This window comes from Sceloporus undulatus, chromosome 3 (genome assembly GCF_019175285.1).
Source record: "Sceloporus undulatus isolate JIND9_A2432 ecotype Alabama chromosome 3, SceUnd_v1.1, whole genome shotgun sequence".
In the NCBI taxonomy this organism is placed as follows: domain Eukaryota; kingdom Metazoa; phylum Chordata; class Lepidosauria; order Squamata; family Phrynosomatidae; genus Sceloporus; species Sceloporus undulatus.
In genome coordinates, this window is record NC_056524.1 from 145,838,722 (window position 1) to 145,982,900 (window position 144,179).

The 144,179-nt window shown below is 42.6% G+C and overlaps 3 protein-coding genes across 12 annotated transcripts; 2 read left to right on the forward strand and 1 right to left on the reverse strand.

Annotated features, from left to right (window-relative positions):
• Positions 1–44,717: 44,717 nt before the first annotated feature.
• Positions 44,718–79,704, reverse strand: TMEM72 (transmembrane protein 72). 2 transcript variants are annotated; one of them, XM_042460510.1, is made up of 6 exons: positions 79,525–79,704; positions 76,886–78,372; positions 63,456–63,522; positions 62,087–62,158; positions 61,779–61,918; positions 44,718–45,983 (listed from the first exon to the last, which is right to left on the reverse strand). In XM_042460510.1, exons 2-6 carry the CDS (start codon positions 77,013–77,015, stop codon positions 45,583–45,585), a joined length of 810 nt encoding a protein of 269 aa, XP_042316444.1. In that variant the 5' UTR covers positions 77,016–78,372; positions 79,525–79,704; the 3' UTR covers positions 44,718–45,582. The 2 variants fall into 2 exon arrangements, with proteins under 2 accessions (XP_042316444.1, XP_042316443.1); XM_042460509.1 differs by lacking the exon at positions 79,525–79,704 and having other exon boundaries at positions 76,886–79,185.
• A 764-nt stretch (positions 79,705–80,468) lies between these two features.
• Positions 80,469–93,465, forward strand: PAOX (polyamine oxidase). Of its 3 annotated transcripts, none has more exons than XM_042458215.1 (7): positions 80,469–80,729; positions 82,930–83,419; positions 83,835–84,031; positions 88,038–88,293; positions 90,558–90,670; positions 91,757–91,911; positions 92,154–93,465. In XM_042458215.1, exons 1-7 carry the CDS (start codon positions 80,543–80,545, stop codon positions 92,295–92,297), a joined length of 1,542 nt encoding a protein of 513 aa, XP_042314149.1. In that variant the 5' UTR covers positions 80,469–80,542; the 3' UTR covers positions 92,298–93,465. The 3 variants fall into 3 exon arrangements, with proteins under 3 accessions (XP_042314149.1, XP_042314150.1, XP_042314151.1); XM_042458216.1 differs by having other exon boundaries at positions 80,583–82,343; positions 92,154–93,464; XM_042458217.1 differs by having other exon boundaries at positions 80,583–80,893; positions 92,154–93,464.
• Positions 93,466–103,189: 9,724 nt separating this feature from the next.
• MTG1 (mitochondrial ribosome associated GTPase 1) lies at positions 103,190–121,104 on the forward strand. 7 transcript variants are annotated; one of them, XM_042456080.1, is made up of 12 exons: positions 103,190–103,391; positions 103,525–103,589; positions 104,941–105,045; positions 109,568–109,657; positions 110,246–110,326; positions 110,589–110,645; positions 110,751–110,841; positions 114,184–114,245; positions 117,737–117,833; positions 118,379–118,460; positions 118,564–118,676; positions 120,430–121,104. In XM_042456080.1, the coding sequence occupies exons 1-12, from the start codon at positions 103,289–103,291 to the stop codon at positions 120,525–120,527; spliced, it is 1,044 nt and encodes a 347-aa protein (XP_042312014.1). In that variant the 5' UTR covers positions 103,190–103,288; the 3' UTR covers positions 120,528–121,104. The 7 variants fall into 7 exon arrangements, with proteins under 7 accessions (XP_042312014.1, XP_042312016.1, XP_042312019.1 ...); XM_042456082.1 differs by lacking the exon at positions 109,568–109,657 and having other exon boundaries at positions 103,191–103,391; XM_042456085.1 differs by lacking the exon at positions 103,190–103,391 and having other exon boundaries at positions 103,527–104,163; positions 104,849–105,045.
• Positions 121,105–144,179: the final 23,075 nt, after the last annotated feature.

Consider the following 144,179-nt stretch of genomic DNA (forward strand, 5'->3'; position numbering starts at 1 on the left):
CATATATATATATATATATATATATATATATAGGTGTACACATATACAAATTTGTCTCCCTCTCTTTCTCTCTCTCTCTCTCTCTCTCTCTCTCTCTCTCTCTCTCCTCTCTGCTTAGGGGTGTGTGTGTGTGTGTTTGTATGGTACATATACACACACACACGCCTGTTGTTTCTTGCCTGCTTCTCTCCCCTCAAGATGGTGGTCGGGGGGAGGGCTCTTCAACTTGGCAGGCCAAGTTTTATATATATATATATATATATATATATATATATATATATATATAGCAGATATATATATATGCACATGTTAATGTATTTCTATCCCTCTCATTGTGTGTGTGTGTGATTGTCTGTTTTTGTGTGTGTCATGTTCATATATACAGTATAACTGTGTATATATCTGTGAATACATTTCTCTATGTGTGTTTATGTGTCAGTTTTATGCACACACACACACGTACATAAATACACATATTAAATTATATATCTCTCTCTCTCTCCCCTCTCCTCTCCTCTCCTCTCCTCTCCTTTCCCTGTGTCAGGTACATATATATAGCTATTCCAAGGCCTCGCACCTCAGCATTTATATAGGAAATTTATGTATGTATGGAATACCGTATGGATGTATGCATATACATATTCACCTATGTACACAGATATGCTTATGCATACACCTGCCCATTTAAAGGCTTCCAAGTGTGAACGTCTATCTATCACCTCACCTCTGAAATGTTCTGATATGTACACATATGTATATATTTGTCTGCAGGCATACTATTTGTATGCATGTAAATATTTGTATGACGAAGTATATATATTTTTAAATGTAGACATATACATGGATCTATATGTAGTTATATTTGTGTGTACATAAATGTATTGTGATATATATGCACAAAACATTTATACATATGGTAGATTCCTTTTATATGATATATATATAAATATTTGTGGGTGGATGTGTGTGTGTGTGTGTGTGTGTTATATACAGATATATATTATGTAGATTCCAAAATGTTAATTGCTTCCATTACCTTGCCTACAGATCATGGATGGATTCGAGCAGTTAGGATTTCCTAAATGTATGGGAGCTGTGGATGGTACCCATATCCCCATACATCCACCACGAGCAAGGGTTGAACAATACTACAACAGGAAGTATGCGTACTCCATAGTGATGCAAGCGACAACAGACCACAAGGGGAGATTTATGAACATAGAGGCCGGGTACACTGGCAGGAATCATGACACCTTCATCTTTCGAAACTTGGGCATCTTTCATGTGATGGAGGCAGAGGTGTTTGTGCCTGACAATCTGTGCATCACTGTACATAGAGTTCAGGTGCTGCCCTTGATAATAGCTGATGGGGCATACCCCATCCGTAAGTGGCTGATGAAGACTTATGGAGGAGGCTCAACAACTGCCGCCCAGCAGAAATTCAACGCGACTTTGTTCTGTTTGCATTCGATGGTCGAGAGAGCTTTTGGAAGAATGAAAATTAGATGGGGATGTCTGTCTGGGCAGCTCACGATGGGGGAGAAGCACTTTGTGACTCTTGTGAGTGCCTGTGAGGTCCTGTACAACATATGTGAGACTAGGGGGGGCCTGCTTGCATGAGAGTGATGGCGATAACAGAGGGCACTTAGTTCTCCTTCCAACACAGGATGTTGACCAATGGCAGCAAGATGCTCAGTGCAAGAAGGAGGGAGAAGAACTGCAAGAAGCTTTAACCAGGCTGTTTCAGCAGCAACTCTGAGGAGTGTTGCTCAGCCCAATGTATGTTCCTTGTCTCATTTTCTTTGTGGATGCATCCCATTTTCTTTTGGTGTATTTGAAGTATAATGCAGCATGTATGCTTGATGTTTCCCATTACAGCTTTCTTTTGTTTAGGTTTGTGTACTTTGGACTTTACACTGAATTGGACACTCCACTTTACGACGGCTCCAGAAAATCTCGCAGCAAGTACCGTGATGCAATCTGCATACTGCTTAGCTGGTCTCCCTTCACTGCATTAATCGCAACTTCCAGGGCTGGATGTGCAATTATGCGCCTTAGCCTTACTCCCCCTTTCCACTCCATCCCTTCCATGGCCCCAGCCATGTCTTCCAGCCCCCACTACCCCCCGCCCCACACAAAGCAGACAACCAACAAACAAACACCACACTGCAGAGGTTTTAATGTTATAAAACATTTTTATTGTATTTATAATAAAAACCTCTCCATTGACACCCCCTTGTCATGGGGGAAAGGCTTGCGTACCCTAATGAAATTGTGAGCTATGCTGGCGGTGGTATAATAGCCACCGGTAGGGCCTCCCATGCCAGACAGGTCACAACTAAAGGGTCTGACCAAGAGTGCCAAAGGGTAGGATGGGCTCTATAGCCTTATGGCAACCATCCTAGGAGAAGGAAAACTCTAATCCCAAGCCCAGGCAGATGGTGCTCGTCTAACCCTGTAAGGTCAACCATCTAAGAGAAGGAAAATCAACCCTATGACCCAAGGACCTCGCTGCCACTGTCCATGCTTGTCAAGGCCTCAGCAGACGAACCTCTGGTTTAAAGTTCTGTGCATGCTGCGCTCCACCAGAAAAATCCATTGCACAGGCTGAAGGATACATCCAACTTCCAGAAAAGCCCTGTAGCGATAGGCGAGGGACGAAACGGCAGGTGTAAAGATGCACTGGAAGCCGCAGACCCAACCCTGCATGCAGGCAGTTCAGGACTTTGGTCGCTTGAGACTGACCCGGGGATGACAGTCTTGTTCGGCAGCATCCTGAATGACCAAGCAGCCTTTTTTAAGGAGAGCACTGCTTGCTCCATATGGAGAGGGGCCTAGAAAAGGTGGCCTAAAGAAAGCTCATCCCCATTTACCCAGTTGGCTAGCCTTCTGATGTGGTCAAACAAAGACAAAGAAACAAAGGCACACACCAGCCTCCAAAGGTGTAAATAGACTAATGCTTGCATGCTGAAACATCAGAACCATGCAAGATTCTGCAGACAGTGGATGTCCTGATCGTTGTTCTGCTCTAATAGCCCATGAATTGTCACGACTTAACATTGACATCGCTGATCTTAATGAAGTTCGTCTCCACGAAGAAGGCAGCCTTAATGAATATGGTGCCGGCTACACACTCTACTGGTCTGACAAACCCAAAACTGAAAAACATCTTTCAGGTGTAGCCTTCATGAACAAAAACTCAATTGCCTCTAAACTCGAAACCTTGCCAACAGGACACTCTGATCGCATCATCTCCTTATGCCTCCCACATGTTGTTCTCTTCAGTATATATGCCCCAACTATGCAAGCCGACCCTGTGGAGAAAGACAAATTCTACTCAGACCTACCCCACCTTATACAAAAAGTCCCTGCAGAAGACAAAATCATTATCCTTGGTGACTTCAATGCCAGAGTAGGAAACAACTTTGAAGCCTGGAAAGGTGTTTTAGGCAAGCATGGTGTTGGAAACTATAACGATAATGGACACCTCCTGCTAGAGTTTTGTGCAGAACAGCAGCTGACTATTACAAACACTATCTTTCAGCAGAAAGATAGCTTGAAAACAACCTGGATGCATCCCCGATCCAAACACTGGCACCTCATTGACTATATTCTAGTGCGCCAGAAAAATATTTGCAATGTCTGTCATACCCGAGTGATGCCCAGTGCAGAATGTCAAACAGATCATCGCCTCGTAAGATGTAAACTAAATCTTCATTTTAAGTTTAAACCTAAGAGGGGTGGCATCCTAAAGAGGAGACTCCAAGTCAACAATCTTCAACAAGTTGCCATGAGAGACAACTTCCAGGCAAATTTGCAAACAAAACTTGACCATCCTGTAGACTCTTCTCCTACAGCGATTTGGCAACATATCAAAAACAGCATCCTGCAATCTGTGGAAGAATCCTTAGGATTCTCCCTCAAGAAAAACCAAGACTGGTTTGATGAAAACAACCAAGAGATCCAGGAGCTGTTGGCAAAGAAGACAACTGCTCACCAGGCACACCTCGCCCAGCCATCTTGCCATGTAAAAAAAGCAGCCTTTTGCCTCGCATGTAGTCAACTCCAACAAAAACTCCGAGATATCCAGAACAAGTGGTGGATCAACTTAGCAGAAAAGACACAACGTTGTGCAGATCTGGATGATTCCAGAGGATTTTACGAAGCTCTCAAAGCAGTGTTTGGACCTATATATTAGGACCAAAGCTCCCTATACAGTACAGATGGTCAAACACTAATCACAGATAAAGCTTCAATTCTGAACCGATGGGCTGAACATTTCCAAAGCCTCTTTAGTGCCAACCAAGTAGTCCAAGACTCAGCTATTCAACATATGACACAACAACTAATGAAAAATGAATTGGACATAGCTTCCACTTAGGAAGAGACCATTAAGGCCAAACAACAGATGAAAAATGGCAAGGCAGCTGGAATTGATGGAATTCCACCTGAAGCTTGGAAACATGGAGGTCATGTACTCCATGCTAAACTCCATGAGCTCCTTGTGAGTTGCTAGGAGAAAGGTGAACTGCCATCAGATCTCTGAGATGCAGTCATCATCACCTTGTATAAGAAAAAAGGAGCAAAATCCAATTGCTCAAACTATCGAGGTATAACACTGCTCTCCATCTCTGGAAAAATCCTTGCAAGAATACTCCTGAACAGATTAGTTCCTGCTATTGCAGAAGACCTTCGTCCTGAAAGCCAATGCGGCTTTAGAGCTAATAGGAGCACTACAGATATGGTATTTGCCCTTAGACAACTGCAAGAGAAATGTAGAGAGCAGAACAAAGGACTCTATGTAACATTTGTCGACCTCACCAAAGCCTTCGACACTGTGAGTAGAAAAGGTCTGTGGCAGATCCTGGAATGGCTAGGATGCCCCCCCCCCAAATTCCTCAAAATGATTACCCTGCTACATGAAGGCCAGCAAGGTCAAGTCAGATATGGCGACGCTCTCTTGGAGCCCTTTCTAATAACTAATGGTGAGGAACAAGGTTGTGTTCTCGCTCCAACTTTATTTACAGTCTTCTTCAGCATGATGCTCCAAAGTGCTACAGCAGATCTCGAAGAAGAAGACGGCATTTATATACGCTACCGTACTGATGGTAGCCTTTTTAACTTAAGCAGTCTGAGGGCTCACACTAAGACTCTAAACTATCTAGTCCGTGAGCTGCTTTTTGCTGATGATGCTGCCCTCATTGCCCATATGGAAGCAGCTCTGCAGCGCCTGACATCTTGCTTTGCTACAGCTGCAGAGCTCTTTGGGCTGGAAGTCAGTCTGAAGAAAATGGAAGTTCCCTACCAGCCGGCACCACAGGAAGAACACTACCATCCCCACATCACTGTAGGCAAATATGTGCTTAGGTTCGTTCAGCAGTTCACCGACCTGGGAAGCATCATCTCCTCAGATGCCAAAATTGATAAAGAGATCGATCACAGATTAGCAAAGGCTTATAGTGGATTCGGAAGGCTTCATAAAAGAGTCTGGAGAAACAAATACTTGGGGCGAAGCACCAAAATCAATGTGTATAGAGCCATTGTACTGTCTATTCTCCTTTATGGGTCTGAAACATGGGTCACCTATCGCCAACACCTACAACTCCTCAAACACTTTCATCAGCGCTGTTTACGCACAATTCTAAATATATACTGGACTGACTATGTGACAAATGTTGCTGTCCTTGAGCAAGCAGGGATCACCAGCATTGAGGCCATGCTGTTGAAGACGCAGCTGCGCTGGGCAGGACACATTTCTAGGACGAAGGACCATCGCCTCCCAAAAATAGTATTCTACGGTGAACTCGCCACGGGTCAGCGTAAGAGGGGCGCTCCAAAGAAGAGATACAAGGACTCCCTGAAACAACATCTCAGGCTCAGCCAAATTGATCGCCAACAATGGTCTGCCCTGGCTTCACATCGGGAGGCATGGAGACGCAATATCCCTGATGCTGCAGCCTTTTTTTGAAAGCTCACGCCGAACGAGTCTCAAAGAGAAATGACAATGCAGAAAGAACCACAACCTGGAAACATTGCCCAAGGAGACTTTCTGCTGTGCTTTCTGCAACCGGACTTGTTTATCTCGGATTGGCCTTTGTAGTTATCAACGCCCTTGTAGAAAGCGCGGGATGAGTCCTTCCTGAATCTTCATTCACAAAGTAAAGCCAGAGAGAGAGACAATAAAAACATAAAATATATGTTCCAGCACAGCTAATGGGGAGGGGGGTACACAGATGAACTCACTCAAACAAGAACACATCTATGCACATATGCACACACGCACACACGCAAGCACGCACGCATGCACACACACACACACATGCACATTGACAGAAAGGGATGAAAACCAGATAAAATAAATACACCCGTTACCTGTTCCAGCACAACTAAGGGGGGAGGGGAAGACAACAGACGAACACATACACACACACTCATATGCGAAGCTTGTGGGGTCCACAGGCACACATGTCAACATGCACACGCAAACACACACACACTCACACACTCTCACACATTCACTTCCACTAAGTGGAAATAAACAGAAATAGTCCCATCAGGGGTTCATGCACACTTTGCGGGTTCAGGCACACTGGGAAGAGTTGGGTTGGGTTGGATGCTGCCGCACAAACACACACTCTCAAGCACAGTCATGGGGGGAGCGCCACACGCGAGAGTGATCGATCCACATGGAGTGCTTCTCTACGGCAGCATCCATGTTGACCTGGTGACGCCCATCCAAAGCTGTAAAAGGATATAGGAGTGATCAGGTATTTGCTCATTGTACTACAACCATACCTATTCCCAAGGTTAGTGCTGTTGAACTTGGCTTACCTTCCCGGAGTTTGCCCTGCATATTTGCAACCTGGTACTGCAGGTTTGCAACCAGGGCCTGCAGGGTTTTTACCTGGCCCTCCACATGAGTGATCCTTCCCTCCTCAGGTGGAAACATGAGTATCATATACAGTTTCTGCTCCTACAGGTATACACACTGGAGGAGGAATGCACAGTTCCATACATGCATTTATCTGTGATGCCAAAAAACCCTATTTATATATATACAGTATATATATTTAACAGTGGATATTTATATGTCTATCCATGTACCTAACAAACTCTATTATCTATCTGTATCTTTGATCTTTCTTTCATCCATTTGTCTATCTATCCACTTACTGATCTACCTCATTTACCAATATCCTCCTGGCATCTATCTGACTATATCAGTGATGGCGAACCTATGGCATGCGTGCCAGACGTGGCACTCAGAGCCCTCTCTGTGGGCACACGTGCTGTCACCCTAGCACAGAGTTTGCCAGAGTTTCTTACTAGAAAGCCAGAGGGATGTGGCACTTTGCAATAAACAAGTGTGGTCTGGGTTGCAGTTTGGGCACTCGATCTGTGAAAGGTTCACCATCACTGGTCTATATCTATCATAAGACCTTTCATCTATCTCTCTCTGGCATCATTATCACATAGCCATCTCTATTTCTTTCTATCTATTCACTGACCTAGCAAGCTCTGTCAAGTCACTCAATCTGTCATCTATCTCTCTTTGCCATCTGTCAATGGATCTATCAACCTGTCAATCAACCTCCACTTGTTACCAAGTTTGGATTTATATAAAATTTTGGGTACATGCGGTCTGTGCTATGACCCCTGACTGACCCCATGGAGGACCCGCCATTAACCTGAAAGCGGAGAGACCATGTAGGCAGCTCACCTGGCCCAGGCAGAGCCCAAGAGAAAAAGCTAAAATTGGGAAATTCCATAGGAAGCCAGCAAGCCAGCAGTTTTTCTCACATGCGCAAAAACCTCCTAGAGCACCATCTGCTGGACAGCAAAACGTTTGAGTGGTAAGGCCCAAATTTATCACGTGAGTTTTGGGGCCTTAGGCTGTGTGTGGTTTGTGGTTTGGTGCCTGTCAAAGACTCCTCTCTGCTGTCTTGCTCTGCTGTCCAGAATGTCCAGAGGGTGGAATCTCTGGACAGATGGGGAGGTCCAGTACCTCTTCCACTGCCTGGAGCAGAATGTGGCCCTAGATGTGATCATGGGGTCCACATCCCACCCAAACAGGGCAATCTATGCAAGGATTGCCAGAAAGCTGAGAAGGCGGAGCTTTGAGAGGTCACACAAGCAGGTGGCCTCCAAGGTTAAGGTTATGAGAACCGCCTTTTACCGTGCCATGCATAAGCATGGTGACAGCCCTGCCCCGCCCCACACCACAAACCTCATCATTTTAATGAGATGTGGCATCTCTGGATACTTGCTGGTGGTCCAGCACTGGACCAGCATGCCACTGCGGGTGAGTGTAGCTTGTTCACATTACCTGTACTGGAGTGCTATGAGTAGTTGTCTTCAGGCACAGTAGCTCATTTCTGCATTTGTTTCTCCTCTTCCTCTTTCCTCCACACAGCACACTGGGGGAGGCATCCCAGGACGCCCATGCCCAGTCCACCTCGCCAGGAGGAGGAAGACGACGGTAGTCCACCACATCACCTTCAAGGTATGTGTTTACAGATATATATATCTATATATATGTGTGTGTGTGTGTGTGTGTGTGTGTGTGTGTAAACATATATATATATAGAGAGAGAGAGAGAGAGAGAATAATAATTATATATAGATATATAATATATATACATACATATATAATATATACATATATAATTATATATACATACACACACATATAAGTACGTGTGCATGCACATGCACACGTTCAGACAGATATCTATGGGTATGTATGCAAAGATGTGTTCTATGCAAGATCTATGTGTACGGACTTGAAACATTCCATATATGTACAAGTATGCTCATAAAGGTATAAGTTTGAGTGCACTTAGATAGAGATGCCTCCACATATATACATGCACAAGAACAGATGTATGTGTGTATGTGTGTTTGTACATATACATCTGTACATCTGTACATCTGTATCTATCTATCTATCTATCTATCTATCTATCTATCTATCTATACACACACATAGTCAGCAGAGAGGCATATGTGGATATATGTGTGGATATATGTGTGTGTATGTGTGTGTGTAATGTGTGTATATGTGTGTGTGTGTGTATATATATATTTGAATGTATGTGTATATATATATATATTTGAATGTGTGTACACACACACACACACACCCCTATATAACTACATATATATATATATATATATAGAGAGAGAGAGAGAGAGAGAGAGAGATAAGATAGATAGGTATGCATTACGCATGTTTGCATTGTTTTGGTTTGTTTTTCTAGGTGATGCTGCAGAAGAGGCCCTGCCGCAAGCCCCAGAGGACCCGCCTCCAGAACCAGAGTACTGATGCTAATGACTATGTTCTCCCAAAATTTGTTCTATAGAGGAAAGGGAAAACCAAACATAGGGCTGGAACAGATGGCCCTAAAGGGGCTGTAGCGACCACAGGCCACGGACTGGGTCTCGCATTTTTTTGGGTGGAAAAGGGGTGGCTTTTCTGCTGCAGCACTGCCTTTTCAGTGCTCCTGCGGTGTGCGGCATATAAACGTTGCACCACTGGAGTGCTGCAATTTTGCCCGCCATCTGGGTGGGTGGGCGGACGATGTGACATCAGCTTGGGGCAGTGTCGAGGTATGCCTCATCTAAATGCCATGCCCCTATGCCACCCCTAAGCCGATGTATTTTGCCTGTTTTGCCAGATAGTTAGACATGCACTCTGGAGCTCAAGAAAGCTGATTTTTGTACCCTTTTGGGATGAGATCCTGCTGTCAAAAATGCTCAAATGAAGAGAGCTTATATGGATGAGATTTTTTAAGATGACATATTGCAGGTGAAATTGCAAACAATTCCAGTGAGTAAGAAAAGTGGGAGATATCCACAGAAACTAGAGTGGCTGTACAAAGAACTTTTGGATGAGCTGAGATTTAAGAGACACGTACATGCTTATAGAACTCTGAGAAACACTAGCACCAAGACCCATGACTAACTCTACATTTAAATTATTCTTTTCATTTGTCCATTGTGCTGACATTAAGTGGGGGAAACCCTCTCAACATTTGCATAGTGTCCTCAAGCAGCCCATTGCCTAACATGTTTGCTGTCCTTTTCCCCTCCAAGAAACCAATGCAACCTGAGCTATGGGGACAAGTCATGCCTGTTGCTGTTCCTAGGAAAAAAGAACTTTTTTCAAAATGGAGGACATTATGGAATTCCTCCAAGATAGAAGATTGAAATGGACATATCCTCAAAAAAGAGGAGATCTGGTCATGTTGATTTGTCAGACGTGCTTTCATAGAATCATAGAATCGTAGAGTTGGAAGAGACCGCTAGGGCCATCCAGTCCAAACCCCTGCCATGCAGGAAATCTAAATCAAAGCATCCCCGACAGATGGCCATCCAGCCTCTGTTTGAAGACCTCTAAGGAAGGAGATTCCACTACACTCTGAGGGAGTTTCTGGCCACAGAATCGTAGAGTTAGAAGAGACCACCAGGGCCATCCAGTCCAAACCTCTGTCATGCAAGAAATCACATCAATGCATCCCCTGTGACAGATGACCATCTAGCCTCCCCTTAAAGACCTCTAAGGAGGGAGACTCCACTACACTCCAAGGGAGTGTGTTCCACTGTCGAACAGCCCTTACTGTCAGGAAGTTCCTCCTAATGTTGTGGTGGAATCTCTTTTCCTGCAGTTTGCATCCATTGTTCCGCATTCTAGTCTCTGGAGCAGCAGAAAACAAGCTTGCTCCCTCATCAATATGATATCCCTTCAAACATTTAAACAGGGCTATCATATTACCTCTTAACCTTCTCTTCTCCAGGCTAAACATCCCCAGCTCCCTAAGGCGTTCCTCATAGGACATGGTTTCCAGATCCTTCACCATTTTAGTCGCCCTCCTTTGGACACGCTCCAGTTTCTCCACATTCCTTTTGAATTTTGGTGCCCAGAACTGGACACAATATTCCTGGTGAGGCCTGACCAAAGTAGAATAGAGTGGCACTATTACTTCCCTTGATCTAGACACTATACTTCTATTGATGCAGCCTAAAATCGCATTAGCCTTGTTAGCTGCTGCATCGCACTGTTGACTCATGTTCAACTTGTGGTCTACTTGGACTCCTAGATCCCTTTCACTCGTAGTCTTGTTCAGCCAGGTGTCCCCCGTCCTATATCTGTGCATTTCATTTTTCCGCCCTAAGTGCAGTACCTTACATTTCTCTGTGTTGAATTTCATTTTGTTATCTTTGGCCCAGCTTTCTAGTCTATTCATATCATTTTGAATTTTGATCCTGTCCTCTGGGGTATTAGCTACTCCCCCTAATTTGGTGTCATCTGCAAATTTGATAAGTATGCCCCCAATTTTATCCTTCAAGTCATTGATAAAGATGTTGAATAGCACTGGGCCCAGGACAGAGCCCTGTGGGACCTCACTGGTCACTTCTCTCCAGGATGAAAAGGAGCCATTGTTGAGCACCCTTTGGGTTCGGCTGGTCAACCAATTACAAATCCATGTAACAGTTACCTTGTCTAGCCCATATTTCACTAGCTTGTTTGCAAGAATGTCATGGGAAACTTTGTCAAAGGCCTTACTGAAATCAAGATATACTATATCCACAGCATTCCCTTCATCTAACAAGCTGGTAATTTTATCAAAAAAAAGAGATCAGGTTTGTCTATCATGACTTGTTTCTCTGAAACCCATGTTGACTTTTTGTGATTATGGCATTGCTTTCTAGATGTTCACAGACTCTCTGTTTATTCCTGCATGGCAGAGTGTTGGACTGGATGGTCCTTGTGGTTTTTGCCAGTTCTAAGAGTGTAACTGGTTTGCAACCACATACATGACTGTTGTGAGACTAGGGATGCCATATCCCGCCTGGGGTGGGACATTCCCGTTTTTTGCCCCCTGGGAAGGTCCTGTCCTGTTTTGCTCCTTGCCTGGGTTTGCCCCGGGTTGACTTGGCCCCCACCGCTGCCGCCGCTGCAGTTGCTACCTCCGCAGCAGCAGCCTCAGCTGCAGCCGCTCTGCAGCTATCACTGCCGCTACTGACATGGCCGCTCTTGCAGCTGCCCTTGCATCGCCCCTGCGTCCTCTGCCGCCCGCCGGCGCTTCCATTTTGCTCCCTGGGCTGCCCTGCGCACTCTTGCGTGGGCACGTGCAGCTCCTGCTCTTCAGGCTGGCTGGCCAATGGCTGGACAGCCCACCCCTACTGCAGGAGCCTGTGACTGCTAGCAGGGGGTGGGGCTGTTCCAGCTCCACTCTTCCATTGGCCAGCCAGACTCAGGAAGAGGAGCTTCTTCTCTTTGGTCCCCGCGCACACCTGGTTGACCAGCATGGAGAGGGCTTTGCCGACAAGGTGCTTCCTCTTCTTTTTCCCCCTCTTTCTCTTCTTCTTTCTTTTCCTCCTTTTCCTCTTCTTTTCCCCCTCTTTCTCTTCTTTCTTTTCCTCCTTATCCTCTTCTTTTTCCCCCTCTTTATCTTCTTCTTTCTTTTCCTCCTCCTCCTCTTCATTTCCCCCCTCTTTATCTTGTTCTTTCTCTTCCTCCTCCTCCTATTGTTTTTCTTTTTCTCTTCCTCTTTCCCCCTCCTCCTCTTTTTATCTTTTTTCCCATTCTTCTTCTTTCTCCTCCTTAACTTCTTTCTCCTTCCTTTCTTTTTTCTCCTCCTCCCCCCTTCCTCCTCTGCTGCTGCTGCTGTTGTTGTGTGTGCCCAACTCCATTTTGACCTGGCCTGTAGCTAGCATCGGGCAAGCAGGGCAGTGCCCAGGGGCCCCCAGCCAAAGGGGCCCCTGCGCCGCCCTCCCTCCCTTCGCAAACGCCTCAGTCTTCTTCCTTCCTTGGCCAGGCCTGCATTTCCCAACAAGAACGAAGTCAGGACTCGTGGGGGCCATGTGGGGGTGCTGCTGAGGGGGAGGCACCAGGCAAAAGGCAGCCCAGGAGGGTGGGAGGGATGGGAGTGGTGCCATCAGGCTGCATCCACACTGGAGAAACAAACCAGTTTGGCTGGCAACGCTTTAACTATTTTCTGACTCAAGGCTATGGAATTCTGGGAGTTGGAGTGTATTGTGGGGACCAGAGCTCAAGGCCTGACTCTTTTCTGGCTCAAGGCTATGGAATTCTAGGAGTTGGAGTATGTTGTGGGGACCAGAACTCATGGACTGGCTCTATTCTGGCTCAAGGCTATGGAATTCTGGGAGCTGGAGTATGTCAGAATTTCTGACTTATGACAATCGTGTGGAAGAGGCTACTTTTGAGAAATTCCAGCAGATCAGGACTGAATGCTAGAAAAGGCCATACCTGGTCTATCTAGCCCCCTTTCTCTAACACCCTTATTTAACCCCTCTTCTATCTAACCCTTTATTTACCGCCCTCTCTCAGCCCCCGCCCTCCTCTTCTCAGGGATCCAGAGCTTCTCAGGGCTTTGCCCCATGCAAAAGACAAGAAAAAGACTTTGCCAGAGATCTGACCCACAAATCCCCCCTTACTTACAGTAAGTTGAAACATACCTGGGGGGAAATAAGGGGTGGGGGTTTTTGGGGGGGGGGGCAGGGGGGAAAGGGAGAGGGGGGAGGGGGGGGGAATTGCTAAGAAGGCTTGGAAATGTGACATGTAGTTTGCCGGCCCAAGAGACTGCCTGTTCTGTTTCAAATGCTAGCATGCTTGAAAGTGGCACATGTAGTTTGCCAGCAGAAGAGACTGCCTGTTCTGTTTCAAATGCTAAGCGTACTTGGAAATATGACATGTAGTTTGCCGGCCCAAGAGACTGCCTGTTCTGTTTCAAATGCTAAGCTTACTTAGAAGTGGGTCATGTAGTTTGCTGGCACAAGAGACTGCCTGTTCTGTTTCAAATGCTAAGTGTACTTGGGAGTGTGACATGTAGTTTGCCGGCACAAAAGACTGCTTTTGGTTCAGTGCTAATGTTCTGTGGACTTTTATTTCCAATGAATGATATCTAATCCAGATTGGTGTATTTTTTGTGCTTTTAATGCTAACAAGTCTGCTTGTTTTGACAATGATAGTGATGATGATCATATTGATATCAGTCAGCTTCTGAGGCATGGGCTTATATTTTTGTCCCACGTGATTTCCCCTTTCTCCTGGCATGTCCCTACAAAATGGTCATACCTTCAGTATACCTTGATATTGCCAGGATTTGTTTGTACTGCATTTTCAGCACACATGAAGAATGCCTTTGGTGAAGCTATAAATGCCACAGGAAGCTCTTTGTTTAAGTGATTTACAGCTTGAAAGTTCCAACAGAATTTACCTCTCTTGAATGTACTATACATGATAGCAAACAGATTGTAACTGGGGGCAGTTAAACTGGGGCACCTTTGATTCTTCTTCTGTAAGGAAATGATCCCTCTAAATTGAATGCTAAAACCAGGTGTCTTTGCCTACATCTGATATATAGGGAGGTAGCAGTAAAATCCCTCCCCCCCAAGCTTTAAACTGTAAACAAGTCATCTTTACTTGTAGATGAATGCAGGTGCGAGAAGTTATTCTTCTACAGAGGTATGTCCAAAGGGATTTTTGTTGCAGTGCTCAAACCTCATGCATTTTTTAAACACACAGTACTTATTGCTGAATATACTAGCAAAAAATTGCACTGACAGAAGGCTAATTTTGGCCCTATTCTCACTGGCAGGTTTGCCCTGGAAGGAACTGGGAAGATTCGGTTCCGGAAGCAAGTGCCTCAATCGGGGTATTTAGCCCTGGAAGCCATTGCAGTTCTTTAAACCGGTTTAAAAGGAAGAGTCCTCTGCTGTCAATCAAATTAGTTCTGCTTTCATAAAAGGTGATTTTCTTGCAGCCATTGGCTAAGCAGATGGGGGCTTCCCCCCTCCTTTTTTTTTAAATCTGGCAGGCAAGGTGCGCAGATGCTGTCAAATTTAAAAACCTCCTGTGTGTGTCTTGTGTGTAGCAAAAGCAAAAGCATTCAATTAGTATCAATTTGCCAAATTGAAAGGGAAACATTTGTAACACTGGCATTGTAGCATTCGCATTTTAAACAAATAATTCCAGGAGCAAGAGGAAATGAAAGGGAAATCTCAGGCATTGTAGCCTCCTGTCACCCCAATTCCTCTTTTTTGCAGCTTGTCACCCTTTGCCTCCTGTGTGTGCATGTATTGTGTGCCTTCAAGTTGTGAGCTTCCCTCCCTGCTTTAACTCTTTGTCTGGCTCTTTGCTATGGAATTCTGGGAGTTGTTTGATTGCTTTTGTGTGATGCTCCAAACGGAGGAGCTTTTGTGGGTTCCCTCCTGGAGAGAAGGAGAAGAGGGTCCTGGGCATCCCTGGCATCCCTGCCTCCTGCACGCTGATGGCACAAGAGCCCCGTTGGACATGACACCAGAGGCCCCAGCAGAAGCAGCCAGACCCTCTCCCTCTTGCTCTCTGCCCTGGTCCCCTCCTTCCCTTCCTTCTCTCTTTTCCCTCAGTTTTGCCCTCCTCCTTCACTCCCTTTCTCGCTGCTTATTCCTCCCTCCTTCCTTCTCTCTTCCTCTTTCCGTGTTCTCCTTCCCTCTCTCTTTCTCTCCCTCCTTTCCTCTTCTCTCCCTTGTCCCACCTTCCTTCCCTCCTTCTTTCCCCCCTCTCTCTCTCGCACATACACACTCCTTCCCTCACTGCAGATGCTCTCCTGACTGCCTGCCTGTCTGCCTGTTTGCCTGCCTTGGGGACCAAGGGTTCTTGGCTCCCGGGGGTCTTTCCCAGCCCACCCCGCCTCCTGTGCATTCCTCCTCCTCCTCCTCTACTCTGCTCTTCCTCTTCCTCGGCTGCAGGTGTGGAGGAAGCGGAGAGAGGAGGAAGAAGAGGAATAGGAAAAGGAAGAGAAGAAAGAAGAGCAGGAGGAAAAGGAGGTCAGGAGGAGGAAAAGGAGAAAGAGCCCATGGAGGGTGGCGTTGGCAGAGGAAGAGGAGGAGGAGGGAGAAGGAGAATGAGGAAGAGCGGAGAAGAGGAAGAGGAGGGCAAACAGCGACAGGAGGGGGAGAGGAAGAATAAGAGGAGGGGGGAAGGCAAGGAAGAAGAAGGAAGAGCCGCAGGATGTGCATAATCTTTCATACAACAACAACAACAACAAAGAGGGGAAAAGCGGTTTGCAAAAAGCTGGCAGGAGAGGGGAGGGAATGCCCTGCCCTCTGCCCGCCCTCTGAGCTTAATCCCTCCCTGAATTTGCCCTGAGGGCAAGTTCAGATTTCGCGGAACCCGGGTCTTTTAAAAAAAGATGGATTTTGCCCCGAATTTGGATGACCCGCGCTAAAGGGCATTTGCTTGTGCATGCCTCGAAACGATTGTGACAGAATCGGAGCCAATATGAACTTCACGTGGAAGGATCGAATCCTGCACCGGGGTAAAGTGTAGTGTGAATTGGCCCATTATTGGAGCTCTATTGCATGAAACTGCCAGAGATCAAAGCAGGGCCCTTCCATTATAATATCTGAGGTATATACATTCTTTACTCTCACTGCAGAACAAACATCAACATTACTAATTTGGCAATCTCTGTTTCATAGGAAACTATCTTGAAAAAGGAATGAGAAGGAGGGGGAATGGGAAGCATGGGGAGTTAGATGTGAAGAGGGTAATATGCTTGTGACCAGGTCTTTGAAGCCAGTTCTGGCAAATGCTTGTCTGCCATGCTAAACTGTTCAATAAATCATTTCTGGTTTATCCATGAAACCTGGTTATTAAGTTATTGACAGGGTCATCACAAATGTCAAATAGGCTGGCAGATGAGTGGGACACAGGAGGCAACTGGTGGCTGCTGGCCACACACCTATGTGCATGTATGCATGTGTTTTGCGTGCAAGAGGAAATAATAATGATGCAGTAAGGTGGCATCACTGGATGGTGCAGGGGGTTCAGACCATACCAGGTGACGCCCAGAATGGGGTGTGACATCCTACCTGCCCCTCCCCCTTTGGGGCAGAAAGGGCACATGCACTTCCTTGTAGGCGGCTTTTTCCAGGTCTTCCCCTCCAGGGAGAAAGCTCCTAGCTGCCTTCCAAGTCCAGTCTGGACTTCAGAGGCATGGTGGGGGAGAAGACTGAGGACTTGGAAGGCATGGGGGGCAGAAGCCTTCCTTACAAGTCCAGAGTAGACTCAGCAGCCATGGTGGGGGGGAGGCTGCTTTCCAAGACCAGAGTCCAATATGAATGAATGTGATGAAAGCTTTTAATCATATTGAGCACAGTTACTTGATAGAGCTTCTAAAGGAAATGAATATGGGAGATAGGTTTGTAGCAATTGTGAAACAGTAATATGAAAATGCAAAAGCAATGGTAAGTGTAAAGGGTATAGATCCCAAACAATTTCTGATACCCAGAGGAATGCAGCAAGTGTGCCCACTTTCTCCTATTCTTTTTGTTGTAGCAATAGACTCACTAGCAAAATTAATAAAGAGAAATGTTCAAATTCAAAGTAAAAAAATAATGAATATTGAGCATAAAGTAAATTTATTTGGAGGTATTTTTTTTTATTTCCATCTAAATGCTTAAGGCAGCTGTTATCCATTTTAAATAAGGTTCAAATATAAACAGGACTTTAAAAATTATGATAAATCAAACATATTAACTATTAATATGTCTAAAGAAGATCAATTAAATCTAAATAAAATGTCCAGTTCATCTGTCAGTGTCTCAAGAATGAATTCAGGAGTCAGTTATCTAAGGATTTTGTCAACAAAAAATATGGCACATCCAGTGCACAGGAATTCTAAACCCATATTTTCTTATATTCAAGAAAAACGAAAGGAAAGGCTAAAAATGAAGTTATCACTATTAGGTCGACTTGCAGTTGTCAAAGCTTGTATTTTGCTGAAACTTTATTCCTATTTAAAACCACTGCTATGTCAATAGGAAAGGCTAACTTTTCAATATTACAACTTTTTCTTTTTGGCAAAAGTTAATCACTGGTTAAAAATCATTAAGGTTTATTAATACTATTAAATATGGTAATCCATCACGGGAAAGATTAACTCTACCCAATCTGGAACTCATATGATGCAGCCGAATTGTTTCAATTAGGGAAATTTGTAAAAGGTGAGAATTCTGTTGCTTGGATGCAAATAGAGAGAAATATATTGTTGAATTATCCAGCGGGAATTTCTTTTTCAGATTAAAGGCTAGAGCAGATGGGAAGAAAAATGCAGCTCAATCCTGGGTTTTCTGAAAGTGAGTCGATAACTCCAATGACAGCACCACACACTGCCAAGAGAAGCCAAACATCTATGAGCTGTTCACACCACACGGCATCAAGCCATGCATATGCCCTGCTAGCCACCTCCAATTACCTCCCTCTTCTTTCCTAGAGGCCATTCCATTGAATTCCCACCTGTATGACCAGCCACACAGTCACACATACAATGCACCACCTGTACCTGTATCAGTGCATTAGTGTGCCCAGTAATATATTGGCAAAGCACAATCATGGAGGATCCCCATACATGCCTTCCTTTACTTCCCCCTCACCCCACGCCCTCCACTGGGCAGTCTATTTTGTATCTGTTGTAATTTCATCCAATGAATTATTGGCCATTGTGTTTTTGCTTTACTGCAGTCCTGTACTGGCACTGGACTGTTTATATGCCAGTGCGATGATGCACATCTTCCGCCTTGAATCGGAGTATCCCAGCTTCCTTTTGCTCCAGTTTGTAGCCCTAGGGGTAATTCCCACTGGCAGGATGAATCACTTTGTGATTCACTTCTGCACTGGGTTTGAAAGCGATTCTAAAAAAAACCTGTCCCCACTATCAAAGGAGATCTTTTCCTTACCACAGTCCAAGCAATTTAATTTGCTCTGATTGTCATCCCCACTGGCAACGCTGCTTCAGCATCCCCTGTCATGACATCAGCAGCTTCCCAGCTTGGAAATGGGGAGAGGGGAGGCTGAGAGAGTGTGATGCTCAAGAGAGGTGCAGATGCTGAAGGGTCAGAGGGTCAGAGCAGTGCAAGGAAGAGGAAGAAGGAGGCAGAAGGAGGAGGAGGCAGGAGGAAGGCAGTGACCCAGGGGAGAAGGAAGAGGGGGATGAAGGCTATGGCAGGGAAAGGAAAAGGTGGGGGCTTGGGGCCCGACTGAGGAAGAGGAGGAGGAAGGAGGAGGCAGCAGCAGCAGGAGGAGGAGGAACCCAGGGAGCCTGGGGGAAGGAGGACACCAGGATCCAGGGAGCCTTGGAAAGGGTGGGCACTGGCATCCAGGGAGGTTTGTAGGAAGGAGGACAGGGCATCTTTTCTTTCTTTCTTTCTTTCTTTCTTTCTTTCTTTTTGTAAATACCATTAAGCAATTAAGTGATAGAGTGGTTTAGCACCTTTGCGAGTAGTTGCTAAACCATTCTGTTGCTTAATTGCTTAATTTAATTTTTTTAAAAAGGAACTGAAAGTCACACCAATAAATGACAAGACAGCACTGGGGGGCATGCGTGGAGGAATGACATCTCTAAAAAAATGGGGAGGGATGATAAACACCCCTCTGTCATTAGTCTCTCCTCTCCAGAATGCTGCGATTCCAATCTGTTGTTCCCACTTGCTGAACATTCTTTGGAATCATGTTCTTTCAAAAGAACCTCTTTTAAGCTAGTGTCTGAAAAAACCAGTTCTTTTGCCTTTGCCTCACTTCATCATGACAGATTCACTCACATCACAATAGGAACCGGTTTCAAATGGGAACGAGGGCCATTTAATTCGCTCAGTGATTTGATTCTTTTGATAGTGGGAATGAGCCCTCAGAATGCAGCTTTCAAAGTGGTTAGAAGCCACTTTATTTGGCCAGTGCAGACTAGCCCAAAGTTATGAAGCCACAAGAAAGAATAGATAAACCATCCATCCACAGAAGGGATGTTTAGCATATGGTTCAGATACAAAAAGTTGTTAACACAGGCACCATCACCTCTCTGTCCATTCCTAGAACACTCTCTGTTTAAACAGGAAGGTAAATACAATCAATTTAGGGGATGGAAAGAAAAAAAGAGTATACATAATAACTGATTTATTAATAACGGATGACGTGGCTCTAATTATAGAGGATCCACTGTCAAGTATAAAGGAGATAAAGAAAGAGTTAAACTTGTTTGGAATCTATTCAGGCTTGAATGTAAATAAAGACAAAACAGTCATGTTGACTAAAAACATTTCCCCAAAAGAAGTAGAAAAAATCACGGCGTTATCTGGGTTCAAAGAAGAAGAAAAAATAAGATATCTAGGGATTTGGCTCGCAAAAGACAACCTGCAATTTTCGAAAAATTGTTCGAAAATAATTATAATAAAATGTGGAAAGAGGTTAGGACGAATCTGAATAGGTGGAACAGATTAAATTTATCTCTATTTGGCAGAACGGCATCAGTAAAAATGACTGTCCTACCGAAAATTATGTTCTTATTTCAGAACCTCCCCATTAGTCTATCGGATAGAACATTTAAAGATTGAGAAAATGAGCTAAAAATTTTTTTATGGAAGGGACAAAGACCTAGAGTAAATTGGCAGGTGTTGCAAGATGAAAAATCAAGAGGAGGATATGGCTTTCCATATCTAAAAATTTATTACTGGGCCTGTTCCTTAATGTGGTTGCAAACATGGATCAAGTTAGACAACTCCGATATATTAAACTTAGAAGGCGAACAGCTAAGATTTGGCTGGCACGCTTTTATATGTTATGGAAACCTGGAGAAAAATCGCGATTTCAACAATCATCCCATTCGAAAATCGCTGCTGGAAACATGGAACAAAATTTTTAAAATATTTTATTTTCATTTACCGGCATGGACTTCACCCCAAGAAGCCTTCTTTGGTAGATGGACTTGCCAAGGGAGATGGATAACATACAAAAATATGATAATAGTGGACGAGCAGGGAGGAATATCCTTGAAACATAGGAATAAATTAAAAGAAGAGGGTTTCGATTTGACGTGGTTCAACTACCTACAACTTAGTCAGAAATTAAAAAATGATTTAAAAACTAAAGGGCTTGAAACAGAATTTAATGAATTAGATAATATCATTTGGCAAACTGATAAAAGGAAAATAGGCAAGCTTTATAAGTTAATATTGAAGAGAGTATTGGAACAAAATACAATAAAGGACTACATGATTAAATGGTCAAGGGATTTGGGAACAATTATTAACTATGAAGAGTGGCAAAAAGCATGGCAAAGAACTGATAAATTCACTGTAGCCCAAAGTTTGAAAGAAAATCACTTTAAGGTTATGAACCGATGGTACATTACCCCATGGAGACTAAAAAAGATGTTTAAGACGAGTGAAGGGCTATGCTGGAGATGTAATAAACATAAAGGGACATTGTACCACATGTGGTGGGGCTGCAAAGAAATCAAAGGATTCTGGAAAGCTGTACACAGTTCAATGCAGAGTATACTTAACCTTAAATACCCATTAGATCCCAAACTATATCTCTTAAATATTACTACGAACCTTGAGGGAAAGGAAGGGGTAAGCTGGAGAATTTCATTATACCTCGTAACGGCAGCCAGGATAGAAGTAGCAAGGCTATGGAAATCAAAGGAAATCCCATCATGGGAAAGCTGGATGATCAGAGTAATTGAGTATAGAGAATTAGATAGGATATCCAGTTTGGTACAAAATAGGGACAGAAAAAAGAGAAGGGAACTATGGGAAAGAGTAACAAGACATATGGAAAAAGAATGGGAAACAAAGACAGCTCAATAATAAATCTTAGATAAAAATAGACTGTAAGTACTTGGTTCATTCCTTTGAGGTTGAGTAAACTTGTAAAAGGTATTTTTCATTTTTATATTGAAAGCAAATTAGAATGTATTAGACAACAATGTACTCCCTTCACCCATGCCAGGAGTTCATGTTATTTTTAAATTTGCGCAAATGTCAGAAAAATTATCATTGTCATGTTGGTAATAATGAATCGCTTTCTTTTCTCTTGAGGTATTACTCAATGTGTTGTTGAATAAAGAACCTACGAAGAAAAATTGTGGTTAACAAGGAGAAGGATAGTACACACGAAGATATCAAGAAGTGTTGTTTAGTAAATCTTTTATTTCAGTATTCAGTGAGCTATTCCGATCTATGATGATCGAAATTTTATGTAAAGAGTACTATATATAGATAGTCAGTTTATAATAACATTCAAGGACCGCAACAAAATGTTCTATCTAACTTTATAAACTGTTTACAAAGAAATAACGACATTTCATTTGATGAAGTCTAACAGGTGACGATAACCAGTTTAAGTTCAAGAAAAGGGTAAGATAACAGACAGGAAGTTAATTATTTGGTCCCAAAGGAGTAGTGCAGACTTAGCAGGTGAAATATGCAACAGTAAGGACTTTATGTTAACAACAATAAATGTACAATGTAATACAGTGGTGCCTCGGGTTACGAAAATAATTCGTTCCGCGGCCGCTTTCGTAACCCGAAAAGCCTTCGTAAGCCGAAAACCCATAGGCGCTAATGGGGAAAAAAGCCGCGGCTCTGCCGCGGCTCCATTTAAAATAGCGCCGGAGTTTTTTCGTAACCCGAAAAAACTTTCGTAACCCGAAACAATAAATCCCTATGGGATTTTTTCGTATCCTGAAAAATTCGTAACCTGGGTATTTCGTATCCCGAGGTACCACTGTAGTACTATTGCATACTTGTGAAGATAAACGTGTAACTATTATTCTGTATTTTATTGTTTATAAATTTAAATAAAGAATATAAGAAAAAAAAAATAATAACTGATTTATTCCCAATGGCTAGATCAACTGATTTATTCTCAATAGCTAGATCCATTTCCATAAACTGTACCCTTCGTGCTAGCAAAATGTTTGTATTAATATAGTTGCTGTTGTTTCAAATGTATATGTTGTAACTGTACATGAATAGCCCAATAATGGGATTTAAAAGCAATTGAATAAACACTACAAAAACTATAGTTTCCAGAATTCCATAGCATTAGGCCTGGCTGTTAAAATTGTGTCAATCTGGATTATGTCTGCAGTGCAGATGCAGCCACAGATTGAAATGCATTTCAAAGTTCCTCTATTACTAAAAAAAACAAGTGTTGATGGCACTTCGTTCCAGCACTCCTTCTCAGTTACACTTGTTTAAGTCCACATGACACCAAATTAGGAGGAGTAGCTAATACTCCAGAGGACAGGATCAACATTCAAAATGATCTGAATAGACTAGAAAGCTGGGCCAAAGCTAACAAAATGAAATTCAACACAGAGAAATGTAAGGTACTGCACTTAGGGCAGAAAAATGAAATGCACAGATATAAGATGGGGGACACCTGGCTGAATGAAACTACATGTGAAAGGGATCTGGGAGTCCAAGTAGACCACAAGTTGAACATGAGTCAACAGTGCGATGCGGCAGCTAAAAAGGCCAATGCAATTTTAGGCTGCATCAATAAAAGTATAGTGTCTAGATCAAGAGAAGTAATAGTGCCACTGTATTCTGCTCTGGTCAGGCCCCACCTAGAATATTGTGTCCAGTTCTGGGCACCACAATTCAAAAAAGACATTGAGAAACTGGAGCGTGTCAAGAGGAGGGCGACTAAAATGGTGAAGGGTCTGGAAACCTTGCCCTATGAGGAACGACTCAGGGAGCTGGGGATGTTTAGCCTGGAGAAGAGAAGATTAAGAGGCGATATGATAGCCCTGTTTAAATATTTGAAAGGATGTCATATTGAGGAGGGAGCAAGCTTGTTTTCTGCTGCTCCAGAGACTAGAATGCGGAACAATGGATGCAAACTGCAGGAAAAGAGATTCCACCTCAACATTAGGAAGAACTTCCTGACAGTGAGGGCTGTTCGACAGTGGAACACACTTCCTCAGAGTGTAGTGGAGTCTCCTTCCTTGGAGGTCTTTAAGCAGAGGCTAGATGGCCATCTATTGGGGATGCTTTGATTGGATTTCCTGCATGGCAGGGGGTTGGACTGGATGGCCCTAGTGGTCTCTTCCAACTATGATTCTATGATTCATCGTCTCTCACAGGAACTGAAAGTGGTCTGTAGGAAGTTGTTTGATAAGAATATATGCAATCATCTCTTTTAAAGGTCAATTATTCATCTCAAGAAGCTCATTCTCTTGCAGATTTCTCAACAGGTAATATTTCATATCAATGTACTTGATGTGTGAATTGAGCATCCCAGTCTGTGAAAGTTTAATGCAGCTTTGGTTGTCTTCATAAAGCTCCATAGGCATTGGAGAAAATTTCAAATTTCTCTAGCAAGCCACATAAGTTTCTTGCATGCTTGAACAGTTGATGCGTATTTTGCTTCAGCAGATAAGAGTGCTACAGCATCTTCTTTCTTGCTTGTCCAGCTCCCTACTCCACCTCCATAGAACAGGTTCCCACTGGTGGATTTGCAGTCTCCAGCGCAATCTAAATCTGTGAAAGCTACTAATCTAAGACTGCTGGTGACTTCTAGCTTTAACTCTAAGTGTGAAGTGCTTTTAAGTATCTGTCTATGCTTTTCACTGCATTCTAGTCCCTTTTTCTTGGTGAACTGTTTTTTCCACAAAGAATTCCAGCTGCTGAACCAATTTCTGGTCCCATGGTAGTGGCTAGGTACAGCAGGTTTCAGTTATTTCATTTCTATAAAATCTTCATCATACTTCCTATCTTGCTATAATTAATATTCATTTCACTTTGGGACTTTCATTATATCCATATCTTAATTAATGGTCAGTTGTTAATTCTACTTCTAATTCTATCTGTTCTTCTGCTTTCTCTAATTAGAATTTTAACCTAACCTTCTTTGCTTCTGTTCACCACAAAATGAGCTTGGTTGTGTTGTCTTATCTGTCTAGCCTGTTATAATTCTTATATTAATATTTAACTAATAGAAAGTAATTCAGCCATTATTCAAATTTCTTCTTCTAATATGCTTTTGTACCTACAAAACCTACAATGCTGGATAAGCTTATCCAGTTTTGTTTCCAATACTTTACAATTGATTTCCAGTCTTATTCAATTTCTTCAGTGGTTTATCACTATTTAGCTATTCTTCTACTGTTGGTATTTCCTGAACTTTCTATATCTGTACAAACAGAATTTTCACTGCAGTGATCATATATAACATCACCCTCCAACATTTTCTTCCAGAATCTTCTTTTAGTATGTTTGTTATGTTCAGCAGATACAATTCTGAATTGTTATAATCAAAATGTGGATTTCTGACCAAAACATATATTCTATGAGGCAACTCCACCGCTATAGAATGATCAGCTTCTTTAACATATCTAGCATTTGCTATCCCCAGTTTTAGACATTTTGTCTAGCTTTTCTGGTGCATCTTAATGTAATTTTCTTTTAGATTTTGACATAATGTGAACTGGTGAGTTTTATTCCAAGACTTCTCCCAATGGTCTAATTCTAAAGCATGGCCAATATTTTGTGCCTATTTTATCATAGAATTATTAATAATTTCATCTTCCAATTCTTGTTCAAGTTTAATTTAAAATGTGCTATTTTGTGTCTGTAATTTTCCAAAAGTAGATCTTCAGTTTCTATCTTATCACTTTCAAAATCTTCTAATTTCAGATCCATTTTGAATCTTGCTAGCAGTTTTTTTAAAAAAAATAAAGAACCCAATTACAGAGTATTCCTTCTTCCTCCAAATATAACATGATCCCATTCATTAAAAGGTGCAGGAGAAGTCTGGATCAGCTCCAGGATGCCTACTGCCCAGGCACAGGCGTATGCAATAAAATCCAGCTATTTAAGTTTACATCCTGTCTCTAGCGCTGGAGGAAATAGAGTGCAATAAAATCCCAGGATAGGGGATCTTGGAGATGAGTCAGGACTGACTGAACATGTTCCACTAGATGGTGGTATTGTTTAACTCTCATCTCCAGTTATTTTCCACTCTTGAACAGATGCACTTTAGTGAAAAGTTAATTATAAACAGCTGCTTATTCCCCCCCCCCCCTTTTGTTAAATTTGACCTTGACTTTATCACCACTCCCAGTCACTTTATGGACTGGAACAAATAGCTGTCCAAACCTCAAATGCTATGTTCCCTTTCCCACTTAAATTTCACTTTTTTTAAATATAATTTAACAAATATATATATATATATATATATATATATATTGTTAAATATATATTATTTTCTGTTTTGTCTTATAGTCCTCAGTTAATTGCCACTCCTTTCAATACATCTTTTCCCTTCCTACATTCTTATCACTGCCTTTAACCTTATCTTCACTTGCCTTCCCCTTTCCCAGCACATCCTATTTCCTTTATTATTAATTTATGTTCGATTAGTTAATATATATTATGTAACTCTTTTATTTTCCTAACTGTGATCACCAGCACAGCAGTATACCCAGAGGAGGCAGCATTTACATCCCTGTTGCCATTTCCTGGGAGATTTGCCACCTGCCAGGCCACCCGCAGAACCTCACTTTATTTAATGCCAGGTCAGTTAAAAATAAAGCACACGTCGCCCATGACCGTCTCAAGGATGAAGGAGAGCTGACCCATCATGCTTTACAGAGATCTGGCTTGGAGCTGACAGTGGTCCAACATGGACACAGGCCCTCCTAGCTGGGTACTGTGTTAGTGAGCATGTGATGGAAAGTAGGTGGGATGGGGTAGCTGTGGTCTACAAAGATCATCTTAACCTGACCAGAGTACCTATCAAAGAACTGAGTCACACTGAGTGTGTATACCTAAGCCTGAAAAAGAGGGATAGACTAGGGATTCCATTAGTGTACTGTCCATCCCACTACCTAACAGACTCCTTAGCTGAGCTCACTGAACTAGTCTCAGTTGTTGGAGTCCCCTAGACTTTTGCTTCTGGGTGACTTCAACATACTGTTGGAGGCCAGTTTGTCAGGTGCAACTTGGGATTTCATTATATCCATGAAAAACATGAGTCTATCCTAATTGGTCTCAGGAAGTTCCGTCACACCCTTGATGCAGTTTTCAGCTCATAACACATGGATCTGTGGGTGGAGGTAACTAATACTTCTGAGTTGTCATGAACAGATCATTTTCTCATCAGTCATCACAGTTACAACCCACCCTTCCATGGATATAGAACCTATTAAAATGCTCCACCCTCGAAGGCTGACAGATCCTTTGAGATTCCAGGAGGCCTTGGACTGGCATCACTGACAAACCTGTTGAAATTCTGGTTGATAAATAGAACCAAAATCTAACCAGAGTATTGATATAGTCACCACCAAACATCCTCTCCTTAATATACACAAACAAGCTCCTTAATATAAGAGACCCTCAGGGAGCTAAAACAGGAAGGATGATGACCAAAGCACAGATGGCAGAAAACTCAACTTTTATGTGACAAGACAGATATAGAGAGCATCTTTGTTCCTAGAAAGTGGCAATATTTGTAACAAAGGAAGCTTTATTTTCTGCATGTACTGCATCTGCACATTTTTGTTCAGCTGATCTGTTCAGGAGGTGAGAAGTCTAGCTAAAGCATCCTCCTCCCTGAACTCAACTTTAGATCATTCAGTAAATCACTGTGACATTTTTAATAATCATTTTACAGATAAAATCTCTCACATAAGAGCCAATTTAAAAGCCATAATTGAAGTGGGAGTCAATAATGAAATGTTTGGTAACTCTATGACTGGGATTACAATGGATAAGTTTCAATTGGTGAATATATTAATGTGGACAAGCTGTTGGAGCAAGTAAGGAAGACAACTCATTTTCTTGATCCCTGTCACTCTTGACTGGTCATCCAAGGAGGAGATGAAATTAGGCTTCAAATGCAACATATCATTAATGCATCTCTCAGGGAGGGGAACTTTCCATCTTGTCTGAAAGGAGTAGTGGTTAGACCGCTGCTGAAAAAGCCCTCCCTGGATCGTCTGGACCTTAATAATTACAGACAAGTATCAGATCTTTCTTTTTTGGGGCAAGGTGATAGCCTTCCAACTCCAGGCCATCTAGGATGACACACACTTCTTCAACCCCTTTCAAACCAGCTTCAGAACAGGATACAGATTTGAGACTGCTATGGTGACTTAGTGGATGATCTCCATCTTAACACCAACATGTCTTTGCTGGTGCTCTTGGGCCTGTCAAAAGTATTCAATACTATTGACCTTACCATTATCCTTCTGGAACACCTGGGAGGGGGGTTGTGAATGGAAGGTACTGTGCTTCAGTGGTTCCAGTCCTTCTTCTCAGACAGGTTCCAGATAGTGGTGCTTGGGGATAGTTGCTTCTCAAAAAAAGAGCTGTTATATAGCATACCACAAGGTGCAATTTTATTCCCAATGCTATTCAACATCTACATGAAATCACTGGAAAAAATCATCCAGAGGTATGGGATAGAATGTTATCAGTATGCTAATTACACCCATATATACTTCTCTATGCCTTCAAAAACAGCTTCAGTTAAGGATAGTGTGTCTCCTCTAAATGAATGCTTGGAAGTGGTAATGGGTTGAATGAAGAAATATCAATTAAAATTGAATCCAGACAAGAAAGAAGTGCTAACTATCTAGGGTCCTAATCTGGGGCTGAAGGTGTGTCAGCCAGTTATGGATGTGGTCACATTCTCCCTGAAAGATTGTGTTCGCAGTTTGGGAGTACTCCTGGAGCCATCTCTCCAAATGTTAGCTCAGATAGATGCAATGGTCAGGAGTGCCTGTTATCAGCTTCGACTGCACCCCTTCCTAGAATTGGAGGATCTCAAGATGATATTGCATGTGCTGGTAACCTCAAGACTGGACTCCTGAAATATGCTACCTTTGTACCATGTCCAGAAACTCCAACTGGTTCAGAATATGGCAGCTAGTCTGATTATGGGTACATCCAGGAGTGATCACATTACACCAATCTTAAAGGCACTCCGCTGACTGCTAATTAATTTCTGGGCAAAGTACAAAGTTTGGTTATTACCTTTAAAGCCCTACATGGTTTGGATCCAGGTGATCTACAGGATTCCCTTCTCCTGTACAATCCACCTTGTATACTCAGGTCCTCTGGGAAATGTTTGCTCCAACTAGATAGGACTAGACTGACAATGGCTTCCCAGAGGACCTTTTGTCTGCTGTCCCCAGACTATGGAATAACCTCTACAAGAGATATAAAAATGCTAAACGTGCTGACTGCATTTAAAACACCATTAAACACATATTTCTTCTGGCAGGCCTATCCAGTCAATTTTAAAATCATGTCTTTTAAATATGTATATGGGCTTTTATGAGTGCATTTTAATGGCTTTATAGTATTGTATTTTAACTATGGATTTAGGAGTTTCTAATTGTATTTTGTATTTTAAAATGCTGTACCCCACCTACTCCTTCTGTTTAGCCCTTCTCGTATCTTCCCAGCATCAGCTCCTGCACCTTTTCACTTCCAACCTCCCTTTTATCTGTCCATTTCACGTCAGTAAACAACCTTTCTCTTCTTAATTACAATTGGTTTTCTAACTTATGTTCAACTGGAAGCTCATCTGCCCTTCAGTCCAACAGATCCTCGTCATCTTGAAGATTATGGCATGTCAGTGCCATACAGGATTCTCTTGTCAAACTCAGTCCACCTATTGTCCCAGTCCACTTTCTCAGTCCAGCTAATGTCAGCAACTTTGCCATCAAGTCTGAAATTTTAAATTATGATATGTTCTGCCACCTGTTAGGGTCTTCCTTCTTTCTTCTTAATGTGCAGTCACATTCTAGTTATAGTCCTCTCTTCAGTTCTGTCTACTCTTATATAACCATACAAATATCAATCACGGTTAATAATAAATGAAAAGAGTTAATCAATATGTTTACTTATTAATTCAGTTTGGTCCAAATAAGTTATCCCTACATCCATGATTCTTAAATCCATAACATTTTCTCTTCCTGAACTTCTTATAGATCCAAATTTCTGTTTCAGTTCAATCTTTAACTCAATTTTCATCTGTCATTAAGAATCCAAAAGTTAATTAAGAAGCCCTGGTGGCACAGTGGTTAAGTGCCAGTATTGCAGCCAGAACATTGTGAGTTAGATCCTGCAGGACTCCAGGTTGACTCATCCTTTCATAGGTCAGTAAAATGAGTACACAGCTTGTTGGAAGCAATTGGCTAACACATTGTAAACCACTTAAAAGCGTGCACTATAAAGCTGTAGAAAAATGTGCTATTGCTATTAGTTAATTACACTATTTCATTTTAGTCCGTTAATAATTTAACCCATTTTCTCAGTCCTTAATCCTTGCTTCTGTCTACTGTCTCACTTCCCTTCTCTGTGCTGCCTCCAGACCAAATGTCTCTCATCTTCCCTTCTTCACTATCACTATCCATCCTATTTTCCCTCACCACCATGCTTTCTTACTTGTTATATTTGGGGTGTTATATCTCTTGCCTTCTCCTTCTCTTTTTTTAACTTTACTTCTGTCTGTAAAATTATTTCTGATGAAGATACTCTTTCAACTTCAGGAAGACTGTTTCTTATTAAACTGATTCTGATTAAAATGATGCATGCGTCCTAAGAGTCTGGAAGCTGCACCAAAGCTGCACTCCAGTCCTTAGGACTGGAGCGTGGCTTTGGTTCGGCTTCTGGACTCTTAGGACGCATGTATCATTTAAACAGCATACCTCCAAAGTGACTCAAAGCAGCTTTAGTTTGGCTGTCTGTAACAGGCCTAAGTTCCCCTTTTTAAAAACTGCTTTAAAAACTGTTATAAACATGGCTAGAGCTGCTCTGTCCATAGTGGCTGTATCACCTTAGATATGATGGCTCTGCAATCCTCTCAGCTCTCTGAGTATCTGGCAGATTCCAGCCTTCTCTGTCAGTACTGGGGACTGGGACTGGATCCCTGACAAGCCCTATTGAACCTCCTTTCATGGAGAGGTATAAGAACCAAATGGGGTGTTCTCCACAGTTAGCCACAACGATCTTAGCCAAACTGCTGGTCATAGCAGCATCATAACTAGAAGTCCCAAAAGACCTTGCTTTCCCATAGTACTTCATCTGTCTTCAGGTTCAGCTGTCTTCAGGTAGTCTGTTTTCAGAGGTATGACCACTAGGTTGGCCTCCTTGAGTCCTAGGTGTTCTATAGGTTCATTAAACTTTTTTGTTTGTTTGTTTGTTTTACTGAAAAGATAGCTTCCATCTTTCTCTCTTTCTGTCTGCATTCCCAGATAATAAATGATGTATCCTAATCTGTTTTAAAGGTTCAGAAAAAACTGGGGTCATAATCTGTAGGAAATATTGATATTTATATTATGCAGAGTACAGCGTGCTCCAGTGCAATGGGGGGTTTCTGGAATAAAACAGGATAGAAATATGCAGGATGCTCTGGTAAGGTTAAAGAGTAAAACTTTATTGATGTTTGAAATCCACCATAAATAGGAAAGCAGATAGACAAACAAAGTTACCTATACTTTGGTAAAAGAGTCCCTAATGCTGACTCTCATGTGTGGATGTAATAGCCATCCTGAGGCTGAGAAGTCTTATTGAGGTTTCCTTTTTAGACAAACGGTTGTAAAACACTAACAGTAACATTTGGAAAGAAGTGGGGCGAGTGACTTCTGTAGGCAAAAAGCAGAAAAGGATTTAATTACATAGATCAAGGAATATAGAGATGAAAACAAGACATGCATTTCAAAGACTCCTTTGTACCTCTAATTACTAAAGAAACAAGTGTTGATCCCCCTTCAGTTCCAACAATAGGCCCATGTTTGTCACAGATGCCATGAACTCCTGAGTTGCACCAGACAGACTGGTCTCAAATTGGATGTTGAAATCACCCAAAATTCAAAGTGTGGGTGACTCCAACACCAATTACAAGACCAAGTCTGTGACCTCAGCCAGGGAGTCTGTTAGAAAGCGGATTGGATGATACACTAACAGAATCCCCAGTTTATCCCTGGTTTTCAAGCTTAGGTATACACATTGTGTGATTCAGATGCCTAATTGGTACTCTGGTCAGATTAAAATGTAGATTACAGTTAGTCCCCCCCCCCCACACACACACACTTTCCCTCACCTGCTCACTATTACAGTACGCTGATGGGAGAGTGCATCTGAGGAAGTATAAAAAATAAATAAATAAAACTTTATTTATATACCGCTTTTCCAAAATGATCAAAGCGGTTCACAACATCAAATATCAATAACCATTACAAAACAGAATAAAATAGACAGAATAACATAGACATATTTAAGACTTAAGTCTTAAGTAGACTTGATCTGGAGGCAGCTCATGCTGCCAATTTCTTTCTTTCAGTTAGTCTCAAAGGTGCTACAAGATCTCTCTACCTGTCAGGAGAGTCTACACCCATGTTGACCCACTATCTTCTCCCAGCCAAGCTTCTATAAAACATGCTAGGCCAGCCTCCTCATCAGTGAACATAAATTCTATGCATTTTTATATGACCTGGCATTACACAGGAGCCAGGTAAGGTTTTGTGGGTAGGTCGGTTCACTCACCCAGTTCCTGAGCATGACAGGATAATTGAAAGGAAAGATAGATATTAAGTCTCTCTCTCTCTTCTTCCTCTATAATGACATGTCACCCTAACATCTCCTTCTGCTCCAGCCAACTCTAATTGCTGCCCCATTTCCTTTGCACATTATGTTCATCAAAACACTAAAAAACTAACAATAAATAGGCTTCCGATTGGTAATGGTGCCTTGTAGAGACACACTCTGAGGAGGCTCCTGGAGGCGTTCTCACCCAGTGTGGTGGACTGGACTAAAAGAGCTCTTTTAGCCTGGAAATACTCACTAATCATAGCAAGTTCAGAGGGGGCTTGGCAGATGCTGGGAAACTACACCCCAAGGCTGTTTCAGCAGAAGTAGATTTGGACCGGAGGAACTCGAAGGGACCGAACTGAAAACCTAAGTTGTAGCAGGGCCAAAGAGCATTCCACAGCTGGATTGTGGAAGTGGAGATGTTTCCGCACAAAGGCACCACCAACTTTTAATTTTTATTGGAGTTAAAGACGGATTATAACTTGAAAGAGCTGTCGTAGATGAATGGACATAACAACTAGGTATTAAATCTCAAGAGAGATAGAGTTTGGAACTGTTTCTAAAATGGATTTTGTAGAATACAGTATGGGAAAGTAACAACTCGAATCGCCATAAAGAGCAATAAGGGGTGAACATTGGATTTCTTAATTTTTTATTTTTCCTTGCTTCCCCTGTTTAATTGAGTGGATTTAAAGGACTGAATAATTTGAGTAGCAATTTAAAAGGACAAATTAATACGATTAAACTTTCCTCATATTTAAAACTATCATGGAGTAAGAGAAGACAGCAAGAGTTAATATATTTTGTTTACCTTGACGAATACACATCCACTACTGGCGACCTTGAGCGTGTCTGAGAGGGCTGAATACTGCAGAGGGAGGAGGTGAGACAGAGCCGGACTGGATGACGAGAGAGAGAGGAGGAAGAGAGAGGGGCTGTTGGTGGAGTGGTGGAGAGCGGAAGAGGAGGCAGAAGAAACATAGAGTGGAGATAAAAGATAAACTGGAACCAGAAATAAAAGTACAAAGACCATAGAGTCGGATTGCAGGATGAAAGAAAGACTGAAACCATAGAGGTGACGGAGATTCATAGAGTGGAGTCGGAAGTGGAAAAGGAAGAGGTCATATTACGGAATGAAATATAGAGAGACTAACTAAGCAAATTTAAAGAGGGGATGGGATGTTGTTTAAAGCGGAAAATCCAATTATGGTTTGAGGGAGGCGGGTTGAGTAAATAAGTTGTTAATACCAATATCAAAATCTTGACCATTTTGTAAGCAAATTAGTGTGTCTAAGAATAAGATCGGGGAGGGAATTGGAAAGGAGGTTAATAAGAGGGTTGCTGGGGGGGGGGGGGGGGGGGGAGGGGGGGGGGGGGTTATGGGGGGGGGGGGGGGGGGGGGGGGAGGAAGAGAAGGGCCTGTGGTTTTGTTTGGATTTCTAGAGTGAATGGTGGGTAAATACAGGAGGGGATTAATTTGGAAAATATAATAGAATATATTGGATAGGGTAGAAAACAAAAATGAATTCTAAAGTCAAACAAGAGCAAATTTACAAAACCAGAATCCAAAGCGACAATCATCAGAAAAACCAAAAAATGTAGATATTAATCAATTAATTTTGGAAAAAATTGAAGGTTTGTCCTTGAATCTTGCCTAGGAGATGAATAAATTTTAAAACACGGGGCGTGGTGTTATCAGTACGCTGATGACACCCAAATATGTTTCTCTGTGTCTCCGACTGACGCAGTGACTAGGGATGGCATCTCTCCTCTAAATGCCTGCTTGGAGTCAGTAATGGGCTAGATGAGGGAAAACAGACTCAGTCTGAATCCAGAGAAAACGGAAGTACTCGTGATAGGTTCGCCTGGCCCGGGAAAGGAAATTTGTCCACCTGTCCTGAACGGGGTCACGCTCCCCTTGAAGGACTCAGTTCGCAGTCTGGGAGTGCTTCTGGACTCGTCACTCCACCTGACGTCTCAGGTGGATGCGACAGTCAGGAGCACCTGTTACCAGCTTCGGCTTATACGCCAGCTGCAACCCTACCTAGGCTGGGGCGACCTTGAAACAGTGGTACATGCTCTGGTAACCTCTCGGTTGGATTTCTGTAATGCGCTCTACATGGGGCAACCCTTGTACCAAACCCGGAAGCTTCAATTAGTACAGAACATGGCAGCTAGGTTGGTCACTGGATGTTCCAGGACCAGCCACATAACACCGATTCTGCAAGATCTTCATTGGCTGCTTGTCCGCTTCCGGGCACAATACAAGGTGTTGGTTATCACCTATAAAGCCCTAAATGGCTTGGGCCCAGGGTACTTGGAGGACCACCTCTCCCCATATAATCCGCCCCGCACTCTCAGATCGGTTGGGAAGCAATTCTTAAGGGTTCCCAAGACAAGATACACCTCATCTTCCCAAAGGGCATTCTCTGTTTCCACCCCACAGTCCTGGAACTCCCTTCCCGACGAGCTCCGCTCTGTCACCTCCCTTGACCTGTTCAGGAAGAAACTTAAGACCTATCTCTTCCAACAAGCATTCCCCCATGTGCCTTGACATTTGTTATTCTTCCCATCATACAGTTGTTCATCCAGCTAGTTTGTTTCTTTGGTTTATTCTTGTGAATTTTACTGTGCTTTATTATTGGGATGTTTTTATGATGTTTTTATATTGTATGTTTTTATATTATATATTGCTTACATTTATGCTGTACCCCGCTTTGATCATTTTTTGGAAAAGCGGGCTATAAATAAACAGTATTATTATTATTATTATTATTATTATTATTAAAAAGAAATAAAACAAGAAATAAGGGTGGATCTGAAAGAAATTAATCAATCAGTGGACAAATTAATGATGGAAATGCAATTGACAAAAAAAAATAGATTTATTGGAATTCAGAAGTGATAAATGTGAAATGGAATTGGCCAAAATAGAAACAAAAAGAGGAGAAGTATTAGATGAAAAGGCAATCTGGGAACAAAGATTGAGAGAAAAATCTATGAAAATAAGAGGTATTGTAGAAGGAAAAAATGAGAATTTGAGGGAAAAATTAATCTCAAAAATAGCACAATTCCTAGATAAAGAAATTTCAAATCTTGAATTAGAAACTGATAAATTATATCGTGTGAACTCTTAAGTAGCAAAGCAGAAAGGCGTGCCGAGAGACATAGCACTTCATTTTGTTAGAAAACAGACTCAGGACGCTTTTTTAAATAAGCACAATGAGACACCCTTTGAATATGAAGGACAGGAAGTTAAAGTTTTGAAGGACACCCCAGCAAGATTGCTTCGGAAGAGAAGGGAGTATACAAATTTAACAACTTTTTTGAGGAAAGAAAGAATACAGTATCCATGGGAAGTCCCTGAGGGTGTAACTTTTTGGTGGGGAAAAAAGAGAGTTAAAATACACACAGCAGAACAAGCAAGAACATTTCTGAGAAGACGGAAAGAGAAAGAAAGAGAAACAGAAGAAAGTAGCACAAAAAAATAACCTAGACCTCCAAGAAGATGAAAAAAGAAGTGAAAGAAGAGCCATTGCAGGAAGACTAATCATAAGACGATGAAGAGAAGATGAGGAATCATCTGATGAGGGAGTGAATGAAGATAGGATTGAAGAATTGAAACTTGTTCCAGAAGAACAAGAGAACTGGAATGCCAAGCAAATTTCCCAGAAGATACACAACCAGGAAAGCCAGAAACAGAAGAAAAGGGGGAGATACAATCAGAGGAGTATTTTGATAATTAGGACTGATTAAATACAGATTTGGAAAAATATTTAATTTAATTTAATTTTGTTGATGCATAATGGGTTCACACAATCTATTGAAATTTTGTATTTGGAACGTACAAGGGATGTATACTTCCCAAAAGAGGAAGAAAATATTTCATTACTTATTAAAAATGAACTTAGACATTTGCTGTTTACAGGAAACTAGAATTAAAGAAAAAGACACAAAATATTTATGTTGTATTAAACTAGGACAAGAATTTGTTTCGGCATCCACATTCAAGAAAAAGGAAGTAGCAATTTATGTGAACCCTAAATATGAAGCCAAAAAATATATGATGATTCCGAGGGGCATTTTCTGGTAGTTGAGTTGATATTTAATGCACAAAAAATATTACTAGTTGGTATATATGGCCCACATGAAAATAAAGGCAAATTTGCTGTTGTTTGCGTTTCAAAATCTAACAAGGCAAAGCTGAGAAACAACGATGGCGTTCAAGTGTTTAACGTGGAACGTTAAAGGTCTAAACTCTGGGGCAAAGAGAGCCCATGTGTTTCATTATATAGAAAAACAGAAGGTTAATCGCTTGCCTACAAGAGACACATATAAATAAAAGAGATAAAATACCTGAAGAGACCAAAGCTTGGTACTGATACCTTCAAAAATAATAAAAGGAAGAAAGGGGTAGCATTATACGTGGATAAGAACATTGTAAGTAAAGAAATTGCTAAAGTCAAAAGGACACTATGTGGTGGTAGAAATAAAATAGGAGGAGGACGATGTGTTAGTGATAGGGTTTATGCACCCTTTAAGAAAAAGAGACATTTTCCGAAAATTGCAGGATATTATCTAGAACAAAAAAAGGAGAAAGTTATAGTGATGGGAGACTGGAATGGGGTATTTGACCCTAAAGAGGACAGAACGAGACACAAGTTGGTAGAGAAGGAAAAATAAACAAGGGAGAACATGGGAAACGGCCAAAAATAGTGTTGGACTGTAGATAATTGTGACTACAGGAAGCGTGGGCAATATAAATACGGGAAGGAAAAGGGTTATACATTCTATTCAGATAGACACAAGTCATGTCTAGAATAGATATGTTTTATGGTCCAAAATACTGTACCAGATATAAAGAAAATAGAAGTGTTACCAAAAGAGTGTCGGATCATAAATCCGGTAGTATTACATCTAAAAACCGAAAAAAAAAGAAGTGGGCATGGAGGTGTGAAGACCCTGGGTGAAGACAAAGAAAACGTGAGTTTATAAAAAAAGGACTAAAGTGTTTTCTTTAAGGAAAATGATAAGGAGGGGATTAAGTTACTACATTATGGGACACTGCAAAGCAGTGGTTAGGGGTTTATTTTTGAATTAGGAACTAGAAGAAGAGTGAAGAAAGAAACATGCAGGATTGATGCAAGGTGTCAGGAGAAAGAAGTCGAGTTAAGAAGAACTCCTAAGAGCACGTAAGATCCGAGATGAAGTAACTTTTTGCAGAGACAAATTAAGGCGGAATTAGGCAAAGAAGTGGAATGGCCAATAAAAAGATGTAAACAAAACTTCTTTGAGGAAGCAAACAAGCCAGGAAAATGGCTTGCACAAAGGTTAAGAAAAATGAAAAGAAAGAAAGATGATGGTTGCATTAAAAGTGAAGGGAATACAATATAAAGAAACAAGCGGATTAAAAAGAGTATTTAAAGACTTCTATGAGGATATACAAAGAAAATAAACAGAGAGTGAACAACGGGAAAAAACTAATGAAATATTTAGAGAGACAAGATATAGAATTTGAAAAAAGTGCAAAAGACCAACTTAATGTACCTATAACAATGGGGGAATTGAAAGAGGCAATAGAACGGGCCAAGAGTGGTAACAACACGGGGCCAGATGGCCTACCAGGAATTTTAATAAGAAATTTGAGGAAGAGTTAACACCAGTTACTGGAAGTAGTTAATAATATTGGAAAGGAGGGTCAACCGGAATCATGGAGAGGAGCAAATATACGTGTTTACTAAAAGAAGGCAAGGAGGATTTTGATCCAAAGAACTATAGACCAATCTCTCTGATAAACAATCTAATAAGCTGTTAACATCATTTAGAGCTAAGAGACTGAAAAATATTGAAGGCAGGATTCACATGGACCAGAGTGGGTTCTGCCGGAGAGACAATAAGAGAGAACCCAGAACTGTTATTGATGTAAGAAGTAGTAATAATGTTCATATAGAAAAGAAGGTGGCACTTGTGTTCATAGATGCCGAGAAGGCATATGACAATGAAAACTGGCAACATGTATGATCTGTTGAAAAAAAAATCGAAGTGGGAGAAACCTTTTTGAGTTGGATAACAGAGCTATTAAAGATCAAAAGAGCGTGTGTAATAGTAAAGGGGAAAAAACAAAAGAATTTGAGGTTCAAAGGGACAAGACAGGGGGTCCATTGCGCCACTGTTGTTTATTTTGATATTGAGGTTTGCTGCAGAATATAAGACAAAATGAAAAGATAAGAGGTGTCAAGGGAAAGACCAAATTTATAAGGTTAAAGCGTATGCAGATGACGTGGTGGTTTTATGGAAGACCCTGTAAATAGTATTGGGAGCTGAAAACAGTGCTACAAGAATTTGAGAGAGCAGCAGGCCTTAAGACAATGTGAACAAGACAGCTATGATTACGAAAAATCTGACAAAAGAAGAAGAAGAAAAATTGGAAGAGTTATCTGGATTTAAAGTTCAAAACAAAGTAAATTACTGGGATTGGATAACAAAGAGAGTAGGGAATTTGCGGATAATATAAGAAAAAGTGGAAGGAAATAGGAAGATCTGAGCAGATGGTCTAAATTACACTTGTCACTTTTGGTAGAATAGCCGCCATAAAAGCAAATGTACTCCCAAATTTCGTTTATGTTCCAGAATTGGCCTATTATTGACAAGGATAAAGTGTCGAGAATGGAAAAAGGAACTGGCAAAATTTATTTGGGCTGGCAGGAAAGCACGAAATAAAATGGAATAATGTGAAGATGTAAAACATAGAGAGGTTTGGGGTGCACCAGATTTACAAAAATATAGTATGCTTGTGGAATGTTGTGGCTGGAAGACGGGATAACCTAAAGAATGGAAAAAGGACGCTAAATTAGAGGGTCATAACAATAAACAGATGGCAGGATATGTAGTGGTATAAAAAAATGGGAAAGAAAATAAGGAATTTAAAAAATCAGGTGTGATTAGAAAAGGACTATTAAAATTTGGGAATATTATAGTAAAGATTTTACAATAAGATCCAAGGTGGACATCACACAAAAAAAAGCTCATTGGGAAAATTAGAAAGTAACAGAGAAATGGATAACATATGAGCGATATTGGTGGAAGAAGGGGGAAAAGCGTATTAAAACTTAAATCGAGAGAAAATTAGAACAAGAGATATAAAAATAGAAGGGTTGCAATAAACAATTAGAAGAAAGATTGATAAAGAACAGAAGCAAGAAGGAATAGAGGGAAAAAACAAAATTGAACATAATAATATTAGAAAAACGAGAAAAGAAAAAGATAACAAAATATTATAGGAACTACTAAGAATTTAACAGATTTTTAAATACAAACATGCAAATGGACAAATAATACAACAAATATATTCTTAGAAACTGGCGAATTGTCATGAGAAACCTGTAGTTCACCTTGGCACAACCTGAGAATTATTTTAAAATGTTTTATTTTTGGTATTTGACACCCCGGTTAAGCTTCCAAAATGTACAAGGTAACCAAATGTGTTGGAAGTGTGGGAAAACAGAAGGAACGTTTTAACCACATGTGGTGGTCTGTAGCAAAGCAAAGCAGTTTTGGGGGAATATATAAGCATGAAGAAATGTTGGAAAGGAATTTCCCTGAAAAAACCCAGTTATTTTTGTTAATATGACAGCGTGATAGGAAGAGAGACGAAAGAACATATTGGAAAATTGGTTATACATGGTGACAGCAGCAAGGTTGTTATACGCTCAAAAATGGAGACTACACAGACCCCTACATTAAAAATGGACGATAAATGTTAGATATGGATGCAGACCAGATTGTCTACAGGTTAAAAGGAGAGACAGAGGAAGAGGATAAGGATAAATGAATGGCCCATACTCACCGGTATGTGGACAGAAGAAAGTTCGTCCAGGCCACTAGGCGGTCTCCGACACGGACGATTAGGCTGTGAAGAGGGACCGCGCGAATCGTTGTCTTGTTTGTGGAGACTGCTGACTGTAACGGTCGCAGGGTAATATGGAATCAGTAAAGGACTATATAGGTTGGAAGTACTAGATGTGGTACGGGGATGGGGAGGGGAAGGTAGGGGTGGGGGTTTAAGGGGGAAGGGAGGGAGGAGAGGGAAAGTACAGACGATATGTATGTCTTTTATTGTTTCTGAAATAGGATGTAAAGAAAAGAAAAACCAAATAAAAAATAAAATCAAAAAAAAAAAAGGCAAAGTTTCAAAAAGTGTAGAGATTGATATAATAAAATAATATAATAATATACATTTTATTTATAGACCGCTATCCGCAAGTAGTAAAAAAATGGTGTACAGTAAATTTCAATACACATACAACATACAATGTGACAGTTAAAGGAGGGCCAGTCTCGTCCTTCAGCAGAGTCCCTGATGTGGCGGGTCTGCCTGATGGCTCCTCTGAGGCCGAGATGACAGTTACAGAAGGGAGGAGCCTCTTCCTCGCAGGCAGCCCTGATGTGTGCTGGGTCTGCACTGATACGCTCCCTCTGAGCCGAGATGACAGTAAGGAGGGAGGGGCCTCTCCGTCAGGCAGTCCCTGATGTGCCTGGGTCTGCCTGATCGCTCCCTCTCACGGCGCATAATATGGAACCTATTATTCGTGGAGATTGGAACGGGGTAGTTGATATAAAGATGAATAGATTTTCAGATAAAATAATGGGGGGGTGGGATCAAGAAAAACTTCCAAAGGATTTTTTTGAGATGTTGGATTTATTGTTATTACAAGACATATGGAGAGTTAAATATGGTACTACTAAAGAATTTACCTTTTTCTCTAACAGACATATATCGTGATTGAGGTTAGACATGATTTGGATTTCAACACATATTACTTCAAAGATCATTAAAGTAAAAACATTACCAAGAGTTTGGTCAGATCATAACTCTGTAATTTTAGAGTTGGAATTTGGGAAAAGAGAATATAATTGGTCTATAAATCTAAACATCCTGAAAGATGAAAAAATAGTGGTTGAGATTAAGAAAGAAATTGGGGGGAAAAGGAAATTGGGAAAAAAATTGGAATAAAAAGAATTTTTTGAGACACTTCACTGAACTCTTTAAAGAAATAAGTTATAAAAAGACTAAAATTGAGGAGTATTTAGATTGACAAGAACTTCAAAAATTAACAGCGGAATAGAGAAAACTCTTGAATGAACCAATCTCTAGGGATGAACTCTTACTAGCTATTAAGAAGAGTAAAACAGGTAAATCTCCAGGTCTGGATGGTTTCTCTAATGAATATTATAAAATATTTGTGGAACAATTGGAATCCCCACTAATAAAAACTATGAATTAGAATATTATGGGGAAAATCCCCCAAACATGGAGACAAGCCAATATAATCTTAATACCAAAAGAAAATAAAGATTCATCAGACCAAACAATTATAGACTGATTGCATTATTAAATTTAGACTATAAGTTATTGGCAGCAATTTTGGCAGAAAGATTAAAAATATATATTATTAAATTGGATTCATTCGGATCAAAATGGCTTTCTTCCAGGTAGAAAAATTAAAGATAACATTAGAAATTTGATTAATATAGTTGAAATTCATGAAAAAAAAATTCAAAAAAATTGGTGATGGTTTTTCTAGATGCAGAGAAGTCATTCAGTAATATCAGATGGGACTTCATGTTTGGTGTATTGGAAAAAATGGGGGGGGGGATTTTTTGATCTAGATCAAAAAAAATTATTCATCTCAGGAAGCTATACTACTGATTAATGGAGAGAAGACAGACAAATTCTCAATCAATAAAGGAGTATGACAAGGGTGTCCACTTACTCCACTCCTATTTATTTTATCATTGGAGATTTTCTTGAATATAATTAGAAAAGATCAACAAATTGAGGAAGTTAAAATTGGAAAAGAAGTAAAATTAAGAGCCTATGCGGATGACCTGGTGTTGACGATAGCAGAGGCAAATGAAAGTGTTGAACATTTGTCTCTGCTATCTTAGTCTTAAATATTATGGAAAAATTACTGGGTATAAAAAAGAAATCGGTTAAATATTTGGGTATAACCTTAATGACAAGAAATACAGAATTATTTCATAATAAATTATGACAAAATATGGAAGGAAATTAAAATAGATTTAAATCAGTGGGATAAATTAAATATTTCATGGTTAGTCAGGATAGCAACAATAAAAATGGCTGTACTCCCAAAAATGATTTTTCTTTTTCAAAATTTACCTATTATTATGAATAATATCCCTTTTAATAAGTGGAATAAAGACATTATGAGATTAATCTGGAAGGAAAAAAAAGCAAGAGTACAATTAAGAATTCTTCAAGATAAAACAGAGAGAGGTGGGTTAGCATTACCAAACCTGAAATGGTATTTTTTGCTTGTGCATTTGATTGAATTTGTGATTGGTTTAAATTAGAAAATAAAAGATTATTAATATTAGAAGGAATTGATTTATGATACAGGTTTCATGGATACCTCTTTTATGGAAAAATTAAAATGGATAGGAATTTTAATAATCATTTTATTCGTAAATCGCTATACAGAATTTGGACGAAATATAAAGCAAAATGGTGCCCTAAAATACCACTCTGGGTCTCGCTGGCAGAGGCATTATTTAGAAGGGAAGAATATAATAAAAACAAATGATTAGTTATTCGGACATAACCAAAAAAGTTCAAAATAAAACAACTTTGAAATCACATGAAGAACTGATAAAAGAAGGTATAAATTGTAATTGATTTGCTTATAGACAGTTAGTGGAAAGATTAAAAATAGATAATAAATTAATAAGAATTGGGCCATGTGAGCAAGAATTTGAGAATATAATTAAAAAAGGAGAAGAAAAAAGAAGTTCTAAATTTTACAATTTGATATTAAAATGGGAATTAGAAGATGAAATAATTAAAGAATGTATGATTAAATGGGCTAAAGACTTAAATCAAACAATAGAACTGGAACAGTGGGAAAAAATTTGGAAAGTTAAAATAAAATATATGGGTAATATAGAAATTAAAGAAAACTTATATAAATCAATGTACAGGTGCTATCTGAGCCCATATAGAATATCAAAAATGTTTAAAAGTACAAATAGTAACTGCTGGAAATGCCAAACAGTACTCAGGACTTATTTACATATTTGGTGGAACTGTCAAATAGCGAAATAATATTGGAAGATGATTCATAAAGAAATGAAAAAGATGTTTGACTTCAAGGATTGTGTGAACCCAAAAATGTATCTACTAAATATTATTGATGACCCAAAACTAAAAATAAAAGGGAGAAAAGTTATCTTTTTTGACAATTATAGCGGCTAGAATGACATATGCCAAATTTTGGAAACAAATACCTACAGTTGAAGACTGGAATTTAAAATTATATGTGGTTTTTTTTTTTTTTTTTTTTTTTTTTTTTTGAGGTGAAAAAATTTTTTTTTTTAAAAAAAAAAAATCTTTGTAGAATTTTTATAAAGAATGGGAGCCTTGGGTTGCATGTATAAAATTGGAGGGAATAGAAAACAGGTGGATTGCATTAACAGAGTAGTTAAAAAAAAAAGCTGGGGAAATGGTTTTGTTTATGTCAGAACTTGTAAAATGAAGGTTAAATATGAATCATTAAGAAACTTATATTGTTACAAAAGGAGGGAAAATAAGTGTAATTAAGGGGGAGAAGAGTAAAGAACTAATATAAAACAATCACAAAAACTATTGATGGATAGTGGTGATAAGAGAATATGTATATTAATAAGAAGAATAGAATCTGTAGATGCATATACAGTTCTAGAAGAACTATATGTCTTTTGAGGTTTTTTCAAATATTTTTAGGTTTTTGTATACAGTTATAAAACTCTAAGACAGATTGAGAATCTTTTCAGATGGTAACAAAAGGATATAATAAGAGTTTGTGGAACAGTATTTAGATAACACGTCATCTACTTCAGCACTGGAAGTAATATGTGATCTATTGTTGTATGTATTGTATATATGAATTATGGTGGTTTGTTTCTATATTTAAAAATAATAAAATACAACTATCTAAACCTAAAAAAAAACTACCAATAAATACAGGTAACAAAATTAACAATGACAGTTAATAATACATCAACATACTCTAAAATCACAAGATAGTGATTCCCAATTTGCAGGGATGTAGGGTTGGTGGACATGACCAAGAAGGGAAGTGGCCTCTACCTGCACTGAGATCCCTCATTACCATCTAAACTGACAACAGACGTAATATCTGAAAGAAAATGTAGGGCTATGACTAACATTGTCACCTTTCTTCCACAGTATGATTTTTAACATCTTTTGCCTGATGAAGAAGCCAATGGAGCTTTGAAAGTTTTCATGATATAGTTTGTGCATTTTGGTTGGCTAATAAAGGTATCACTCTTTTGTGGATTTTGGATTCTGTTTTATTTTGCTGCATGACAACATACCAACCCCTGAATATGTTTCCTGCAATCTGTGCGGAGTACAGATTTCATCCCTCTGCAGTCCTTATAACACCTATTTTCAAGCAGACATCTGCTCTGCAATATAGTGTCAATGTTGTTCCTGAGACTGGGCAACTGGGCACAGTGGTCTTTCACAACTGCTGTCAGCACTGTCCATTGCAATAACAGTAAAAGAATAACTAAACAAGGAAGAAAAAGCAGACAAATTGCTTCATCAATAAGAAAAGTGTCATGAACTCCAGGAAGCAGGACATGGTTCTCTTGGAAATTTATCCCTGTTCACCAACAATAATGGGAATCTTTGGCCCTATCACTAGTCCAAAGTGGTAAGTTTTTTTTCTGTGGAGATTATCACATGAGGTAAAAAGGGATCATTCCCATCCTCACCGCGTTCGCACTTATTCTGTCCTCCTCCTGTCAATGGCCCTGCCATTGTATTAACAGGAGTTTCTGTTAATACACAGTGACATGGCCATGCCACATCAGTGAGAGAAGTACAGGATAAGAGTGACAACATCAGATAATTTTATCACAATCACATGATAAGGACGACTGAAGGACAGGATAAGGACAGATGTCATCTGATAAACTTCACTCAATCATGCAATAAGAATGTGAGGGATCCATCCTTTACCCCGTGTGATAATCTCCTGTGAGTAGAATCAGGATGTCTGTGAGGCAGACACTGGAATCACAGGCAAGCACATAATTTTCATAATAACTGCAGGTACCAGAAAGAGTTTATTTTAGCTATTAACTGCTTTTGCTGGGGTATCACAGCTGGGAATTAAGGATGAGGGCTGTGTCAGATGTAATTTCATCAGCCAGTTTTTCTGGCTCTTCTGAATTTTCTCCAACAGACAGGATGATATTCACAACCTTCTCCTCTAATGGTGTTTGCCTCTTTGTAAACAATATAGTTGAAGAGTCTGTTGTGACAATCTCTTCCTTCTTGTAGCCTTTGAAGATGTTCTTCAAATCCTGAACTGCGAAGCTGTGTTTCCCTTTGCGTACCTCCCTGCAGAATGTGTATGTTCGCCCAATGTCATCTGTATCTGCTGTCACCACAACTCCATCATAAGGATCACTACATTGCTCTTGTCCATTTTCTGTGGGTTTTTTCTTTTGCTTACTGAGCAAATAATAGACCAAACCAGTGACTACCAGCATTGTACCTGGAAAGGCGAGGAAGAGAAACAGAAACTTCTTTTAGATAATGAAAGGCTATAGTTCAAAATACAACTGCATGCAGGTATAATGTGTCTATTGCCATGTGTATAGAGCCCCTCCTCACCTGCCCTTTCCAACTATATCATGGTGGTGCATTCCCAGTAACTAAATCACTGCCACTGCCAGCCCAATTTGCCCCCTACTCCACCACATACTGGAGGCTCAGTTATGTACATTTCAGCTCATTAGGGAGTAAGAGGTTTTCTTTCCCAGACCACCAATGATTGCACAAAGGGAGCAGAACTCTTCTGTTTTTTGTGGGTTTTTCAGGCTATGTGGCCATGCTCTAGAAGAGTTTATTCCTGGCATTTCATTAGCATCTGTGTCTGGCATCTTCTGAAGATGGCAAAACGTCAGGAATAAACCCTTCTAGAACATGGCCACACAGCCCAAAAAACCCCACAAAAAACTATGGATGCCGACCATGAAAGTCTTCGTCTTCTATGTTTTCTACTTTTCCACCTTTACTATAAATATTTTTATTCATAGTGAATTTCATAACAATATGAAAAATAGGAGCATGATTCTTCTCTAAGGCATAATAAGGCATAGTTCATGTTAGGAATAACAGATTATTTTCATCTTCTCAGGATTTTATCACTGAGTACAATTAATAAGTGCACAAACTTAGACATGTCTCTCCTTTGCTATCTGGTGGTTTTCTTATGCTGCTCTTTTTGTTTTCAAGATTATGAAACAGAATCACATTTCCTCAGTCAATATTTTCTTCCTGTATTCATGCTGCCCTAAATTGCTTTGTACATGTTTCCACCAATACTATATACCAAATGTTACATTGCTATCACTATTGTTAATACTGCATTGAGTTTCAAATGTCTTGTGTTCACCTCATGTGCTGGCATCATGATAGCATTTTTTTCCTTGTAAAGTAAAGTGGCATTACAATAATTAAATATGATTTAATTATTGTACACTACAATAATTAAAAATGGTTAGCAAAGCCAGAATATTCTAAATAATTTTAATCTAGATAAATAAATGTTTATTAACATTATCTTACATTCTTTTTGAAATGTTGAACTTGATTAAACTGAAAATAACCATTTTACCAACAAAACAAAATAATGAAACGATAAACCCTAAAGCATGAAAGAGATCCAATGTCCGGGAAAGCAGACAACAAACTGCTGATAAAGGCTGAGGCCAACTTTACAAACAAACAAATACAAGGCTTTGCAGCAGCAAGGAACCAAGTCCCGTATCACAGTACCAATCCAATGTCCAATAGAGCAGAGGCAAAGGCAAGCCAATGATCCAGAATTCCAGCAAGTCAAGTCCAGGATCAAGGGTTCCAGGTCAATCCATAATTCAGGAGGCAAGGTTTCAGACAACAAAGTCCAAGGGAGTCAGAGCAATACCAGGGAACACCAGGGAACACAGATAAGGTCTGACAAAAAAGCTCAGTGTCTTGCAGCTGTTTATATTGCTGCAATATATCCTAATCACAACTGTTTAGTGATTGCTGAGCATTTCTCATATAACCTCCTAGATCAATGGAGGGACACCCTTTCTGTCCTTCCCTGGCTGAAGGTAGGCTTGGGAGACATAGAGGTCCTGCTCCTCTATGTCTCCCAAGCCTGAAATCTCTGCTGGGGAAGGCTGGGCTACTGAGTCATAGGCTGTGCTGGCCTGAAGACAGAGTGCCCTCCCTCCATAACTGTCATCTTTCGGCCGTTGAGGGAGAGAGCAGGCCGGCCCAGCGTCATCAGAGGCTGGCCTGAAGACTGAGCGCCCTCCCTCCATAACTGTCATCTTTCGGCCGTTGAGGGAGAGAGCAGGCCGGCCCAGCATCATCAGGGGCTGGCCTGAAGATACAGTGTATCTTAATTGTAGATTTTTCTTATACTGTTATATAATTTTCTAAACCGCTATGCTCTATTTTGGACTGCTGTATAAATTAAACACATCATATTTTATTATTATTAAAGTATCTCAAAAATTAATCTTCCAGAACCATATTTTTCTTCCACCAAGGGCTATAAAGTACAGATTGTCTACTGAAATACACAATAAAAGGAGCATGTGGTGGCAGGGCAACTTCAAATATTCCAGGAGGAAACAGATTATTTATATCCACTTCAGTCTAGTTTCAGGCAAAGACATGGTACTGAAACAGCCTTGATTGCCCTGAATGTCAGCATCCTCTGGATAAAAGTCAGGTGGAATGCTACTCTGTTGACCTTCTTATGGTATACTGGACCTGTCACACTGGATGAGAGTAGGAGGTATTGTGTTATGGTGGTTCCACTCCTATCAGCAACCCCAGTCCCAGCGAGTGGCAGCAGAAGACTCCAGGTCAGACCCTTAACCATTAAGATGTATGATGCTACAGAGTTCCATCTTGTCTCTCATATTGTTCAATATCAGTGATCCTGCTGGTTCCCATCAGCATGTTGATAAGCCTCAGCAATACTTCTCCTTGTTGTTTGGAGCCGGCAGATGCTGATGTTGGATCAATACTGTCCTACTACTGTAATGAGCTGGCTTGGAACCAACAAACAGAATAAAATGTAAGCTCTGTGGATTAGTGGTTCTTGAGTCCAAGACCTTTGAGGTGGTAGGTCCATAGAACACCCTTAGTTCCAGTCTCCGGAAACTCAGGGGCCATTCAGATTACCTTTTACCCCAGGTCAGAACCCAGATTAACCACAGGAAGTTCATACTGTCCCCGATCCTTTCACAAGCGAAAACGAGGCTTTCACACCCATTCAGAGCCCTTTGGATTAAAGGGGAGGTTCGGGAAGAGGAGGACCAGCCGGGTGCTCAGGCTTCTTCTTCCCTGCTTCCCTTTCCTCTCCCCCAAAGGACTCCAGGGAGCCCATTGAGGAGAGGAAAGGCCCGGGAAAGAGAGGTCTGGGCCCATGCCGAGGCTGCATCCTCGGCCTGGCTTGTCCTCTGCGGCCACGGAGGACAAGCCAGGGCCAGGCACCCAGGCCTCTTCCTCCACGGACAGGACTAAGGTAAGCAGGGAGGGAGGGAGGAGGGAGGGAAGGAAGGAGGGGAGGGACTTTTGTTCCCAATGGCAGTGCGGGTGCTTGCGCACGACCATTGGGGACACTGAGCCTCAGATTATCCGACATTTTAGGCTATCCGACTATCAGTTGGCCCGTTTATGTCGGATAATCAAGACTCTACTGTACCTGGAAATGCTTCCCTGAACAATATAGACTTTAACTCAGTTTTAAAACTGGTTAGAGAAGTGATGAGCTGCACTCATGGGGGAAGAAGGTTCCAGGAATGAGGGGCAGCAAATGAGAAGGGACGAATCCAGGACAGGGCAGTGGAAATCCTAGGCTGGGAAAGGAGATCCTGACTACCAGAATGGAGGGAACAATTAGAAATGTAAGGCAAGAGAAATTCAGATAGATAAGGTGGAGTGAACCCATGTAGGGCTTTAAATGTCAACAACAAAAGCTGATACTGATTGCGGAAGGGGAAGGGGAGCCAATGGAGGGAAGATAATAGAGGAGAAACATGGTCAAAGTACGTGCAGCTGAATGCTGGACAGAAATTAAAGGATGAAGGTGAGAGAGAGGAAGAACTGTCAGAAGAAGATTACAATAACCAAGTCGCAAAACCACTAGGGCATGGACCAGAGTCTTGGCAGCAGAGGCTGAAAGAAGCTGACGGATTTTAGCAATGCTGTAAAGAAAGAATCTACAGGCCTTGACCATGGCCTGGATCTGGGGGATAAATGACAGAGAAGAATCAAAGATGAAACCAAGACTGCAAGCTTCCTGAACCAGTCGAATAGAGATGTCGTTAACAGAAACAGAAAAGGAATATTGACGGAAGGACTTTGGTGGAAAGACAAGACGCTCCATCTTGGACATGTTGAGCTTCAAGCACCGCTGCCACATCCACTGAGAGATAGCAATCAGACAAGATGAAACTTGCTGTTCAAGTCCCAGCAAAAGGTCAAGAGTAGAAAGATACAGCTGTGTGTGATTGGTATACAGATGATAGGAAAAACCAAAAAAACTGACAAATTTACCTAGTGACAATTTGTATAGAGAAAACAAAAGGGGGCCCAAAATAGAGTCCTGAGGAACTCCAACAGATAAGGGAACAGAGGATGAAGTCTGACCACCCATGACCACTGCAAAAGATCTGTCTAACAAATAAGATTTAAACCAGTCGAGAACAGAGTCTGAGAACCCGAGATTAGAAAGTATATCAAGTAGGTGACAGTGATCGACAGTGGTTGTGGGGGACTCCTTTCTGAGGGGTATAGGAACAGTGGGCCTGACAAGATGTCTTGGGAGGGGTGTTGTCTCCCTAGAGCAAAACTTTGTGACATGATGTGACAGTGAAGATGACAAGAGAAGTCTATTGACTGTTACCCCTTCCTTTTGGTCCATGTGGAAACCAATGACACTGAAAGGTACTTCAGATAGCACAAGTGATTATGAGGCTCTAGATAGGAACTAAAAGGGCTGATGAAGGTTGTTATAGATCATAGGCGGGTACACACACCATTAAAGTACGCGCGGAGCGGTGTACTAGGGTAGGGAGGTGCGGTGCTTTGCACCTCTGTACCCTAAGACGCCTCTGCGCGTAAAAAATGAGGCGGGGTCCAGACGGCTGCCGCCATGAAGACGTAACGGCGTGCGCCACCTCTATCAGGGCGGCGCGGACGGACGTCCTCGCTCGCGCCAGGGAGTAGTGCGCCCTTAGCGCGACCAGGAAGGAGCTCCGTTTCGAGCTCCTTCCTGGTTTGCGGCGCTGCTTTGCGTCGCTGGACGCAGCCTTCAGACGGCTGCGCCAGCGAAGCAAGGGAGAAAGGGGCCAAGCGGCCCTTTCTCCTCCTCCCAGCCCCAGGACACCCCTTTCAGGCTGCGGGGAAGCGGCGTTTTGCGCTTCCCCGCAGCCTGAAAAGCAGCGGGTCGCGCCTCAGCGGCTGCTGTCTAACAGCTGAGGCCCCGATACAGCGGGGAAAGGGGCGGGTACAGCCCCCCCAAATGGGCGGTCTGTAACCCACCATAGAATCATAGAATGGAAGAGACTCGAGGCCATCCACTTTGATCACTGTGAAAAGGCGGTATATAAATAAATTTTATTGTTTTATTTTTATTATTATTATATCATCCAACCCCCTGCCATGCAGGAAATCAAATCAAAGCATCCCGAACGAGGGCATCCAGCCTCTGTTTAAAACCTCAAGGAAGGAGACCTGTTCCACTGTTGAACAGCCCTTACTGGTCAGGAAGTTCCTCCTAATGTTGAGGTGGAATCTCTTTTCCTTGCATCCATGCTCTGGGTCCTAGTCCTGGAGCAGCAGAAAACAAGCTTGCTCCCTCCTCAGTATGACATCCCTTCAAGTATTTAAACAGGGCTACTAACGTCTCTCTCCAGGCTAAAACATCCCAGCTCCCTAAGGCATTCCTCATGGGGCATGGTTTCAAGACCTTTCACATTCATCAGTTGCCCTTTTAAAATTGTGGTGCCCAGAACTGGACAAATATCCAGGTGGGGCCTGACCAGAGCAGAATAGAGTGGCTCTACTACTCCCTTGATCTAGACACTATACTTCTATTGATGCAGCTAAAATACACTTGGCCTTGTTAGATGCTGCATCGACTGTTATTTATGTTCAATTGTGGTCTACTTGGACTCCAAGATCCTTTCACACTAGTCGCGTTCAGCGGAGTCACCCATCCATACTGTGCATTTCATTTTTTCTGCCCAAGTGCAGTACTTTGCACTTCTCCAGTGAAATCATTTTGTTAGCTTTGGCCCAGCTTTCTTATCTATTAAGGTCATTTTGAATTTGACCTGTCCTCTGGGGTTTACTACTCCTCCAATTGGTGTCATCTGCAAATTTATAAGTATACCCCCAATTCTGTCATCCAAGTCATTGATAAAGATGTTGAATAGCACTGGGCCCAGGACAGACCTGTGGACCCCACTGGTCACTTCTCGAGAGATGATATGGGTGTTGAGCACCCTTTTCTCATGTCCTTTTTCCCAGTTGAAGGGCATATTCCAAAAAGGAGAGGAAAATAGTGAGTGAACAACTGGCTCCACAGATGGTGTCACCAAGAACTATTTGGATTCTTGACAATGGCCTGCAGTTTTAGGAAAGAGGACTTATGACAAGGTAGGGCTAAATCTCATACGAGTGGCAGAAACATTTTGCCATAGTCTCAAAAAATTGAATCAGGATCAACATCTGCATCAATGACTTGATGAATGAATAAAAGGCATCTTTCAAATTTTGCAGATGACACACATTAAGATGGGGTAGCTGATACCCCAGAGAACAGGATCAGAATTCAAAATGACCTTAACAGATGGGAAGGTTGCCAAGACTAACAAAATGAATTTCAATAGGGAGAAATGTAATGACTATGTTAAAGGAGAAAAAACAAAAGCACAGATATAGGATAGGTGACACCTAGCTTGACAACGAGTCAGGGAAAGGAACCTAGGAGTCTTACTAGACCACAAACAGAACATGTTCAGACAATGTGGATGGGCAGTTTTAAAAAACTAATGCAATTCCTAGGCTGCATAGTGTCTAGCGCTTCGAGGATGTAATATATACTGATCTGTCTTTGATCAGATATAACATAGTAGTTGTAACCAGTTTCGAGGAGCCACACCAAAGAAGAATATTGACAAGCGAGACATGTCCTAGAAAATGAGGAAATGCGAAAGGTCGGGAAGTCTGCCCTATGAAGAATGGCTTAGGGAACTGGGTATGTTTAGCCTGGAGAAGAGAAAATAAAAAGTGACATGATAATCATGGTTAGAATATTTGAAAGGATGTCATAGGAGGTAGTTAAATCACATAGTAGGGAAGCAGCCCAAATCCTGTGGACTTGGACGGTTTAGTTTTTAAATATGTTTTAAATTTTAGATTGTAATTTTTAATATTTTATGATTTTAATATATGTCACCATTTTAACTGTTTGTTTATATATGTTTGCTGCCTTAGTCCCATTTTGGGAGAAGGTGGAGTAAAAATAAATAACTAAATAAATTCAAGGAAATCCCACAAAAGCAGGATTGTTTTCAGACCCATGTTCGCGCGAATGGAGCATGAACCCGACCCCATTACAGAAAGTGGCAAAATTGGCCACTTTTTAATTTTTGGAAAAATCCCACAAGTAAAAGCAGCTGATTTTGCTCACTTGTCTCTGAATTGCTAACCAAGCAAAATATCTTTACAAAGAGGAAAAAATCTGACTAGGGCCGAACAGACGGCGCTAAGGAGCGGTTTGAAGCCCCCCCGTCTAAGATGGGATTGGGGCCACGGCAAAAACTACATTTGTGGCCCCAATCTGCTTGAAGCTGGCCAAAAAAGGAAGAGCGTAGATCCATCCCATTTTTGCTTTTCCAGCCCCACTGAAGCCCAAATCAGCTTCAATGAAGGCTCTAGTGGCATGCGGTGTGGGGAAGAGGGAGGGGGCGAGAGGGGGGGCGGGATGAACTCTGGGTGTCATGAAGCACACATGTATAAATGGCTGGGCCCTTCAGGTTGGCTTCCAGACAGGAGGCCGTCAAATGCTGTGCCCTGAAACCACCCGACAGTGTCGTAAACAGTAATCTGTTCCAAGCACAAACCCCCCATAATCAATAATGCTTTTCAGTAGATTACAACAGCCAATTAGGAGACAGAGATTCTCTTTTGAAAGTTACAAAATACTTGAGAAATTACGGAGAAGGCCAAAACCAGAAGAAGGTCAGCCTACCTGAAAGGGATAGGGAGGCATGTCCTGCCCCTGGTGGTGCAGTGGTTAATGCCTGTATGCAGCCAAAGTCACTCAAAACAAACCACAAGGTTTTTCGAGTTCAAACAGCAAAAGGGCCTAAGCTCGACTCAGGCTTGCAATCCTTCCGAGGTCGCTAAATGAGTACCCAGACTGTTGGGGGGCAAATTAGCTACTTGCGAATTAGCAGCTTACTTGCGGTTCACCGCTAGGATCTTTGGAGTAGCGTTATAAATAAAAATTATTATTATTATAATATGAGCCCTTGTCATGTGTTAGGGTTGCCTCGGGGTGGTGCTTCCACACGCCCTCAACCTAGCACTGAAAGAGTGTCAAAATGGTGGTGCCCTGTAGACATGGCGCCGCCATTGTTATGCAAGCACTGTAGCATCTGGACGCCACCATGCAGCACTCTTGCGTAACGAGTGCACCAGCGGTGCACTGTGGACACTCATTACAAGTCACCATGGCATAGAAAGAACCCACAAGTAGTCTGGATGCAGGCCATGTAGGGCTTGAAGGTTATAACTTGTACTGTGTCCCAGAAACTAATTGACAGCCAATGAAGAGATTTCAAAACGGGTCTTTATATGATCAGTTCCAGATGTACCTGCGACCAACCTGGCTGCCATATTTTGCACCATTGAAGTTTCCGAAGTTGGCCCATGTAGAGCATTGCAGAAGTCGAGAGGTTACCAGCGATGTACCACTCTTTCTAGATTGCTTGGATCCAGGAAGGGTTGCACTGGCCTATCACCCGAAATTGATAACAGGCACTCCTGACCGTCATGTTATCGAGCTGTCAGCTGAAGGGATGAGTCCAAGAGTATCCCAATCTGTGAACACAATCCTTCAGGGGAAATGTGACCCCATCAGAACTGGTTGACATGTTTCCATCTTGGGTTAGGGGCCCCTATAGCAAGTCCAGATTCAGTTTGAGTCTGTTTCCCTTCACCAGTCATTACCACCTTAAGACATTCATTCAGGAGAGATGGCCATCCTTAGTCACTGCAACAGTCTGAGACATAAAGAACATATCTGGTGTCATCAGTGTACTAAAATACCCTACCACAGGTCTTTGATGATCTGACCCAGCGGCTTCATGTAATGTTGAAAGCATGGGAGCCAGGATGGCACCCGAGGGACGCCAGATTTTAACTCTCTTTAGAAGAGAAACTGTCTCCCAGCATCACCATCTGGAACCTGCCTGAGAGATAGGAACGAAACCACTGCAATGCAGTGCCCCCGATTCCCAGCTCTCCTATGCGTCCCAGAAGGTAACCATGGTCAATGGTATCGAAGGCTGCTGAGAGGTCCAAGAGCACCAAGAGGGTCACACTTTCCCTCTCAATGCCCAGACGGAGATCATTGATTAAGGTGACACGGCAGTCCTCAACTCCGTATCCTGTCCTAAACTGAAATGGATCTTATAAGGTTTGATTCTAAGAAAGACTGAAAAGCACATATTGTCATATCAACCATAATTTTGATAAGCTGCATTAAAATGGTTTTCAATTTAATGATTAGCAAAACATTCAATTTTTGACTGGAACTTTGTGAGATATGTTTATTCCTTTATCTCGTGGCTGGGTGGTTTACATGCTATTAATTTTAATTTTAAGAATCTCTTTCATGCCTCAGAAGGGAATGTGTTGCCTCCAAGCTCCCTCATTACCTAATCCAAATGAATCAAATTAGTGAATCCAAATGTGAACCCAAAAAGCCAATCAGATTTTCATGCTATAATTGTTATAAAATGGTCACATTGCAAAAAAAACCGGCACCCTTCCTAGAAAGGTGCAAGTCAATAGTACTCTCCAAGTACAAGACAAAGGCACCAGGGCTCAACTGATTTTAGCAACATTGCTCACAATCACAGACATGAGGAAGTAATTCCTTTTAAGAGAAAGTGTTCTGGCAGTTGATGCTTACAAAGAGAAATCAAATTTCTTGATTATGAATTCTGGCGGTACCAGTTACAACACATTTTGATGCTTTCTTGGATGAAATTGACAAAAATGTTAAAGGAAAGATCCAGGTTGCTAATGGGGAATATATACAATCTTGTACAGAAAGCAGTATCTAAATTGCCAACTACCTAATGAAAATGCCCAAAATGCAGCAGATAAATGTGTTGCTTATCTGCAACAAGCTGAGTGTGTCTGCTTTAGATAAAAAAAAGGATTTAAATTATCTTTAGAGAGGGCAGGGCACAATTACTAAAAATGATGTTTGTTAGCTCAGGCATTTGAAAATAATGTGTATATAAACTAAGCCTTCAGCACAATAAGCATATATGGCTCAAGCAGAGATGGATGGAAACAGCCTTTATAGAATCTTGGGCATCAAAATCCAAAGGGATCTTCAACTATAGAAGCAGAATTTTGACACGGTGTCAAGGTAAACCCATAAGACAATGAGAGCACTAACAATTGTGTAACTTCTGTTGACCTCATTTCAGTCAAGGACACACAAAACAAAAGGGTCCAGGGACGTAGCCAGGATTTAGGAAGGGGGGGGGTCCAGACAATGCCACCATTATAAGGGGGCTTGGGCACGGCGGCGCAGGCACGCACCATTCATTTTTGTAATGGAAGGGGGCCTGGACCCAAGAACCCCCCCCCCATGGCTACATCCCTGGGGGTCCGATGATGTGCCATTTCTTAGCAGAAATTGATCATTTTAATTTTTGTGAATTATTTTTCAAAAATATTTGTGAATTCTTTTTCTAAAAGAGAAGAGTCAAGCTTAGGATATGATGCTAAAGAACACTGCAATGGTGAACACGAAATTCAAAAGGGCACCAAAGCTTATTCAAAGGATTGTGGTGGCGAGTACCTCCAAATCGCACATAAGCTTTCTTGGAACAGCATGGCTTTTGCACAGGAGATGTATCAGTCATACTCCTGAACACAATTGGAATTGCGGATAAGGAGCTGAGATCACTTCGGGAGATAACCAGTCTTCCCAGCAGACTGGTGGGGATGCTCATGACTGCAACATATCTCCACAATAGATCGCTAGACACAGGCACCCACAAAACTAATTTCAGATGTAGCATGGTAGAATGCCTGTTACCCGGAACAGAGCCTCCAGTTACCCCTCTATTTTCTATAATTTTATATTAAAAAGGAAGCTAGGGAGTGGCCTAGGCATGACCCTGCTGTGGATACCTGATCATCACACACACATGGAAAACCAGTTAGAGCTAGAAGGCATCCACCATGATGGGATCCCTGAGGCTCCCACATAATCTCTTTTGTCTACAGAGGGCAGTGAGAGATCATGGCCAGAAGTAATTGCTTGAAACTACCCAGACAAGGCAAATCCCTTTTGTCAATGCATTACAGCAATCACCCAACCATCTCCTTCTAGTTTGAACTATTCTTCTCTCCCTGGGAAACCTTTTACCAGTACTCCTAATTCTTTCAAGCTTGTTTTCTGCCCTCAAGAGACAAGTCGGGTTATACAGTGCTCCCTTCCCTTACACGGGATCCATTCCAGACCTCCCACCACACATAAGGGGAAAATCACATATTGCGTGTAATAGGGCACGTGCACCCGGCGGGTGCACGCAGCACAGCATTAATTAGATTGTCCTGTGGCTTCAGGTCATGCTGAAAGCCATGGAAGTGAAGCCTGCGTATGGTGTGGGCTCACTGTATACAGCCAGCAAAACAGCTAGGCTTTGGTCTAGTTTGCAAAGCAGGAAAGCATTCTATCAGTTTGACTTGACTGAGCACCGCAATATGCTGCATAATCCCCCTGCTGCAGTGGCTATTGAGTCCCACTTACGGACCTTACGCAATAGGAATCAAGATCCACGTGGTAAGTATCACCATTAGCAAGGCCTCAAATCTGTTCACCTCTCCCACCATTGCTTCCCTAACTTTTTTTGTGTGTGAGGTATGCATGTGTGTGCATGTGGTGATTATCCCTCTTAATAAAAATACAAAACCTATTTGAATTTGCCCCTGGAGCTCGTGTGATTCGGATCTGGTATAGCTGGCAGTTCCCAAGACTGCTGTTGCCCCAGTCAAACTGTATTGCTCATTTGAGCTAAAAATATAATTAGTCTGTGGGTTTTTCGGGCTGTGTGGCCATGTTCTAGAAGATTTTCTTCCTACGTTTCACCAGCATCTGTGGCTGGCATCTCAGAGAATGCTTGCCTGGAAAAAAGTGGGTATAGTATATACTGTGTGAGCCTGGAATGCAGGAGTGATTGCATGTGTATTGTTCTGTGTTGATGGCTGGCCTCAGCCTGGGAGGCTAATGCAAACGAGGATTAATGCTAATGGTGACGTTATCTACCGGGAAACCCTGACTCTGAGTGGTTTCCCATTACATTTGCGAGTCCTATTTTGCTATTCCTCAGGACTGGTAGCCAAATTTTGTTTCACTTTAAGGGTTTCTTCTTTCGTTGAAATTATCCAGTGTTTGTGGATTCATGGCTTCCCTGCATCTGACATGGTAGTGGTTGCATGGTCCAGAATTTCCGTGTTTTCAAACAGTATTTTATGCCCAGGATGTTTTGTGGCATGTTCTGCTACTGCTGATTTTTCTGGATGGCCCAGTCTGCAGTGTCTCTCGTGTTCCTTGATTCTTGTTTTCACACTGCATTGGTGGTCCCTACAAGACTTGTCTGCAGCTGATGGTATGCAGTAACCTCCTGTGCTATGAGGGGGTCTCTCTGGTCCTTGGCGAGCAAAGCACTTGCTGGATTTTCTTCGTCAGTTTGTAACCATTTGCAGATTGTGCTCCTCACCACTTGCCTATTCTGTCTGTGACTCCTTTGATGTATGGAAAAAACCTTCCCTTTGGGTGGGGCTTGTCCTTCCATTCCTCTGGTTTTCCTGGGCCTGACAGCCCTTCGATGTCTAACTGGATAACCATTAGCCTGTAGAGCCCGGTCTAAGTGCTTCAGTTCATCTTCCAAGAAGTGGGGTTCGCAGATGCGTTTTGCTCGGTCACCAGTGTTTTTGATTGTGCTTCTTTTTGTCCTGGGTATTGGGTGAGTTCTTGTGCAGGTATCGGTCTGTATGTGTGAGTTTTCTGTATACTGTGTGCCCAAACGTTGGTTCAGTTTGCAGATGACTAGGACATCCAAGAATGGCAGTTTTTCCTTCCTTTTCTTTTCCATAGTGAATGGATGTTGGGGTGTATCTTGTTCAGATGGTTTAAAAACACATCATATCTGCTTTCTCCATGGCTCCAAATGGTGAAAGTGTCATCTACGTATTGGAACCAACTTGTGCGGTGTTTCGTGCTGTTTCCAGGGCTTGCTTTTCAAAGTGTTCCATGTAAAGTTTGTTATCACAGGGCTTAGAGGGCTTCCCATTGCACCACCCATCTCTCTGTTCGTAGAATCCATTGTCCACTGGAAATAGCTGTGGGGAGGCAATGTTCGAACAGGGCTGTGATGTCTCTGGAAAAATCTGTGGATGAGTATCATGGGCCTGTTACAGACAGCCAAAATAAAGCTGCTCGAGTCACAGTGGAGGTATGGTGTTTCAATGATGCATGTGTCCAAGAGTCCAGAAGTCCACCAAAGCCATGCTCCAGCCCTAAGGACTGGAGGTGGCTTGGTGCGGCTTCTGGACTCTTAGGATGCTGCATCATTAAAACACCATACTTCCACTGTGACTCGAAGCAGCTTTATTTTGGCTGTCTGTAACAGGCCATGGTGTCCATTATGGGGACTTTGGTGAACAGGGAGACCACATCAAAGCTGATAATATGTCTCCAGGTTTAGTTCAAGGTTGTTGATTTTCCATATAAAGTGAGCTGAGTCCTTGATTTAGTGGGGGGCTGCCCTATGTGGGATGTAAGTGTGGTGCCAGAAACTTGGCCAAGTCATATGTGGGGGATTCAATAGCACTCATTATGGGTCGGAGTGGGATGGAATCCTTGTGAGTCTTGGGAAGTCCATAGAGTCTTGGTGGGAGCACCTCAGATTTGCACAAATTTGTCTTGTGGTTGGCTGAATTGAGGAGTTTTTGATCAGGGTGTTCATTTTTCTGGTGATTTTGCTGGTTAAGTCTTGTTTCAGCTTTTGTATATTGTAGGATCCAGGAGTTCCTCGATTTTTTGTTTGTATTGTTCTGTATCCAAGATTACTGTGGATTGCCTTTGCTGCTGTGAAAGGATGATTTCTGGATCCGAATGAGCCCTTGATGGCTTTTTCTTTCTTTTTTGGTTATTTTGCTGGGAGTGGGTTTTGCCTTGCACAGAATCCTTGCTGCTTTCCCTCTTATGTCTTCGCTTCCTCCTCTGGGAGATGGTGGAGGGCAGATTCCACCTGGGCAATGATGTCTTCAACAGGGATTTGGTGGTGGTTACTGCAAAGCTGCTCCTTGGCCAGGATGGATGTTTCCTCATTTGAAAGTTGCCGCTGTGTGAGATTGATGAGGGTCATGAATTGTATCCAATGCGGGTTTCAGCTGGTTTTTATGGCATTTGTTGAATTTTTGTTTTTGTCTTTAGGTGTGTTCTGCCATATCTTTTTCCATTTTCCTATAGGTGAGGCTGTCAATTTTGTCCCAGTCTTGGGTGTTCATCTTTTGGCTGATACTGAGGTGGAGTGGAAGCAGTTCCTTGTCTATGTGGTCCAGTTCTTTGCGGGTGGTGTATATTCTCTCCCGTAACAGAGCCTGTTCCAGCCTGTTATACTATAATTACCCTAACACTATATTAATTGTGGTAGTCCTCTCCAGACCCCAGCAATTAGGGTAACAGCCTGATATGCAGCAAATTAGAGCCTTTGGGAGCACTGCATACACACACACACACACACACACACACACACACACACACACACACACTCAAAGGACGATGATACCAGTTAGATGCCAGAGCACAATAGACTAGAGAAAAGGGTATAGAGTTCTATTTCCTGAATGAAATGCAGTTGATAAAGAGAGGGAAAGTGCTTGATTTTCCAGAGGAATAAGAGGTTATATTAGTGGAAAGAGGCAAGAAAGCAAAGTGGAAAGCAAAGACTAATTGCTCAAAAGTTTCTCACAGAAATTTGGACTTGATTTTAAATAGGCATTTGCACCTGTTGTGAAACACATAAGACTCCTCCTTGGCATGGCTGCTTCCAAACAGATGGATGTCACACACTTTGATATGAAACTGCTTTTCTACATGGAATAATAACAGATGAGTTATACATGCAGTGCCTATCCCCCACCCCCACCCCTCCGGCTTTGTAGACCAGAAACTGCCGCATCTTGTTTGTGAACTCAACAAGAAAACTGTTTGTACTTAAACAGACTGCCAGAGCCTGGAGTGAGAAACTAGATGAAGTAAATATGCTTTAAGCAAGGAGAAGCAGACCAATGCCTATATACCAGATGGTCATTCAAGCTATACAGTACTTTGACTTTTGTTGATGATTTTTTTTTAGCCACTGGGTAGAATTAATCGCTTAGGGGCTCAGTTCTACAATTGGCTGTGAGAGGATGATGACTAGAATGTTTCTTTGCTGCGTGCCATCTGCTGCATCATTTACCACCAAATGAAGTCCTGGAGAGGCTCAGAAATATACCCAGTACTAGAATAGAACATGAAGTCACATGGTGGGGCACAAGAGTGAGGGCTTATTGATGTGCCTGAATATCTGAATAGTAAAAAGAAACAAGGAACAGATCACTGGAATTGTATAGTTCAAAGATATGGCATGAGGAGTCAGCTCTGTCACTGTGGGAGAGAAATAGCATTTTGACCCACTTCAAACAGCCAAGATAACCTTGATAACAGGATTCCTGGATTGAATGTTGTGGTGATGGTGATGCTGCTGCAGTGACTGAATGCCAGGTTTATGAATGGGAAAACAACAGCAAAATAGTTCTGATGTACTTTGAAATAGTTTTAAACTGCTGCACATGGTGAGTCTGTGCCCATTTGTTGGGCAGTGAAATTTTTCAAAGAGGGATTTCAGCACACAGACAGCAGAGGACTATGTGCATTCTCTTGAAGAATGACCCTCCATGCCCCTCTTACCTGGAATAGTAACATGCCAGACAATCACAGGATGCAAGAAGCAGGCTAATGAAAGCAGCACGTATGCCAGGAACTTCTGGTAGGCTCCACGACGTCTGGCTTGCTTCCAGCAAATGTACTTCATCGATCCTATTTTGGGGCTGTAGTGAAAGTTGTAGATTGATACTAGAAGTGGTTACAACAAATTGTGTAGTGCTTCCTCTTCAACCACCCACCCAACTTTAAGGTGAATTCACTATCAGAATTCAATACTATGTTCAATCTGAAAATGTTTTCATGAAAGGAGTGGGGTGGCAACTGGAACTCACATGGAACTGATGGCCAAGAGCAGACTGACAAAGTATGCTGCTTCACACACCAGAACAGCTATTCCTGAAATACTGAAGAATGAGAACTCATTAAGAGATGAGAAATAGGTAGCAAAAACAATTCCCACAGCTCTAATAAACAGAACTGGAAGAGAGCATCAGTATCTATGGAGAATTTATTGCCATTACTGCCACCACAACTGAATGATTTACTGAGTGTGAACAGTCTTCTAGACTCTGTAGAAGCATAATACAAGGAGAATTTGCTGTCTCCACTGGTCTGACAAGACAGAGCAGCATGGGAGCAATCAAGTGCAATAGCAAAAATTGAGAAGGAAATCAGGACAATATTAGTTTTACAAAATTTTACAAAGCATGTAAGAAAATCCCCATTTCAATAGCTTTTTCTGAGTGCAGATTATTGACTCCAATCTGCCTAAGATGCACTATGGGCAAGGGCCCAAGATTCCGTATGAATGGGTATGCTCAGAACACATATGAGTTCATACCTGGACTCTTGATAACATCAGGCAGACATCACAGCAATATGAGGTGGGCTGAGCTGGGAAGGGGCTGAGTTGAGGCAGGAGCAGCAGCAGCAGAATCCTCTCAGTGTGGAGGGACCAGAAACTCCTGTTCATAGCCTTTGATAGCCATGGGTCAGCTTGAGGTGCTAAAATTAATTCTCTGCTTTCCTGGATTCTTGCTAGTCTTAGTAGTAGCATTCAGGTCACTCAGAGGTGGTTTGACATTGCCTTTTTCTGATTATAAACTACAGCTCCTGCTATTCGTGGGTGGTCTCACTTCCAAGAATTAACCAGGTCTGACCCTGTTTAAAGGATCCCAGTTTCCCGCTTCTCTTTCTTGTCAGCCACATGTTGTTTGTTACAATTTTCAAACTGATTTCAAAGCCACCACAAGTGAGTATTTTCACTCAAGTTGTGCAGCAAGATACAGAGATCCCCCTTTCAGTGGATTTTAGATTCTTCCTCTATCTTTTTCCATCTCTCTACTGTTAAACTATACTGGCTCTCTCGGATCAATGCATACTATAAATATGATGTTAAGGATGAAACAGGTGTAGGAAAATTGTGAGTAATTTACATAATATATTTAGATAACATATGGATGTTTATAATATGTAAATTAAGATGCCAAGATTTGGAAACTGGAATATGGCAACTACATGTTTGTGTAAATTCAGGCCTAAGGCTATAAAAGTATCAACCAGCAAAACATGAATTGATATGTGTGTGGTATGTGTACGTGCATGCATGCATGCATGCATGCACATCTGCATGTATGCACCTAATAGCCAAGGAAGTTCCAAATTCATTCTTCTTTCTCTAAATCTAACAGGTATACTTACAGCAGGTAGACAGCCAGGCTCCTAAACTGCCCCTGCAGAAGCGTTTCTGTGCCCACAACAATGAGTACTGAAACAAGAAATAAATCTGAATAAATGTTTATTTAGTGGAAGCTAGAGCAGCACCTTCCAAGTGTCAAAAATTACTTTAAATTATTGATTAACATAGCATGGCAATCCTTTGTGCTTACCCTTGTTTCCAGCACTTTTTTACCAGATAGACCATAAAAATTCATGATTGAGATGGAAGAGTCAGTGGATACAGTTATTCACGTGTGAAGAAAATGTTATAAATGTGCTCAGAGGTACTCTACCCAAAAGTCCTTCACCTTTGATTCATTAACTGATATTTGTAGCCAACAATTTATTGCTGCACTTTCAATGAATCTAGCTAAAATAAGTATATCATACTATCCCTTAACATTGCTCTTTATTAACCTTTTATTTAAAAAGGAATTTGAACAATAAATGACTAGTATACCTATTGTCAAGGGTGAAAGGTGACAGAAATAAGAGATCTCTGAAAGAGTTAATTGAACAGTTAGTAAAATGAAATCCCATGTTTTAAGACTGCCTTTCCAACCCTGAGGGTTTAAACATATTGGATTCCTTCAGTTCCTGAGTATCAGTATATTATTTGTAGTCCATTTGAGGGGAGGAAACAGATATTGGGAAGGCAACTTTAAAGCAGAAAGAACATTTTTGAAGGTACCAATAACAAAATGTGCCCATAGGAATTAATGGTGACAATTTCCTTTCTTTGTAAATCCCACATTCTATTTCAAAGCTATTATTTTAAGTGTCTCATTAGCTAACAATCATTTAACCAATTCAGTATTTAAATTATTAGTATTAGTGGCAATTAATTAATCTCATAGTTTCTAACAGTTAACGTTATAGAATTACCTTTCAAGCCTTTACATTTCAAGTTCTGCATTGACTGTGTAACTATGACATTGTAAGAGGATCTGTCAGAGTTTGCTAAAAAAAAAAAATCTCTATCATATTAAAGTTTTGGGCAGTTTGAATTGTTCATGGCTATATTTAACATCTCCATATGTGAAACCATCATGCAGGGAGAGAGAAGGGGTTGTTGTGTGTGTGCAACTGAGAGAGAGCAAATCAAGTTAATGAATAGCACTAATGCAGTAATGAATAGCCCTAGCAATAATGTAACACTGTAATACCCAAAAATCTGCAGAGGAGAAAGCGAGGGATTAGGGACTGTAATGAGCTTTGCCAGCATGCACGTGACTCAGAATGAAAGTATTAGCTCTTCCAATATGCTTGGGTTGTGATGTCTGGAACATTCCATTCTTCTCCCTGTTCCGTTCAAGATTTAATCCCTTCAGAAAGACTGTTCTCAGCTGTTTGTACAATGAAACATTACCACATGCTTTGCAATTATAGTACCTACCAATTAAGATAATTCATTCCACTCATAATCAGCAATAAAAATAAACAGAGGCTAATCATGGAATCATAGAACTGTGAGCCAATGTGGCAAAGTGGTTTAAGTGTGGGGCTATGACTCTGGAGAGCAGAATTCACATCCTGGTTTGGCCTTGGAAACCCGCTGGGTGACCTTGAGCAAGTCACATTCTCTCACCCTCAGAGGATAGCAATGGAAAAAAACCCTCAGAAGAAATTTTCCAAGAAAACGCCATGATAATTTTGCCTTAGGGTTGCCATATGTTGGAAATGACTTGAACAACTTTCTACTGCTCCAGAAAGTAGGACCTGGAGTAATGGATTCATACTACAGGAAAAGGGATTCCACCTCAACATTAGGAAGAATGTCCTGACAGCAAGAGCAGTTTGACTATGGAACACACTCCCTTGAAGTGTGGTGGAGTCTCCTTCTGTGGAGGTTGTTAAACAGAGCCTAGATGGCCATCTGTTAGGAGTGCTTTGATTCCGTGTTTCTGTATGGCAATGGGTTGGCCTGGATGGCCCGTGAGGTCTTTTCCAACTCCATAATTCTATGAAGGCAAACAACACACACACACTCATAGAATCATAGAGTTGGAAGAGATCTCAAGGGCCATCTAGTTCAATCCCTTGCCATACAGGAATGCACAAAGCACTCCCAACAGACTAAGCCTCTATTTAAAAACCTTCAAAGAAGGAGACTCCACAACATTCTAAAGCAGAATTTTCCACAGTTGAATAGCTCTTGCTGTCAGGAAGTTCTTCCTAATGATGAGATGGAATCTCTTTCCTGTAATTTAAATCCATTGCCCCAAATCCTGATCTCTGGAGCTGCAGGAAACAAATTTGCGCCATCCTCAATATGACATTCTTTCAAGTATTTAAACAGGGCTATCATATAATCTCTTAACCTTCTCTTCTTCTAACTAAACAGAGCCAACTCCCTCTCCCCATAGGGCATGGTTTCTAGATCCTCCACCATTTTGGTCGCCCACCTCCTGGACACACTCGAGCTTCTCAACATCCTCTTTGAATTGTGGTGCCCAAAATTGGATACGGTATTCCAGGTGAGGCCTGACCAATGCAGAATAGAGAGGTACTATTACTTCCCTCGATCTATTCTAGACACTATACTTCTATTGATGCAGTCTAGAATCGAATTGGCTTTTTAAACTGATGCATCACACTGTTGACTCATATTCAGCTTGTGGACTAGGACTCCTCAATCCCTTTCACATGTACTGTTGTCAAGCCAGGTATCACCCATCCTACATCTATGTATTTCATTTTTAAGTGTAGTAACCTAGATTTCTCGCTACTGAAATTAATTTTGTTAGATTTGGCCCAGTTTTCTAATCTACTAAGGTCATTTTGAATTTTAATCCTGTCCTCTGGGGTATTCGTTATGATTCCTAATTTGGTGTAATCTGCAAATTCCTTTATCCAAGTCAATGATGAAAATGTTGAATAGCGCTGGGCTCAGGACCACTGGTCACTTCTCTCCAAGATGAAGAGGAGCCACTGCTGAGCACTCTGTAGACAAAATTCTAATTAGGGGAATTTTTAATTAGCTCAAACTCGAGAGGGAACCGGCTACAAGGACCCAGCAGAATCACTTCTCATTTGTATACTGACAGACTGGGGAATTCTAAGAAATGAAGGAGAGACAGGCTTCTAATTAAAGTTTTATATTTATTAAAAGGAGGGGAATCACATACAGTTTACTAGCACACACACTCATTCAAGTCTCAGGTAAATCAGGGATTAGCTTGGGTTAGATTCGAGGCAGCGCTAACAGAGATACTTATTCTAGAGTAACAAACAAACAAGCCTCATTTATATACCGCTTCATACCGCCTAAGCAGTGTCTAAGCGGTTTACAACTGTAAGCTAATTTTCCCCCAACAATCTGGGTACTAATTTTAGCGACCTCGGGAGGATGCAAGCCTGAGTCGAGCTTGAGCCCTTTTTCTGGTCTCAAACTCGCAACCTTATGGTTTTGAGTGAATGGCTGCAGTACAGGCATTTAACCACTGCGCCACCAGGGGTCCTTCCAGAGTAGGCTTGCTTCCGGAGTCCAACAGGAATATGATGGGGATGGCATGAAACTCAGTCATGAAGTGAATGACCAGTCCAGAACTAATTGAGAGAGCAGAGTGACAGAGTGTCCCCCTGCCTCCAACTAGCACACTGAAAGGAGATTCTCAGGGGTTTTTAAGGGCGAAAACTAGCCCTTGGCAAAAGGTGCTTAATTGCTTTGGACAAAGGTGTCTGATTGCTTGGGTGAGACAATCCGGTTTGTCATTAATCAAGGGAGATGGGAAAGAGTTAAGCTGATAGCTGACTCATCAAGTGAGAGATCTTAAGACAATCATTGCACCTTCCTCTGACTATGGAGGTGATGGTGAATCCATTTGCAACTCCCAAACTACCTTCCTGCCTTGGGATGGGATTTTCCAGGTGGCCTTGGCATGACCTGCCTGTCATTGCCCAGGTGGTACTGGGGTCATTTACAGGGTACATCTGGGGTCATGTGGAATTTCACACGCACCAAAATTTTAGAAAAATGCAGTCTTGGTAACAACTCTTTGAATTCGGTCAGTCAACCAATTACAAATCCACCTGACAGTAGTTTTTAAGGTGTTGTTTACTTGGATGTACACACTCCTGGAAGAAGTGATTCCATTTTTCCTAGGAATCTGACATTTAGTGTTATTGAAAGGTCATCAGTCTTTCAAAAACATGCTATCTCCAAATATGAGATATCAAAATATGAGGACCCCCAAATGTAGTGCAGGGTATGCAGGGTTGCATAACATTCTGCGCCCCCCCCCCCACACTCATGTGACCACGCAATTGCATTTTTGGCCTTGGCATAAGTGCATACGTGCCTCACTCAGGCAAAAATGAAACCGAAGCTGTAGTTTGAGAAGGCTGGAGGTTTAAGAGACTGTCTTGGCAAAAGAGATATGGCTTCTGAAAAAGGAAGATGTCCTCTGAATTGCATTGGCCTTTTTAGCTGCTGCATCGCACTGTTGACTTATGTTCAACTTGTGGTCTACTTGGACACCCAGATCCCTTTCACATGTAGTTCCCTTCAGCCAGGTGTCGTCCATCCTATATCTGTTCATTTCATTTTTCCGCCCAAACCTTACATTTCTCCGTGTTGAATTTCATTTTGCTAGCTTTGGCCCAGCTTTCTAGTCTATTCAGGTCATCTTGAATTTTGATCCTGTCCTCTGGGGTATTAGCTACTCCCCCTAGTTTGGTGTCATCTGCAAATTTGATAAGTATGCCCCCAATTTTGTCCTCCAAGTCATTGATAAAGATGTTGAATAGCACTGGGCCCAGGACAGAGCCCCAATTTTCAATAACTGTTCCTTTAATTCTAAGTGTCTGAGGAGTTTGTGCAGCAACTCCAGTCCTCAACCTAAAAATACCAGAGTCACAGAGCTATACAACTGTGGGGAAAGAGCCATTTCACGATTGGTCCAAATGGGAATGTTGTAGTTGAAATCACAGCCCTGTTTAATGAATATACTACAGAAAGCAGTTGAAAGCCATTTAAAGTGATGGGGGGGGGGCACTCAATGTACATGCACATGGACTCTTTTCCAGTATAAACTAGTGGTGTCCCATTTTCCCATTCAGTGTCACATGAGCTTCAGCCAAGGCTGTTCTTCTGGGTATTAGGCAAGGATGATGGGCTTCTAATGCATGGCTTTTGCAAATGAAGCCCAAATTTTCTGTGTGCTGGCAGCCCTCCAAACTGATAGCTTTCTTACTGGGACCAGATATTGTGGTCCAATGATCTCAAGAATACAATATGCCACCAGATGCAGTTTGCAATCCTAAGGGGGGAACAGGGTGTATGAGGAGTGCAACATCTGCTGTGACAGTGGCAATAAAAAGCAGCAATTGGTTTGTGAGGTATATATGTGGTATTTAAAAGAGCATTTTTTTTCTTTTTAAGATCAGATTTTATTAATTTCCAAATTTCCTTGGGGATGTTCCCCTCACGAGTATGTCAAATTAAATCTCTAATTGTCATTAAACTGATTGTTTGAATTGAAGTGCCTGCTAGAGCCAGTGAGACAGTTTGCTGCAGTGACTGCATTTTACATGATAGCAGAAGGGAGTTTTTCTCCATTAGCACTTCCCAATTTATCAGTAGTGATCTGATGGAATGCCGATTGTCAGACTGATGTTTATCACACTATGCTCTTAAAGAGGTACTATTCCAGTGTGACTCCTCTAGCAGCCTCCTGTTGCATGCTGGGATTGGCAGTTTTAAGGAGTTGAACTTCTCTGCCTGAGAATTCTAAATACCCCTCCTTAAAACTGCCAGTCCCAGCATGCAACAGGAGGCAGCTAGAGGAGTCACACTGGAATAGTACCTCTTTAAGAGCTCGTCTGATAAACACCACTGATTACTGAGCAACTGTCTTATAGGATCTGATTGTTGGAGTTTCTGCTTTGTGTGGGGGGCCCATGGTTGTTATAGAGGGCCAGTTCGATGAGTTCCCAAGACTTGGAATCTGCATTGCTCTATGGTGGTTTCCCTATGATTTTGAGGGCTCCAAGGAGGTCTGTAACTCCTTAATTTTTGAAAGTGAGATTTGATTGGGCCTGATGCCATCTTTGTCTGTGAAATAAGACCGCTGGAAAGAAGCATCTTAAACTCATCATTGCCAAAGTCATATGTACCTCTCGCTTGCACGTACTGTACTTTTCTGGCCAAAATTATTAGTAGCTTTTTCCAGGCTATGAAAGCCTCCACACAATTGTAGTCATTTTGTTCAGGGGACCTAACTGGTCTGCAATGGCTTTGGTCTCTGTCACAGTCCAGGTGATCCTTTCTGCAATGTCCTGCCTCTCAGTCAGGGTCCAGGCAACTGTCTTGCTTCAAAGGGGGTACAGTGGTGCAGGTTTTACTTCCCAAATGGTGTTTTAAGGGGCATCTTTGGGTCACATCCAAAGGTAAGGGCTCATTTTGAGTGTGCACTAGGAACAAGGGAAAATTTTCAGCGACTATCTTGGGGCAGTCCATGGAAATTAGGGCTTCCTTGTCCACAGCCACTGTACTGATTGAGCTACTTTCTTATTACAAGCCTCATGACTGACTTGCACATGATGTGATTTTACCTGGCTAGCCAGGTACTGAGCAACACCTGCCCTTTTATATAGTCCTCCTCTAGTTCTGTTAATATAATTTGTAGCACCTGTCCCCATTCTTTAAATTTAGAGCAGGATTCCTGCACTACTGATGAGAATGCTAATTTATTGGCAAGTAGGGCATTATTCTGAGGCCTCAACCAGTCCAATTCTTTGACCTGTATTTTTGGCCATACTATGGAGTTCCTGGATGGTGCTCCAGGAATCACTTAGTTCCATCCAGAATCCTCAAGCTGCCATCATATCTTAGGAGGAATCAAAAATCCATCTCTTCTTGCATTGAGTGCAAAATTTGTAACACAGGGTTTCAAATGGGTCTAGATAAAATAAAAAGATGATGGTAGCAATACACTGAAGAGCTATATAAAAGACAGGAAAGAATGAATTACACACGGAAAGAAGAATCATAAAAAGATGATTCCCAAATTTTGGAAAGTGGAATGAAAACTGCACTCAGAGCAATTGAGAAGAATAAATCACCAGGAACAGATGACATACCAGTAGAACTGCTGCAGTCTACAGAGTCAAATTTGACTTTATTTCTAACTAAAACCTGCCAGCAAATATGGAAAACAAAACAGGGGCCCACAGATTGGAAACAATAGTATACATTTCTAGGGAGATTCCTACCATACATGGAGTAAGAAATTCCAAAGGTGCCAGCTGGGTTCAGGAAAAGAAGAGTCAGCAGGGATCATATTGCAAACATATTCTGTATACTCATGTATAAGTCTAGAAATTTTAGTTAAAAATCAGCTCAAAAAAACTTGGGTTGACTTATCCATTGGTACTGTATGTTCATTCCTATTTAAAAATGAACCATTGCTTTCTCTGAGTAGAGTGGTGAAAGATGAGAGCTTAGACAGTTCCAGGAGAATCTAAAAGAAGTGCCAACTTCCTCTACTGTCTCCACTGTGGTGCCACATCTAACCTTTTTGAATGTCTGGATGAATAATTGGTGGTATCAGAGAGTAGAGGGGATTGATGATTCTCTTTGATTCTCCCACGATGGACTAAGCTCCAGCCTTTCACCACTCTACTCAAAGAAGGGGATGGTTCCTTTTTTTTTTATAAGAGTTAACACTGTACCTTAACTCTTGCCTTTACATCATGTTTGACATGCATTGTCAGCCTGCCTGCACCTGGTCACCTCTGCCACACATCACACAAACACCATTTACCACAGTTCCTGCTTCATTCATCACAAAAAGTGAGCACAACAGTCATGCCTGCTGAAATGTTGTTAGTTCTTTGGCACTGTTTTTCTTTGCCTCATCCTTTACATCCTTTTTCACATGCTCTTAAATTTTACCCTCAACTTATTGTCTGAGACATGGCAGGATTTAAAATAAACAAGCAAAAAAGCAGCATATTGACAAACAACTTCTCAAAAGCAGAGGAGAAATCTTTGTTAGAAAAAGAGTTAAAAATAATACAGAAAACAAAATATCTGGGGATTACCATCACAAATCAAAATTCAGATCTGTTGGAAAATAACTATATTAAAGCATGGAATGGAATTCAGGAAGATCTGAAAAAGTGGAAGGCATTGCAACTTTCATTAATGGGAAGGGTAGCTCTGGTTCAAATGTATGTACTGCCTAAGATGATGTTTTTCTTCCAAACCATTCCCATCATTACATCTGATAAACTCTTCAAGAAATGGACAAAAGACATAAGGGAATTCATCTGGCTAGGCAAAAAGCCAGAATAAAAACATCCATTTTGTAGGACAGTAAAAGAAAAGGAGGACTTGGCCTACCGAATTTGCAAATTTATCATAATGCATGTGCCTTCACGTGGCTAAAGGAATGGATTAATTTGAAAAATGAGAAACTGCTTGAACTGGAAGGTGTGAATTTGGATAAAGGTTGGCAGGCATTTCTATGCTATGGAGAAGAGGTGGAGCTAAAAGATTTCAACAAACATGTGTTTAGAAGACCTCTACTAAAAATATGGTATAAATATATGAGTTCATTTTATTTGAAAATTCCAAGTTGGACTTCCTCCCAGGAAGCCTTCCATAAAACTCGAGGAACATCAAAAGGCAAATGGATCACATATAAAGATATATTATACAAAATGAAAGGAGTTGAACTAAAAACTTTGGAAATGCATCAGAAGGAAGAAATAGAGAGACAGTGGCTACCATTCTGCCAGTTAACAGAAAGATTCAAAAAAGATATGAAACAGATGGGAATTGAAAGAGAAACAAAAGATATAGAAAAAAAATTATCTAAGGGCAAAAAACATATGGTATCAAGAATCTATAAGATTCTAATAAATATTGAACTAAATGAAGAATCGATAAAGGACTGTATGATAAAATGGATGAAGGATATAGGGGAACAAATACCCCTCAATACCTGGGAGAAAGTTTTGAAAAAAAATTGAAATTTACTAGAAGTGGAGATGTGGGGAAAGAGATGCCAATTACTTTCATATGTGGTGGACATGCAAGGATGCAAACGAGTTTTAGAAAGCAATACACACACAAATTCAGTATACCTTTCAACTAAACTTCGAAAGAAATCCTAAATTATTTTTATTAAATATCACAGAACAATTGGAAGGAAAACTGAACCAAGACCAAATAGGGGTTATTGTTGGGATATAGAGTCACAAGAAAAATGTACAATGTGGGTTTTAATAGTAACCAGGCATTAAAGGTTTACTGTGAGCCATAATGATTAGGCATTTAAAAAGGAAGTGATATCAAAAGGATAGTCAACAAGTGCTGTAAAGTACTGTAAAATGCTGCCATTCTGAAAAGTCACTCAGGAGGGTGGCTGGGTCCTTTGTGACCCCAGAAGGAGAGGCAAAGCCTAGTAGGCCTCACAGAGCCTTTGCTAGAGTACTGACGAGCATTTTACCTCAGAGTGGGTTGTTACTAGTGCGGATGGTGATGGTGTCAATGTATATATTGTTTTACACAGTGGAACTTCTAAGAATAAAAGCCTCATCTGAGAGAAGTTTACAGTGTCTCTTTGCTCATTAAGAAAGGGAGAGGTGTTTCTCCAGCTCACAAGCTGCTGACTACAGTCACAAAGGTGGAAAATATGGTGCCAAACGTTGATGTGTTGCCTCACATGCTGCGCAACATCAAAAGCATTTTAACAGTTATGCTATCCATGATCACAACAACCCATTTAATCTTAGCAAAGTACTGGAAAGGAGGAAACCCCTACATGTTAGAAGACTGGATAAATGATTTGATGATAATGGATAAATTAACAATGATGATCAATGATAAATCGGAGCAACAATTTCAAAGGAAATGGGAAAAAATTAACAAAGTCTGGGCCTCAGCCTAAAAAGGGCAAAGAGCCCCATATAATTATGTATAATGATTAGCAATATTAATAGGAAGGTATATAAGATTGCGATAAAAGTTAGAGATATACATGAAACAATGATGCATTTATATTGTACAAACAAGAATATATAAATTTCTAAAAGAGAAAAAAATATGTAAATAACAAATACATAAGTAACAAATCCAAAGATGGGGAGGCTCTGAATGGGAAGCTGAAATAAACCTCTGGTATAGTTCTTTATATCTTTTTGTTAAATGTGAAATAGCTCTTACTCTTCTATGCTACATCTATAAGTTGATATTTGAGTTTTCAGTGACAAAGAATGAGGAAACTTTGAATATTATATGAATGTTGTACTTTTAATAAAAATAAAATAAAAAAGAGAGATTTTGGACTTCAGTTCCCAGAAGCCTCAGCCATGTTGGCCAATGGTCTGGCATTCTGGGAGCTGAAGTAAGCATAAACAAGTAAGCATATCAAAATCCATAATTTTGGCCCCAAAACCTGTCCTCAACTTATACATGAGGTTGATTTATACACAAATATATTTTAGATGTGGATTGTTTTAATATGTGTACATTTTATCTGTCCTTTCAAATTGATGTGTGTTTTAACTGATGTTTTTTGTTAATTGTTGTTGCCCCCCATCTCAATCCATGGGGACAGGTGGGTAAGAAATGATGATGATGGTGGTGGTGGTGGTGGTGATGATGATGATGTTATATGGTATGTTGGATAATGGAGTGCACTAGAGAATTTAAGAAGAAATTCAGCATGTGCTTTATCAACTATAGCAAAGCCTCTGACTGCATAGATCACAAAAAGTTGTGGATTGCTCGTAAAGAAATGGGAGTGAACTACATTTTATTGTCCTGATGCAGAATCTACTGTATATTCAGAACAAGAATCTACTTTTAGAACATAACAAAGAGAAACAGAATGGTTCCCAATTGGAAAGGGGTTCAAGCAAGACTGTATTCTGCCATTCTATATGTTCTACTTGTATGGAGAAAATATCATACAAAGAGCAGGTTTAGGCCTGGCAGGAGTGAAGTTTGGAGGAAGGAATATAATCAAGCTAAGATATGCAGATGGCACCATACTACTGGCATAAAATAGCAATGACCTGGAATGATTTCTAAGGAAAGTCAAGGAAGAAAGTGCTAAGGTAGGCTTACTGTTGAACTCCAAGAAAACCAGAATAATGGCCATGGAGGATTTACATAAATTCAATGTAGGCGATGAGGAAATTGAACTAGTTAAAGATTTTCCATGTCTTGGATCAGTCATTGATCAGAATGGAGATTGTAGTCAAGAACTAGACAAGATCCTGAAATGCAAAAATATAAAACTGAACACTAAAGTTAGGACTGTCGATACCATCGTATTTCCTATCACTATGTATGGGTGTGAGAGCTGGATGGTGAGCAAAGATGGTGGGTAAAGCTAGAAAGAAAACCCATTTGAGATGTGGTGCTGGAGAAGAGTTCTGTGGATACCATGAATGGCTAAAAAGATGAATAAACAGGTCCTCGAATAAATCAAGCCTGAACTCTCCCTAGAAACCAAGATAGCAAAATTGATGTGGTCATACTTTGGCCACAACATTAGAAGGCATGACTGACTAGAAAAGACAATAACGCCAATAGTAATGAAAAGACAATTTTAATGATAAAATCACCAGCTTGGTAGATGAAGATGTACTGTGGATGTAGCATATCTTGATTTCAGTACAGCCTTTAACAAGGCCCCCCATTATATTTTTGCAAGAAAGCTAGTAAAATTTATTTCTACTTGGTTGACTAACCAAACGGATGCTCAGCAATGGCTCTTCACCCTGCAGAGAAGTAACCAGTGGGGTGCCACAAGGTACTGTCAATGACTTGTATGAAGGAATAGATGGCCTGCTTATCAAATTTGCAGATGACACGAAATTAGGAAGGGTATCTGATATCCTAGAGGACAGGATCAAAATTCAAAATTACCTTAATAGATTAGAAAGCTGGACCAAAACTAACTAAATGAATTTCGACAGGGAGAAATGTAAGATACTACACTTAGGCAGGAAAAAATGAAATGCATAGCATGGGTGTTACCTGGCTTGACAACAGTACATGTGAAAGTGATCTAGGAGTTCTAGTAGACCACAAATTGAACATGAGGCAATAGTATGATGTGTCAGCTAAAAAAGCCAATTCGATTCTAGGCTGCATAAATAGACATACAGTGGTGCCTCGGGTTACGAAATTAATTCGTTCCGCCATTCCTTTCGTAACCCGAAAATTTCGTAACCCGAAACACTTTTCCGTTAGCACTGGAAAGCCTATAGCTGCACTTTGCAGCATTTGAATTTCGCACCGAAATGAATTTCGTAACCCGAAAAATATTTCGTAACCCGAAACAGTTTTTGCCAATCCAACTTTTTCGTATCCCGGAAATTTCGTAACCCGATCATTTCGTATCCCGAGGCACCACTGTATAGTGTCTAGATCAAAGGAAGTAACAGTGACTCTCTATTCTACTTTGGTCAGGCCTCACCTGGAATACTGTATCCAGTTCTGGCACCACAATTCCATAAGGATTGTGACAAGCTGGAGTGTGTCCAGAGGAGGGTGAGCAAAATGGTGAAGGGTCTGGAAACCATGCCCTATGAGAAGAGAACTAGGGAGCTGGGTATGTTTAGCCTGGAGAAGAGAAGGTTAAGAGGTGATATAATAACTTGTTTAAATATTTGAAAGGACGTTATAGTGAAGATGAAGCAGGTTTGTTTTCTACAGTTCCAGATAATAGGACCCGGAGCAGTGGGTTCAAACTACACGAAAAGAGATTCTACTTTAACATTAGGAACAACTTCCCGACAGCCAGACTTGTTTGACAGTGGAATACACTGCCTCGGTGGTTGAATCTCCTTCTTTGAAGGTTTTTAAACAGAGACTTGATGGCCATCTGTCAGGTGTGCTTTGATTGTGAGTTCCTGCATGGCAGGGGGTTGGACTTGATGGCCCTTGAGGTCTCTCCCAATTCTATGATTCTTTGACTCTAATGCTTGGAATGGTAGAAGACAGTAGGAAGAGAGGAAGACCATATACCAAATAGGTGGGCGTAATGAAAGCAGACATGGCCCTGAGTCTGCAGGACCTGAGCAGAATCGTTGAGGATAGAGTGTTTTGGAGGTGTCTCATTCACAAGCTCTCCATGAGTCAAGATTGACTTGAAGGCAGTTAACAACAATGTTCCCTTGGATCTTAAAGACAGAATATTAAACAAAGCAGGTAGGAGAACCCTGAACTCTTGAGTGCATTGATGTAAAAATAAAAACACCAGCTACAGTATTCTAGTTCATCATCTTTATTCCTTCACTTGAGGCAAAATCTCACATTACTCACATTACCCTTTCTTAAACCAATATAACTGAAAACTCCAGTAAAAGATTATTCTAAAACAGGAGGAAAACATGGCATCAATCTCAGAAATGCAAGGAAAACAATTGCACCAAAGAAGGGCTCTCACCTGTTCCAGTAGCCATCCCCAGGAACCGGCAAAGGTATTCCAGTACATTCCAAAAAGCCATTTGTCTCATTCTAGCAAACCTCTGATCTTTAAGAATTCTTGAGTTCAGAATAGCACTTGGGCTATGCATTGGAGGTGAGCCTCATACTAAAAGATCCATGTCCTTTCCAAAGGCCCTTCATCCCAATGTTATGGAATAATAATCAATACCATATAACACACCCTTTTCACACCCTGAACTAGTTAGTTCTGCTTCTGAAGGGCTTTGGCCACCCTTCTTGTGCTGCCATTATCCTCCATCACATAGTGGAACGATTAATAATTACCAAGCAGAATGGATACAGTCAGTGCCCAAGGGCTTCTTTTTACTTGCTCCATTTTAGTTTGGGACAAAAATATCAACAGCTTGCAAAGTTCTTGCAGCTACAGAGCATGCAATGGTACAGATTAGTTGTCATGGGTTGGAATCAGAAATTTAAGGCTTTTCTAAGGTTGTTTTTTTTTAAGAGGGTGAGTTGCTGTGGTTACTAATTATTCTGGGGAATTCACAAAGTGTGCAAGGATTATCACCTCATTGCTAGCAGAATACAGAATACAGTGATATCCAGAGCATGCTACTGGTAAGGTTTTTTTAAAAATGAGAAAGAAATGGTAGAAATACATGGGAGAGTTATCAATGGAAAACACATATGTTCAGAAATATTTGTTGAACTTCACCCCAAATATTCTGTTTGAGGCAGCAAAACAGCAGGATGAAAACTCCCATCTGGAAGCACCCATGAAGGGTCACACAAACAGAAAAGCTTCCTTCAGCCCCTTAGACAGGTTCTCAGAAGAAATCAGATTTCTCATTGTGGCAACCTTCCTGGTACAGGGAGAAGCCCGGGTTTGGGAATTTAGGCTCTGTTATACCCTTCTCTTTTTTGTTTATGAAGAAATCTGGAAATTTTGGGGCATTCTTAACAAAAAGCAAGCACCCACATAGTGTGCCTCACTCCTTAGCTGTCAGAGCTATTTCATTTTCCTCTTTCCACGTGCAGACTGTTGCTTCCTTTTCATATTGAGAGGGCCAGATCTAGCTTTCACATTTGAATCTGATGATCGCTCCAGGAAAACTCTCCGCCATCAACATGGCACAAGTCTTGCTAGTGGAGTGAAACAGAAGAAGAACATGTTCAAACCTTCCTAATAGTTTGCTCACAATAATGGATATGCTTCCATCAGAATAGGGGACCACTCAAGGCACAAGGCTTTTACCTGTGATCTGGACAAACACCTTGTCACAGTCCTTACTTTCCATTTGCCATCACCACTGTGGTTACCTCATTCCTCTCCAACACACTGTAGTTACCTCGTTCCTCTTCTCCACTGATGCTGCAAAAGGCACAGGTTCTAAAACCATAGTTCATACCTGACTATCTGCTTGTGAGTCTACCTGTCACCCAGGATGATCTGCTATGGCTACTTTTCAGTTCCCTTCATCATTACTGAAAGTCATAAGGAGTAGCATTAAGCCTAACTGCAAAGCTTTCGTGGCCAACAGCATGAATTCACATATTGGACAGCAATTTCTAACATTCCTCACCAGTGACTTTGCTGGCTAAGGCTGCTGGGAGTTACAGTGCAACAACATTTGGAGGGCTGCATGACTTTCACCACAGAGAGGGTAAAAACTGACCTGGCTGGTTTAGGCTGCCTCTGTAGGAGTGTTAACAGTGAGAGGGGTGGAAGGGAGAACAGGGGCTGGTCTGACAGATGGGATTCTATGTGGAAAAGTGAATTGGGCCAATAAGGGCATACTCCAGTCGCTGGACCTTTAAGGAATTTACTAAATGACTGGATGCCACAAAGATAGCTTGGTTAATAGAAGCAGGAGCCTGAAAACGGGGTATCCGGTAAAGGCACTGGCTCTCATTCAAGAGAGCATGGGGGGAGGGGGCTCATAGAAGAGATGTCTCAATAGAGAGTTTGGCTGCAGTATGAGTGCCACTGAGTGGCTGCCAGTTGATGGAGAATCCCCAACCACTTCTTTGTTGCTTCTTTCAGAGGTGTTCATATTCTCAAGGGACAAGCAAAACATCCTGCATAATAGTTGATTGCACTGAAACACATCATTCCCATTCATGTTGCCATGAGACATGCACTTTGTTAACCCATGGGGTTGCCAGTTGGATTTACAGCTGAACTAAAACCTGCCTAGGATAGGGCCATCACGAATAAGGTTGCCATAATTCCCTTCCACAAAACCAGGACAAAATGTAGGACATGATGTAGCACAAAATGTAGGATAAATTGTAGGATGTTCAAGAAAAATGGAGGACAAAACATTAATAAAAACAGTATAAATTCATGCTTCTCACTCATGCTCAAAATGGAGGACATTTTGACATTCTTCCTGGATAGAAGTTTGGGATGTAGCTTTGTGTGTTGGACTAGGACTTGGGAGTCCAGGATTCGATTCCCTGCCTATTGGGTGACCTCAAGCAAGTCACACTCTCTCAGCCTCCTCAGCAGAAAGCCATGGCAAACCTCCTCTGAACAAATCTTGCCAAGCAAACCCCAGGATAGGTTTGCTTTAAAGTCTTCATAAGGTGGGAAACAACTTGGAGGTACTGTACACAATAACAAATGTACTGTACCTTTAAGTGCAGTGGAGGATCCAGCATGGTGTAGTGGCCTAGGACAATGGGTGACCCGGGTTCAAGTCCCAACTCGGCCATACAAACCCGCTGGGTGACTTTGGGCAGCAAGCCACACTCCCTCAGCCTCTCAGGGGAAGGTAAAGGGCACCCTGCACCCCGATGAAACTTGCCAAGGCAATTCTGCACCATAAGTCAGAAAGGAGCTGAAGGCACACAACAACAACAACAACAGCAGCAGCAACAGCAGCAGAGGAGGAAGAGGAGGGGAGGAGGAAAAGGAGAAGGAAAAAGAAGAAAAGGAGGAGGAGGAAGAAGAAGAAGAAGAGGGGAGGAGGAGGAGGAGGAGGAGGAGAAAGCAGAAGAGGGGAAGAAAAAGAGGAGGAGGAGAAAAAGAAGAGGGAAAAAGAAGAGGGATGGCCCTTGGGGTCCCTTCCAACTCTATGATACTATGATACTTTATTTAAACCCAGTTTTCCCTCTGATGGGGAAGGAGGTGGGAAGAGTGCCAGTGGCAGCATCCACACTGGAGAAACAACTCACTTTGTCTGGCTCTTTGCTATGGAATTCTGGGCTGCTCTGAGCCCCACAACAAACTTCAACTCCCAGAATTCCATAGGAAAGAGGCAGACAAAGAGTTAAAGCGGGTTGTTTCTCCAGTGTGGATGCAGCCACTGTTTGTCCTTTTGTCCATGGGGGTGTTTCTATCGTGCTGCGGTGTATCGTCCGTATAAATCCGGACCTTCCCCCTCCGTTCTGACTTGGGCTGCTGCCACACTGCAAAATTAATGTAGTTTGACTCCGCTTTAACTTAGTGCTAGGGAAGCTGGGAATTGTAGTTTGTGGCCACCACCAGAGCTCTCTCTGAGAGAGAAGGTTCAATTCCCTACAAAACTACAGTTCCCAGAATTCCGTAGCACGGAACCAGGGCAGCGCTAACGCTTCCTTCCTTCTTTCCGGGAGAGAAGAGAAGGGGAGGGACGCGGCTGAGGCTGAGGCCTGTGGGCGAGGCGCGACCATGGAGGCCTCCTCGGGGCCTCCTCCTCCTCGCGTCCTGATCGTGGGCGCCGGCGTGGCGGGGCTCGGGGCGGCCCAGCGCCTCCTCTCGGGCTCCCTGCGGCGGCGGCGGCGCCGGCCCTTCTCCGACGTGCTCCTGCTGGAAGCCTCCGGCCGAGCGGGAGGCCGCATCCGCTCCGGGAAGCTGCGTAAGGCCGGAGGGGAGCTCCCAGAGGCGCCCCCGGGAAGTCGCTTGGCCCTGTGGGAGTGGCCCGGTTTGAGGCCGCTTTAACTGCCCGGGCTCAACAAACGACAGTTCCCAGAGTTCCACAGCACTGAGCCGTGGCAGTTACAGACTGCGGTGTCAAAGCGGGTGATTGCTGCAGCGCGGATGCAGCCCTCCATTTCTCTAATGACTTGGGAATAACAACTCCTCGCTTCCGACATTCTCGTTGTCAGCCTCCTTTCAGAGCTGCCTCCCGGGGCTTCCCTCTTCTGGAGGCCCCTTCCTTCCCGCCTCCTCCTCCTCCGCCATTCCCTCCTTTGCTTGCAGCAGGGGCCAGGCTCCCCATTGGCCTCCTCCCAGAACCACCCCATGCGCAACCCTTAGGAATGCTTCCCCTATTCATGTTAATTCTCACATATCACTGAATATCATGTCCCTCACATTTGCTGCTTTGACTTTTGCAGGTTTGATTATTCACAGATGCTACTGTCAATATGTTCTCTCTAGGAATATCTAGGTCCTCCGGCACAACTCTGTGGTCAACTTTAAGCAGAAGCTGCACTGAAGAAACCAGAGATCCCTAGAGAGGACACTCCGCTGGGCATTTGTGGCTCCTCCAGCGCAGTTCTGTGCTCAGTGTCTGGCAGACATTGGCCACAGAGGAGTTTATCACACTGGGGCTAATTTCAGCATTAAAGAGAGATTAAAGCACATTTAAAGCATCCTGCAAATAAAGCAAAAATTGCAAGTAATTGCACAAATGATTATCACATACAATTGCACAAATAAAGGGATATCGGAAATGCATTGTTACTGAAATGCCGAAAGGCAAAAGATCCATGTTAATGCTTCTTTGTGGCCACTTTAATGGCGGGTTTTGTGCGATGTCATATGAAATCGTTTCACATAATTACACAATTTTCCCGGGATATCCACAGGATAAACTCCCTGTCTCCTTCGTGTGATAAACTGCAGAGTTGTACTGGACAACCTGGAGATTTCTAGAGAGGTGTTCTCTCCAGTAAAAACATATGTTTGTTATTTGCGGTTTTTTCACGTTCACGAGGGTCCTGTGCCCCTAACCCCAGCGAATGTGGAATGACAGTAGCTGCGACATAACATTAAAATGATACCTTTAAATTACAATATATGTATTTACATGTACATAGTTTCATGAAGTTAAAGTGAAATTTGGTAAGATTTGATGTTTTTAAAGAAAAAAATTAAAAGAATTTTAAAAATATAAATTTTAAATATAAAAATTAAAAGTTTAACAAAAATAAAACTCAAGGCCTCTCTTTTTCTCCCCACTGAGCCTTGCCCCAGTCCAGCCTTTTAAAGGGATGCAGGCCAATACCAGAGCCCAGTTCTGCTCAAAGGCCATTGTTTGGGGAGTAGTGGTGTCACCTTAGGTAGGGTGTCATCTGGTGTGACCTGCACACCCTATTGACCCCCCTGTTTCCTTGCATCTCACCTGTCTCCCACTTTCTCTCCTTCCTCTCTTGGTGCTTCACCTTGCATCACTGCAAAGCAGTATCAACTACTTTGGGTGCAGAAGGCAGGCAGGTCAAGGAAGCAGTGTCCTTATCAACATGAGGTAAAGTCCTGGGGGACCAAGAAAAGCCTGGCCAGTCCCCTTACCTGAGATAGGAAGAAAAGAATCAGTGTCTCTGGCATTATTGCAATGCCCGCTGCTTCCCACTCACCACCCAGCCTTGCCTCTCCAGCACATGTCACTCTGTCCCCCTGTTTGCCACCTCATGGTAGTGAGACTAAGACACAGCCTGCCCTTTGAAGCATCATGAGTTGCTTTGTGCCATCAACACTGCTTTACAAAGGGCTGCTAGAAGAATGGGACCTTGAGGAAGAAAGTGATATGAGAGTTGAGCAGCACATGAGTGAGAAGAGAGAGTGACAAGAAGCAAGGCAAGCAAGCCAGAAGAAAGCATTCTACTATGATCACCTGATTCAGCCTAATGGATGGGTCAACTCTGGGTGGGAGGCAAGGAAGCAAGAATATGAGACAGCAGTGGCTCTTTTCCGTCCAAATTAGGTGTTGGGAGCATCCATTTGGCACCTAGAATTAAAAGCTCAAAGGAGTGATTCTGCTAAGGCTCCCCAATATGAAGACGCTGAAAAGCAACCCTGGTAAAAATGGCTTTTCTTCCTTTCCTTTTTCCTAGGAGATAAGGTAGTTGAGATTGGTGCCCACTGGATCCATGGGCCTTCAAGGGAGAATCCTGTGTTCCAGCTTGCTTCAGAGCATGGATTACTAGATGAGGATGCTATGTCTCAGGAGAACCAACAAGTGGAAGCAGGGGGACATCCTGTGGGGCCATCAGAAAGCTATTCCAGCCAGGGCCACGTGCTGAACTCTGACATAATGAACTCCATGGGTCTCCTTTTTTTTACTCTCTTAGAAGAATCACGCAAGTTCCTGCATGCAGACAAAGTACCTGTACCTAGTGTGGGTGAATACATAAAAGATACAATAGTTCAGAGGATGAAGGAATGGGCTGATGATGATAAGACAAAGTCCTTGAAGCTGGCGATCCTCAACATGTATTTCAAGTGGGAGTGCTGTGTGAGTGGAACTCATAGCATGGACCTGGTGGGCTTGGGGCCCTTTGGAGAGTATGTAATGCTGCCAGGACTGGACTGCACCTTTCCCAAGTGAGTGAACTATCTTAGATGTTATTGATAATCATTAGCTTGCCTATCACATATGGTTTCTGTGATCCCCTTCTCCTGGGTTTTAGATATATTTGCAGTGGGTTTGAGGAAACAATAGGTCTGTATTCTTTTCCATTTGGAAGATTTTACTAGCCATATGTATTTCACTATTGTCATTGGGTGTGCTGCATCCCATTTGTCCCACTGCAAGTTCTTTATAATTGCTCATATGGATTTTATGTTTCTTTGCCCTCTGGTGTAGTGCGTTTCTCCTTGTCATTTCCTATCTCCTTCTCCTTTCCATCTAGAAGATAACTTGGATTAATGATTTGAGAGTGAATCTTCTGATTTGGGACTGAATCCATGCTGTAGATCCAAGAACAGTCTACCTAATTGTGTGTCTCCCCCTTTTTAGTGGTTATGAAGGACTCACAGACTGCATAATGTCAACTTTGCCCAAAGGGACTGTGCTATTTAATAAACCAGTGAAGACAGTTCACTGGGGAAGCTCCTACTTGGAAGAGTCCACAGGCCGCTTCTTTGGAGTTCAAGTAGAATGTGAAGATGGCGAGAAATTCTTAGCTGATCATGTCATCATCACAGTGCCTCTAGGTGAAACCTTACAACCTTTTTTATTTTCTTCTGACCTAACTGGCTGGTGTGACAAGCATTTTTCCCTTTTGTAGTACAGCAGATTTGTCTTTGCTAGTCTTACTTCAGCCAATATCCCCCATTTGTACAATTCTCTGTCTTCCCTCCCTCCCCCAGCTATCAAGCCCAAATAGAGCCTGGGGCTTGCATGGGGAGGGGGAGGCAAATTCGACCATAAAGCATAAGCTTGACTCCGCTTGGGATGTGGTAGGGAGGAGTCATGTGTGTGCTGACAAACCAAATGCACCTTACTTTTTTCCCCCAGCAGCCCAAAGCTGCTACCATATGTTAATGGTGCCAATTGCCCCCTTTATCCAGTGCTCACTTCCCTTGTATAAGAAGCAGCAGCCCCTCTTGGGAACTGATAATAGCAAATGGGGGAAGAGGCTGCAGGGCAGAGTGCAATTACAAGAGAATAGCCCCATACACATGCCACAGATGGAGTGGTGACTGGTTTGCACAGGCAGGGTTAGCAAGCTGGCTAGCAGCACTGACTAAAAATTAAGTAGGGATCACGCACCTTGTTTTTAAGGGGGAATAACATTCCTGTAAACCTCTAAAAATCAGTTTGGGAAGAAATCACAAGGGCCATCAAGTCCCTGACATCCAGGAAGACACAATCAATGCATTCCTAGCAGATGTTTAAAAACCTCCAAAAGAGAGAGACTCAAACACACTCTGAGGCAGCATATTCAACTGTTGAACAGCTCTCACTGTCAGGAGGTTCCTCCTAATGTTTAGATGAAATCTCCTTTTCTGTAGTTTGAATTCATGGCTCTGTGGAACAGCAGAAAACAAACTTGCTCCATCCTCAATATGACATCCCTTCAAATATTTAAACATAGCTTTCACTGCACCTTTTAACCTTTTTATCTCCAGAGTAAACATACCCAGCTCCCTAAGTCACTCCTCTTAGGGCATGATTTCCAGACCTTTCATGATTTTGGCCATCCTCCTCTGGACACACTCCAGCTTGGCAATATGCCTCTTGTATTGTGGTGCGCTGAATGGGACACAGTATTCCAGATGAAGTTGGAACAAAGTAATAGTATTACTTCCCTCAGTCTAAACACTACAGTCCTATTGATGCAGCCTAGGATTATACTGGCTTTTTTAGATGCTACATTGCAGTCTTGACTCATATTTAGCTTGTGGTCTATTAAGACTCCTAGGCGGGATACAAACCGCCGCTTTGCGGCATTCCCCCGCCGGTGCCATTTGCTCCGCGAGGGAGCCGCAGCATCCAAACCGCGCAGCTCCCGCGTGGAGCAAAAAAGAAGCTCCATTTCGGAGCTTCTTTCTGCGGCGCACGGATGACGTAGCGAAGCGCCAAGGGCGCATTCGCTACGTCATTAGCGCCGCGACACGTCTGGACGCTATGCGTCCAGTACGTAAAGATGGCGCCGGCCATGTAGAAGGGACGGCGCCATCTTGTACGTATTGTATACGTACTAGGGTTAGGGGGGTGCGGAAGCACCGCCCCTTCCTAACCCTAGTACGTGTACAATACGTACTATATGGCGGTGTGTATCCCGCCCTAGTCTCCTTTTCCATGTACTGTTATCAAGCTAGGTATCATCCATCTACTACCTGTGCATTTCATTTTTTTTTCTGCCTAAGGACCCTATCCATGCTAATTCAGGAGGCAGCCAGTTCCTATCACACATAAATCACTGCCGAATCGCCACCTGTGTCAGACCTGGATGCAGCCTGGATTGTCTAAGCCACTTCTGCAGCCATTTTCATCACCGACTTCTAAAGCTTTTAGAAGCTTCCAACTTCTAAAATTTCTAAAACTTCTAAAAATGGCCGCATAAGCAGCTTAGACAACCCAGGCTGCATCCAGATGGACTCGGGCAGCAATTCAGCAGAGATTTATGTGTAATAGGAACCAATTGCCTCCCAAATTAGCACTGTATTCAGGAAAGGTAAGCTACTCTTTTAACCCCATGTAATAGGGTCCCTAGTGTAGTACCTTCAGTTCTCGTTGTTGAAATTCATTTTGTTAGTTTTGGCCCAGCTCTCTAATCTGTTAAGGTTATTTTGAATTCTGATGCTGTTCTCTATCAGCTACACATCCTAATTTGGTGTCATTTGCATATTTGATAAGCATGCTCTTTATTCCATTATCCAAATCACTGATAATTTTGTTGAATAGCACTGGGCCCACTACTCTCCAGAATGAGGAGGAGCCATTGTTGAGTATCATTTGGATTCAGTCAGTCAACCAATTACAAATTTGCCTGATAGTTGCATTCTCTAGCCCACATTTTACTAGCTTTTTTGGAAGAATATAATTGTCAAAGGTTTACTGAAATCAAGATACGCTATTTCCACAGCATTCCTTCATCTATCAATTTTGTGACTCCATCAAAGAAAGGCATCAGATTAATAGGGCATGACTTGTTTTGAGAAACCATGCTGACTTTTAGTGATCATGCCATTCCCTTCTAAATGCTTATAGACTGTTTAATTATCTGCTCTAGAATCTTTCTTGGTATTGAAATCAGGATGACTGGATGATAATTACAGTATTTGGGCCCTCCTCCTCTTTATTTTTATGGTGCAAACAACATTTGCCCTTTCAGTCTGCTGAGACCTCTCCTGTTCTCCAGGAATTTGCCAAGATTATTTACAGTGGTTCTTGAGTGTAGTTCATTTGGTTTGGAGACGTGAATTTTTTTAGAAGTACTATCTATTTACCTATTCTGTGCTGCCTTTCCCCTATTACATCATCCACTCCGTTTTTCTCACTTTGAGCACTGTTTTCCTTTTGTGAGAAGACCAAGGCATTTCCTCATTCTTCCTTTTACAATGGACATCACCAAACACACATTTTAATTGTTTTTAACTTCTCTAGCAATCACTTTAGCTTTTCTGACTTTCTTCTTACATGAGCTGGGTATTTGTTTGAATTTTTCTTTTTCCATGTCCCTTTTAAATCTTAGTTCAGTTGCAAGTTTTTAAGGCATCCATCCTGGTTTCTTTAGACACCTCTCATCTTTCCTCCTCATTAGAACTGTTTGAAATTGTGCCTTCAATATCTCACTTTTAAGAAACTCCCATTCTTCATGAACCCCTTTCTCTTTTTGTATTCCTGGCCATAGGAACACACCCATTATTTCCCTAAGTTTACTGAAACCAGCTTTCTTCAGGTCTGCAATGCATGTCTGACTACACTTGGCTTCTCCTTTCCTCTGTGTAACAACTCCAGTTCATCAGTGTTGGGTAGTATCAGATCTAAAATAGTTGGTCCTCTTGTTGCTTCTTCTACATAGTAATCTTTCATTAGCACAGTGCACAGTCTCAACACATCTTTACCTGATTGAAAATGTGGCAGTTTTTCCTGCTGTATCTCTGAAATCATATGCCACCTTCAAGACAAGGTGAATGGTCTGTATATGCTTTGTTTTCTTGCATAAAAATGGCTTTTTCCCCCTGCCTGGTCATTGAAAGTTGGCTTGGGACTTCAAGGAGTTGGTAACTTCCTTGTTAGAATCTGCTCTGAGTTTTAGCATGACAGACCTATTCAAGGAACTAAATACTTTAAAATTTAAAGTTCAGTGTAAAACCCACCCCACTGACATGTAATCTACAAGATTTATTAAATATGAGAAAGACTCAGTGACAGTGTTCTGGGCTGCATTATTAATTTAGCATTAATGCTCCCCATTCCTTCCTTTCATCCTCTCTCCCTTGCCACTTGGCTTTTCAAGGCACTGATGTGAAGGGAAGGAGACGAGCAGCTACTTGTAGCCTTAGACAGACACACAGTAGCAGCAGATGTTGAATTAGGGCATTTGTAGTACACAGTATCATTCCATCCCACTCTAGACCTCTTCTTTTTTGAGTCTTAAGGGATTATACTATTTTACAGTGTGTACTGAAGTGTTTGTACATAAGGCATTTGCTGAAATTGTGGTCTTATAATTTGCTGTGCTGTGTTGTGTCCCTTCCTTTTCTCTAGGTTTCCTCAAAGAACACCAAAATACATTTTTCAGTCCTCCACTTCCATCCCAGAAGATGGCAGCAATAAGAAAGCTGGGATTTGGAACAAACAATAAAATATTTTTGGAATTTGAGCAGCCTTTCTGGAAGCCAGATTGTGAATTTGTTGAGGTAGTATGGCTGGATGAATCACCTCTGGCTGAACCACCCAGTGATTTAAAGGTTGCCTGGTTTCAAAAAATTGCTGGTTTCATTGTTCTCCATCCACCAGAAAGGTATACAAACAAGATAACAATAGCTGAACAAAGGATCATGCAACCATGTTCAGCTTGTTTTAAATTGCTCTGCAACTGTAGCAGACTTTGTGCAATTTTTCTTTTGTTGCTCTTTGTCCTGCGTAGTTCAACTGTTAAATGGCTGACTTTCCTGGACAAAGCACTTGGTGTTAGCAAAAGAGCTGTTAGATGTAATAGATCCAGGACAGTGGGAGCATCAGAGCTATTGCTCTAAGTAAACAAGCAGGAAAGCAAAGTACACAAATGCCAACTTGTCAACATAATTGTTGTCCTTTGTAAGCCCAGCTTAAATTTTAGTATGTATTTCATTTCTTAAAATAAGGAACTCAGAGGATTGAGATGATATGAGTCCTACTATCTGCAGATAAATTATCTTAACATTCCGAACATGGCTTGTGTGCATATATTTTATCATTGTTGTAGATATTTTGTTTTCAATGAAATACTGTCCAAAAACTGATTCTCAGGGTTGGGGCAAGTAACAGAGAAACTTCCTTGTATTTAACCAAGTGAAGGAGGAATTGGTTTCCACTTATTTTGTGGGAAATGTTGATGAAACTAACCTTTGGTGTGCTATGCAAAACAGCCTCAAAGATACTGACATGGTTAAACAGCATTTTTTTAGTTGACTAAGGGGCTCTTTCTTAAGGCCGGCCTGGGCGTGGAGTAGGGGCGCCGTATCCTCATGGTGCAAGCCCCGACTTTGCACCCCAGGGCGCCGTAACACCGTACGCCGCTCCACATGGCGTGCAGTGTCATGACACTCCTCCAGCGCTGTGTCCGTATGATGCAGCACCATATAGCCATGGCACAGCTGCTATCACACTCTTTCCTGGGCAAAAAAGGAGGCACTTTTTGCACTCTTCTGGCTAGAACCCCTAAGTACACAACGTTGCTGAGAAATGTCAGACATACCACAAAAATTCCTTACATTTAAGCTGAACAAAGGGAGCATTGCATGATATTTACATCTGAACCATTATTTCAAATTTAGAAGAACTGTGTCAGAGGTGACAAATGGTGGAGTAAGGTTAAAAATCTAACAAAATAGTAACACTTAACATTCAGAACTGTTAGGCAAAATCTATACCATTAAAATCACATTGCATTTTAGTGGAACATTTTACTGGAAAATAGTGCAATACTAATATTTTAAATACTACACAGGAAACTATGGCACATTACAGACCGACCGTTTGGGGCGGCCTGTGACTGGCCCTTTCCCCGCCGGATCGGGGCCTCAGCTGCCACAGTGGCAGCCTCTGAAGCCCCGATCCGCTGCTTTTCAGGCCGCAGGGAAGCGGCAAAAGGCTGCTTCCCCGCGGCCAGGAAAGGGGTGTCCTTGGGGCTTCATGCCCCAAGGACACCCGACGGTGGTGGGAACAAAAAGAAAGGGGCCGCTTGGACCCTTTCTCATTTGCGTCACTGGCTGAGCCGTGTAGAGGCTGCACCAGCGACGCAAATCATGGAAGGAGCTCCGTTTCGGAGCTCCTTCCGGGGCTGCGGAAAGGGCGCCCCAGGCGCCCTCGCGCAGCCCCACTATGTCACTTCTGCGCCGCCCTGTTTGGAGGCGGTGCAGTCATGACATCACGGCGGCTCCCATGTGTATAGGGCGCCACCATTTTGTACGTCCTGGGGACGTACTAGTGTTAGGTGTGTGCGTAAGGCACGCACTTTCCCTAACCCTAGTACGTCCCCAGAACACACTTTACGCCCATGCGGAACGGGCCTATAGCTCATTTGGCCTTATTCTGTACTCCTTTGTAAATTGCTAAAAATAATTAAGAATAAAGTTGTTAGAATATATATTGGATCCTTCCTATCAGGGGGCTGGAAATCCATGGATTGCTACATCCTATATTATTCAATGTTAGCATGTTCACGTTGATGTGCTGACAAGTCAGTGTGGACATCATTGCCATTTTTCAATGGGGTGTGCTTGTCTGTACTGTACTTTCTGCCCTCCTTGAGGGATGGGGATGGAACTGTAGCACCATGGATGGGAAGGGTCCAATGTGTAAGAATTGAGGTCATGAATGAACATACTGAAGCTAGTTGGCATGTATCTGTCAGTATCTTAAATACAGTGCACCCGTGTTATATGCGGGTGTGCTATACACAGATTTGAGTGTACACACTCAAGCCATGGAGAGCACGCGGGGTGCAAGGGGCGGCGCGTCCCATTCAAATGAATGGGGCATGCGCCCTGCAAAGAAATATTCAGTTGTTCTTTCCCCTTGCAGGTATGGACATATCCTCTGTGGCTTCATTGCTGGGAAAGAATCTGAATTCATGGAAACTCTTACAGACACTGAAATTTTCACAACCTTAACACAAGTATTTCGTAGAGCAACAGGTAGGTGTCTCTTATAGGTTGGTCGGCTTGAAAGGAGTGAATGTTGTATGCAAGAGTAAGAACACTGGCCCAAATTTTCTTAAACCTGTAATTGTTCTGGTGTATGTATACTAGTGTGGTCTAGTGGTTTGAGCCATCTAATTAGAACTATTGACTACAGCTCTGGAGAACAAGGTTTGAAACCCCTCTTGACCATGGAACCCCACTAGGTGATCTTGGGCAAGTCACATTCTATCAGTCTCAGAGGCCTGTTACAGACTGCCAAAATAAAGCTGCTTCGGGTCTCTTTGGAGATATGCTATTTAAATGATGCATGGGTCCTAAGAGTCCGGAGGTCGCACCAAAGCCACACTCCATTCCTAAGCACCGGAGTGCAGCTTTTGATGCAGCTTCTGGAGTCTTAGGATGCATGCATCATTTAAATAGCATACCTCCAAAGAGACCCGAAGCAGCTTTATTTTGGCAGTCTGTAACAGGCCAGAGAAAGGCAAAGACTAACTAACCCCCTCTGTAGAAATCATATGAAACCCTGTGTTAGGTGCACATTAGCACTGCCATAAGTCGGAAGGTACTCAAAGACACACAACAGTAATATATTCAGAGAATATTCAGTATCTTTTTTTCTTCAAAACAAGGAATTTATTTTCTACTAAGTATGCTGGGCTAGAGGAAAAGACATTTAAATTTGACATAAAGAAGAGAATTTGTCACCATTGCAAAAAGCTGGCCAGTAGGCTAAATAATCCTGTTCTACATGGGCATGATGTACCACCATTGATACCCCATAAAATCAAGCTTAGATTATTTTTACTCAGAAAACTGTCAGGCCAAGTCAGATACAATTCCCTGGGTTGTAGAAGGAACCTCAAAATAGTTATCAGAGCCTTTTTAAAAATTGTCATCATTCTCTAGACTTCTATCAGAACATTTGTGGAAGCAGACTTAGCAGTTTTCCCAGGGGATAGATTTTAGGCTTCACAAATGTACTTTCATTTAGAGATCTGGTGATTACTACCCTACATTTCCCTCTGTCCTGGGGATAGTAGCAGAAGAAATGCTCACCTATTCTCTATGTGTTTGGATCAGGAAATCCACATCTTACTCCACGGAGTATTCTGAGATCTAAATGGCACAGTGAACCTTATACCAAAGGGTCATATAGTTACGTGAGTGTTGACAGCTGTGGAGATGACATTGATATACTTTCTCAACCCCTTCCTGAGGAAGCCTGTAATTCCAAGGTAATTATTTTGTGTTCTTGGCTGCATTGGAGCTTGTCTTGTAAATTTGTGAATGTCTTATGATTTGTGAATTTCCAGAAGTTGCTGTGCACACTCTGCAGCTGTATATCAGCTGAGCACTGGCTGGTTTCATCAAAGTTCCCAAGACAGAAAATGTATATTTTTCCTCCTCCTTCTCCCATGGGGTAACTTAATTGTCCATCCACCCAGGACTAAGCTAATGTTGCTCTTTCTTGTTGCAGCTACCTGAGGTTCTTTTTGCAGGAGAGGCCACACATCGCACATTCTATTCAACAACTCATGGGGCCTTGTTGTCTGGCTGGAGAGAAGCAAATCGCCTTATCCACATCTATGACAAGTCTGAATCCCTACATGCTATGCTGTAAACAGCTAAAAGTAGTTCTCTTTTGCTGATGATTACCTCCTAAGTAATCAGTAGAAATGGTAAATCACTGTACCCCTGCTGCAAAAACACACAAAATCTAAATTACAGCAATTGGAGAAGAATTCAGATATACAGTAGCTGTGTTAGTTTGGAATATCAGTATGCAAAGTATCTTACAGCACATTTTACACTAAAAGTGCAAAAGCTTTCATAATTTGGTAGATTTCCTCAGATGCGTTGAATAAATTGGTGTGCAGGAAGAACCTTTATAATCAGACTATATGAATAGCCAGAGAATTGAAAATCTTATGGGTATCACAGGTTCGCTTTCAATTATGGTCGTTGAAGGACAAAGGCAGGAAGAAGAAATATGTTACCCAAGGCCAGGGTGGGAAGATTGCAAAGAGAATCAGCTAATTATGATACCTCCACAAACTCCAGTCCATCAACAATGGGTTGAACAGAGGTAATGGCTTCCTGGCACACTGCACATAATGTAATACTAGCTAACACCCCAGCATCACACTCTTAGCCAGTTTATTATATCTCCATTCTGGTTCCCAGCCTGCACACACCACATTTCAGAACTCCCTCCACCATTCATAAGGTAATCCATCCACCCTAACCTTAGGCAATATCTTTCCAACTGCCCTTGTCCCTCAACAACTATAGTTAAAACTGAACTTGTCACCTCATCACCATATCCACAAGTTTTACATTTCTAAGCCTATTATTATTATTATTATCATCATCATCATCATCTTATTACAAAGGTCCTTCCTAGGCAACACATCACTCCATGCATCTGAGGAAGGAGACCAAGTCTACAAAAGCTTATGCTACTGCATATTAATCTCAAAGATGCTGCAAGATCCCTTAGCAACTGAAGAAGTTGGCTTTAAATTTGCCTGGTTGCAACTTTACTTTTGCCAACTAAACATGCAGTTGTTAATCTGAACTAAGGTGCACCCACTGAATCAATAGAATTTAAATGTCGGTTTGCCAAGTTCCTTGGGGTTTAGCCTAATTGGAATTGGATATAGGTTACATTATTACCTATTTAGATACTGAAAAATTTAAGAAGTTCTAGGACAGGGTAGGCAACCTTTTTGAGCCGGGGGCCAGGTTGCTGCCCCTCAGACAACTGGGGGGCCGAAGCCAAAAAATGAATAATTAAATAATTTTTTTAAAAATTAAATAAATAAATAAACCAGGACAAATGTAGGACAACATTTTCAAATGGTGGACACTTTTTAAAAAAAAAGTGGAGGACACGCAAAAAAATTTGCTGATTTTTTAAAAAAATGTTAATAAAATGCATGTTTCTGAGGCGTCTATAGACAATTGCCCCCCTTGCCCCTGTGCGCGAGAGGCCAGAGGCCCCGACGGCAATCGGCGACAGGACCGGGCTGGGGCCGGTCCCAAGGCCTCGCCGGGCCGCATCCGGCCCGCGGGTTGCAGGTTGCCTACCCCTGTTCTAGGACCTTGCAAGAAACTGATTCTCTGTTACAGAGAGGGTATGCAGCTTGTCCTGCTGGTCATTTCACTGTGTTTGTGAATTCTAGAACCAAACAACAGGCCCTCTAAAACCAGATCCTAGAATGTCTCCTGAGAAATGCTCTAACTGTCAGCATACAGAAGATAAGCCTTCTGAGACCACATCCTAGAGTATTAGCCTTGAAATAAGCCTGCTTGGGCTTGGAACAGATGAAGAGGTATGGGAAAATGTCCTGAAACAAACCAAATGTTTAATAGCAACTTCAGAGCCAATGGAAAACACTGTTAACTCATAATATTAACTCATTTTTCTTTGTGGTTTTTTCCTGCCTCTAAAATCTGTCAATGTTTCGTGTATGATCAAGTATATCAGGGGTAGGTATTTAATTTTTATTTTAAAATTATTTAATTATTTATTTTTTGGCTTCGGCCCCCCAGTTGTCTGAGGGACAGCAACCCGGCCCCCGGCTCAAAAAGATTGCCTACCCCTGAAGTATATAATCCTAATTTTGGTTTTAATTTTGTATCACTTCATAGAGTTGCCTCCATATGTCTTTTGAAGTCTCCTGTGGACTAACTTCATTTCTGTCCTAACATAGCAACATTCTATGGTTGTTATAAACTGCTCTGTTTCATCTTCAGTTTCCATTGTCCCAGCAGCAATATTGTTACAATCTACTACAGTGTATACGTAAAATGTGGTTTCATTTGTTGTGATGATAATTTTAAAAAGCAGAGGTAATTATTGAATTCAAATTTAAAATGAAAAATTACTGAGATAAGTAAAAAAAATTCATTGACTGTCATTTTTGAGGAAAGAATGGTAGGGTACAAATCAAAATTTTAAAAACCTAGTACATCTAATAACTACTATACATACAGAGAATAACCATATTAGTCTGGAATATCAGTATGCAAAGGGATACTCTAAGGTGCTACAAGATCTCTTTGCATACTACCGTATACACTCCTCTATAAGTCTAAAAATGTATGCCCAAAAATTGACCCCCAAAATCCCAGGTTGACTTATTTACGGTCAATATGATAATGTGATAGCAGCTCTTTCATATTTCCCCATGCAGTGGAAGATATTTTTTTTCTCTTGAGCCAAAGAGAAAGAGTCCTGAGTGATTAATTGCTGTTAGACAAACAAACAGAGACCCAAGGTAGTTTCTTTTTGTCTTGTGCCAAGCAGAAAGAGTCTTGAGTGATTAGTTGCTTTTAAATAAACAGAGACCTCCTGCCCATGCTGGCTAGCTGAAACCAATGTTGAAACAAACAGCTTCAATTAGAGTCTCTCTTGCTGTACACACACATACACACACTGGAGGAGCCTCCATGTTTTACCCTCGACATACACATACTGAAGAAGCCTCCAAGTTTTATCCTCATCTTATCATCATGTCATGGCAAAATCCATGATTTTGGCCCCAAAACCTGCCCTCGACTTCTATATGAGGTCAACTTATAGTCGAGTATATACAGTATATACATAAAGTGAAAATTAGCTTTTGGTTGCTTTCCTACCCCTCGTCAATCAATCCTTATATTTTCTTTTTAAATTCAAATAAAATTATTGTATCAAAAAGCCTTTTGTTTAATAAAAAGTTAATTTAGAAGCATCTTAATTAATGCATCAAGATGTATAGATATGACTTACGATCAAAACCACAACGCTATACCAGTAGTAAACACATTGTCATGCCGTGTGCCTGCTTACAACTTAACCTCAATGCACACAGATATTCCTTTGGTATTTCAGTTCTACTCTGCTTCAGACAGGGAAGTCACCAAAATACAGTAGTCCGCTGTTATCCACTGGGGGGATCCATTCCAGCCTCATCCCCATGGATAGCAAAAACCGCAGGACCTTAAGTGCCATTCTTTTCAATGGGTGCGTGTGCATGCTTGCACACAGCCGCATACATATACACCCATTGAAAAAGACGGAGCTTATCATCTGCAGAAGCTCAGATCTGCGGATGGCAAGTCTGCAGTTGGTGCAGATGCACTGTAGTGTGGCAGGACTGTTTTCATACCTGAAGCCCTATAGCAGAGGACATAGCTACAAATGAGAATTTTTGTACCCCATACAACCCAAAAATCAACTGAAAAGTAAACTACAAGTAGCATCCAATTTTCATTTCCCTTTTTTCAGCCATTTTTTCCAATTTGGGAGAGGAGACGGGGGAGTTGCATGGCATGCAGGAGTTTTAGTTTACCAGTTTGAGGGGGATTTTCCCCTATGGGCTGGGACATTCAATTTCCACATCCTGCCCTACATGTTATAATTTGGGATAGAGAAAATGGCACACATCAGCAAATCACTGAATCATCTGGTGGACTTCCAGATACTTAAATCATAAAACAGGATTTGCCTTGTTTCTATAAGTGTACTTTCTCCCAAATGTGTTGACACAGATAAGCATACAGCCAGATAGATGTACAGTTGGCACTCCACATTTGCAGCTTTGAGTTTTGAGCATCTGATTATTCATAGATTTGATGAATGTGTTCTAAGAATCTCTAGGTCCTCCAGCATGACTCTATTGTCAACTTCTGCCAGAGGTCACACTGGAGAACCTATAAATTCTTAGAGAGAACACTTCTCTAGGCATTTGTAGGTCCTCCAGTGCAATTTCATGGTCAACATCTTGCAGATCTTGACCACAGAATTGCCCTGGATGACCTAGAGATTCCTAGAGAGTTGTTCTCTCAGGTAAAAAAAAATCGTGTTATTGGCAGTTTTCCCACTTTCATGGGGGTCTTGTACCCCTAACTCCAGCAAATGTGAAGGGTCCACTCACTGTAACTGCTATGTCTGCCTCCTGTGGATTCCTGGGATCTGCAGTTGGGGGAATTTAAATTCTTTACCAGAAGGCTCTTAGACCTCATTAAAATACAAACCCTAGAATTCCACAGGAGGTAGCCAGAGCCATTAAAGTGGAATAATAGTATTATAATCATGTAGTGTGATACTGATCAAAGTTAAAATACCCTTCAGGGTTGTCATATGCTACTCTCAGACTTCCTACTTAGAAGATACAATTTGAGTGTAACAACTCTGAACTACTCTACACTCAGCCACAGTTCTAAATATCTGTTCCAGCAGACTACATTAAGGTTTGTTGTGAACCATTCTTGGCTACAACAGTGTTGTTACTTGGCATGTGGAAATCATTATTACAGTTGGCCTTCCGTGTCCATGAAATCTTTATCCATAGATTCAAGTATCCATAGCTTGAAATTATTTTTAAAATATATAAATTAAACTCTTGCTACATAAACTAAGCAAAATTGGCTAAAAGAAGTTAAAGCAAAGCCTGACTTTGCCATTTAATAATAATAATAATAATAATAATAATAATAATAATAATAATAATAATAATAATAATAATAAATTATTTATTTATTTATAGTTCGCCCCATCACAAGGAATCCAGGCAGGTTACAGCAATAAAAATACATAAATATAAAATACATAAAAATAAAAATACACTCTTCTTCTTGAGGCTAGCTCTGATGGAGATAGGCTGGCCTTTTCACTCCCTCCCAGGCCCATTTGCATCTTTTTATAGAAAGGACACCATTCTACTATGCCATTGTATTTAATGAGCATCCATAGATTATGGGATCCATAAGACGTCCTGGAATCAAACCCCAGTGGATACCAAGGGCCCACTGTACTATGTTTACTTTTTCATTATATGGTGGTGTTTGTTGTTTTAAAATGTTTTTCACATGCTATAAGTGTTGGGGTACAGAGAGACAAGCTGTGTCTACTACGACCACATGCAGAGTTGATCCACTTAGGCAGGACGCCCAGCAGAAGTTCTCTGTGAGAAGTCTGCAAAGGCTTCAAGCTGCAAGGAATAATTTCCTCCCACACAGGCTTCAGCCTTGAGCTCCCGGCTTGAAGGAACAAACCTTGGACAACAGGGTTCATTCGACACGAGGGCTTTAATCTTTGTTTCATAAACTATATACAAAGATTATACAGAATATCAGACCAGTCTTCTTAGATACTCTCCACAAACAAACTAACAAAGTGCTTCGACAACCACTGACCACAACCCAACAATGGAGATAGTCACTTTCTCCCTTATATAGATGGTCTTCTTGGAAGTCATGTCACCAATGAAACCTTGCTTGTTTCATACCCATGAATATTGCCCATGATGCACTCCTGACTTCACCTGTGCATGTTGCATCAGACTTCCCATGATGCACAGCTCACCAAGTGCTGACTCATGCACCTACCACTTGAACTGTAGTAACCTCTGCTCCAGTTCCTCCTAGTGACCACATCCATGTCATTTTCACAGGCCAATGTGGACCATGGTCTTGACAGTAAGTGTGATGTAGGTAGTGGGTGTTAGACTACAACTTCTGAAGACCAAAGTTTGAATTCCTATTTGATCATGGGTGACCTTGAATAGGGCAGCCTCTCTCAGCCTCAGAGAAAGACAATGGCAAACTCCCTCTGAATAATTGTGCCAAGAAAACCTTGTGATGGGTTCACCATATATCAAATAATGAGGTGAAGGCACACAGCAACAAATTACAAACCAGAGCATGCACATCCATACTGCTGCCCAATTAAGTAAACAAGGGCGCGTTACAGACCGCCTGAAAACGGCGGTCTGCCGGCACCGCCAGTTGCTGTGTCTGGGAACTGCAGTGGACAAACCACGCGGTTCCCGGACGCAACAAAAAGAAGCTGCAAAAAGCGGTTTCTTTTTGTGCCCCGGAAGTGGCGCCGCGAGTCGCTAGTTGTGCACTCGCAGTGTCACTTCCGCCGCGCAACATTCGGACACTAGGCATCCGTGACGTCAAGATGGCGGCGCCTGTATAGAATGGGCGCCGCCATTTTGTAGGCACCAAGCACGTACTAGGGTAAGGGGGCCCTTCCTAACCCTAATATGTGCTCGGCATGTACTTTATGCCCATCCGGAACGGGCCTAAATTAAGTAAAATATTTATATGATTCAGAGACTTAGCCCTGCTAGTCTGGGAAAGGAGTATGCAAAGGGATCTTGTGGCACCATTGAGACTAACTGTGCAAGATAACTTGTAGCATAAGCTTTCATGGACTTGGTGTACTTCCTAAAAAGGAAGATTGGAAAGAGTAACAACTGAATTAGGATATATTCACAAATTCCATTCCATCAGCAATGGGTTGAAGAAAGACAATTAATTCCTGACACAGTAAACATAAAACTGGACCCTCAGACCAGTAACATATCTCCTTTCTGGTTTCCAACCTGCACACTCCTCCTTCCATCATTCATAGGGTCATCCACCTACCCTGGCCTTAGCCGATATCTTTACTCCTTTGTCCCTAATGACAATAATAAAAAGTGAACTTGTCAAGTCATCCCCAAACCCACAAATTTGGCACTTCCATGAGCATTCATACAGTCTATAAAGGCAGTGTGGCCAGATGTCATAACCCCAAAGGAAGAACAAGGCCCTCCAAAATGTAGTACATTACAAAACAAAATCTAAAAACACAAATATAAATTGATTTCACACAAGTTTATTCACAGTTATATTACATACACTGTATTATGGGAGGAGCAAAGATGGTGCTACTCAATGAACTTCTTGGTCCTGCTCAAAATGGAGGACATTTTTGAATTCCTCCTGACAGGAGGCTGAATTTTAAGATGCATCCTAGAAAAGGAGGACACCTGGTTACCCTGTATAAAAGCCCTTCCAGGGGACCCATTCACTCCATGCATCCGAGGAAGAAAACCAAGGCTGGGTGTGCACTGCAGCAATAATCCAGTTTGGCACTTGTTTAACTGCCATGGCTCTAGGTGATGGAAATGTAGGAAATGTAGTTTGTTCAACAAACTACATTTATATAGTCTATAAAGCATGTGCTTTATAGACTATATAGCAAAGCCTTTGACTGCATAGATCATGAAAGGCTATGGGACACCCTTAAAGACATGGGAGTGCCAACACGTCCTGATGAGGAATCTGTACTTAGCACAAGTACAGAACAAGACGTGGAGAAACAGAATGGGAGGTGATATGATAGCCCTATTTAAATACTTGAAGGAATGTCATATTGAGGAGGGAGCAAACTTATTTTCTGCTGCTCCAGAGACTAGGACCCTGAGCAATGGATGCAAGCTGCAGGAAAAGAGATTCCACCTCAACATTAGGAGGAATTTCCTGACCATAAGGGCTGTTCGACAGTGGAACACACTTCCTTAATGGAGATTTTGGTGGAGTCTCTCTCCTTGGAGGTCTTCAAACAGAGGCTGGATGGCCATCTGTCGACGATGCTTTGATCTGGATTTCCTGCATGGCAGGGGGTTGGACTGGATGGCCCTTGCGGTCTCTTCCAACTCTATGATTCTATGATTCCCAATTGGCAAAGGCTGTATCCTTTCATCATATCTTTTCAACTTGTTTGCAGAACATATAAGAAAAGCAGGTCAGGACACAGAAGAAGGAGGAGTAAAAATAGGAAGAAGGAATATCCACAATAAGAGATATGTAGATGACACCAGAATACTAGCGGAAAACCTCACAGATCTGGAACAACTACTAAGAAAGAAGTGCAAATGCAGGCTTAATGTTGAACATAAAGAAAACAAAAATACAATGCATCTTCCCCTTACGTGGGGATACGTTCCGGATCCCTCTGCGTAAGGGGAATTCCGCGTGTGCTGGAGCACCATTGGAAGTAATGGGGCTCACGCCCGCAGCATACACTGGCACTGCAGCACGCGCACGCCCCATTACTTCTTCCGGGGCCTGTGACAGGCTCTTCCGGTGTGGCTTTCAGTGTATGCTGTAAAATTTGGGCTCACTGTAATGGCCACCGAGGACTTTCACAAATTCAACCTAGACAATGATGAAATAGAAATAGTAAAAAAAAATTCCCATACCTAGGATTAAACATAAAAATGGGGACTGCAGTCAGAAGATCAGAAGAAGATTAAGAATGCGGAGGGTGGCTATGAAGGAACTAGAAAAGATCCTAAAATGCAAAATATACAACTCGGCACAAAAGCCATTGTATTCCTCATTACTATGTATGGATGTGAGAGCTGGACAGTAAAGAAAGTGGACAAGACGAAATTCAATTCATTTGAGATGTGATGCTAGAAAAGAGTGCTGAGGATACTGAAATAGAATTCTTTTAGAATTTAATTTAAAACCAGAACCAGGGAGACCCAGGAGCCGACTGGAAAGGAAAACATAGTTTATTTTGCTGCAGCTGTTCCCAGTAGGAATTACATCCAAATTACTGGGACCCTAATTTCAAAGTGAACCAAGTTCTTACAGTACTTTGAACAAAGAAAACTACAAATCACATTTTCATGGGTTACACTGAATTAAACATTTACACCCCTGTATTTTCATTGGATATTCACATATTACACCCAACATATGTCACTATCCCTTGTGGGGTACCCATCAAACTATTATCTATATGTTCCTGAAAACAGTCTTTTGACGTACCCTCATCCTTCCATTTTTGCGGATTTGATATTTGTGGATTTGATTATTCATGGATTTGATTAATATGTTCTCTCTAAGAATCTCTAGGTCCTCCAGTGCAACTCTATGGTCAACTTTAACTAAAGGTTGCACTGAAAGACCTAGTGATTCCTAGAGAGAATACTCTACTAGGCATTTGTAGCTCCTCCAGTGCAGGTCTATGGTCAGTGTCTTAAGCAGAAGTCAAAGGCTTTCATGGCTGGCATCCATAGTTCTTTGTGGGTTTTTTGGGCTATGTGGCCATGTTCTAGCAGAGTTTCTTCCTGATGTTTTGCCAGCATCTGTGGCATCTGGCATCTTCAGAACCCGCCAAAAACAAAACAAAAAACCCTACTGACCACAGAGTTTCCCTGGAGGATCTAGAAATGCCTAGAGGTGTCCTCTCAGGTAAAAACATGGTGTTTTTGTTATTTGTGGTTTTTCCATATTCATGAGGGTCTTGTGCCCCTAACCCTAGTGAATATGGAGGGACAACTGCATTTCCTGTTGCTAGGAACTCAAGTCTGGAGCCATTCAGAGTTGTTTACATTCCAAAACAAAAGATTTGACATGACCTCCCATAACAACTCTTGCCCTATCGTTTTTAACTGCTGAGCATATTAAAATTCTTAATTTTAACCAATCTACCTCAATACCATGGACAGCCAAAAGGACAAACAAATGGGTCCTAGAGCAAATCAAGCTGGAACGTTCCCTGGAAGCCAAAATGACCTGAGGCTGTTGTACTTTGGACACATCTTGAGAAGGAAGGACTCATTGGAAAAGACAATGGCGGGTTATAGACCGCCCATTTGGGGCGGGCTGCACCCGCCCCTTTCCCTGGTGTATCGGGGCCTCAGTTGTCAGAACGGCAGCCACTGAGGCCCCGATCCGCCGCTTTTCAGGCTGCAGGGAAGCAGCAAAATGCCGCTTCCCTGCAGCCTGAAAAGGGGTGTCCCTGGGGCTTCAAGCCCCAAGGACACCCCGCGGCGGTGGGGAGGAGGAGAAAGGGGCCGCTTGGCCCCTTTCTCCATTGCTTTGCTGGGTGCAGCCGTCAGAAGGCTGCGCCCAGTGAAGCAAAGTGCCGCCACAAACCAGGAAGGAGCTCCGAAATGGAGCTCCTTCCTGGTCTGCGGAAAGGGCGCCCTGGCGCGGACCGACGTCACATCCGCGCCGCCCTGTGTAGAGGTGGCGCGGTCGTGACGTCGTCATGGTGGCCCCCTTGTGGAAGGGGAGCCGCCATTTTGTACGGCCTCAGTCCTTACTAGGGTTAGGGGAGTGCGGAAGCACTGCACCTTCCTAACCCTAGTACGGACTGACTCCGTACTTTAATGGCGGTTTGTAACCCACCAATAATGCTGGGAAAGGTGGAGGGAGGGAGGAAGAGATGAATGCCATTTGCCAGATGGAGGGAGTCTATTAAGGAGGTCACAGTGGGTTTTATGAGGTTGCAGGAATTAAGCAGAGTAGTGGAGGATGTGGAGAAACTGGAGCGTGTTCAAAATGGTGAAGGGTCTGGAAACCATGCCCTGTGAGGAACGACTGAGGGAGCTGGGGATGCTTAGCCTGGAGAAGAGAAGGTAAAGGGGTGATATGGATGCAAGCTGCAGGAAAAGAGCTTCCAGCTCAACATCAGGAAGAGCCTCCTGATAGTCGGGGCTGTTGGAGAGTGGCGCACAGTCCTTCCTGGGAGTGCATGGGGCCTCCTTCCCTGGAGGCCTTTAAGCAGAGGCTGGAGGGCCTTGATGGAGAGCTCCTGCCCGGCAGGAGGGCCTTGGAGACCCCCCATCCACTCCGCAGGGTCTCCAGGGGTGACAACAAGCGGAGCAGCCCCGCCTTCTTCCTCAGAGCTCGCCTAGTCACCCGTCCGTGGAAGCAGCCCTACAGTGGGAGAAGCGCCCGGAAATGACGTCATAGAAGCGCGCCGTCCGTCGGAGGCAGCCTGGGCCTGTCTCCCTCTTGCTGCCGCCGCCGGGGTCCCTGGGGGCTGCGATGAGGGCGGCGTGGGCCTCGCGGGGCCTGGGCTGGCGGGAGCAGCTGGGGGCCGGGGGCGGCCTGGAGGTGGCCCGCTGGTTCCCCGGACACATGGCCAAAGGCACGTAGCGGCTGTCGGAGGTGGAGGGGAGAGGGCCCGGAGTGGCCCCTGGCTCCGCCCGATGCAGGGGCAGCAGCGCCTTGCTCCTGCGGGGCTCCTCTGCCCACTGGCTCTGTTTGTTTTTCTTCCGCAGGGCTAAAGGACATGAAGAGGCGGCTGCGTGCCGTGGATGGCCTGCTGGAGGTGCACGATGCCCGCATATCCTTTTGTCAGGAGCTCCTCCAAGCAGCCCCCTCTGAGGCCGCTTTAACTGCCCCGCCCAGTGCTAGGGAATCCTGGGAACTGTAGTCCTCTCAGGCATCCAGCCTTCTCTCTCTGGAGCCACAATAAATACAGCGCTGAGCCAAGGCAGGCCCCAGACTGGGTTGTTTCTGGAGAAGACTGGCACCACTCTTCAATGTGGCAGATAGGTCTCTATAACCCTCCTCCACCCATTCTGTGCCTCCTTTCCTTTTAGAGGCAGAGGGAAGGGTGGTCTTTTCAAGGTATATTAACATGTTTACCATAGTTTGGGAAGCTGAAACACACAGATTGTAGGCATGCAAATAAAGGCATTGGGACACTTAACTCTCACTGCTTCTGTCTCATTTGCATAACTGGAGAGTTTTATGACACTTAGGTCCCAGAAAAAGGTATTACATTTGTGTCCCAGTTTCACTTGAAGGAGCTCATCATGCACTTCCAGCAAAGGCTCCCTTCTCTTCCCCATCTTTATCTTCGCAACTGCCTTGTAAGATATGTCAGGCTGAGGGAGGATACTTCGGCGCTCAAGGTGAGCTTCCTGTCTAAATGGGGATGACAGCCTTTATTGTCCTAGTCCAGCCCACTCACTGTTACACCGTGGTGGTTTTGACATAGATCTCTGCAAAAATACATCTGGATTCATTGTGGAATTAGACATTCTGCTAAATATTAATTTGCATTCATACTATTCAACTTTGCACAGCTAGCTTCCTATTTTAGAAGCCAGTGCAAAACAGGCTAATGCTCCGTAATAAATGTTGAGGATCCCTTATCTGAAGTGGACCAGAAATGTTTTGGATTTCAGACTTTGGAATATCATGTACTCATAGTGAGCTATTATTGTTATTATTATTATTATTATTATTATTATATCTCAGACAAGGAACATGAAATGCACTTATGTTTCATATGCACCTCATATAAATAGCCTGAAGGTAATTTTATACAATACTTTTAATAATTTTGTGCATGATATAAAGATTGTGTACATTGAACTAGTGGCATCATATTAGCACTCACAAAGTTTCAGATTTTGAAATATTTTGGATTTTCAGATAAGGAATCCAGATAGAAACTACTTGTATACAGGCACACAATATTGTTTCTGTTTTCATCTGTAAAAATCTGGACAGCCTGCTGTCTCTAAAATTGTGTTGGATATTGATAGAGTTTAGGTTCTCCATCCAAATTAAAATTCTATCTTGTTGCTGCAGGATGAAAAATTTTGTTCCCCGCAGCTCCTCTAAATATATGCCAGATTGCTGCTGTTATTCTTGGCTCTTCTTTGCCTCCTTAGCACATATACATCCCATTATCTGGCAGGAACCCTCTGTTGCAGGAAGCTCTGGGTATTCGTCCACATTTGTTGGTGCTGAATAAAATGGACCTGGCAGATCTAACCCACAAACCAGTAAGAACTAAATTTATCTCGCCATATTTACCACTTCAGCAGTTTACAAACTAATCCACAGGCTGAGAAATCCATGGTATCCTCTAGAAGATACAAATGGAATTGCCAGGGTGTGTCAATTCCAAGAAGACAGTGCACTGCTTTGCTTATGTTCTCACAATACAGTGGACTTTTGGTATTTGCTGTAGTTCGGTTGCAGCTCCCTCCCATGACCCAAAATCTTTTAAACTCCCAAGTCTCATTATATACAATGGCACAAAATCAAGGTTTGCTTTGTGAATTTTTTTTGTGGGGGGAAGGAATATTTTCAAGCCATGTATGGCTGAATCCAAATAAAGGTTATGGATTTTCCCTGTCTCCATGTTCAGAAATCATAATACTTAGAACATAAGATAATATATTTTGGGTATTTTTAAAAATCCAATATAACTCATCAAAACATGAAGGAGTACTCTGGTTAATTTTTAAAGACCAATTTAAGCAATGGCAAAGAATCCCTATTAGTTGTGCCAAGCTGTGGATGCATTGGCAATAAGAAACAGTGAGAACTATATCCCACACATGCATTTAAGAGTGCTTACATTTTATTAAACTAAATCTTAAATGTTTCATACTTCTAATGGCCTCTTGAGTTTATTGGCTGCCCTTACAGTATTTTTATTTTTAGTCTCCAATTTTATCAAATGAGTATTCTGAAATTCTACCTTCAAAAGTGAGGACAAATAATTTTCATATTTTTCTTTCTCATAGAATCGCATATTTGGAAGAAACCACAAGGGCCATTCAGTGCAATCCTAATCTGCTATGCAGAAAAATAAACAGCCTCTGTTTAAAGACATTCAAAGAAGAAAACTCCACCACTCTCTGAGGGAGTGTCTTCTTCTGTTGAACATCCCTTACTGTCAGGAAGTTCCTCCTAATGTTCAGGTGGAATCTTTTCCTGTAGCTTGCATCCATTGTTCTGTGCCCTATTCTCTGGAGCAGCAGAAAACAAGCTTGCTTCATTTTCAATATGACGCCCCTTCAAATACTTATACAGGGCCATCTCTTAACCTTTTCTCCAGGTTAAACATACCCAGCTAAGGTTTCCAGAGCCTTCACCATTTTAGTCGCCCTCCTTTGGACATGCTTGTTTCTCCACATCCTTTTTGAATTGTGGTGCCCAGAACTGGGCACAGTATTCCAAGTGAGGCCTGACCAAAGCAGAAAACAGTGGCACTATTACTTCCCTTGATCTAAATACTATACTTTTATTGATGCAGTCAAAAATTCCATTGGCCTTTTTAGCTGCTGCATTGCACTGTTAACTCATGTTCAACTTGTGGTCTACCAGAACTCCTAGATCCCTTTCACATATACTGTTGTCAAGCCAGGTACCCTCCATCCTATATTTGCATTTCTGCTCCAGGGAAAAAAAACATGTATTCACCATTCTTGCCTGGTACTCTTATATCCTGAAATGTTTTGTGAAATTATTCAGTAAAGAAATAAGCATAAGTTTCTTTCCACAAAAATTGTGGCTTTTTGTACATAAATTTTTTTTCTTGCAAAAAACACTTTCAACAGCTAGGTGTTTTGGGCAAAGTTGCTGGTTTTTGTGTTGTTTCCAGATAGCTATGTGGGTTTTGTGCAAACCCCAGCAGTTTTGCATGTGTGCACACACACACACACATATAAACCCACCCCTGATTATCTGGAAACTGCATTTAGTCCAAGTGTGTTGGCTTTCTTCACTGTCCAGCTCTCACATCTATACATGGTGCTGGAGAATACTATGGCTTAGACAATCCTCTTCAGTGTTCAGCATTATGAAAGTGTAAAGGTAGAACTACTGTTGAACATAAAACAAAAATAATGACAACACAGAAGCTAGACAAAATCAACCTAATCAATGAAGAAATAGAAGTAGTAAAAGAATTCTCATACCTGGAATCAAACATTGATAGAAATGGGGACTGCAGTCAGGAAATCAGAAGAAGATTAAGAATGGGGAGAATGGCCATGAAAGAACTTGAAATAAATCTAAAATACAATAATACACAACTGAACACAAAAATTAGAATTGTACAAGCCATTGTTTTCCCTATTACCATGAATGGATGTGAGAGCTGGACAGTTAAGAAAGAAGATTGGAGGGAAATCAATAGGCTCGAGATAGAATCACAGATTTGGAAGAGACCACAAGGGCCATCCAGTCCAACCTCCTGCTATGCAAGAACTCTCAATCAAAGCATACCCGACAGATGGCCATCCAGCCTCTGTTTAAAGATCTCCAAGGAGGGAGACTCCACCACTCTCCAAGGGAGAGTGTTCTACTGTCTAACAGCCCTTAATGTCAGGAAGTTCTTCCTAATGTTGAGCTGGAATCTCTTTTCCTGCAGTTTGCATCCATTGGTCTGGGTTCTGCTCTCTGGAGCAGCAGAAAACAAGCTTGCTCCCTCCTCAATACAGTATGGCATTCCTTTAAGTATTTAAACAGGGCTATCACATCACCTCTTAACCTTCTCTTTTCCAGACTAAACATCCCCAGCTCCCTAAGTCGTTCCTCATAGGGCATGGTTTCAAGACCCTTCATCATTTTAGTTGCCCTCCTTTGGACACACTCCAGTCTCTCAATTTGAATTGTGGTGCCCAGCACTGGACACAGCATTCCAAGTGGGGCCCGACCAAAGCAAAATACAGTGGCACTATTATATCCCTTGATGTAGTCTCATTCAGCCAGATGTCCCCCATTCTATGTCTATGCATTTAATTTTTCAGCCCTAAATGCAATACCTTACATTTCTTCATATTAATTTCATTTTGTTAGCTTTGGGCCAGCTTTCTAGTCTATTCAGGTCATTTTGAAATTTGATCCTGTCCTCTGGAATATTAGCTACCCCATCTAATTTGGTGTCATCTGCAAATTTGATAAGTATGCCCCCAATTCTGTCGTCCAAGTCATTGATAAAGATGTTGAATAGCACTGGTCCCAGGACAGACCCCTGTGACACCCCACTGGTCACTTCTTTCCAGGATGAAAAGGGGCCATTGTTGAGCACCCTTTGGGTTTGGCCAGCACAGAGATGTGCTGAAGAACAGTGCTGAGGATACCCCAGACAGCCCAAAAGACAAACAAGCAGGTCCTAGAGCAGATAAACCAGAAATCTCTCTGGAAGTGAAGCAGATAAAACTGAGGCTGTTGTATCATAGAAGGCACAATTCATTGGGAAAAAACAATAATGGAGGGAAGTAGAAAGACAGAAAGGCTACATGCTAGATGGATGGACTCTAGCAAGATCTTGTCCAGCTCTCTCATAGCTGCCCTACTCAATCCCAGACTTCTTCTAATTTCTTGACAGCAGTCTGCATTCTGATCAATGTTTGATGCATTGGAACTCTCAGTATTTCAATTTTGTCGTTATCTAGGATAAATTCCATTTTTAAACAGTAAGCAATAACACTATTCCACTATTGAACAGTATGTGTATTGTTCTGTTGCTACACATGCAAATCACTCCTGCCTTTCCAGGTCACACAATATATAATAATAATAATAATAATAATAATAATAATAATAATAATAATAATAATAATAATAATAATAAATTTTATTTCTACCCTGCCTTTCCATAAATATGATCAAGGCGGCTTACAAAATTTAAAACATTACAATACAAGATAAAAATTGATATTAATTGATAAACTCCTTTCCAGGTAAGCATTCTCTGAAGATGCCAGCCACAGATGCTGGTGAAACGTCAGGAAAAAACTCTTCTAGAACATGACCACATAGCCCAAAAAACCCACAAAAAACTATGGATGCTGACCATGAAAGCCTTCAAATTCTTCCCAATGTATAGGTAGATTTCTTTTCTTGTAATTTGAATCTATTGGTCCATGTTATTGTTGTTGATTTATTTCTATCCCACCTTTCTCTCAATAGAGGGGCAACAACAAATTTAAAACAGTACAGGTTAAAAACCATACAAAAGCATTGCAATGTAGATATAAAGTTTAAAAAAAACAATTATATAATTTAAAAAGTTAAACATATTACACATAAAAAATTAAAATGTATTAAAAACTGCTTGAGATCTGAATTGTACAGCATTTACAAGCCCAACCCTTGTTAATTTGAAAAAGCCTGTCGACACAAAAATGTTTCTGTTTTAGTCTCGAGTAGCAAAAGACAAACTTGCTCCATTTTCTACATGACATCTCTTCAGATTTTTAAAAATGGCTAATATTTCACCTCTCAAGGTGCATCTATACTTTAGAAATAATGCAGTTTGACACCACTTTAACTGCCATGGCTCCATCCTACAGAATCCTGGGATTTGTAGTTTTGTAACGCCCCAGTACTTTGGCAGACAAGGCTAGAGACTTTGAAAACTGTAAATACCAGGATTGCATAGGATGGAGCTACAGCTCTTAAAATGGTATCAAACTGCATTATTTCTACCTTTTAGATGCATTCTCTGGCTTCTCTCCAAACTAAACATATCCCTCTCCCTAATGCATTCCTCATAAATGTTTCCAGACTCCTGATAACCTTGGTCTCCCTTCTCTGCGCATGTGCCATCTTGATATTCTTGAACTGTGGTGCCCAGAACTGGACACAGTGTTTCAGGTGAGGTCTGGCCAAAACAGAATAGAGTGGCACTCTACATTACTGCTAATGAACAAGCTGAAATTCAACCTAGACACAGAACCTTGAGGTTCTGTTGATTGTGGGTGTGGTGATTTCGTTGGACTTGTGCTTCCACCGAGGTATGAGGTTTACATTTAGAGGGTAGTACTTCTGGAATGTTTTGTGCACATAGAGATACTGGTAAGAGCAGGAGCCAGTGTCTGTTACTAACTCGTTTCCTGGCAAAGTCAAACTTGGTCACTGCTATGTAAAATCTAGTTATTTATGGGATCCTTTACTACAATTAAAATAGTTTTATTCCTGTTCAGTATTCTCCAACTTGCTGTTCTCCCATCATTCTCAGCTAGCATGACTGCTGCATATGGGATTTGGAGCACACCACATTTGGAGAACACCAGGTTGTGAAAGGTTGTTGTATGCAAGATCTTGTGATGAACAGCCTTGTGTCTGCATGTCAGAACAAAATAGAATATGGAGATAAGGATTTTTGAAATCACAAATAATATAAGTTACCAAAATGCCTTTATTTTCTCTGATTTCATAAATCTCTCTTTGATATGCTTTCAGCGGATTCTAAAACATTTGGAACAACAAGGTTTTAGACACGTCCATTTCACAGATTGCCTGAGAGATGAAAATGTCAAGAAGGTACTAACTACATTCTTAGACCACAATTTTTTCTTGCAAAGCATGTTAGCTTTATATCCCAGATCTAAGTTTCCTGCATATATCTTGAAAGTAGCTGAAACAGTGGGATCTGGTGCATAGTTCTTGCCTTAGTTGCATAGTTAGCTTGTGGTCACATCTGTTGGAAAAGAGCAGACCAGCAAGTTTGTTGTTTTGTTTCATTTAATGGCAAGAATAGTCCACGCTGTTTTCCCACTGAACCTATTCTTGTATATCCTTGCAGATTGTTCCCCTTGTCACAGAACTGATTAGCAACAGTCAGCGCTACCAAAGGTCTGAGGTTAGTTATAGCTGCTTCTGTATATGAGACAGAGGAGTCTTACGATGTTGCCTAATACTCTTTGGTATTTTAGCATGAAGATGATCTCTCTCTGTCTCGTTCTAGAATGTGGAGAGTTGCATCATGGTAATTGGTGTGCCAAATGTAGGAAAATCATCACTTATCAATTCATTGAGAAGACTGCACCTAAGAAAAGGTATTTTGTGCTACTTGGGTTATAGTCTGGATCAAAACCTGAGTTTATAGTATTATTTGACTACATAAAAACATCTGCAGTTCAGGTGTTCTGTCATATCAATCCATTTACTTTTATTTATATCCTGCCTTTCTCCCAGGCTAGAGTTCAAGGTGGCTTACAGAAAGACAAAAAATACAATAAAACACATGTACTGTATATACTCAACTATAACTCGACAAATTTATGCCCCAATAGTGACCCAAGAAATCTGGATCAACATATACACGAGGCAATATGGTAATAAGGCCTGCCCCTTGAGCATCTTCTGCAACCTGTTTGCCTCTTGAAGGGAGAGACAGGCTGAGGCAGGGCTTGTGAGGGAAACGTTTGCTTCCCCTCCTTCAGCCCGACTGTCCTCCGGATGTTCTCTGAAGGGAAAGCCACACTGCAAAGAGGGAGGAAGGGATACGCTCAACTTATCCTTGGGTAATATAAAAATCCCTAATTTTGGCCCCAAAACCTGCCCTCCACTTATACACAATATCGACTTATGCTCAAGTACATATGGTAGTTTCAAAACATACAAAACCAAGATTAACAACAGGATTAAAACCAATTAAAATCTTACTTTAAAAAGATTTCTTAATGTACAGCACCATAAAAGCAATTTTTGTCAAATCAGTTTCCAAAAAGTTTATGTGGGTTTTTCGGGCTGTGTGGTTGTGTTCTGGAAGAATTTATTCCTGACATCTTGCCAGCATCTGTGGCTGGCATTTTCATAGAAATGTCAGGAATAAACTCTTCCAGAACAAGGCCATGTAGCCTGAAAAACCCACAAAAAACTATGGATGCTGGTCGTGAAATCGACTTCACAATTTCCAAAAGCTTGCTGCAAAAGAAAGGTCTTAATCTATTGCCAAAAGAGGCTGAGGGGGGAAATCATCCTAGGTTCACCAGAGAAGGAACTCCTTTTTTTTTTAATATTTTTATTAAACATAAAAACCAAACACACATGTATTTTATTCATATATCTAACACTTACATACATAAACCACAACAAAACTGTTACACTACTAAACAACAAAACAAAACCTAACACTACTGACTTCCCATTCCTTTACTGATGAATATATTCCTCTATGTACTATACTTCCTTTAAATGATAATCTATTTATGCTTCTACATAATTAAACTCTTAATTTACAAAACTTAAAACTGATATATGACCCCAATGAGACTGTAAAAAAGTAATAAACTATTCCAAACATGTCTTTTAAATATTCAAGGATTTCTCTTTAATCAACATTGTCAGTTTGTACATTTCATCAAGTTCAATTATCACCAGCTAATCTTTCTTTGTAATGCATACTTCCATTTTTGGGAATAAACTATACTTGCTGCAGTAGTTTCTCGTTTCAACTGTATTTTAACTTTAAAAATGTCCTCCAACGTTTTTTAGTCAATACAACCTTTTTTAAAAAATGTCCTCTGACATTAGATATATTTGATTCCAATAATTCTGTGCTTCAACATATTTATTATTTATTTATGGTATTTATACCCCGCCCTTCAGCCCTAAAGGCTATCAGAGCGGCTTACAATTATTATTTTTAATTAGATGGTTCCCTGCCCTCAGGTTTACAATCTAAAAGACATAACACAAAAGGAGAAGGGAGTGGTAGTGGGAAAGGGTTATTCTCTCCCTCTGAGGCCTGGACCAAGGCAGATGGACTGGAGGGAGGGCTCTTCTTCTTCAGGCTAGCCCTGATGGAGCTGGGCCTGCCTGTTCACTCCCTCACAGGTCGAAGGATGACAGTTATCATGGAGGGAGAGCTCTTCTTCTTCAGGCTAGCCCTGATGGAGCTGAGCCTTCCTGCCCACCACATATGGTAAAGGATACCTGTCTTCTGTTTACATGTCCAACATTTATTTGAACTATTTTTAAACATTTTTTATAACCTTTCTCATGTTGAATACCATTATCTTATAGAAATTTTCCCTTAAATTATAACTCAAAAGTACATTTCAAACTCTTTCTTCACATCTTTTCCCATCGTTCCATTAAAATTGCACAACCAATATTTTGAACCCATTACCATAAAATCCTTTACCTGTTCCTCTTCCGTTTCAAACTTCAACAACAGTTTATACATTTTAGCAATCATGTTCATCATCAGTACATAACTGAATTTTAAACTCAAATTTGGTTGTTGTGAACCCTTGGATTTTTTAAATCTATTTTAAAGCTTTCAAATAACTGTGTATAAAAAGCCAATTTAAAACATGTCCAGTCTCTTAATTCTTCTCTTAATTGCAATCTGTATTGACTGTTTTCTGTTACCAACAAATCCTTACATCTCATCCAGTTAACTTTTGTATACAATTCTCTGTTTAAAAACACTTCAATTAGTGAACACCATAGAAATAAGCTTGAATAGAATCTGGCTTTGTATCTGTCCACATAAGTACTAATGATTGTCTCACATAATGATTATTGAAAGTTGAGTTAACCTTAGCTTTATCACACCAACAATAACCATGAAACCCAAAATTTCCTGCTAGGTTTCTTCCCAGCTAAACACTAAGGACAGCCAATAGATCCCTGCAAGTTCCCTCTGAGTTCTCAAAGACAAGGAGACCATTTCTGCAGTCCAAATATAACATGGCAAATGCCACAGATTGTGGTGCACCCAGCATGATGCCATTCCTATCAGAAGTCCCCCAGGGAGGGAGTTCCAGATATGGGCTTTGTGGGCTTTGTCCTGGGGTATAGCTAAACCAGACTTGCAAAATAACTATGGTGTGGTACTTAACCACTAAGCCACCACATCCCTATAAGAAGACATCCCTCATTAGAAAAAACAATAATGCTAGGAAAGGTGGAGGGAAGTAGAAAGGGAGGTAGACTGCATGCTAGATGGATGGACTCAGTTAAGGAAGACATGGACATGAAGTTATAGGATCTAAGCAGAGCAGTGGAGGACAGGGAGTCTTAGAGGTATTTCTTTCCACACGGTAGCCATGGGTCAGCGATGAATCAAAGGCAGTAAACAACAAAGGTACACCAACCAAAGCTTTGAAAAGTCATTCCTAGCTTACTGGCCATACCAATGTCATATTCAGTTGTGCCCAGATCTATTGATTGCCAACAGGGAATAGGTTGCTTTGCAATTTGCAGTCCTTTTAGCATATTTGCTCAGTGTTGCTGGAAAAGACAGGAATGTGTCTGAGTTCAGTATCACTTGAGAAAAAAACTTTTTATGGGGCTCATTTCTGACCTGAAATAATACTGTCCAGAAAACTTGTTAAGATTAGCTGTTGATTGTATGTAACTTTTCTCTCCCTCTCTCCATCACAAAGGAAAGGCTTCCATAGTTGGTGGGACACCAGGTATTACCAGAGCTGTACTCACCAAAATCCAGGTAATGTGGTGGATCATACACAAAATGCAAGACTATGTTTCTCAAACCCACAATACGGGACTTGTGTGGAAGCTTAGCTAGGCGTTTTGTGCTACATGGTGCTACATGGTGGGAGATGACGTACCACAGGCAGTGTGTGGTGTGTATAGCATCACAAAGAGGAAGAGGTGGTCTCTGTGTTTACAAAAGCTGGTGCCTAAATTATAATAAAGATGTTGCTAAGTGGATCTTGTTTAGCAGATAATTGCAGTTAGGGTGCAATCACAGAAAAAGGTCTTCTGTAGCTACTAAGTGAATCCTCATGGACAGAAGTATGTGAAGGGCCATTAATGAAGACTTCAGTTGCTGGACATTTTCATTTAGGAGTAGATAGCTCTGTAGTTAACTCTGGGACAGTCAGTTAATGAGCTTTATACAAATGAGAAACCAACACTACCTTGAACTATGCTCAGTAAAACTGGGAATCAATAAAGCTCCTCAAAAATTGGCAAATGCCTGCTTTGCTCTTGGCACTTTGCTGAAATGTGTCTCTTTCAAGAGCTTTTCCAAAATGCAATGGCATTTTAAAAGAAATCTGTTCTTATGATTTCATTGCTATTCAGAAGTAAGGCAGATTGCAAAAGATAAAAAGTCCAGGAAAGAAAATAAAGCATTTTTAAAAATCCAAAACAATTCTCTCTTCCACACAGAGATACTATAAAGTTATTTGGTAAATGCATTGTCCACTCATAAGTAAACTAAATTTTTGGGAAACATTTTCCTTAGTCATGGCTATCCATGCCTTCTCCAAAGTGCAATAAGCACAGGTCAGCATTATGCATTCCTCTGCAGACACAAGAAAGAACATGGAAAATAATGCTGATATTTATTTAAGAAATCATTGAAGCCCTATTTCCATCATCTTAATACAGTCCTTAGAAAAATACATACCTACTGAAATGTAAGTCATGTGAAGCAGTACTAAAATCACAGATGTATTAAAATCCTGAATAACTGTATTAAATGTATTAAAATCCTGACTGACTGAATAACAGAAAACAATGTGAGATTACTAGGACCTGAGCTGATTAAGCAAACTACTACTTTTCTTGTGCCTGTTTTCAGGAAGGATGCCACATGATTTATGAAACGCAGTGTCTAAAACAATGTCTCAGGCTATGTTTGGTTAGCTAGCACATCAGTGTCCTGTTATTCCTCCAGGAGGTTCATGGTAAACTACATGAAGTTGTATCTCCACAATAGTTTTTGAGGTAGGCAAGACTGACAGATAGTGGCCCAAGTGACCATTTCAAGCTGCTATTCAGGTGTTTTCCTTATACATGTGAAGAGAGCAAGGGCCTACCCCTGTCCTTTTATTACATTACTGTGCTTATCTCCAAACCCTCTTTACCATGGATAGCCATGGAGGGCCTGAGGGCCACAAGCATCCAACGTTCCACCCATCCCTAACCCCTCCAAGGGCTGTATTCACCCCTTTGGGGAGAATGGTTTTCCAAAAATGATTTTTGTTTGAAAATAATATGTGTGTGTATGTGAGCAAGAGAGCAGGGTTTGCATTTTGTTTTAGACCAGAATTGTACACACACACACACAGTTCCTTGAATGGCTTCAAGGTCTGCCATTCTCCAGTTTTGAGGAACTTTCTAATGTGGCAGGATTGCACAGAAAGCCTTTAATGAGTTGCATGAATTCCTACCCTATACTACACATTAGGGGCAAAGTGCAACAGTGACGAACCTACTAGATGTGTAGGCTCCCCATGTGATTTAGAACTCTGGGGGTAGAAGGCTGTAGAAATGAATAGAGTGAGAAGATGGAGGCAGTGTGCCTAGCCAGTGCACTCCTTGTGTGTTTATCTGTTTTTAATCATGTGAAATAATGCTTGAATAGAGTCTGGAAACATTATTTCGTCTGGCCCCTTACATCCCCTGAGAACCCTCCCTGTATTAAACACAGAGGCCAGGTATACCTTCTTGTAACCAGAAAAGAGGACTGGGCTCATCAGAGATGTCTCCATGAAGTAACTGACTCTGTGTGACAGCACTGAATAAATTGGTTTTGTGCTAAGGATTATTGGGGGAAGTAATTGAAAATAAATTGCCAGTATTATAATTACCTTATACAGTCTGTGGTGTGCTCATGCTTAGTATGCAATCCTGGTTGTCCAATCAGAAAATGTATATTAGGAAGCTGGAGAAGAGCAAATAAAATAATTGGGGGGAGAGATGAAGCGCATTTCCTAGGGGGGGGATCCTACATCCATAGTTTTTCCTCCCCCTCTTTTTTTGGGAAGGAAAAAGTGGAATGGATAGTTGTTTTTGTCCCTCCCTCATACTATTGCAGCTTAAGGTCATTCTAGTTAAACTGATTGACAACGGATTCACAACGGACAAAAGGAAATAATATTCTCAACCAATCATTAATTTATAACATTAACTATCATGACATATAAAGTCAAGTTAGACAAATTCATGAAAATAAATTGATCAATGGCTGATGGTCATGATGATAATATGTAACTGTCAGGGTTCTGGGATAATACCTGCTGCTAGGCAGCAAAAATGGAAGAGTTCTTTCTGCCTTGCTAATTCAGCAGAACCCATATATTCTGCTGCTGAGCTATTGGGCTTTCCTGTAGCTATCTTTTGTTTTGCTTCAAATGGTAAAACTTAATTGTTTAACTGCTTGTTCCCTGAAAACTCTAACCCCTTCATGTAAGAAATCTCTCTTCTATTTCTCTTCTTAGCACATTTCCCTAAGTCAATAACCACAGTGTCAGGAACCACATTATAATGCTTGCCTACCAAGATCATTTCCTTGTTATTTACTGATGTTAATATGTTATTCTGCATTGTGGGCAATGATGGTACATATACTGGGGTGTAAGTTAGTAAAAATGTTGATCATGTTCCTTTAGAGTTAATGAGCAGATAGAGAGGGAGTGAATCTGTCTCTGGAAGGTCTAAGGTCACTTTCCTGGGAAAGCTGGTAAAGGGGGAGAGAAAGGGGCATCCTGGGGACAAGGCAGAACAAGAATGTTTTATTTAGGCAGTGCATGAGAAATTAGCCTGCCAAATATTTGAAATGTATTTTCTTTGCTAACACCTGCTGTTTGTTCTGACAACAGACTCCATGGTGTACATTTCTAGTTACTGAATAAAGATTTTCTGAAGTTTTCCAGTGAAGCCTGGATTTCTGAACATGTCTTGCATCTTTTTACTCCTCCTTTTTGTTAACTTTTTTTTTTTTACTGAATCACAAAGCTGAATCCATTCAGTTTCTCTTATTTTATTCCTTTATGGACAGGCAAGAATTTGAACCCTAATTTTTCTTGAAGTGTAACACTGTTCACTAGAACCTTAGTTCTTGAACTGTTTAAGTTAGCTGGTCACTTCCTTTTTAAATGATAATGAATTTAGAACACCTCTTCCCATAACACTGTGTGTCATTTCTGGAGATTATAAAAACTGATTCCGAACTCTTTGTTTCAGGTGTGTGAACGACCCCTCATGTTCTTACTGGATACACCTGGGGTACTATCGCCTCAAATTGGGTGTGTGGAGACTGGGCTGAAATTGGCACTTTGTGGTGAGAGGACTCTGTAAATATATGCTACTGGCAGTGTACTCGTCTGGGGATTTGCAGAATCAAAGCAACTTTGTTGACTAAGCAGGAAGACCACAGAAAGTAAATGGAGCCAGCCACATAGGATCTGTTACCAGTGAAACAGAAAAATTGGCAAACATGCAGCTGTCTTTAACAATGGTCCTGGGTTCTGTAATTCTACCTTCCTATATGAATTCCTTCCTTGGAGTTCTGCATATTGTTCTCTGTGTTCTGACCTTTGCCAATGGGAAATGTACTGAAGAGGCAATATTATACAGTACATGTTTGTAATGAGTCCTACATTTGGTATTTTTGATACTGCTATGGGTCTTTCCTAAATCACTATTTGGTTCAGTCTTTGTATAAGAGATGGCTTACAGACTACTTGTGATTGTTTTATGGTTAGAGCGCATTGGAGATTTTTTAGCACAGATAAGCCCCACCTGTAGCCATTTTGCTAAGTCAGGAAGGAGGACATAGCTTTATGTTTTGCTTGCTCCTAACAGTATGACAATTTTTTCACCCAGGAGCAATTAAGGATCATTTGGTAGGTGAGGAGGTTATTGCTAATTATTTGCTTTACACACTGAATCATCATCAGCAATTCAGGTGAGATACTGACGTGGGGGTTGGGGTTAGATTCTGTATCTCAAGTGGGAAATGCCATTGATTTTTAAAAACTCCTACTACCCATTTATACCTTCCTATGCAGTTATGTAGAACGCTATAGACTGCCCAATCCCATTGATAATGTGGAGATGGTACTCAAGAGTATTGCATTACACCTCGGCAAAACCCGTCGAGTCAAAGTGTTGACGGGCACGGGTAAGTTCTGTTCGTTCCCATTATTAGTGGGCATGCTTGCTGTTACAGTGCTTTTAGGCTGTTCTTGAGGAGCTCTGTTGTCCTCTGTTCATACATGTGCCTAGAAATTCTGTAGATCAGAGTGGAAAGGGGCAGAATAATGCATTAAAAATTCAGTGATTTTTGTCCTTTCTGGATAAGAGGCAACTATTAGGGCAGAATGTGGAGAAACAGAAATGGTTTACAGTTGTCAAAAGGATCACATAAGGCCACATATTATTATCCTATCTGCTTAACTTTTCATGCACTTTCAAATCATTTTCAGCATACAGTGACCCTAAGGTGAACATTTCACAGGGTTTTCTTGGCACGATTTGTTCTGAGGGGTTTGCCTTTGCCTTCCTTTGAGGCTGAGAAAGTGTGTCTTATCCAAGATCACCCAGTGGGTTTCTATAGCTGAGTGGGGATTTGAACCACTCAAACCACTACACCATGATGGCTATCTGTTTAATGTGTACACGGACTATGTTGTATGAAAAGTGGGATTAGACTCAGAGGAAGGCAGCCTGAAAATTGGGGAAAGGAACATCAACTGTTTAAGATATGCAGATGACACCATGCTACTAACAGAAAATAGCAAAGACTTGGAATGGGTACTAATGTAAGTTACAGAAGAAACCACAAAAGCAGGTCTACAGATGGCTATTACAAAAACAAAAATCATAACTACAGATGATTTCCATAACAAGTAGAGATGAAAACAGAAATAGGTATAGATTTTCAATACTTCAGTTATTAATCAACATGTAGACTATAGTCGAGAAATCAGAAGAAGACTAAGACTTTGAAAACGCAGCTATGAAAGAGTTAAGATCCTCAAGTGTAAAGACCTATCATTAATTAAGTTTGTTGATGTTGTGTGCCTTCAAGTTGTTTCTAACTTATAGCATCCCCAAGGTGAACCTATCATAGGGTTTTCTTGGCAAGATTTGTACAGAGTTTTTTAATTGCCTTCTCCTGAGGCTGAGAGTATGTGACTTGCCACCCAGTGAATTTCATGGCTGAGCTGGGAATAAAACTCTTGTCTCCAGAGTCGTAATCTGACATTCAAACCACTATGTCACGCTTGCTCCAGATTAAGTACCAAAGTCAGTATCAGCCAATCCATAGTATTTCTGAGTTGGAAGGAAGTGAAGAATGCTGAAAGGAAGAGAATGCTTTGAAATGTATTGAAGGAGAGTTATGTGCATGCCATGACTGCCATAAAGGCAAATAGTGGGTCCTACAGTATATCAAGCCTGAACGTTCAACTAGAAGTCAAAATGACTAAACTGAGGCCATCCTACTCGGACATATCATGATACAGCATGACGTATTGGAAAAGATTATAATGCTGGGGAAAGTCGAAGGCAGTAGGAAAAGAGAGAGATCTCATTACATATGAATTGATTTAATAAAGGGAACCATGGCTCTGAGTTTGCAATGCCTAAGCAGGACATTTGCTGGTCATCTTAGGGGTCTCTCATTCAGAAAGTCATTTGGCAAGTAACAACAAACAGTTCAGTTATATTATCACACAAAGAAAAATCCATTTAGTGTCCCTATAGTAGTCAAAGATATTAAAAATAATTATGTGCTCACAAATTATCTTCCTTTACTTCTGAAGGTTGTGGTGTGTGTGTGTATGTCTCAAGTTGGTTTTGGAATGCTGTCAGTCATATAATGGTGGGGGGCATAGTATGGTGGCCAAATCTTTTCCTTTTCCTTTTGGCAGGAGATGTGACAGTAACAGCACCCAACTACAATGCAGCAGCATGTGAATTCATCCATTCTTTCCGTAAGGGACTTCTAGGGAAGGTAATGCTTGACTAATTGGTCTAAAGGCTTCCACTGGATAATTCTGTCTGGAGCAGAAAGCATCGCCATGCAGCTGAACAAGACCTTGGGGACTTTGCTTCATGGCAATAAGCCTGGACTATTTTCATCTGTTGGCAATTTCCATCTGCTGTTTGCAAACAGTTTTTGTAGAATCGTGAGGATAGAGATTGAGTAGGCAATAGCAAAGGGCATATGTAACTTCCTGTACTATTTTCTGAATGTCCTCTCTCTCTCTTTTTCCACCTCAGCTATTCCTTCTCCATGTTGCAGCAATATCTGTTCTGAGAGATGGAAAGCTTTCTCCAGAAACTAGGTAGCTTAGGCAAAATTATCATAAGATATATGTAACTGTAAATTCTTAGAACAGTCGATCCACAAAATGCCTAACGCATATGAACTGAGCTCTTGATTTAATGGTACCTTTCTTAAGCCAGTTTCATAGCACACATTCAAGCGTTTTCCTGCTGCCTTTTCCATTCTAACAGGAGACTTCTGTCACTTGCTTCCATATATACAATCATGACATATAGTATTGAATTTTATCTTGAAATGTTAATTCAAGCTGCCTTAGAAAAATACTTTCAGTAATAAAATTAATGGTTCCAGTTACAGGTGCACCTATTTCTTCCTTTTTCACCTTGTTCTGTTTAAGGGATATTCTCCAATTCTGTTGCCTCCTGCTAGTCTGTAATATTTTACTCATGAATTAAAATGTCATGTGACTGGCAGCATGTTGTAAGTGCAGATAAGTTGCAAAAGCACAAACAAAACTTTGGCGGGGTACCCGTCCCTTTTTTGCCAGGTTGGAGGCTTCTGCGGCTCCAACCTGGCGCTTTTCCAGGCCATGGGGAAGTGGCAAAATGCCGCTTCCCCGTGGCCTGGAAAAGGGGCTTCATGCCCCTGGACACCCCGAGAGCCGCATCCAGAGGAGAAAAGGACCGCTCGGCCCCTTTCCCCCTGGTGTTCCTGCAGCCATTTGGCGGTTGCAGGAACGAGGTGCCCTTCAGAAGGAGCTTGGTTTTGGAGCTCCTTCTAGCACCGCTGTTAGGCTGCCACAAGCGGCCTGGGGCGGTGCCAACACATCATGCCTGCGCCGCGCTATTTGAATGTGGCGTGGCCGTGATGTCATAATGGTGGCGCCTGTACACATGGACCCCGCCATTATGCTGCCGGTGGCAAGTATTAGGGAGTGTGTATATGTTGCGTGCTGGTACACCACTTTTTGGCGGTCTGTACCACACCTTTAAGACATAAAAAGGGCTGTAATTTGAAGGTGACTATACTGGTTAACTACCCACCTTCATTTAATATGGGGAGTTCATATCTGTGGCCTCCTTATCTGCTATACTGTTACTTCTTGCTGCATTTTTGTTGATCTCTCCCTTGAACAAGGAGATATGTAGATCTAGTACCAGTGGATAGCATTGCTAAAATTCACACTGTACAGTGGTGAAATTCAGGTGTGGGGAATGTGTCACTCATACATTGCATGTGGATCCCAAATCCCATTTGCAGACCCCCATGAACTCTCCACAATTCTTCCTTTTAAAAAAATGGGGTGATTTGTCAGATGAATTTTTGTTCCCAAACTATCCACAAATGCAGCTGCTTAGTGCATTTAATAATCTATTAAATGCAGTCCTTCAAACCCTGCAAAAACAAAAAAACCCTCCAAAAACATGACACAACAGAATTCATGGTACATGCCAGTGCAATCCATGGGCCTGATAATTTGTCCCCATGCACAGTTGTCCACCCCTGCTCCATTAGGTCAGGCACTACTCTGTTGGTACATGAATGAGCTAGGATATGATGGAAAGTAAAACTTGGAGGACAATATTATTGAACTGGGGAAGGACTATTGCACATGTCTTACAGTTTGCAATCAGGGCAAACAGCTTTGGGGAACATATTGGTTCATTATTGCATTATAAGACATCAGAAATTGCCTTTTGAAAGATGCCTCTGTGATAGGAAAAGTAAACAATTGTGATGTGGCTATGTGATGATAAATAAGTACATTGCATCTTTCTTAGATGAATATCTGGCCCAGCCATGCTCCTAGAGTTTGCTAATTGGTCAATGTCAGTGTTAATCCAACAGTCGTCATAGCAGACATCTGAGGGAGTTATTTTTCAAAGTAGAAGTCCAGTGTTGCCCTCACTGAACTGCACCATAATAGTAAAGTGTTTGCTTTGGAAATGCACGTACACTCTGTTACAATGGACAAAGCCACTACATTAGTGTACACTCAAAATTTAATAAAGTCTTGTTCACATTTTAACAAGGAATTTTTGAATGTTTTTATTTAATACATATGTTTTTCTCTCTGTGTTTGTTAATTTTTATATGCTACTTCAAGTCTCAGTTTTGGGGACAAGCAGGATATTATAAATAAAAATCCATTCTAGTAAGGATGAAGCCAAAATATGGCAAAACTCACATTATCCCCAAGGCAGCTTCTGGGAGCAGGAGGAATAAAAGAATTGGCAAGAATGGTTCTCGTCTTTTAATTTTAAAGATGTCAAACAAAAAGTGCATACATTACAACTGTTAATCTCCCCATTGGAGTCAATAGAAAGAGATGACCTTTTTACATCCAAGGGTTGCCTAAAAGCAGTCCAAAGGTTAATCAACCTGCAAAAAAGTTTTCTGTGAGCAGTCTTTAAGAATCAGTTAGGCAAGGTCCATTTACACTTTATTTGAGTAGCATAGTCTAAATTACTGTAAACTGATTTACTTTGTTGCTATTAAAATACCTGTGATTTTGAAACTAACATGAACACAGATTGTTTAAATTTTTCACATCACTTTTAAAACATTACAAGAAAATAGAATTATAAACTGTCACAAAACAAGCTTCCCCAATTTTCTAGGTTTTGTTTAGGAGAGATGGTAATTTTGTAAACAGGTTATTCACATGAAAATAGCTTGTGAAATTCCCCTTAGGTGAAGCAATCCCCCGCCCCCATTGCAGAAGAGAAATACACAGCATATGTGTTCTTGAGTTCCAGAGTTCATACAGAATGTATTAAGTTCATACTGAAGGACTTCACATTTTACTCAATACAAAAATACAGCAAAAGGATAGCTTCAGGCAAAATTTAAACTTATTAAAGGTTTATGATTAGTGTTAATAAATTTCTGCCTTTCTGAATCCTATTTCACTCTGATCACACTCCCACAACCGTATCAGCGTGCATATATACATGAAGTTTGTATATTGTTCTCTACTGTGTATCTGAGGAAGGACTGTAATCAGTTAAAGCTTGTGCTAAAAATTTGTTAGTCTTAATGGCGTTTTTCTAAATTCATGTAAAATGTGGTCCCAAGAGTTAGAAGTGGGTTGGTACAGCAGATCAGAATATGAAAATGAGCAGCAGACTTCACATTTCACATTTAATTGCCAGCTTTTGTTATCTTTGAAAATAACTTTGATAAACATCTAAAAATAAGACAATTAGTATGAAGATTGGCTTGGTGGAAGAGTTGGCAGTGATTGCTGAGCACTGGCAGTTGTTGTAATGGACAACAGAGGACTTGGCAGGGCAGTGTTGGGCAGCTGCTCTTGCCATCTTCCCAGGCACAAGCGGCAAGTGGCTCTGCTGCAGCTTATATTGGCCCCTAAGGTCGGGCTTTAAGGCTTCAACTCTAATCATGCTTTCATGGAAGAACGTTTCACTTTGAATTGTTAAATCTGAACCTAATGATTTAATGACACTAAAGCGATCAGTTGCACTGGTTTCATTTATCAGTTTAATATAAAATAGGGTGCTTGCTATGCAGCTAGTGAAGGTAGTCTGCGTGGATGTGTACAGTGCAAATCCAGATCTTGAAGTTAACTATGTTTGGACTATAGCACCTAGAATTACCCCAGGCAGCTTGCACTTGTATTATCCAAAAGTTACTTTTCAAGTTCTTGGTTGTATTACATATATGTGTAGCTGCCTTTTGTACTGAGTCAGATCAATTATCTGTTTTGGTCAGTAGTGTAATGCTATTATGCTACTATATGGCCCTCCAAATATTTCACTGCAGTTTCTGTGGCACCTAGGAAGCACAAAACAGGGGACAAGCTCCGTATGCTAAAATAGCCATCTGTTTATTCCTTTTAAAATAGCACAGCATGATTTGGCCCGTATGAGAAAGGGACTTCTTCAAGGATTAAAAACAAGCACAAATACAAATATAGATATTAAAAAGGCAAGACAACACTAAATAAACTATATCCCATTAAACCAAATTGAAATACAATATGTTTCATATCAGAGTTGTCAACACAGGATCATTGAATATTAAAATAACAGAGTCTACAGTATTTTGTTATATACACATATTCCAGATGGTAATTGAAAAGTAAGCACCAATGATAGGTGTTAGAATCAGAAGAATGTTCACAATGGCAGCGATTTCTGCTGAAGGTTATATATGTTTCTGATATGAAAAAATATTGTCCTGTATTCCTATAATATTTGTGCATGCTTTTAGCCCCTGAAGAAGCCATGTTCATACAGGCTGAAATGCTTTTTTTAAAAAAAGGAATAAAACAGTTGACCATCTTCCTAGCCAGCACAGCCAAGGAATGATGAGATCGCAGCCCAGTATCTGATGCACCACATGTTCCTCATCTCTACTCTAAGGTCTCAAGGAAAAGTATTTTTCTGCATCTTGTAAGTGAGATCCTTTCAACTGGAGGAATGATGGGCAGGTACTCCTTAGAATTTTTCATGTATGGATGCATGAGATTAGCATGAATATTAAAGTCTAGTTCTGTGAACCCTCTCCATATTAATACAGGGCTAACAAAATGACTTCAGTTGAAAGGATAAGCAACAGAAATATGAAGTGCAAAAAAGTAATTTCTAGTTCCTGTTTGATGCACAAATAGTTCTTTAACATCTTCTCTGGTACACAAAGTCCTTATATGAGTACAGCTTCCGTATCCAGAATAGGAAACAGGGTCATAGGATCAATTAGGAAACACATGTATTTCCTATTCACAAAACTGTAAAACCACATCTGACTGTATTGAAATACAGGTTTATATAACTGTACAATGAAAACTACTATTTTATTTACCTCCTTTTTCTTACCATGTTGTCTCAACTCTAGGTTTTTCACACTTGAATATACTTCATTATCTAAGTGCTTCTTTGATAGTAATCCAGGCTGAGTTTCCCTTAGTTGAAATGCTTGGGATCAGAATTGTTTTAGATTTTAATTTTTTTCAGATTCTGGAATGTTTGCATACACTTAATGAGATATCTTGGAGGTGGGATCAAATCTAAAAACAGCATTAATTTGTGTTTCATATACACCTTATACACACAGCCTGGATGTAATTTTATACATAACTATTTTCCAATATTTTTTGTGCATGAAACAAAAGTTTGTGTATGCTGAACCCCCAGAAAGCAATAGTAGCACTATCTCAGCCACCGATGAAAATATTTTGGATTTTGGGAGTATGGTATTTTGGATTTTGGAATTCTGGATAAGGGAGACTCAACCCATAATATATTTCTCACAAACAAAACTCCCTTTGATTGAAGTGCTACAGTAGTAGTAGCTAGAATGAACCTGCAGTCAAGTATCAATTAATATGATGACTGGATTCCCACAAAGGCAATGGTGGACAAATACATCCATCCTCTCCTCTTCAAAATGAAGCACAATACCATTAATACCATGGCATAATGTAAATTCTGACAGTGGTAGGAATAGTGTTTGACTTGAGCACTGTAGCGCTTAGGCTCAGGGCAGGGACCCAGCTAAACCTGAGTGATTTAGCAGCTAATATGGCTTTCCACGTGATGCTGAGCAAATCATTGCCATGCAGTTGATGGCACCAGAAGTGAGATGGACTTTTATGTTTTGGCATCTGACAGCACCCAAAGGTTTCCAGATTTCCTTATAGGAACAGTCAATGTCCACGTTCAAATCCATATTAGGGAAAGGGGCAACATGGAACAGTTCTACAAGTAAATAAGAAACCAAAACAAAACACTAGGGCAGTGATTTAAGAAATATGCCCTTTGAAGCAAGTTGCCTTCTTAGAGTGAAAAGGAACTAGCAACACAGAGGAGACAAGTGGACAGATAGACTGGGTGCCAGGGCTGGGTGCCTGATGTCCATGCCCAATAGTTGTAACTGCCCTCAGCTGTGCCATTTCCAGAGGGTGCGTCTGGGTTTTCTGGGCTGCTCTCCCCACCTGATCTCACCCTGCCAGCAGCCATAGCTGCCGATGCTCCTGCGGCTGCACCCCCTGCTGCTGCAGCTGCCACCCATAATGCTGTGCCAGATGAGCTATAGCGAGGTGAAGACTTTGACCGCCTTGTAGTGCCCCGGGCACTACCCCGTGCTGCTCCTCTTGCACCACCCCGTCCTCCTTTGCCATTAATGTCTTCAAAGAAAATGGCAGCCAGTAAAATAAGAGTCCAGCAGACAGCAGTATTCCATTTCATCATCACAACAAAGTGGATCAGGCCTGCAATTAAATGGAAAGAAGCATATATGGGTATCATAAGAGTCTTTACATGTTTGCCACTATGTTTTCAGCAAAGAAATTATTCTGATCCTGCCTGGGTGTCTCTAGTTAATGTTCAAAGACACAGAAGCTCCATGCTTTCTAGTCAAGACTGATCAAACATCAAATGCTTCATGGTGCATTTTGTAGCTATCCTTTTTTCTGTAGAGACAGTATTATAGTGGCCTGATGGATGAGTATAACTGTCTGTGGCAGCCCATCCCCTAAAAACCTGTACAAAATGGCCATATGGAAGTTTGCCCTCCAGATGATATTGCAACTCCATTCAGCTCTAGCCAGCACGGCCCATAGTGTGGGATTGTCAAAACTACAGTCCAGTATCTGGAGAGCCACATTTTCCATTTCTTCTTCATGGTCTCTGCGAATCATACAAATGGGTTTCACTGCGCCTGCACAGTGCTGCTCGGAACCTACTGGAATCACTGGGCAGAGTTTACTCTGCAACATATTGAAACTTTTTGGCGGTAACTCCGCCCACCCGTTATAAGGCCCCTGCCTTCCCGCTCTTTTCCCCAGTTCCTTTTTTCCGCCGCGCTAGCTGCTTCAGGGAACTTTCGCTTGCTTTGCTTGCTTGGAATCACTTTCATTTTTGACCTTGGACTGTACTCTTGACCATTCTTTGTCTCCCGCCCCTGGTAACTTCGGACTTTCGGACTGTTGACCTCGTTTACGGATTCTCCTACTGGCTTTGACGACTTTGGAAATGCCTGCACCTTTCAAGAAGTGCGACATTTGCGGGGGCAAGGTGCCCGTCCAGGACCCGCACTCCTCCTGCCTCTTGTGCCTTGGCAAAAACCATGATACCAAGGCCTGCCTGCTCTGCAGATCCCTCTCGTCCCAGGCCCGGAAGAACCGTGAGTCCCGGCTCACTTCGGCGATTGCCCTCGGCAAGGTACAAGAGGGGGGTTCACGGTCGTCCTCTGTCCCGCCATCCGTGCCCCCCACCTCGTCTCGGGCCAGTGTGTCCAGCGTGACATCGGGGAGGGCCGCCGTTTCCAGCGTGGTGTGTGTCCCAGCCGGGACAACCTCTTCCACCACCTCCGATGTGGCCCGTGGCTCCAAACTGCCCAGCGCCACCGACAAACCCTCCAAGCGCCCCCATAAGTCTTTGGGGACTGAGGGTACCGAGCCGGCCTCCAAACCGACAAAGGGATCGGAGGGCTCGCGTTCGAAGAAGGCTACCGAGGCGGAGGTCCATCTCGTGTCGCCTTCGTCGTCCAAGGCATCCAAGGCATCTCGCCACGCTTCGAAGCCTAAGGAGCTGGCTGTGCCTTTGGAAGGGGCAAAGTCTCCAAGACCTTCCTCGTCGGCAGCGGATGCTGTCCTCCTCGACCTCCCGGACAACCCGTTCTTCCCAGCTCTGGGTTATGCATCCTCTGGGGACGTCCGGTCCTTCACCGAACACGTCGTTAAGATGGCGAGGGCCCTCGACATCAAGCTCGCTTCCGCGGAAGACGACGCTGAGGACCCGGTTGAGCGTCGGGTGCACGGACGAGTGCCCACTCCACCTTGCCTGCCTCTCCTCCCGTCTCTTCAGACCATCGTGAAGAGGTCCTGGGACTCTCCGGCCACCCTGTCGGCGCCCTCCCGCAAGGTAGAGTCGCTCTACAGGGTCGCCCCGGCGAGTTGCCCTTGGTTGGCCGACCACCCCAGGCCGAACTCTGCCATCGTGGAGGGAGCCCAACACAGCTTCGTCCCGAAGCAGGCAACCTCCCCTGTCGACCGGGAGGCGAAGAAGGTGGACGGACTGGCCAAGAAGGCCTACTCGGCATCGGCCCTTGGGGTCAAGGCTGCCAATTATACCGCCTGCATGGGGGCCTACATCCAGACCCTCATGGAACGGATCTCCCCCCTCGTCCTGGACGTCCCAGATGACATCCAGAGGCAGCTGGTGGAGATCAGGGACGAGGCTCATTCCATTGGGAGTTGGCTCATCACCACTTCCAGGAATATGGCAGACTGCTCAGGGAGGGCCATGTCAGCATCCATGGCACTTCGACGCCACGCCTGGTTGAGGGCCTCCGACCTCAACCCTACGGTCAGGGCGGCCATCGAGGACATGCCGCTCGACGGGACCGGGCTCTTCCACGCCGAGACCGACGACCGCCTGAACAGGAAGTTCAGGATGAAGGCGGCGGCGAAGAAGCATGGCATGTCCTCAGCACCGGCTTCTCCGTTCCGGAAGCGTCAGCGCCCGTGGCAGCGCAAGGTCAGTCACAGGACTTTCTCCCGGGGCGGCAGTCCACAGCAGCAGGGCTCCCAGAGACACCGCTTTCCCTCGCATCTTCCTCCTCCTCTGGCCGTCCAACTTCCCGCCTCGTGTAAGTCCCGCCGGCAGGACACCGACCAGGGGAAGAAGAGAGCCTGAAGGGACGCAGCGCGCTTCGTCTCTCCTTCACCCTTCTTCTTTTTGGACATTTTGAGGCCCTTTGTTAACACCTGGGCCTCTATAACATCGGACTCGTGGGTTCTCAACATCGTCCGTAGGGGTTATGCCCTCGAGTTCCAAGAGCTCCCGCCAACTGGAGCCTTCATGTCCACTCCCCCCTCGGACACCCTTCTCGACGAAGTGCGCGCCTTGCTTGGTAAAGGGGCAATCTCCCCTTTGCCGCTCGACCAATGTCCTCGGGCCTTTCTCTCCAGGTACTTCACGGTACCGAAAGCGGATGGGGGCATCAGGCCCATCCTGGACTTGAGACAATTGAATTTGTTCCTTGACTACCGTCGCTTTCGAATGGTAACCCTGGCTTCCATTCTGCCTCTGCTTCACCAGGGCCTGTGGTTCGCGACCGTCGACCTGAAGGATGCCTACTTCCACATCGGGATCCGAGAGTCCCACCAGAGATTCCTCGCCTTCGCTGTCGGCTCCACCTCGTACCACTACAACGTGCTTCCTTTCGGCTTGGCCACGGCTCCACGAGTCTTCACAAAGTGCATGGCACCGGTGGTAGCATACCTTCATCAGAAGGGCTTCATGGTCTTTCCCTACCTGGAAGACTGGCTGTTTGCAGCCGAATCCCAAGGCGAGCTGCAGGAGGCAGTCTCATTCACCTTGCACCTCTTGGACTCCCTCGGGCTGGTCGTCAACAGGGAAAAGTCCCACTTCACACCGACCAGGCAGGTCAAGTTCATCGGGGCCATCCTCGACTCCGAAAACTGCTTAGCCTTCCTCCCTCCGGACCGGTTTCAGGCCCTGACAACGTCCCTCAGGCCGTGCATCTCCCACAGAAGGGTGAGAGCCAGAGACGTCCAAGTCGCCCTGGGCCACATGGCATCGACGACATTCGTCACCCCCTGGGCAAGACTTCGTCTTCGACCTCTCCAATCCTGGTTCCTCTCCGTCTTCTCCCCGTTGGAGGACCCTCCGTCAAGGTGGCTCACGGTACCGAGATCGGTGGCCGCTTCCCTCAGATGGTGGCTGGACAGGTCCAACGTCTGCACCGGGATGCCCTTTCATCAGCCCCAGGCACAACTGACTCTGACAACCGATGCATCCCTGGAGGGATGGGGCGCCCACCTGCTCGACCTTGTCGTCAAAGACAGGTGGTCCTCACAAGACAAGCTCCTCCACATCAACGCCTTGGAGATGCTCGCAGTGGAAAAGGCCTTGAGGGCGTTCAAGTTCGCTGTCACAGGAAAGGTGGTCCTCCTGAGGACAGACAACACCACCGTGATGTATTACATCAACAAGCAAGGTGGTACCAGATCCAGGACCCTGCTCGACCTCACGCTCCGCATCTGGGACTGGTGCATCCAGAGGCGCGTCCTCCTCCAGGCAATTCATCTTCCCGGGGAGGACAACGAGTTGGCAGACCGCCTCCATCGGTGTGCCACAAGTGGAGGCTCCATCCCGAGACGGTCAGCGACCTCTTCGATCGGTGGGGAACCCCCCGGATCGACCTCTTCGCGACCAGGTGGAACAGCCACTGTCCCCAGTTCTGCTCCAGGAAGCGATTGGACGGATCCCTCGGAGACGCATTCGCTTTCCTCTGGACGGGGGAGCTCCTCTACGCCTTCCCTCCGTTCCCTCTCATCATCAGAGTGGTGTCCAAGATGACAACAGACCACTCGCATGCGATCCTGGTCACCCCGTGGTGGCCGAGACAGCCGTGGTTCGCATCCCTTCTCAACCTCTCCAGGAGATGCTTCCTCCGTCTCGACCCTCGTCCGGACCTGCTGTCGATCCAGGACGGACGGATTCTCCACCCGGACATCGAGAGCCTGCCGCTGGTAGCCTGGAGGATACAGCCCTGACTGCCCTGCCGGAGGCAGTGAGGACGGTGATCCTGGCCGCGAGGAAACCTTCCACCCAGCGCTCTTATGCCCTGAAATGGAGGAGATTTTGCCTCTTCCTTGACCAAAAGGGCTTGTCTCCTGCACAGGTGTCCACTCCAGTGGTGCTGGAGTTTTTGATGGCACTTTTGGATGGAGGGCTGTCCCTCACATCCATCAAATGCTACCTGTCTGCCATCTGTGCCAAATACCAGTTCGGGGGGAGGGTTTCTTTCTTCAAAGACCCCTTGGTGAAGGGGTTCCTGAAGGGTTGTGCCAACCTTTATCCTCCTGTGTCGGTACCAACGCCGGCTTGGAGTTTGGAGTCGGTACTGTCCGCCCTCCAATCCAAGCCTTTTGAACCGATGGCCACAGCGGACTTGAGACTATTGACTTGGAAAACCGCCTTTCTTGTGGCCATCACCTCTGCCCGCCGTGCGGGCAAACTCTGTGCTTTACGGAGGGACCAGCCATTCTTGAGGTTCCACAAGGACAAAGTGGTCCTCCGTACGGACATCACCTTCTTGCCGAAGGTTGTGTCTGCTTTCCACATGTGCCAGGACATTGAGTTGCCCACTCTCGCATCCAACCCGACGTCGGATGAGGAGCGACGCCTACACTCTCTTGATGTCAGGAGAGCACTGGCATTTTACCTGGACAGAACTGCTGCCTCCAGTCGGTCCGAGAGACTTTTCCAATGCTACTCGGAACCGAAGAAAGGGTTGCCTGTGTCTGCGCAGAGGTTGTCCAAATGGGTGGCTGGTACCATCCACCTCTGCTATGAACTGTTAGGCAAGCCTCTCCCTGGCAGGGTTTGGTCCCATTCCACAAGGTCAATGGCAGCATCCTCTGCATTCCTGTCGGGGATCCCCTTGGAGGATGTCTGCAAGGCTGCCGTCTGGTCCCAACCTTTAACTTGTATCAAACATTATAGGTTGGACACCAGGGCCATCTGAGACGCAGCTTTCGGGAGGGCTGTGTTGGTTTCAGGGTTGCATTGATTGCACTACTGATAGTTTATGTTTCAGTGCTTATGTACATGTGTCACTGTTTTTACATTCTGTTGAATGTTGGTTGCACAATGTCTATGGGACCGGTCTTGCATGACCTCTGCTCCCTCCTCAGGTCTAGCAATGTTTGCTATGTTGACTTTCATCAACAAAAAAGACTGACCCTTTTTTATGGTTCAAGGTGTTTATTATTGCAATAAATATACCTTTGGTTTACCATAGCTTTGGTTTCAGGACACTCCCTCCGCCGCATACCTTAGCTTGTCAGTCTAAACCCATTTGTATGATTCGCAGAGACCACGAAGAAGAAGGACAGGTTGCTTACCTGTAACGGTATTTCTTCGAGTGGTCATCTGCGAATACATACAAATCCCACCCGTCCGTCCCCTCAGTGTCCTGCTCTCATTGGCTCTTTCCATCGCCTGCTTGGCGGAAAAATTGCGGAACTGGGGAAAAGAGCGGGAAGGCAGGGGCCTTATAACGGGTGGGCGGAGTTACTGCCAAAAAGTTTCTATATGTTGCAAAGTAAACTTTGCCCACTGATTCCAGTAGGTTCCGAGCAGCACTGCGCAGGCGCAGTGAAACCCATTTGTATGTATTCGCAGATGACCACTCGAAGAAATACTGTTACAGGTAAGCAACCTGTCCTTCTCTGTACAAGATGCACTGAGAAGATTGGTGGAGAAATTAGTAAATTGAGGTGAAAAGGAAGGGAAGGGGGGCTAAGCTGGGGAGCAGAGGCTAGCCAATGCAGTGGACTAGAGGGAGGAATGGCCATTTTCTGCAACAAAATACAGTACAAGTTCAGGGGGATAGCATTGTATTTTAAATAAGCATGTGCCTAGTTATCTGACACATGAATCTCTCCCAAGCAAATAGAGTGGGAAGGTTGTTATTGGATTGTATAGTATCCTTTATGACACCGCAAACACCCTTAGATTTGCATACATATACAGAGATTCCTCTTAATGGACTACTTTGTCTGGACTCCCCCCATTCACCCATACAAGCACACCGTTAGCAGACTAAAGCACACAAATGCTTTCAGTGGGCAGGCAGATGTAGTCACTCACTCATTCCCTGTTCCCCACATCCTTTCCTTCCAAATAATTTATCTGAAATCTCATGCCTAAATCTGCCCTAAGCAGGCAGATAAATACACCTCTCTCTAAACATTTACAGCTCATGCCAACACAGTACATGTATGTGCCCTGTGTCATTTTCAGAGCAGCCATGCTTCGAAGGCATCTTTTTTTCCCTGTCACCATGCACTATCACTCATCCTTTTTGCCTTTCTTGCAAGAGCAGCAATCTGCCTCATTTAGGCAGATTGAAGGAAAACAGAAAAGACAGTATAATATTACAATTTCTTTTTTAAGCAGTTAATGTGAGTCTCTAGTACAGCTCATGTTGTTGCATTCTCTGTTCATCAGTAGCTTTATGACACCTCTCAAAGAGACAGCACAAGGCAGCCATTCACATGATCCTCCCCCTCCTATTGCTTAGACTAGATCAGAAAACGCCACTAATAAATAATACAGTCGGCCTTCTTATACACAGATTTCTTATGCACAGATTCAAGCATCCACAGTTTGAAAATGTTCAAAAAAAGTATAAATTTCAAATACCAAACCTTGATTTTCCATTTTTTGCTATGTCATTATATTGAATGGAACTTGAGCATCCACAGATTTTTTTATCCACGGGGGATATTGGAACCAAACCCCACTATATAACCAGGGTCCACTGTACACACAAACCTTCCTATGTTACACTGAAAACTAATGAATTACAGCCCTGGCCATTACAAGCCAAAATGCATTGTTCTTGCTCATTGCTGCCAAAAGCTTATTCACAAAAAGTAGAAGGTGGAGGGTAGAGTCCCCATGGTGAACTTCCTCTAGGTAATTAACTGACTGGCTATTGTGCAAACAGAACACTGACTCTTCTTATGATTTTCATTTGCTCTTGTGGGTAGACTTCTTTCTGTGTGTCTAGTTTGTGTGTAAAGTCCGTCTTTTCCTTTCCTGACCAACATTTTTTTTTAAATTAAGGTTTGTGAAATACATTAACTATTTGAAATACTACAAACAACATTGCTACATATCATTGAGGATTTTCAGACCTGGTTCAGACGTTGCTGAAAGGAGCCAGGAACGTCCTTAAAAGGGCCAGGAAGGTGTTACTGAGTTTGGTTTTATATAAACTTTGGGTGCCAAGCGATCAAAAATCATGACCCCTGACTGACCCCATCGAAAGCCACCATTACCCTAAAAGTGAGCTGACCACGTAGCCAGCCAGCCTTGCTGGACTTAGTCATAGGAAAAGGTAGACTTAAACCTTAAGAAACCAGTTCTGGGAGTTGCCCCACAAGTTTCGCAGGCGGCCCAAAGAGAAGAGGACAAAGAGATAGCTTCTCTCCTATTGAGCAAGTGATTCTCTTAAACAACTCTGCCATTTAGGTATTTGTCTCCCCTGAAAGGTATCAGACCTCCTCTTTGTGTATCCATTGTTTAACCTTAGACTTAGACAAAAGATAGCCATCAAGACCTGTGTTCATCCGATAGCCATAGCCTGAGGATAGGTTTCGAAGTATAAATAGGACCAAGATTTCTACCCTCATTGGGCTTGTTGAGCTGCAGTTCCAAACCTCAAAACCTTGCTTGCTGAGCTGCCGCTCCAGGCTTGAGTTCTCTGAGCCTTGGGCTCTGCTGAAATCACTCGAGCTAAGCCAATGCTCACTGCCTCTAAGTTAGCTTTGCCTGCTGGAACTCAGCTCTTAGCCACCGCGGTCACCACTTGCTTTCCCCGTTCTCCCGGCCGTGTTTCACCATCCCCCATCACTCACATCCGTCGCTTTGGAGAAGACTCCTAAGGTAAATATTTCAACGCTGCCTCTATCCTTTCTCTTCTACCCCCAAACTCTCCCCCTCCCTTGCTTTAGCATTGAATGTGTGTGCGCGTGTGTGATCCCTTTTGCTGTGTGACTTTAATAAATGTTTATATTTTTATTGCAGCTCATTGGCATTGGAGTCTCTGTTTCTTGGGGTTGGACTAGAAGACCTCTGGTATACACATAGGGACAGGATCCGCTGCGTGTGTTGTTAGGACATGCTTCTCGTAAATTTGAGCTAATTAAATTCCCCTAGTTCGATCCTTCCTAACAAAGGGCTTGTGTTTGAAAGCTTCTCCCATCACCATGGAAACGTTTCTCCCTGCTAGTGCTTCTGAATCGTTCCAGGGGAGTGAGTTTTCTATAGACGCAGCTTTTGCGTTCATAGAAAACTCATTCCACTGGAACGATTCAGAAATGCTAAGAGGAAGAAATGTTTCCATGGCGATGGGAGAAGCGCTTCTGGCTTTCAAACACAAACCCTTCCTGGCCCTTGTAAGGACGTTCCTGGCTCCTTTCAGCAACGTTTGAGCCAGGTATGAAAATCCTCATTATAACAAATAACAATCCTTGCAAGCAATCCTTGTTAAGCACATATGGCTATGCTTTCAGTTATATAGGACAAGCCTTTGTGAAAGAACTGAATGCAATATTATTATTATTTTATTATATCCTGCCTTTCTCCTAATGTAGGGACTCAAAGTGATGATATCAAGGTTTATCACACAGAGAGTGAATTAATAAAATCCCATGTAGAAATGGGATTTTAAAATCCAGGTATTGTCCAGTGTTTGATTTTATTCTTTCTGTTGTGACACAGATTTTATTTTGGAGGGTGGGCAGACTGTTAGAATCCTGGTTGTATTCTACCAGATATATGTTATATGTGTGTGGGGATGATGGGGGCTGGGATGCTTTTGCTATGGCTAGCTTAGATGTAGTATGTAGGAGTGGTACCAGGTGGCTGTTATCTCGTGTCCTTGAAGGCCTCTCTCAAAGGCTTGGAATGCAAGCTTAGAGCATAGAGAGATAGAAGCTATAGGGGATGAGTAATAGTGAGAAAGAGGTGGGGATTTTGCTGTGCGGGCTTTTGGCTGGGGGTGGAGTAGGCTTGGGCCCAGGGTACTTGAAGGACTGCCTCTCCCCATATAATCCGCCCCGCACACTCAGGTTGGCAGGGAAGAATCTGCTGGAGGTCCCAATTGCACGTTATGCAAGGACCTCGCAACGGGCCTTCTCTATCTCGGTCCCAAGAATATGGAATAATCTCCTGGACGAGCTCCACTCCACCACATCTTTAGATACTTTTAAGAAGAACCTTAAGACCGTCTTCTTCTCTAAAGCCTTCCTCCATGAGATGTCATTTTATGTTTCACCCCCTTTGTTGGCGACCTTGTAATGTTTATGGATTCCCCCACTCAGCTGGCCCTGTGTTGCATTGTGACTGTTTTTAAATGTTGTTTTAAATGTTTTCATCTTGGTGTATTTTTTATCTAAATTCTGTGTGCCACTTTGATCAATGTTGGAAAAGCGGGATAAAAATAAACTTTTATTATTATTATTATTATTATTATTAATGTATTGCTTTTGCTGGGAGGGGTTAGTCTCAGCTTAAATGCTGAATGGAGTTGAATTGCTGATCTTGGAACTATCAATAAAGTCCTGTTTATTCTTCATAAAGCTGACTGGTTGATTGTCCTGGATTCTGGATCCACATTCTGACAGTATTCCATTGTCAAACAGCTCTGACCATTAGGCAGTGGCATCACAAGGGTTGGTGTCACCTGCTGCAGTAACTCATCGTGTCTCACACACACACACACACACACACCCATTGACCACTTCCCATATTGCACCCATACAGGATCCTAAGTAATGCTTTTTTGCACAAACGTAACTGGTAAATCATAATTCCCATATACCACTCAATGTCATGCTAATAATCATGACATAAACAACTAGCAAAATTAAAATTATACCTTCAAATTACAATATCATACACAAATCTTAAATGTATTTACATATACATAATGAAGATCTGGTTAAAGTGTGATTTTTAAAAGAAAATTTTAAAAGAATTTTTAAAAACTCTGGGGCCTCTCTTTTCTCCTCCCACGAGGCTTAGCCCCACTCCCACCATCTCTTGAAGCCTTTTAAAAGGAAGCAGGTGAATGCCACGGCCCCCTTCTACCAAAAGATAGGTGTTTGAGGGGCAGTGGTGTCACCCTCCCCTTTTTAGGGTGTCACCTGGTGCGGTCCGCATCCCCCAAGTGATGCCACTGCCATCAGGAAGTTCATCCTGAGACTTTGGAGGAATCTCCTTTGCTGTATTTTGAATCCATTGCCCTGGGTCCTAGTCTGGAGATGTGGAAAACAAACCACCAGACCAGATAAGCCTTAGATTTAATTTTTAAAAAAAAAATATTCTAGAGCCTTCTAACTGTATTCTTCCAAAATAGAGCTAGATGTGAATTTTTCTTTCACCAGCCTCCGCCATTCTTGTGATTTCCATTTTGGTGGCTCTATTCACAGACGGATGGATTTTAAAAACAAAACTGGTGAAAGAGGCTTACCTGCGTTCCCCTTTTCTCTCTTTTGCTGCTCAGACAGGTTTTTAAGCAGCTGCTGTTTACTTTGCCAATGATACACTCAGCTACAGTAGGGTCAGCCCAGGAAGAACCCCCTTCTTTCACACCAGAAGCTTTTATCGCACTGTTTACCGGTACTGTATTTATCTGTCTTTCTCCAGCCCAACCCCATCCTCCCATTTCTGAGGTTGCAATAAAATTGTAGCCAGATGGAGGACCAAGGAGGGAAGGAGGTGGAGGGCATAAAAAGACCTTGGCCTTGGACAGACTGGCTTTGAAGGCCGGCTTGGCGCATGGTGCCCACATGACGCCCCCAGGGCAGCCTGATGCCATGCTCCACACAGTGCACGGTGTCATGGCACTGCTCTGGTGCCATGCGTCCACACAGGGATGTAGCCAGAGGGGGGGATCTTGGGGTCCGGACCCCTCCCCTTCCATTAGAAAAATGAATGGTGTGTGCTGCTGCGCCACCGCACCCAAGGCCCATGATAATGGTGGCACTTAGTCTGGACCACCCCCCCTTCCTAAAATCCTAGCTACGTCCCTGGTCCATATGATGCAGCACCAAAGGGGCGCCTTACAGTCGTGGAGCCATGGCTATTGCGCCCTTTGCAGGGTGCAAAAAGGAGACACTTTTGTGGCTCTTTTGTGGCCTGTAAAGGCCAGGTCGGGGTTGGCCCTGATCTGGAGAAAAGGGAGGTGGCTGCAGGCCCTTCAGGGCAGTCTGCAAGGAAGGCCCTGGGTTAAAAAGACCTGGCCCGATGCTGCTTGGTTCCTTGCAGCCCCCGTTCAGCTCCAGGAGGGTCTGAGGAGTGTTTGGGGAAAGACCGTGGCGCTGCTGTTTCCCTCCTCACTGCCTCCCGGGCAGCAGCCAAGACCCAAAGCCCCGACCCTCCGCTCCCTTGTAACCCTCCTCCTCCTCCTCTTCCTCCTGAGAACAGCAGCATCAGCGCTGCTGGGAGGGGAGACCCTTCCTTGGCTCAGGGAGGAGGGTGCGGGGGGCTTGGCCATGTCCCGCGGGGCGGCTGCTGAGGGCGAAGGAGGCAGCCTTGCGATGGAGGCCGTCTCGTCGCCACCGGCTGCGGGAGCGGTGCTTCTGAGCCGAAGAAGGGCCGGCGCGGCCAGAGCCTGGCTGCTCGGGGGCCCTGGGGGCAGCAGGCCTTGATCAGTGGTGCTTCCCCGGAGAGAAGGGGCCCTCAGTCTCTGCTGCTGCCCCTGGGCGGCCGGGACCGGAGCAGGGCTGGCCCACAGGCGGCACCTGGCCTCCGGCTGCCCGTCGCTGCCACTCACCAGAAGGGCACCTCCTCAGCCGCTGAGCAGCCGGGGCTGGCTGCCTCTCCGCGCCTCCCTCCCTCCCTCCCTCCCTGCCTCCCTCTCCAGGGCTGCCCTCCTCGTTCCCAATCCCAGGCCAGGAGGGGGCCGCCGCCTCCGCAACCGCAGGGCTGCAGCCTCCGATGGGCGGCCGGGATCCTGGCCTCCCTCCCTCGCGGCGGCTGAGAGGCCAGCAGCGCCGGGCCTGGAGCCGTGGGCCCAGGCGCCCTCCTCCTCCTGCTCCTGCTGCTCCTCCGGGGCCGGGCGCCGCTCCCTGGGACTCACCTGCCAGCGGCGCTCCGAGCGCAATGCGGAGAGGAGGAGGCTACCGGGCGGCTGCGGTCCAGAAGCAGGGCGGGGAGAGGGGGGAGCGTGACGCCGGGGACCCCTCCCCTCCCGGGGAAGGCAGGCAGGCGCCCTAGGAAACTCCGCCGCCTCAAGGGAGGAGGGTTGCTCTAGTCACTTCGTGGGGTTTCCCTGCTCTGCAAGAGCGTACTCCTGGTGTTTCGCTGCAGCTGTGGCTGTCCTCCTCAGAGAAGGCTGGCATGGAAGAGACAGAATCATAGGAAAACACCACAAGGGCCATAGTGTTCCCCAGAGTTTGGTCATAGAATCATAGAGTTGGAAGAGACCCCAAGGGCCATGCAGCCCGACCCCATTCTGCCATGCAGGAAATCACAATCAAAGCATGCCCTTTGACAGATGGCCATCCAGCCTCTGTTTAAAGACCTCCAAGGAAGGAGACTCCACTACACTCCGAGGAAGAAGCGTGTTCCTCTGTCGAACAGCCCTCACTGTTAGGAATCTCTTTTCCTGGAGCCTGCATCCATTGTTCCGTGTCCTGTTCTCTGGAGCAGCAGAAAACAACATCACTCCTTCCTCAATATGACATCCCTTCAAATATTTAAACAGGGCGATCATATCACCTCTTAACCTTCTCTTCTCCAGGCTAAACATCCCCAGCTCCCTCAGTTGCTCCTCATAAGACATGGTTTCCACACCCTTCACTATTTTGGTGGCCCTCCTTGGCCACATGAGCTTTAATACAGCTGAGGAAGTGGAGTATAGTCTAGGAAAGTTCCTGTTGCCTATTTCTTTCTTTCACTTAGTGTCAAAGGTGCTACAAGATCTCTCTATATATGGGTAGGCTAAGTATTTAATTGTTTGCTGTTGTGGACCTTCAAGCCCTTTCCAACTTAGGACAACCCCATGGCTGACCTGTCAGTTGGCGCGTTTCCTGGGGCTGAGAGTGTGTGACTCACCCCAAATGGCCTTTCCATGGCTGGTCTCTACAGTCATAGTCCAACACTCAAACCACTACACCAGGCTGGCTCTCTTAGTATATTTAATATACAGTGGGCCCTTGCTCTACGCTGAGGTTTGGTTCCAGGACACACACACACACCATGGGTACCAAAATGCATAGATGCTCAAGCCCCATGAAATACAATAGCCTTGTAAGATGGTGTCCCTTATATAAGATGACCAAATCAAGATTTGCTTTTCAGAATTTATATATTTCCTTGTGCACCAATACTTTGACTGAAGCCCCCCTTGCCACCCCCTTTGCCTCACCCTCTCTGACTGCCCTCACTCCACCCCCTGGTACCCCTTTTCCTCCTCCCTGCCCCCCTGGATCTTTCCACCCCCCACTTCCTCACAGGGCATGACATTCCCACTTTGGGAATCTCACTGGTGCAGAGACATCAAAGACTGCGGGTCATTCTCTCTCGCCAAGTCACTTTTATTTTTTCTGCCTATTATTGGGTTCTTGTACCATTGGCCACATCCCCTCTCTATTATTGAAGCTGTGTGTCCCCCCCTCGAATAGTCTCCCTTCCCCCAAATAACTCAGTTTAAAGCCCTCCTGAACTGGCTTATGAGACTCAAAGCACATACAACCCATATCATGTTTTTGGGAAAGAAATAGCCTTGGTAGACTGCCTACTTCAAAGAAAAATGGGGCAAATTAGTAATTGAAGCACAAAGTTGGGAGAGGCCCCATGCTCAATGCAGAAATCCAGTTAGAGCATCACCAGGAGGAAAGTGTCTGGTGTCTTTTTGAAGATGTCCAGAGAAAGAGGACCCACCAATACCCTAGGTAATTGGTTTCATTGCCAAATGTCTCTTACCAGCAAGATAATCCTGCCAGTGTTCAGTTGAGATCTATCTTCCCATAATTTCAAACTATTAGACCTGGACCTACCTTCTGGAGCAGGAGAAAAACAAACCTGCCCCCTCCTCTCTCTGACAGCCCTTGAGGTGCTTAAAACATGCAATCATGTCACTGTTCAGTCTTCTCTTCATGGGGCTGTATATCCCCAACTTCTTCAACTCTTCATCATGTTCTGTTTTCCATACAATTATTATCCTTGTTGCCCTTCTCTGAACCTGCTTCATCTCATACTTAAAATGAGTGCCCTGAACTGAATGTAGTACTCCTGATGAGGCCTCAGTAGTGTAGGGTATAGAGGGACTTTTATTTCCCCTGTCTTGGAAACCATTAATGTAGGCTAAAATATTATTTGCCTTATATGCTGCATCATCAACATTGCTAGGTCATGTTCTGCTAATGATCAATAATCCCAAGGTCTTTTTCACAAGTACCCCATCCTGTAAGTGTGCATTTGAGTTTTGTGGCCTAAAACTAGAATTTTGCCTTTGCCTTTGTAGAATAGAATTCTATTAGTTTTCTAGTTTCTCAAGGTCCTTTGAATTCTGTTCCTATCTTCTAATGTGCTCACTGTCTCTCCCAGTTTCGTGCCACCCACAAACATGATAAGGATTCCCTCTACTCTGTCATCTAACTCATTGATAAAAACATTGAAGAGTGTTGGCCCCAGGGCAGAACCATGTGCCACTCCACTTGAGACCTTTTTCCAGTTTGAAGTGCAGCCATTGATGATCTCGATAATACTTTTTATTTATTTCTTGCCTCTCCTTAACTTTTTTTATTTTTTATTTATTGCATTAAAAACCTATAACAATAAAGCAAAAAAGCATACACAAAAAAGAGAAGAAAAACAAATAAATCAACACATATAATTACAAATACATATATCACAATACAACAATAAAGGTCATACATCCACAAACCTAATACCAAGGCGGGTTACAGACCGCCATTTAGTACGTATTCTATATGTACTAGGGTTAGGAAGGGGCGGTGCTTCCACACACCCCTAACCCTAGTACGTATAGAATACGTACAAGATGGCAGTGCCCTGTTCATATGGGCGCCGCCATCTTTACGTATCGGACACTGTGCATCCGAACGTGTCGCGGCGCCTGTGACGTCGCGAATGTGCCAGCGGCGCCTCGCGACGTCACAGAGGCGCCGCAGAAAGAAGCTCCATTTTGGAGCTTCTTTTTTGCTCCGCAAGGGAGCCGCGCGGTGTGGCTGCGACGGCTCTCTTACGGAGCAAAGGGCGGCGGCGGCAGACCGCCTCAAAGCGGCGGTCTATAACCCGCCCATATCTACTAAACATATACAACATTCATCCTAACAAAAAATGCAAAAAAGGTAACTTCCTGAATTCCAACCAAGTCAGATTTAACATAAATTTCTTCCTTTCCAAACTTATTCCAGTTTCAACGCAGGGTACTGTGACGAACTGACTTATAAACCAGCCAATCAGAAGCCAGAGATCCTAAGCCAATCATGTGCTGGCTGAGGAGTGAAGATTCCGGTGGCAATTGGGTGGAGTCAGTTAGGGTTTAGAATCCTGAGGGATAAGCCTGGAGTGGAATTGGTGAAGATAGTGAGGATTAGAGGGAGGGAACTGTAGAGTCCAAGAGAGGACTGGGTTCTGATAATTCCTGAGGGAATAGTTAGTGAGGAAACTATTAGGTCCAGAGAGGGACAGTAGTAGTTCTGGAGAGTCTAGAGAAGAGAGACTCAGTGTAGCCAGACTCAGGAAGAGGGTTTTGGGTTACATAATTTCTTGAGTGATAGTATAGCCTGTGTGGCAGAGATAATAATATAGAGTTAAAACCAGACCTGTATATATGTAACAAAAGAAGACATAGTAATAACCTCATGATAAAGTTACCTTTGACTATTCTGTGTTAAAAATAAGAGAGATAGAATGGCTGTGCCAACGACACCAAGCGCGTAAGTGACGTAGCAGACATTCGGCCAGAGACGGCGGCGGCGCACCCACTAATCAGAAGTTTGCTTCAGAAGCAAGGACTGATCATCCAGACTCAGACTCTATGAGGACTATTACTCTCATTAATTCTTCGCTTCCCTCTCCTGCCTTCTGCTTCCCATCCTACTCTGTCCTCTTCCTTCTCCTCCCCTTTCTTCTGGCTCCCGCCTCCTACTCTTCCTCCTCCTTCCTGCCTCCCCCTACCTCCTCTTCCTTCTCTCTTCCTCCTCTTCCTTCTTTCCTCCCCCGAAGGCGGCGGCGGAGGAGGCAGAGGAGGAGGTGGGTGGCGCGGGCTGCGTGGGAGGCAGGGGGCAGTGCGGGGCCACCACGGGGAGGGGGGAGGAGGTCAGCGTGGGCTTCCCCCTTTGCCTCCTCTGCCCCAGCCGCGACCCCTCCTCTTCCTTCCACGTTGGTGGAGGAGGGAGGGGCAGCGCGGTCGTGCAGCCCAGGAGGGAGGCGGGCGGTGGCAGGGACCGGGCTGGGGCCAGGCCTGCCGCCTCCGTGGGCCGCAACCGGGCCCGTGGGCGGGGGTTGCCGACCCCTGGCCCCCCAACATTGTGGCTGCATACCAGCCATAACCACTACACGCACCAGTACGAATGCAGCTTAACAGCAGTGACAATGTACAGTGGTGCCTCGGGTTACGAAAATAATTCGGTCGCGGCCGTTCGTCAACCGAAAGCTTCGTAACCGAAACAATAATTTGGGTTTTTCGTATCCGAAAAATTCTAACGGGTATTTGAATCCCGAGGTACACTGATATGAATTGAGAATTCCCTGACAAAAAAGTGAGATTAAAATATGATGAAAGCAATAAGTACCCATCTCACATCCCACGCAAACTCACTGTTTAAAGCATATCCTTTGCTATGGT

Excerpts from the sequence above, each read along its gene's own strand:
- PAOX (XM_042458215.1), top strand. The coding sequence starts at position 80,543 with ATGGAGGCCTCCTCGGGGCCTCCTCCTCCTCGCGTCCTGATCGTGGGC. Across the intron at positions 88,294-90,557 it reads GTTCTCCATCCACCAGAAAG|GTATGGACATATCCTCTGTG; the intron begins GTATACAAACAA and ends TTCCCCTTGCAG. Across the intron at positions 91,912-92,153 it reads AGGAAGCCTGTAATTCCAAG|CTACCTGAGGTTCTTTTTGC; the intron begins GTAATTATTTTG and ends TTCTTGTTGCAG.
- TMEM72 (XM_042460510.1), bottom strand. The coding sequence starts at position 77,015 with ATGCATAGCCCAAGTGCTATTCTGAACTCAAGAATTCTTAAAGATCAG. Across the intron at positions 62,159-63,455 it reads AGCCTGGCTGTCTACCTGCT|TATTTCAGGAATAGCTGTTC; the intron begins GTAAGTATACCT and ends CTCATTCTTCAG. Across the intron at positions 45,984-61,778 it reads CTGGCATGTTACTATTCCAG|GTACAATGCTGGTAGTCACT; the intron begins GTAAGAGGGGCA and ends TCGCCTTTCCAG.
- MTG1 (XM_042456080.1), top strand. The coding sequence starts at position 103,289 with ATGAGGGCGGCGTGGGCCTCGCGGGGCCTGGGCTGGCGGGAGCAGCTG. Across the intron at positions 105,046-109,567 it reads CAGATCTAACCCACAAACCA|ACTCCTGATAACCTTGGTCT; the intron begins GTAAGAACTAAA and ends AAATGTTTCCAG. Across the intron at positions 117,834-118,378 it reads GCTGAAATTGGCACTTTGTG|GAGCAATTAAGGATCATTTG; the intron begins GTGAGAGGACTC and ends TTTTTCACCCAG.